The sequence below is a fragment of the Cinclus cinclus genome, chromosome 21 (assembly GCF_963662255.1).
Source record: "Cinclus cinclus chromosome 21, bCinCin1.1, whole genome shotgun sequence".
Classification (NCBI taxonomy): Eukaryota; Metazoa; Chordata; class Aves; order Passeriformes; family Cinclidae; genus Cinclus; species Cinclus cinclus.
The window spans coordinates 2427286-2570371 of record NC_085066.1 but is presented as its reverse complement, the minus strand read 5'-3'; the positions used below and the strand labels follow the sequence as shown (position 1 = coordinate 2570371).

Sequence of the window (143086 nt, the reverse complement as noted above, 5' to 3'; positions counted from 1 at the left end):
CCTGCTCTTCTATGGAAGAAATATAAGGCAAGTAGGGACATCTTTCACAGTTCTCTTCCTTTTCCACAAATGAAGCTTAACATAGCAAGAAATTAATCTTATTTGTTAAAATTATGTTGAGTTCTCAGTATGAAAGACCACTAAATCCTGCCTCAGCAGAAGGATCAGAGTGGGTTTGAGATTTTGGGCTGTTGCCCTGTGCCCAAGCAGGAGCACAGGGACTGTTGGGATCATGGATGCAAATACAAGGAAGAGCAAATCCCAGGGCACAGCACTTGAGCCTCCTGATTTTTCTTATGAGCTGCAGATTGCTCCATTTCCCCTATCACTTCAAAGAAAGTAAAGTACCAAAAATATGAAGAGCAAAAAACGGTGCATGAGCTCTTGGTACAAAGAGACTATTTAAACCCTGAAATACCCCATCCTGAAAAGAGTCCTTTTTCACTTGGAATAGTGCAAGTGAAAGCTGGATTTCTGAGAAGTATCACATCTGTAGGAAAGGAAAATTTGCATAGTGCTTGCTCCATCAGTCTGTACAGTATGTTATTTCTGGACTGCATATTCTGTGAGTAGACTCGGTATACAGAGACAGTTTATCTTTCCTTTTCTATGAAATCTATTAGCTGATCTTAAGGATTAAGTGGAAAGAAAAACGCACAGCAATTCCAAAATAAAAACCCACTTCTAAATCAACAGGTTAAAGGAAGCCAGAAAACCACCCTGAATGCCTAACAGTGCAAATCACCTGGAAGCCTTAAATAACAACTTTCCAATTAACCAGCAAAGAATGTTTCAAAAACATTTCAACTTGGAATAATGCAATATAAGTAGAACCACTTAAAAATAATTAAAGAAGAGCTGAGACATACAAATAGTGGAGGTTTCCAGCTGCCCCTCTCAGCTCAGAGGTAAAACAATTCAGTAGATCCTACAGAAATGCTGCAAAGATATCCAGAAAGACAAATATAATACAACCATGGTTGAGACCTCAACGTAGAGATGGACACCAGTGCAGACAAAGCATGTCAAAAACGGAGAGGTTCCTATTTACATTCAAAAAAAATTCAGAAGCTCTTAAATAGTTTTTCAGACTAAATACTGTGTGATGCATAATATGGAAATCCTGCATCCAGAGAAATGTATTTTAAGTGTGCTTAGCTGTTTGTTAAGAGAGAAGGAATCTGCAGAGACTCACAGGTGCCACTCGGGTTGCAGGAGTAGCATGAGCAAGCAAAGGAACAGCCAAGAGGAACAGGTTAAAAAAATCCCCATTCCTTAAAGCTTTAGGAGAAAGAAACCCAAAAAGTTCTATGCACAGCACAATGTTGCTCATTTTCCCATAATTTTTGGGGTTTGGTTTGATCTCTGATCACCACTTTTCATCTACCTGGAGCGTTCACGTCCCTTTTGTGTGTGAATCTTCTGGTGCTGAGCCACAGACTCCTCTTCTCTGGGATGTTCATGGAGACTCCTCTTACCAACTGCTCATCCCAATTAACTCCCTGCACTGTAACCTCCTGACCCAACAGGGCCAAAACTGACCAAAGGGTTCAAAAGTTATTTGGAAGGGGAGTGGGGGTGAGGGAGACGCACACAGAGAAGTTGCAGGAAGTTTCATTTTTCTCATGGAACCAAGGTAGAAATCAATTCTCTCCTTTTGTATAACTCCCTCCTAGGCAATCATGCCAAGTGGGAGGCAGCTGCTCTGCCTTGTCCCTGTACTCCCACACTGGGCCACCTGCAGTGCCAGGGATGGAAGAGGATCTGGATGATCAAGCACAAATGCACAGGGACAAGAATTTCACATTAAGACCCTGCTGACCTATTGACTTAAAATATATTCCAAAAAATGAAATCTAACAAATTCAATCTAGGTTATTGTTCTAAATAAGAATAATTAGGAAAGAACAGAAAGGAGGCTTCCTGCAGGCACATCAAATGGATTTGTAACATTACTAAAATTTTGTGGTTTAGTACAGTAATTATTGAAAAGGTGTTCAACCAGAGACGACCCAAAAACTCTACATGTGCAACACAGCAGAGCACACCACAGACAACAACAGACTAAGTTTGACTTTGGGCAACAGTTAGGTTTGACTGGGTTTTACTCTAAGCTCTGATTTTTTATTTTTATAGAAGTTCCTTTTTTGCTTTAATTTTTTTTCCTGTGATTATCAGTTGGAGGTATATAGAACTGATATTAATTTCCTGTAGATTTACTGAGGTCTCATAAATTTCTTCTGTAAGAGTTTGCTTTAGCATCTGCTGTTCTTACTTCCATCTGTTTGGATCTCTGTGGTTGTTTTAATCACCATCTTACTAGTTTGCTCCAAATTCACAGGACCTAGAGCCTTACACCTTAATATGATTTTTTTCTTAAAAAAAATATCAAAGCTTTAGAGAGAAGGAAAATATGGATGGCATCTGGAAACTGTTTTGTTTCTGTTTTAATTTCCACATATAATCAGGCTCATGTGTGGTTCTCATGGGTGAGGTGCAGTTTGCCCAAGCAAAGCCCTGGCAGGAATAATTAATTTTGCTGTTTCCAATCCCGCACACTTCTCCCATTCCCAAGTACTTGCTGATCAAACAGAATGCAAGAGACTGAAGGGTTCACAGCTACTTGGGATCCAGCCTGAAACCTGGAACAAGCCATTGTGCTCAGGTTAATGTGCTAAATATTCATTGCAAGAAAGCAGAACTGAGCAGGACAAGTAGGCTGCCTTCATTAAGGAATCTAAAACGTGTGGTTGTTTCTGATACCTTTTCTTAAAGAGATTCAAGAGTTACAAGGAAACATCATCTGTCCAGTGCAAATGTGGCTCTTATCGAAATAAAGTTTCAAATATTAACAGTTTAACTGAAGACAGAAAACTAAAACTTTTAATTAGTAGTTTGTTACAACTTCTTTTCTCCATAGGAAAAAAAAAAATCTGTCTCCTTAACAATTTTCCTAACATTTTCTGAAATAATCACTTTAATTGTAATTTTCCTTTAAGTTTCATCATAACTACAGGCTCACATCTATAGAATTTAGTAAGAATGAAATCAGCAGGGTTCCAAGGAAATGCTCTTGGGATCTTTAGGTGTTGCTGTTTCTCAAGAAATTAGAAGAATAAGAAATTCCATAGCAAACATTCAATTCAAAATGATAAATTGGAAAGCCTACCTTTTTATTACATCCAGTCAACACTAATTATTTCTTAAGTAGAATCTGAGTGGTACAAAGCAGCTTTTTTTTATCCTGCATTCGTTTTCCAAATTCAACTTGACTATTCCTTAATGAGATCACACTACAAAGAAGAAAATGTGAACCAAGCCATTGTGCAAGTTTGCTAATCCTGCATTTACTGCTTGCCCACAAAAAGGTTATGTTTTCATGTTCCTAAAGGAAAAACAGTTTAAATGAAAGAAATAGCTAAGGGAAGAATACAAGAATATTAGAAATCTGGAAAAATGAAGAATTCAGAAATGCTGAAATACCCTCTAGAAAGGTGTTACTGAGAGAGATTCAAAAAAAGGGGGGTATTTCTGGGGCTATTTTCTATAAAACAATAGTGAAATAAGGCTACAATACACATGTTGCACATCAGAGGGGTTGAAGGGTACTGGCAAATATTAGCCCAAGTTTTTAGAGGGGAAAAAGGTTATCATTGTTATTTTGACTAGGTAAAGCCCATCTTGTAATACAGGGGGTGTCTGCTGTTTAAATAGAGCACAAACATCATCTGGGGCAAAGGGGGGGCTCTGTGTGGTCACTGGCACAAGCAGAGAGAAGAGAGCACCAGATTGGTTTGGGCCAGTAAGGCCAAATATACATTCCAGATATGGCACAGGGGGGACACTGCAAATGTGTTTGTCTCTTTTCTTGGCACACTGATGGAAACAAAACCCATCTTAAAAGCTTTTTGAATTTCATGGTTCTGATGGTTACACACCAAAAGGCAACAACATCAGAATAAAAACAACAACCATAACCCAAGGTGATTTCCCATCCACTCTCGTGCCCCCAGTTCAGAGAGCAATAATATTTGTCATTTGAGATTATGGGCTTTGGAGAAATAGGGTTTGTTAACCCAAAGTGTTTCATTTGCTCAGTTTGTAAATCCCTTGTGCGTGGGGTAAAAACCAAACAACCCTACAAAACAGCTGTGTTTGCATTTAAACAAACATTAATTGATTGAAGTAATGAGTAACCTCAAAAAATAGTTTGGAAAGTTCACAGCATCCTTCAAATGTTTGTAGACTATTAGAAATTAACTAATTTAATTTTTTTTTGTACTCTTTTGCTACAACTCTATCTGGAAGCAAGAGGTGGGAGGCACACCACGCTTGTGTGTAATGGCTAAAAATAAAAGACATACAGGTTAAATACTCTGGAAGGTTTTCTTGATGATAAATCTACCTTCAGCCTCCAGTTTCCAGAGGACACAGTTACACTTCTGCTCTTTAAGAGAGGGAAAACACTGCAGCAGTAGCCTGGCAAGCGGCCCTGTGCTTGTGCTGTTACTCCACCTCCTGCAAATGCACTGACACATCCCTCAGGTGTGTGAGCAGATGTTGGCATTCACAGAATATTCTCTTTAGAGACAGCTGCTGAGTCCCAGCTGACAGCTTAGGGGAGCTCAGCAGGACTGCCTGGAGCCCCCAGAACTGCTGGGAAGGAAACACAGCAGCCATCTCTAGTGTAATACAGTCTCAGGACTGTCCTCAACCAGAGGAAATGAAAAGATGGAAAGGTAGAACACATTTTAGACATGTGTAGTACCTCTCTAAAGGAATTTGACATGTCGGTGGTATATTCCATAAAACGAGCCAGGAATTTCTTACTTAATTATCACTCTTGTGATGACAGATATCACTGCCTGGATAGATTTTTCTAACCACCTGTTCCATTAAACTCTTTCAATGGTGCATATTGTTGCCCTCTGAAAACAGTTTGGAGACCATATACCCCAAAGACTAAAGCTAAAATCATGATCCATAACCACTTACACTACTGAGAATGCTGACCTTGCACGGGACAATAATGTTGCTGTGGAGAGTCTACCGAAGCAGTTTAGTCTTTTCTAGCTTTTAATTTCACACACCTGGTTTTTAAATTCATATTTTGCCACGTGAAATGTTGTCCTTTAGCAAATGAAAGCTGAAAAACATGCCAAACTTTGCCTTAATTCTAAGAGCATATTCTCCAGATCAAAATCATATGATTTGAGGGTCATTTTTACTCCTTAACCATTACTCGTGGTCATTGAACCAGTCACAAGTCCCAGCAGCTCTCTGCTGCTCACAGTGCCTAAAGTGGTGAGAAGGCTGACACAGCACATGAGCTGTGGCTTGGATTGCTTACAAAAGGGGATCTTTCATGCTTAGCAATCCTCACTTGTGCAGGGAAAGGACAGTTTGACTAACCACAAAAAACAAAACAACTATTGAATAATGCTCAGTCTTCATTTTAGTGCTCCCCTGTCCCATTTTAACATGGATTTTTTTTTTTCCAGCTTTTCCATTAAGTTTTCTTACCTTATTTATTTAATTATTTTGCTAAAAAATGAATCACACAGTAGATAAAGTAAGGGATGGCTCTGTTATTTCAGTGGAATATATTCCCACAAAGGCCTCTGGAACCACAGAAAGAACCATAACAAGAAACATAGACAATCCGTAATTGTTTATATCCTATAAAGCACACCTTGTTCTGTGTGGCTTCATCCTGCAGAAGCCATCTATAAAAGCAACTTTTGTCCAGGATAAAATCTATTAAAAAAAAAAAAAAGGTAAAATAACTGAGCTAAAGCATGAAGTGGGCCTTTTACTGAGTATTTTTATCTTCAACTTATGATCTGTGGTAACTGTATGACGAAGGAAAAAAAATACTTTTTTATTTTAAAAATTTACCTGTACCAAGGATTTTATACCATGCTTGAATTCCAAAGAGGAAAGACATTCAGAGATTAACAACATATACATCTCTCAAACTGCACTTGGCGAAATTAAATTAATCACAGAAGTAGCTTTAGTGTGTCTGGGGCCATTACAAAACAGGAAAAGCATTTCCTTCCTCCAGCTCCCCAGAGCTGGCTTCCTTCATGGCACAACATGTATTTGATAGGGCTGGGCATGGAAGCAGCTCTCCTGCCCTCAGCAACACCACATAGCCATCCTGACCCAAAATCCATTGTCCACTGTGAAGGAGAAAATTTAAAAAAAATAAATAAATAAAATTTAAAAAAAATACAGAACATGCAAATTCACCCCATCTACCACTGAAGGAGATTAAGGGAATGCTGACTTCCATTAGGCTCTAGTTGCTAGAAACAATTTACATTTTCAAGTTTTTCTGTCCCTTACTACAGAAATTAGCCCTCAGAGCTGCTGAAGAGTGACACATGGGAGAACTGGACTGTACAATGGGGTTAATGGAATATATGTTATTCCCCTTGGATTTGACTCCAGCAAGTCTTTCAGTCTGAACAAACAAGTCAGTCTGAAGACAGGTAGAGATGTCTAAGGCAACTGAAGACATAAGAAAGCACACTGTTTGAACTGGACTCTTTAGAGACTCCACTTTTATTTCTCCTCCCTAAACACCTCTCTTGGCCTGGAAAGAAATTCATATTGCTAAAGAATCGAGAGTCTGTAAGCAGAAAAAGATAATATGGAAGTTTAAAGTAAAACTATAAAATAGAAATGTTAACAGCACTGAGTTACAAAGAGGAAGATGATAAAAAGAAATATTTATTTGTTGGTCCTGACTGGGATTTTACCTGAGATGGAGGCTTGGGGCTGAGGAGAGAGGATTCCCTATTCTGAGAGAAGCCTTTGCCCATCTCAGTCACACAAGCAGGAAGACACAATCATTTATCTGCAAGAGCTGACATCCATGATCTGGCTGTTAGTGGTGCAAGAGCAGCCTGGAAAGCAAAATAATTCTGCTGTCTCAGCCCCTGACCACGAGGAACTAGAGTATAAAAGAAAAACTTTTTGCCTTAGTTTTGTTCTTGGACATAATCAGGACCTAATCCCATTTAAAAGCCATCAAGTCTAAAGAGCTCTGTAAAATGAAAACCAACTGCACTCACTTCTTGTCCTAGGGAGGCACACAGCTTCTTGAAAGAACTACAGACACAAGGGCTCAAGAGGGTAGTTTAGTGTAAATTCAATACTGAAGTGAAGCTATTTTAACAGACAGTTCATACATGTTTTGCACTGAGCATGAATTTCAAAAGCAAAATGTTCACAACCAGCCTTCTGCAAATAATGTGCAGAAACAGCAATTTCAGAGGCAGGACTAAGAGTCCCACAGTACAGGAGGGCCACTGTCACCACAGTGACAAACTGGACACAGCCACACCAAGTGACCCCAGACAAGGCTTCGAGCTGTTCTACAATCCCATCAGCACAAATAAAATAATATTCCTTCTTTTCTTGTTTTAGTAGTTAGCACTGAACTATTCTTTTGAGGAAGAAGCAAGTTGTCTAACACGTGGATCAAAAAATTTGGGTTTTCTATGTTCAACAGTTGTCTCTGTTGATAAGAGTCTTACAGTAAAAGTATTGATTTTTTTTTTTTTAGTATGAGTAATCCCATTTCTGCTTTTAATAATTTTCCAAGTATTCTAGTTGTATCATAAGGGGGATGGCAAAAAACCTGTTCAGACAGCAGTTCAGTCCATTAAATAAAAGACAACAGGCCTATTTTTTTTCAAAACCCTGACCCACAGGAGCAACACAAGCAGCAAAGAGTCCTGAGAGGCAAAATTATAAAATATAGATCACCCAGACAATTCAAATGAAATACTTGGAGATACATCAGACCATAATCACACAGCAGTTGAGGTGTAAAGATGACTGCTTTCACAATTCTCTGCAAAAGAAGAAGGAATTGGCAATAATTCTTCTTCTGAAACAGCAAATCACATTTTCTTTCTGGCAAGCAGCTGAATTATTAAATGTTTGTAAAGGATGTCAAGATCTATCAATAGAAAGTGTACCAGGAGAGGAAAATACATCACCACCCATGTGTTACAGAGACCTCTCTCTGTTAACTTCAATCCTTTGAAATCCAGTCTGAATTAAGAGCTACATAAAACTTTGATGTAAAGCAAATAATTGTTCTGCTTAAAATACAAGCTAGTTTTGTGCTTTGAAGATGTGTGGCAGTAAAGAGAGGGAAGTCACAAATGATTTCCATGGGAAACATATGACTCCACTGCACTCCTATCATTGCTCAGACATCTACTCCTGGGTCTTCTGATTACACTGTGAAAGGATGTGAAGCCTCAGAAGTATTATTTCTTGTATATTTTTACATGTCATGAGCACAATGAACTTGCTTGCTCCCAGGGGCAAATTGCAGAGCATGCTAGAATCAGAAAGCACTAAAGTCAGGTTTTGATCTATTAAAATAGACTATTTATAGCAGAGGTTTCCTTTTTGAAGAAACTTCCCTTCTAAAATATCAATTTTTTTGCACTTGTAGAGTTTGATGGTACATATATGCTTAGATGAGGTTGAACCATTATGAATGGTACACATACTGTGGTTTAGGTACTAAAGTGCAAAAGTTGATCTGGCATAACCCGTTTTCCTTTGAACATGCAGGTTTTCACCAGAGAGAACCACCAAACTCCTCTGAGAAACCCACATTCCCCATTTGCAGAGGCACGAGTATTTTCAGGAGTTATAAAGAAAATTGCTGTAGTAAAACAAATTGAGTGAAAAATAACTTTTATTCACCAAGAAGCAGAGAAAATGCCCAACTTGCAGATAACAGGTAAGGAAATTCATTCTTAAAGCTCTGTTGGCAGGCAGAATAGGATTTTACATACCTCACTGGATTTGTCCTGTTCTAGTTCATTTTACACCACTCACTTCTCCAAACATGTTTGTAACTCTTCTTACTCAGAGCCTCTTGGCAATGCACAGCCATTCCACAGCTGCTGCCTGCTGTCCCTGCCTTTCTGGCAAGTGGCTGTAAAAATTGTAAAAATTCATGTAAAAATTGCTTCTGGCCCATAATACCATTCTGCAAAACCAATTTTTAATTAAAATTTCCTTTGAGACTCACTTATCCTTGAACCTGAAGTCACTTGAAACTAATATTAGGCATATATTTATGACTCATTAAATGCTAACCTTCCCTCTTAAGTCGGTCTGGTTTGGTTTTAATTTTTAAGCCTCTCTTAGGAAAAAAGTGACTTCTCTGAAAGAGTGCAAACAAGAGGCAGGGGTTCATTCTAGACCACATGCAAGGTGAAAGAGTGCATTAGCTCTTTTCAAGGGAAAAAATAGAGATCATGTGAGGAATGTGCTAACTTTCCATAGATAGCCAATGGACAGCAATTTAAGTTCCTAATTGCATTTCTGTTTTTCCAAGGAAAGGGGAAAGAGAAGGACTTCAAGGAAATGAAACTCACCAATTACATGTATCAGCATAATTACATTTCCAATATCTGTGCTGAAAAACACGAGTTTTTCTTTCTAAGGACAGAAAGAAGAGCAATGTTCTAACAAGTGACCTTGAGGTAAAGGGCACCACATGAATTTTCTGGTTCACGTAGAATTAATGTTTTGGAGTTGACAGATTCTCAGGTAAGCACTCCTGATGCTGCACAGACACTGGAGCAGGCTGTTCAGTGGCTAAGACATCCTTGCTAGTCACAGCCTTGGAAAAAGGTGAATCTGCTCTCCAGCACAACCTTCCTTATCAGGGGCTGCATGGAAGATAATTATTTCATTGCTGAGGTGAAGTTCATTGTGCAAATTAAGCACACTGCAGGTGGTGTTCTACATTGCTGACCTCATAACCACATTTTTTCAATGTGCAGAGAAATGTTTTACTACTTACCCTGGATCTCTCTTTAAGGAATAATTTCCAATTTTTTTGTCAGCAAATTAGTATTCAAAGCCTAACAAAATATAGTCAAGACTACTGATTTTCCTTGAAATTAGCTTAAATTTTCCAGTTATAGATACACTATGACAGGACTGTGGCCTAGGAACTGAGCCTGTGTCAGTCACACTGTGTTAGAGATGCAGTGTGCCAGGGAGGATGGAGGGGAATGTGGGCATGGTGTGGGCAGGAGCTCTGAGACATTTCTAAACAAGCCCCTTTAAAGTGCTACCACTTATGTGGAAGCTCAGGGAAGGGAAAAGCTCAAGCATGGATATCAAGCTAAAGATGTCCAGCAGGTCTGAATTTCAAAGTAACCTTTAAAGGTGGCTGACTCCCAGTTCATAGAGAGCCTTTGTATTCACTCTGTTCTAGGGCAGGGCAGCTGGAATTTCTACCTTGTCAATAGTTTTTAGATAGAAATTACCAGAATCCAACAATTTTCTGCTGGTTTTCTGCAAAGGGTGATGAACAACAATAATCTGGTCTCAAAACATGAGAGCTTCTTTTACAGCGTTGGTTATTGCAGAAAATTTTTCTCGTGTCCACTCCTACAGTTCAGCCAGTCAACAGGACCCAGACTGTTTGGAAAACTTAAGATTTTTCACTTGCAGTCTCTCAACTTAAACTGTGCAGTTTTCCTGGCTTTTGTTTAACTCAGGAAACAAAGCCAATAATGAGCACTGTTACAGGCAAAGGGAGAACTCATTATTTGAGTTAGAGTGCCACAAGCCTTAAATCATTCTAACCATTTTTTCTAACATTCCTTGTGTGTGAGGCCTAACTTACAAAAGAAACTTGAACTTGCAAAAAATTTTAAACTCCTAGCAAACAGATTATAACTATTTTACCTCAAAGCAACAAATTGCTTCCTACTCAAGGTGATTCATTATTGTGTTCTGCAAGATCAGCTTTTATGACTTGATAATCGGAATTCAGGTTTGTGATATTTAATGCAATTCAAAATATGTATTAGTAGTAATGTACCTGTCTGACAATAAAAAATATACATTTCCTGACCTTGCGAGAAGATCTTGTAGCCTGCAGTCAGAAAACTCGACTGTTACTCTGTGATCAGCTGTAATTGTCATTCTGCTAATACTTTACCAGTAAGACAAGCAAGGATTCTAGCTCCTCCTTATTCCTAGAGGTAATAGTCCATGTAGGGAGTCTGTATAAAGTGCTTGATGCAATAGTTTAAAATAAAAGTTTACTTGAAAAAATAAAGGTTTAGACCTAAATCAATAGACTTATGACATTTGTAGTGCTCAACCTTTAAGTTTATATCCTTCTCATTGTAATAATAAACATTTTCAGAATCCAAAAATGAAATCAAGTGTTAAAGGTAATATTTTTTACATCTTTGAAATGCTGGAAGATCCTGTACAGATTTTTTCCCCCATTTTCTCTAAATGCTGTTTGATGTGTTTACATCACATCCAAGTGAAGTGACCAAAGGGTGTTTGATTTTCCAGGCATCCACAATCTTGGCATGTGCAGTTTGAGAGTAACAGGATGTGTCACACAGAAGAATAAAGCTAAAGCAGGTAAAAGCAAGGCACATCTCCATCCAGAAGCACAGTGGGTGTTGGTAAAGGACTTTATAAAAGGAGATAAAAAGGCTGTCATCACCTAGGAATTTCATGAGCACCTTTGCTAAAAGAATCAGAAACAACTGCAAGATACTGTAAAATAATTACCTTTACCAGTGTTTCTGTCTAATAAAAGAACCTGATTGAAGTGTTTGAAGCTTCCAACCAAATTTCAATGTTTAAAGAATTTCTCAAGGAACAAACACAGCCATTTCAAGAGCACAGCTGTAGTTTTTTTCCCCCCATTAAAAAAAGATACAGGTACAATGTCAAATGTCTTCCATCAGCTTGTCAGAGCCTAAAGCAGGGAGATGTTCAGCACAGCTGTGGCAAGGCTCCAGCAGTGGTGGGAGGAAAGCTTTGTCCTGCCTGCCAAAAATGTCAGCGATGGAGAGCAGCGAGCTGAACTTTGCCTTACATAGTGGCTGACAAGGCCACTGAGGTCTGTACAGCTTTCATATTTTCATTTGGCTTTACTTGCTTACAGAACTGTTAACTCTGTGGGAATTCAGGGGAGAAAAAAAGCTCTCATTGTAAGTAATTAATTTGTACTGTGCTAAGCCTGCAGTCAGAGGTTAGCTTTCAGTCTGGTACCCAGCTACTACAGAATTCTTTAAACATTCCTTCTCAAAAGGACTTCCCACACACTGTACATATTACCTGATGGGGTGGATTTATTCATCTCTTAACCTAAAGAGCCCTGATTTGTCAGAAATACACAAGAGAAAACCCCACATGACATGTCCCACGTTTGTATTTTAGCACTGAAGTTTTTAATCTTGCTCATGAACAGCTGAGGGAACATGGGAGCCCCCAAACCTTCAACAGCCATTTTCTTGTTCCCTTTACCAAAGTCAACTTATATATTCTTGGAAGAGTTTTATTTTGTTTTATGTTAATTTCTTGGTTTGCTGCTATTCTGGTGCCTTGATGTGACATAACACTCATTCTTTCAATCATTTTCATAAATCTTTTACGCCTCTAAAACACAAATGAGTGGGCTGGGGCTATTTCAGTAATGAAGCTTTGGTGTGAATTTGGTTTAAATCACAGAACAGTTTGAAACAAAATACATAGATTTTCCTCTTCACTGTAGTAAAGAAAAACAAGTAAGTAAGTTGTTTGGGGTCTGACATTTCATAACATTTTAATGTTCTACTTTGCAGAGTTACTCTTCTTTAGAGATAACTTTGTATAAGTATTTTGTCTTGGAGGGTGTGTTCTTTTGTTAATAATTTTTTGTTGTTTTTGCCAAGAACATCCAAGTGCTTGAGGCTGAGTGAGACCCACGTGTTTGGAATGTTTTTCACCTACCCAAAAGTCTCTTTTCCCCCAGCTCAGTCACTGAATCAATACCTAGTTCCACTGAGTAATGGACACTTCACATTAGTTCTAGATCGTGGACTGAAGCTGCAAAGGTGTGTTTTGGTCTCTGACTCCCACATGAACAACAGGAATCACTCCCTCACTGACACTGTGCTGATTACTTTTTATTTTTTCAGTGAGCACTGCACTATCAGGTCAGATTCTTTCCGCCGCTCATTCCCAGCCCCTCCCTGCAAAGGAAATACCATTAAATTTTTTTCCAGAGGAACATGTTTGATTTCAGATACTGGAAGTTGCCCACACAGGCTCTTTATTTCCACTCCATGCAAGGAATGGGGTGAATACACCAAGTGGCATCAGATGTGCTTTACTCTATGTTCTGCCTGAAAAGTGTGAAGGAACCACAAAAGCTGAGTTAGGGAGCAGGCAGGCTACTGTAGCAAGACGGCCAAAGTGTTTTCCCACAGTACACCACCAAATCAGGATTCTTCCCAGGGAAAGTCCTTCACATGCTATGAGCCAGTTACCCATTGAGATGGGAGGACAGTGAGGAGAGGGGATCTGTGCAGAGTTCAGTGGGAATAAAGAAAGGGGATTTAAACTGCTAAAGTTACTATCATGTGAGTTTTGTTTCCTTTTTAATTCTAATCAGTACATTTATGGTAAAGGCAGCAAGAATTCTGCTTGCTGCTCATGAAGCTGCTGTTCTCCTAACACAGAGTGAACATGAGTGGTGCACCCCTGACTGCAGATTAAACAAGAGCTTCTCACACACACCCTGTATTTTAAGGTAGTTGAAGTCTACCTTTCTCATCGTACTTACGTTCCCACTTACACTGTCAGTTCAAATTTCCAGCCTTACAGCTGACCTCTGACCATTGTATCTTTTTCCTGACAATGCCAAATGAATAACTGCAAGCAGAACCCAATGCTAAAAATACATACAAGTTGGCATTAGTAGCCTTGAGAAGATTGCTAACCCTCCTACCTGCATGCAAAGTTAGTTTTACTAACTAATATGGTTATATTTCATGGATTTCAGCTATCATTAATTCAAATTAAGTGTCTCACAAGAATGACACCTTTAGTGATCACTGTATCCATTGACTGAGCTCTCTCACTAAATGTTTTCCCATACTAAACCCAGTGTTTTCCCACACTTACTAATGAGTAATGCATTAATGGAATTACTATACAATCACAGATAAAGGAAGAAAGGAAAACTATTACTAAGAAACATGTGATAACATGAATCTTAAAATACTCTTGAGATAGGCCTGAACTATTTGCTAGCTAAAAAACTGCTGAATCATGCCCTTAGACTCATACCAAAAATAGCATTGCATTTGGCAAAGCACATACAAGCTATTAATGTTCCCTGTTGTTCCAACATGCTGATTAGCTGCTAATCACAAAGGATGAAAAAGCATTTTCCAACCTTTTCTGTCTCCTTGAGTAAAAGAGAATAGCAAATGTTTTCTCCTACAGCAGCTCTCCCTTTCACAATGTCAGTTTTTAAGAGAAAGTTCCCAAAACCTTTTCAAAGCATTCAGTGAGCTCTCTGCTCTGTATTTAACACACCTCAGAAAAGGTGTGCCTGTTTACATACCTGGAAGTGATGGGTAGCAGATGTCACTCATCTTCCAGTTGTACTCCTCCCTGCTGAGTACTGATTTTCTCAGTACATGATCTGCAAGTTATTTCTTAGAATTAAGGGTAGCAAAGAACATTTCTTGGTCATTTAAAGACTGTATTAATGCAAGGAAAGTAGTTCTCTCTGAGGCCTAAGAAAAAAATCACTACTTAATGCCCTTAAAGAGGAGGGAAAGGTTTTAAAAAGTTGAAAAGCTCCAGCTGGAGTTAATTATGTTCTCTAAGAGGCTTTGTAATTACTGTGTTTCCTGGCCTTCAGCATGATGGAGGTGGAAGGACAGAGGAGAGCTGCCTTCTGAGTTTCTCTGTGTGCCTCATTACCTTCTCCCTTATTCCTTGTGGCCTGGTGACAGAGCCCTAGGCTGAAGTCCTGGGTTTATCAGCAGCAAGGGTGCCATGCAGGCTGCTGGGCTGAGCTTGGCCACATCTGTCTGAGGTGGCTGGACAGCCCTTCTTCCAGCAGCACGAGTGCCACCTGAGTGCCCCTGTGCCAGGGCCTCTTGCTTTTGGCCCCGTTGTACCACAGCTGCTGCCAGCCTCACCCTGGGAGTGGTTAAGGATAGGGATAGAGATAAGGAGAGGAATAAGTCAGGTGGAGCAGCCCCTCATCAGAAGTGCCAGGGGACAGGCAATGCAAAATCGTAGAGGGAAGGCTCAGAAGGGAAGTCATATTTTCTCTGCTCAATGTGGCAGTGTCACTTCCCACCTCTCTGCTGACTTGACCTCTCCACAGTGCCATCCACGCAGTATCTGACTATTTAACACATCTTGGTGTTTTTAAGAAAAACAAAAAGTGTATTACCCTTTAACCATCTGCTCCTTTACCCAAGAGTTAGGGTATCACATAAAGAAACATTCTCATACTGTTTTTAGTACGAGAGGGGCAAGAAAAGCATCTGTGGTGCCACAGCAACTTGAAGTTGCAGCTCTTGCATTTTATCTTAACTCACCTATCATGATGTAAACTTTCTTGCAAATAAAATCCATCTTTGAAAAGCAAAATAATCTCTAGGCCAGGAGTAGTGGGTGGCCCAGCTCCTCAGTCTCTGTGGAGGGCAGTTCACTCAGAAAGCAGAGGGTGGTGTTTCCAGAGTTTCCTTTACAGAACTGTAACCTGTGGGAGGCTGGGCACATGGGGTCTGTTGAAGAGACAGGCTGAGTTAATTTGCTGCTTTAGCAAAATTTTTTTTAGGAAAAGCTGCTGTATCCACATGGCATAGGGGGTTATAGGTACTTTGTGGCACATATTTCTGCAATACAGAAGGAACCCTCAACAGATGATAATCACAGCCAACTTTGTACTATGTATTTCTCACAAGTTTCATTTAGCACAGTTCTAATTAGGTAATTCCTCTTGGTCTCTGCTTGATAGGCTGCTCTTTTTAGGAGGATCTAGAGGCAATTTGCTGCAGGGCATCAAGTGATGCTGCAGAGTAAGGGACCACGGAAAGATGGGAATGTCCATGGAATAAATTGAAGGTCTGAAGTGATTTAAATTGCGAGAGGCAATCCCATGAAACCAGTAATCCTTATTCTGCAGCATGTCCTGTGTCACACACTTCTGCTGTGCTGCTGCACTTCCTTCTTCTTGTTATCATCCCAGTCTCCCATGCCTCTCTTTTTACCAGTCTTACTTTGCTTCTTTGTGAAATCCAATCAGACCTGTCTTGCTCACTTCAAATTAATTCTTGTACTTCAGTCTCCAGAACTGGCTTACTTTCCCCATCCTGTTGTTTTGTGATTGTAGCCAAACTGGCATAATTTACTTAGTATGATGCAATTTAAGAATCACTGAGTCATCCTCAAGCACATCTAATAATGCCTCCTATCACTTCCTCAGGATGGTCTTGAGAAACTGGTCTTTCCCTTTTTTATTAAGTCTCATTCGTAGATGTAAACAAAGTTTGATGAATAAAAATGCACTGCAGGAACTGATACAGTCAATACTACTGAAGTGAGATATTCCCCACTATTTTATCCCTTAAACTTTTACTCAGTAACAGTTTTCACAAGCAGCAATATATAATGACTAAGTTGTTTTTAATGTATCTAACAAGAAGCAGGAAAGCTAATATCCTCCTATTCCAAAGTATTAGCAAGGAGGATGAGAACTGTCATTTTTTGTTACTGATTTTAGCTCTTAATAAAGAGAATTAGAGGACCAAAATGGTGATAATCATTCTCTGAATATGTGTTTTTGTTAATTCAGTACAACATTCGCTCGTTGTCCTCTCCCAGTGTGAAGGTTCTTGGAATTTATAATAGTGTATGGAGATCTCCACAGAATTACCTCAAATAATGCTGAAGTACAATGCCAAGAAATGCTGCACACGTTTTGTGAACTACAGAAATAAAAGTTGCTGTTGCCTGGGCCCTCATGTTTGGTCACAAGGGTAGCCCATGAAAACCACTGAGAGCCCTGCTGGGTGCCCCCAGTTGGCTGCCCTCTTTATCCCTCTTTTCTGGTGTTAGTCAACGCATACAAAGTTATCTTCAGCAAATATGAGATGCACTGGAAATGTCTAGACTCAGAAATCAGCATCCATCCTGAACACAATTCCTTTGTGCCACTTGAGAGGATTTGCCAGAAAGTGCTGAGGTTGCTCACATGATTTTCTAGCACTTCTGTTTCCATGCTCTGATACTGATCTAACCTCTGTCCTCTGTGGCCAAGTGGGAAATGCCAACCTGACAGTGGAGGAAACATGAAAAATAAGTACAAAATCAACCTGAAGATATAGCTTTCTGCTGAATATCCAGCTATCAGCCTTGGTCTCTTCTGCTTGCCCTGCTCTATTTAGATGAAACAATGTTTAGATTTTATCACAGCTAAGCAGATAAAATGAAATTGTACATTCCTATATAGCCCCGAACTTGAAGTGATAACCTGTACTAAAAATCCAAGTAAATAAAGCAAGTTACCATTTTCTTACTGAAAATTTAGTCTCTGTTAGCAAAGCAGAACTGGACAAGAATTCATTATTTGTGGAGGGAGGACAGACCTAAACAATCACCTGAAAAAAAGGAAAATCTCTCTTCTTTTGTAATCAGGTTGCCTGTGGTGTGAAACCAAAGACTAGGCCTCCTCAGGTCTGATTCTGCTATTTACAAAGTCTCTTCCTCCCCGTGTCCACACAAACACAAAAAAAATAAAGAAAATACAGGAAACAACTGTGGGAGAACAGTTTCTTTTCCCGCTTTTGGCCTAATGACACAGATTCAGGGGAAGGAATTAAAGGTGATGAGATGCATTTTGTTCCTTTGTAGCTACTGAGAATTCTGCATGGATGCTGTTGTTATCTGCCAGCATCAGGCACTAATCAGAGCAAGAAAGAGAGGAAAACAAAAAAGCCAAAGCATGACTCTACTTCTTTGACAACCGAAAATCCCTGACAAGGCTATCCTCAGATAGCAAAGGCATTAAAAGTACAGTTAAAGCTCCTTGATGTGTGCAAGACTAAAATGGCTTTATAATAAGATATAAGAGAAACACTGTCTTAAAATGAAGTAAATAAAGGCTTCCCAACATATACAAAGTTTCTTGGTATTCCAGAGGGGGAAGAAACTTTTCAAAAGACATTCAGGAGACATTTTTGTACAAAACCCTGGAGAAGCATTTAGGGCTTTTTTTTTTACATTCCTTTGATGGGCATATACTACTAGTGCTATTTTGTGCATTTCTCTCCAAGAGCTGTTTGTATTCCAAGTGCCCCACTGTGTGCAGGGGTTGTAGGAGAGCCTCACACCATCCATTCAGTCCACAGATACCTGGAGATTATGCTACTGAAATCAGCAGGGGGGTTGTGTAAAGCAGCTGTGTCTGTGCTTAGACAGCCACTAAGGAAGCTCCACAGCCTGGATGGGCTGCTTGGTGTCTCTTTGGTCCCCAGCTATGTCACAATTTGCTCCCATCAGGCATGGCTAAACAATGCCAAGGTCAGTACAGGATGACAGAGAATAGTATATTGCAGTCAAGCAAATGAAGCCAAAACTGTCCCAAAGAATGGGTTCTTTATCTTGTTTAGTTATCTTTAGAAGATAAATGGACTGCAGCACACTTCATACTGTAAACAGTAACTTTGACTGGCCTTACTTCAGTAGCAGCTGAACAAATATTTTTTAACATGGACATCTCCTCCTCCCTCTTTCCCAGCTGGATAGACCTCATATTTGTATAACTCCCTGTCAGTTCTTACATGTGATGTGGTCAGCCAGTGGAAGGAAGCTCCCAGAAATCAAGGAATTTGCACATAGCATTTACTTTTCCAGCAGCCTGAGAACCAAAGGGCCCAGAAAATACACGGTCCCAATTCTCCAAGTTAAGAGCTGCAGCTCTTACCTAAATCAGCAGGGTATCAACAGCTAAAGGAGCTCAAAGGAAGAGGCTGGAGAGGAGATGCACTCAAAACGCAGGCAGGCTCTGCACAGAATTATGTGAGCATTCTGAAAAACAGTAAAGATCTGCTGTATTAGTGCTTGTGGTAATTGTGAAGATTTGGCAGTACCAAAAAGATACCATTAAATTCTTAAAAAAGCTGCCCAAACATTTTGCTAATCCTGCAGAACTACTTTCAATAGCAAATCCACAGATTGTTTATATATATACTGTTTATGAAGGCAAACAGTAAGACTAGTCCACTGCCACTGAACTAGAAGAACATTAAGAAGGAATACATTACGTGCAATTGCAGAAAACCAGAGCTGGAAAAATGGTACCAGCTCTTGAAGATTCAGGATTGGAAACTACAACTTGCACAGTTTCAAGTATACTGTAATCTGACTTGGCTAATGCTTGTCTTCTTGAGCAAGATTACTCATTATTTCCATCCTCTTTTACACAGGCAGGTATGGTTAGCACATCACCTCAGTCTCTGAATGTCCTGAATTTTTTCAGCCATTTCACAGAATTACAGAATGGGTAATGTTGGAAGGCACCCCTGGAAGTCATTTAGCCCAACCTCCCTGCTCCAGCTTCTCTCTGGCTATCACTGCAGTTCAAGACACATACAAAGGAAAAATTGGATGCAAGTCACCATTTTTCTCAGTTTCAAAGATAACAGCATTATGTATGAGTCATGCTGTAGATCCCATTTCCATTTCTTTTTTCACATTTATTATGTTTTCTCTGTTATGCTGTAACATCACAACTCCTCTCTACAACAGTGGATATGCATTCCCTACCTGGTATTTGAGGAGTCGGTTGTGCCTAAGTGTATGGCATGGCATTGAATTTAATCTTTTTTTTTTTTTTTTAACTACTTCATCAGTTTGTTACAGCGTGCTGTCAGCAATAGAAATATTGACATTTCAGACATTTTTACCCATTTTTTTCCAAGGACACAGAACTTACTCAATCACACTACTCCTTGCCACCTCCTTCACTTCCTGACAAACAGCTCTTGAACCACTTGGTTAATTCCATCTAAATATGACGAAATAGAAAGGTCTCCAAGTTTGACTCCAGCAGGTGGGCAGAGAAGGCTGAACTCTTTCAGCTGCCCAAGGTCTTTGGCAGGTGCTGTTTGTCCTGGCAGCTGGTTCCTCCGTCCCGGGGAGCGCGCGGGGTCCCCGCACACGCGGCACTCCCGAGAACCAGAGCCCGGGCCGGGCTTGGCTCTGCCCGTACCCGGGGAGGGACAGCACTGCGGCACCACCCTGCAGAAGAGCCGGGATTACACAAGCCAGGCCCAAGGGCTACAGCTACTGCAGCTGGTACAGGCCGAAGATACACAGAGACAAAGACGCTTGGCTGGTTGTGCTGCTCCAGGCAGAGCACACCTTCAGGCTCCCGTAGGGTGGCACTGGCACCAGGAGCTCCTGTCGTTTCGTCTCCCTCCTGACAGGAACAATGAGTTACCCTGAAAAAGTTGGGGTGTTTCCTGAGGCACTCTTTTAACACGTGTTGTGCTGTTGTGGGCGGGGGTTTTCGAGCTTAATGATTTATGCTGATGTATCTCCTGTACCTTCTCTTTCCCTCACCTGCCAAAGGAACGGACTCAGATTTTCTAAATGTAACTTCCCTTGCATTTTACAAAAGATTAAGAACCCTTAACTCTGCATGTGTGGGAACAGATTGCTCCATGCCCCTATACCAAGAGTAAAAAGCACAATTGCATGCTTCCCTTGTGACCACAAGGGAAATAAAGTTTAACTAGAAAGAAATATTGACCCACACAAGGACAAGCTAAAGTATTTGAAAAATAATTATTGAGCAGCATGCACTTTGTCCACACTACCTGCAAGCCTTTAAGCAAATCCCTTCTTCAGTTTTTTCTGGCCTTCAGAGGGGCAAAATAGTGCCTTTTTTAAAGCAGAAGTTAAATATATAGTCTTATTTCAAGAATGAAATACTTTTTATTACACCATGCAGTTAAAGCACCCACAAGCAGGAAAGACAAATGTGTAACTACAGAGGGCAAGACAAAAAAGGACTACTACTCTAACACTTACTACTAACTTCTCCAGTACTAAGTACTTGAGAAAGACATGAGTGCAGAGCATAGCACAGTATATTCCTGGAGAACCTGAGAGTAGGCCAGATAGAGGCAGATGGAAAGGCATTACCACCTCCAAAGTGCTAGATTCAGAAAAGCTACACCCATTAGATGCACTCTTCCCTAGCAGAAATACTCTTTACTCTGATTCCTAGGACATCTACCATGTACTTTACAGAACTGACTGTCATAGTCTAAGATTAATAGATACAATATTTCTGTGGAGAAGAATACAATGCAGAATATACAATATACCTTGCCCTCCACAGGCAAGGCTGATACCTCAACTACCTGGTGAGCCAGGAAGTGCAACAAGCAAACAGTGGTAGGTATCTCCAGCCATTTTACCTTTGGTTGCTGAGCAGTGAATTCCTCAGGGGCTTAAACTCAGAACTTTGTAAAATGTTTAAAACTGAGTAAAACAAATCCAGTGAAACCATCAAATAGTAAATTGTGAAGGGACTTCTTCAGTTTAAAGAATTAAAACTTGTTTAAATAACTTATAACTAATAACTTATTTATTAAATACACAGTACCATGCACAGATCTTTTTCTCTGTACTTTTATATTTACAGGGGTGGGTATGTGTACCTACATTTTCTAACACTTGTCTTAATTTGTAAATGGCAGTGAGGAAGGCAAACATTAGCAACTGGGGACAAACTATAGAGGTCTGTTTCTACAAAAATCTTAGTTCAAAGAGGAATTAGTTCAGAGAGCACCTAGTGAACCAGTGCAGCATCCTTCTAAAGATCAATCCTTTGTGCAGACATATCCTAAATACACAAAGCCAGAAGCAGTCATACATGAAACATTCTGGATTTAGTCTTGAAAAGTACGTGATTACTAAAACTTGACCACTCCTAGCCCTAGAGTTCTCACCTACAGGTTGCTGTTACAGAAGGCCATCATCTCAAATTCAGTATGGTAAAGAAACATGGCAAGGTAAAGTAACTTGCTTTCTGTTGCTCAGCAGGCCAAGACACAAAACTCTTCTATTGCCAATGCAAGGCCCAGGCTGAGGCTGTAAGACCACCTATTGTGTCTTAGCTTCCCACTGTGGTGGTAAATAAAGAGCAATTCCAAGAGTTACAAGGTCACTGAAAGATATTGACTACAATGGTCATTTGCTTCCTCCTCAATGTTGTTTGTTGGTGCTTCATGGCAGTTCCAACCCATGATATAAAAAAGCTTTCTGCACAGGATCCATGCTACGTGTAGCATACCCAGACATCCACAAACTGAAAAACACAGGGCAAATAAGTTTTTATGCAAATTTATTAATTAGCTTTAACAATAGTAATACATAAATCAATTCTATGTCCAGCATAAGGTTGTACAATAAAATATTCTGGTAAGATTGATTTCTAGTGCGTACATTTTAAAGGGCAGTTTTCATCCAATTTGGACATTTTTTAAAAAAATAAATAAATACAAGGCCAAAGATGCTTACTTAATAGAAGTCCAGCTAAGTAAGACTTCAGGCTCCACACTGCCTCAAAGCACTACTGAGTACAGGTGTCTGCACACATCTTGGAGTCACACACAAAGGGGCTGTGCTCAAGCAGCATACATTTTTGGACATACAATGCAGACCAATATACACAAGTTTTGCAATTTAAACCTCCCTATTCCTCTTCAGACTAGCATTCACTTCTCTATTTTAGGATTGTCTTGCCTTCCAGCTGTGATATGCACATATGAATCCTAAACACATCATGTTTACCAAATACAAAGCTCCAATCCTCCCCTAATAGTACTGCACTATCTAGTGGAACTATTTATGAAACAAACTGCTACTCAAACAAGACTAAACTGTACTTGGAGAAAGGGGAAAAAAAACCAAAAACCAAAAGCCTTTGGGAACAGGCAGGAACATGGCAAGCTCCCAGCTCTATTTGTCACGTTTTTGGAGCTCTCTAGACTTCAGAAATACATCCTCTCTGGGATGTCTGGTGCTTAGTGCTACAGCACTGAATTTTAGGCACCCTGGGTTCTGTGCACTGTAGACAGCACAAAATAAAAAAAAAAAAAAAAGCTGCATTTTCAGCTTTGTTTCCCTGATGGCCAGTGAGTCCAAGATATACAGTGGCATTAAGATGTTTTTCAAAGTGCAGTATAGAGGCATTCACTGACATTTGGACTACCTTTATTTATATTTAAAAATATTAAAATCTGGTCCCAATTTAAACTAGATACACATGAGAAAATATATTTGGCAAATCAGAGCCATTTCATTTACTAATGTGCTTATCATATACCACATAAGGCTATCCTTTGGACATATTTACAAATCTAGATAAGCTTGTTTTATTTGTCTTCTGACAAATTCTGCTGATGGCAAAATTCCCTTTTCCTTAAGTTACACTCAGGATTGAGTCACAAATTTTAAATCTACTCTAAATTATATAATTTTACTTTATTGTATCAAAACAAAACCCAAATTCTTGGTCAAAGTATAAACACTTATAAACCTAGTGAAAACATCCCTGAGAAGCTTTCAGCAACACAGAGTAATTATTAGGTTTGGTCCATCAGAGGAAAATCATTACATCCAGTTATTGAAAACTATGGGCTACAAGTCCATTGGTTGTTCATTGGATTCCCATTCATTCCATTTCACACCTCTTACAAAATATGGTATTTGAGACAAAAGCCACTAAAGGTTCTATACATTCTTTGACAGATAATGTAATTGTTATAAAATTTGTGATGACTGCCCAGATTCAGCCCTGGTGTAACGCCTTTAATTTCAATGGAGTTCACACATTTACATTCCAGGGCTGAGTCTGGTAACAAGTGACTGTGAAGGACAGTACCTAAAATGAAGAAAACCCTTAAAAGTTACAGATGATACTTTTCACAAGTTGCCCACATCATGCTTTCACATACTACTTATTTTGCAAACAAACACTTTACCAGTATTTAAATTTAGAAGTCAGACTGCCAAGCCATAAGAAAACTCAGAACACCACCAGGTTCAACTCTACTGAGAAAGCAAAGTGCATAGTTTCCACAGAAGTGCACAATAGGGTTAATGACTGTGGAAGTACTGTGTTAGTAAACATGCAGGGTAAAAACAACAAAACAAAAACAAGGCAAGAACTTACTGAACAGAGGGGACATATTTTCATTGCTCTGAAGCTGCTTTAGAGGGCCTCTCAGTCCATCATCTCATTGGTTTAGCAGTATTTTAGAACAAAGTCAAAATTCATACACACCAGATAAATGCAAGTAATCCACCTTTTGCATGAAATAACTACTTTCAAATGCAATTGTTTTCAGAAACCCTATTAAAGCCTGATATATTGGAACAGTAACTAAAGCTGCTTGTGTTCTTAGGCAAAAATTAAGTTAGCACTAGAATTTATCTTTCTCTACCAGCACTACTGACCTTAGCACTTTCTGCTACACCAAACCTGAGCAAACCTGCCATTTGCAATTTAAAAGCCATGCTTTGTAATATTACATCAATAGCTTCTGCTAAATGAGGCTGTTTTACTCTAAGAAGTGCAACAAAAGTGTAATACAATATCTTGTACCTAAGTTGTCTAATTTGTAAGGAAACATGCAAAAAACCTGCAAAGGTGTTCCCATAAAGTTAAACCAAAACATTAAATACTATAAAGGTTTTGGGAAAAATATTGAGTTTACTAGCTGTAGATCCACTCTAGCTCCAAGAAGGATCATAGAATATTCTGAGTTAGAAGGGTCTCACAAGGACCATTAAAGTCCAATGAGAGGATGTTTATAACAGTTTAGAAACAAAAGTGAGCAGAACTATTCATGGTAAATGAATACTGGAGAAAAAACTCCAAACAACCAAATACTGTGTAAAAAGTTATACTGAACTAACTAAAAAGGACAAGACCTCATTTTACTCAATGAACATAAGAATTAGTCAGAATTCATGGTAAATTGAGTATGTATAACAACCACTGCACTGTGGGGGTCCAGCAGTGGAACTTGAACAGTATTTTTGTGATCAAACACCAGACTTGAGACTTGTGGGGAACCTTTGATACTGCAGCTCTCCAGGTGCAACCACACTGTCCTCTGCCAAACATGACACATTTACAGGGTCACTGTAAAATGAATTCTCTCTTGGGACAGCTTCCCCAAACAGCTAAGTTATGCATTCAACTCTAGAGAAACACCTCAAGCAGGGTTATAAAAGGAAGTGTATGTGCTTAACCATGGTATTTGTGAAGCAAAGTTAGTAAGAGAAGTGGATCCTTTCAGACAGTAGATGTATTACCAGGTGGTGAACTGTCAGGGGCTGCTTTGGGATCAGGAGTGTGACAAACAAAAAGCTGTTTTCCCAAGCTTTTTTGGGCAAATCTGAAGTACATTATGTGGCCCATTGCAACAAACGACACAGAAATAAGCACCAATAAGCCAAAAGCTTCAGGGTTTGGGGCCAAGATGACCATGATGAAGTGCAGCAAGTCAAGAAGATAATTCATGGAGTTTTGGACACCATTTATGATGCCTCTTTCAGATTCTATGACGTTTTCTTGGAGTAACTGTGTGACAGTCAAATCAAAGGACCAAAGGCCTATGGAGAGAAAAAACAGTTATCCATATTGCTGGGCTTCTCATGGCAAACTCATTACTGGCACAATTCATCCTTCCAATCACTAACTTCTGCCAAAAATGCACAGGCTAAAACATCCCCTTGTTGACTGGAACTGATTTCACACTCTCAGTCAAGGGCAATTTACTTTCCTTTTACAAAAAGTTCCTGAAATAATACATCAACCTGACACCTTAAGTTGCCTGTCATAGCCTATTTCATCATGACTATCAAGCCAATGCTTTACTCACCCTTCCTTTGTTTAAATAGCTGGCTTACAGCTATTTACAGTGTATTCATGCTAAGTGCAATCACTAAGATTCTGCATTAAAAACCAAGCATATTTTAAACTATGCAGAATAAACAATTCCAAACTGTTGACATTAGCTTCCATACCAGTTTAGTCTGTTCAGGATTCAGTTTTAGAAGCTTATCTTGCAAACAAACTCAATACATGTGAATCAAGCACTTTATTCCTCTAGAATTCAGTGAAAACTACAGAAACTGAGAAGAATGATTCCACAGATGACCATTACTGTTCATTACATTTATAAATATGACTGCCTATCCTGTTGACACTACACTAACCAGCAATGCCTCAAAAAATTAAGCTGCCAACCAAATCAAAGCTTCCCTTCTAAACAACAAGACAATTTTAATAAGTGGATTAATTTAGCAAATGGTGAAATTTGAAGGTTTGCATAGCAGATGTGTTTAGTGTTGTTTCCGAGTAACAAGTGGTTTTGTTTGGCTGTGAACAAAAAATCATTTAGAGAGCAGCTTTCCAAAAAATATGCTACCATCATCTCCAAATGTGGTAACTTCTCCTGTTAGTGACATACAATATACATGGAATTAGTAGCGCAGTCTGTGCCCTAGTGATACTATTGCAGGATCATTTCATTTTTAAGTATAATCTGCAGGCCCTGGAAACAAGATGTAACACTAATTATTGCCTCTAATTCTAAAATCAAATGCATTTAGTTGACAGACACTCATTTTTAGAATTAAAAGCAGATAATAAACCAAATTGTAATAGAGATGTAATACTTACCAACTCTAGCAGCAATGACTCCTGCAAACAGGAGACTAACAGAGATTAAAGGCACGGGCTCAGGACTCATCTCTGGGTCACCGTTAGCAGGAGCAATAGACCCGTTTGACAAGATAGGCATTCCAGTTGCAAAAATCATTTCAGGTTCTGGAGATGCTATAGTAGGCAATGGCTCATTTTCAAACAGCCTGGCACTGATGTCAGCAAATGGGGAAACAGTCAGATCCATAGGACTTCCAGGCATAAATACAGAGACTGCACATAAGACCAGACAAGCCAACTGAGCAACTCCAGAAATAAGGCCCGTGCGAATGAGGCCACATTTGCGCCGAAGCCAAGTGAAAGCTACTGTTCCCATGATTCCAGTGACTGCTGAGGCACCCATGAGGAGGCTTAGCACAGAGCCACTCAGCCCCTGAGTGTATGCATAGCCTGTAGTGATACAATCGAACCCCAGAACAGTCATATAGAGAAATGCAAGGCCCATGCCTGCAAGGAACACCGGCTGGTTGTAGTACGCAACCCATCCGTCCCGGAATGTTATGAAAGGTTCGGCAATCCGGGCGGCGCAGCCGACTTCCTTCTCCTGCTGGGGCTCCAAGCCAGTGACATCTTTCTCAATAATTAACTGCACTCCTTCAGCAGGTTTCATGTCACTCTCTGTAAACAGAAATGGAGCTGTCAGAGACACTCCTGCCTGCAAAGTACACAGTGCAAAGCAACAGAAAACTTGCTGTAAGCTCACTACTGCAGAAGTGCATCAAGCGCCACTACCAAGCTCTTAATTACCTAAATTAAAATCAAAAGAGTTCTTAAATCCTGCCTGGAGAGTACAATCAGGTAGAGTTTATCCCTATCAATTTAATTCAACAGTGATAAGAGAAAGCACTGCCTGCTTCTAGACTTGTGACTGATGCTCAAGCTCACAGAGAAATTATTTGCCTAATGAATGCCAGTTGGCATTTTAACACAGCTCTGCATGCTTAAAAGCACTGGCTGAAAAAAAGAAGGGAGTACTTAAACATCTGTCAGTACCTCATGTTATGGCAGAAGAACCAAGGCTAAAATCTGTCCAGAGCCAAAAGCTTTCATTTAAAACAACCCCTAAACCTACACATTTCTACAATTCCATTCCCACTGTAATAAAGGAAAAGGCACTTCCACTGATCACAAACAAAAATCCAAACTCACAGCAGTATTTACACTAGTAAAGAGGACAGAAACTCTACAAATGTCTGGATGCCTAAGCAGTGTTTTCACACTATTAAGTTCAAAACTAACTCCACATACAAGTGAGACATGTGAAGCAGTTCAGCTAAAAAATGCAAGTCTTCTAATGAAATCAAAATACTGCAACAGCAAAGATTAAGAAGTGTTTCCTACATATTGACATTTGCTAAATGCTTCATTCTCCAGAAGTATTTAAGAGCCAGTTCCAAAGCTATGGAGCCTTCTACACTTTCTTGTTCTCTAATACCCAATTGCCATCAGCCTGGTCCAACAGCTTACTGGAGCAGCTATTACCACCATGGATCTGATGGCTGGGAATATCTTCAGTACTTTTAATAGCAGCTTTCTAATTCACAATATATTTTGACAAGACATACTAGTTAGCATTTAAACAAAACCCAGCAATTCTTTATATTAAAAAAAAACCTAAAAAACCCAACAACAAAACCCTAACAAAAACCCACCACCTAATGTAGCTAGGAGGCCATAACGTGAGTTTTCAGTAGCATATGTATACTAAAAATGGGGAAACACTTAAGTTTAGTATTTCAGCATCTGACATTTCTACTACTCCACAATAAAAGGTCTGCTTCTGAATTTAAATTTCTGATACTGAGTCTATCTAAAGTAATGCCAGGATCAATTTTAGTGTTACTTCTAGTAATAGCCAGAGTCATCTACTCCACAAATCCCACCTGTACTGCTTTGCCAAGGAAGCAGAGCTGAAGGCCGAAAGAGTTTATTTTTTTTTTCTCCACCATTTCCTGGAGCATGTAAAAAAATCATTCAATCATGCCAGAATAAAAATATGACCATCTATTCTACAACCTCCTGAAAGCCTGTTAGTACTAAGTGTAAGCTGAGATGAGTTAGCAAGGAATAGTCTTAGAGAGGCTGTAGATGCTACAGAGCCAAGGGCCTGGTCCAGCTTATCAGCTATAGTGTAGACTGACAGGAAGATTTCTTCTGATCAGCCTGAAGTTACAGGGCAGACTTACTCTAAGGGGTTAATGAAAAGGAGAGAATTCATTCTTTGGCTGCATTTTATGGAATTCCTCAAAAAAAGCTGCACAAAGTATTGTTGCTTAGATTTGAGTCTCTGGTATCTATACCCCAAACCTAAAATCTCCAAGCTAGGACTAGAAAGCTATTTAGCCTCAAGAGCACTCAAAGCAGTGCCTGTGGAAGACAAAAGACAACACTTGGCTTGACTGATACGAAGAATATACAGTGAATTTGAATAGTCACTTCTGTGGTTTCAGTACCTTTCTTTACATTCAGCTGTTTCAGTTCCGATGCTTCAACTTTTGCAGATTTGCGAGCCAGAGTAGGGGTTTTCTGATAAACCTTCCAGAGCAGCAGATATTCCACACACATCGACATCAGGTTCCAGCCAGAGATGAACCCACAGCCAATCATCGGGGATCCAAATGTCATTATCTGACCAACAGCCATTGGGGCCAAGATATTGGTCAGCTGATCGATTCTTCTTATTGTGGCATTCATATCTGTCAGAAGTTATTTGATGGTATGAAATAACTGGTGAACACTTACAGTGACACATTCACTAACAATTGTGAACTGCACATGTATAAAGGCAAAACTACGAGTCTTGCTCCAACTGGTACCAGCAGTAACCAGAGGCACCTTCAGACTTCAATGTTTAAGTTCACTGCAATCAACCAAGGTGTTTGTAAGCCAAATCCTTACTCCTGCCAGCTCTGCCTGCACGAGGTCTTCCAGGTTTTGCATGCTGGGTTTACTGCGGCAGCATAGTCCTGTTCATCATGAGATCAGGTAAAACTGCTCATCATGAGATCAGATCACTTCTACACAGCACTGATAGTGTGGACTCTGAGCTCTATCCCTGTAACACTTAAACATGCACAGCTCCAGCAATCTCATAAAGTGCAACTGTGTCTTGGGAAGATAGAATTTATCTCCCAGCACATATTTCTTAGTCTCCTCCATTTACTTCTAATAACTGGTGGCCACAGAACCACTGTGATAGCAGCAGAACTTTGAAATGGCTTTTACATTTCCTTTTCAAGTCACATTGGTTGATGGCAGCTGTAGGCATCCTTAGATCTTACTGAGCAAAGTTCTCACTCCTTTCTGGTCCTTTGATGTTTACAGTCAAAACATGCAACCCTTTCTCAGCACAAAAGCATCTTTCATTTGCTGCTAGGGAATGCCTCACCCTTCTCAATCTTATCTACTTTACTGTCATTAAACTGTCTGGGCTCCTGTAAGTTTCCAATTAGCAGTGTCATTCTTCCACTCCTAAAAGTTGCTAGACAGTGGTTTCACACATGAAGCCCCTTTTAGAGTCCTACTGTAAAATTCAAGCTCTCGAAGGGCAAGTGAAATTCTACATCAGTATGAAGCTGCTTTACTCAATTTGTAGATAACTACTCCTTGCTATTCAAAGAAACAGTCAGGTTACTCTATTTCAAGGTCAATTCAATGTTAACCCACTTAACCCTCAGTCAAATGGTTAGGTTAGATACTTGCATAATATTTGGCTTTAAAAATTCCAATAACCTTTGTTGTTTGAGTTATTTGAGGAAGGCTAATAATTCCACCCAAAAGGTACAAAGAATGAATAGGAAAACTGATCAAGGGCAACAAAAGAAAAGCCAAGGTAAGTTTTTATTTCCCTATTCCACTGACTTGCTTAACTAAGATTTCTCTTTGAGGAAAGGTAACAGTGCAGAGATGGACAACAGTATTTGCTGCAAAATCAGCATCAGCACTTTTTTTAAGTTAAGGAATTTCAACAGTCTCCAGGTTACATAATGGTTAAACAGCAAACAAGCCTCTTCAGCCTGGAAGGGATGTTTCAGATAAATCTGTTGAATTAAGGTGCTTAATCCAGTGGTTGTTTGCATTCTCAATCAAGTCATAAGAGAACTTACAGTCACCTCTTGCCTGATTTCTCAGTACAAAATATAAGTGGCCATACAATTGTGGCTGAGCTCATGAAGGTAAAGAGGCAGGACTGACTCCCAGGCAGCAGTTCTCTGCAGGTGTGGTCTGTACTTTACCTCATGTGTGCTATGTGGGCCAGGGATGTGGGAGATGATTTGCTGAGTAAGATCTGACACAAGAAAAAAGTTTTAAGAGTTCTCATTAACCTAAGACTTCTACAGATAGCTGCTATTTTTCTACCTGTGATTCACATGAGTGAATAAAGTTCACCTGTACTGCTGCTCTACAGAAGGCATGACCTAGAAAGGCACTGCAAGGTCAAAATAAAAGACATGGGAAGATAATTTGTAGACTGGGAAATGAGCCTTTCCTCAATGAAATGGGTAAATAATATTCCTTCACTGGAGATAAACATGAAGCAAAAATCTGGAATACAGGACTGAAATTTCCAAAAGGACTCTCAACTTTATGGGCAATTTAGCCAGCTTTATACAAAATTAGAGTCCAGAAGCTGAAATGCTGTCTAAGCCTGAAGGTATCCAAACTGTATCACACCTAATCTTGAGTTCCAGAGTTAGAAAGCCTGGGTAATGTTAAACAGTTCTGTCTGTGCCTTGTTTGCAGCTCAGTATCAGTTCCTCTGTCTGAGAGGGCTTAAGTCCCCTGATGGGGTTAATTCAGAGCCCATGCAGCCTGACCAAACTCATCACAAAAAATGCTGCTTTCCACACTGTTACAATCAGAGGAGCAGCACAGCCAAAGACTGTTGCACACCCTTTGGTGTAATTTGCCTTGTGCATCCTTGGTGAGAGCCCAAATCTCTCACATCCAAGAAGTGTCATGACTGCCAAGCTGCAATACAATATGAATGTGAATTAATTCTCTCTCCTAGTATTATCAATTTCACTGTGCAAGTGCAGGGCACAGGGGGAGAAGCAAATAAAAATATTTCCTAGGCAAAAGATTGTTTGTTCTGTAGTCTATGCTCAAAAGTACCAGATGTCAAAGGAAAGCAGAGCTTCCAGTTCCAAGTCAAGTGTTCACAGCTCTGAGTTAGACACTTCATGCTAGATAAATGAAGGTTTCAAGTGTGGCTGCATGCACAGTATTACCTACTGGCAATTTCCTAATATACCTACTTAACTGTTCTGGACTTCATGCTCATGCATCTTTCTTTGATCCCTATGAGAAGAGCCCAGTTACACAAGAGTTCTGCTTCATTCCAGGGACCTAAAAATAAAGTATTGCAACACTTGGCTTGTTCAGCAAGACTAGTTTTCCTAACAGAGCTGCAAAAGGACTAAGAGGAGGACAAAACAAATTCGTGGATGCCAAACTGAATTTTAAATACAACAGTAATTTGTGATCTCAGTAGCTGTAGTACAGAGCAAAGTAAAGGCTGCCCTTTTACTTGATGTTCTCTCATAATATCTGGAACCCAAAGATGCACTGATCTCTGTAAAACTCTAGTCTTAAAACAAAAATAAAATCAAGCTTGGAAAATAAGACATGCAAGGTATTATAAAGGCAATATATTTCACCTGCCAGTTTGCTTCTGTCTTCCCCTGCAACCACAACAATCCAGTCCCTCTGAATTGTGATCGCTGTGGCAGTGCTGGCCAAATTGGCAATATTTGCTATTGTGATAACCAGGATATAGCACAATGTCTAGAGAGATGAGGGGAAAGAGTTATAATGTGAGAAAACTGATGGAGATGTCGACTTTCTACACAAGCAGAAAAGACTTTTGTATTTGATTCCACACATTTTAGCATTATTCTTCACACAAAACAAGATCAAGTCTGCAATTCCTGGCAGAAAATCATCATCTCTGTTTACCTAGCAAGTGCAGTTTCATTTGCCAGTTCTGGCTCCCAGAAATGTCTATACAGATTAGAGAAGATAAAAAAAATCATCCATCTCCCATGCTTCCCAAAGTTTCTCCATAAATTAATCCCTTATTAATAAGAAGTTTAAGCACTCACAAGAAGCCATCCATGGTATAATGTCAAAAGCTGTGTCTTAAACAAGAAGATAATCATCAGGATAATACCACACAGGATGACAGATGAATTCTGCACAATCAAGGATGTCTGGGCCACTGTTTTAAAGCAAACAGAGAGCAACAGTTATGAACATACAAATGAGCTAATAACAGACTTAAGGTAGACATCATTAAGGAACACACACAGATTTATTAAATAACCCTAATTCCCTAGTCTCCCCCAAAATATAAGTGGCAAAAGCATACTTCAGAGTAGATTCTGAATCTTCCATTGTCTTAGAGAAACAAACTAATGTCTAATGCAACTTTGTACCTCTTAATTTACACTCAAAGTAGGTCTTCTGTCACTCTAAGTCCTTGTTTAAATGCTGATGGTATGTTTCAAGTAGTAAAAACACAGCTCAAGCCTCTAAAACTTATCTGCAACCTACCATGGAAGGCATACTATTTTGAAAATTCTTGTAAAGTAAAAAGCTCATTTGAAGATCTTGATCTCATTTTACTTATAAAACAGACTAGAGCATATATGCAATATGCATAATGCAAATGCAGTGTGTTTACACTTTAGTGAAAGATGTTTGTATCCAGACAAAAGACAACAAATAACATAAGTGTATTAATGTAGTGTATTAATGTTTCTTAATGTAAAGAGAGTTTGGTCTGTAGTCCTTAAAATTACATATTTTCTACTTTTTGTGTTTTCATACATCTCTACACATCACATGGGTTTAGCGTGAGTAATCATCATGACTTAAAACTGTTTTCCTCCTGTCATTGAGAGGAATACATATTTGTGTATAACCATCACCACTCTGCCTTTCTTAGAGATAAGCAAGCCCCGTTTCTCACATTTGACTTGTGAAGATGACAGACTTAATTCCTCCTTTTTAACATGAATTTGATCCATCCTTAAGTAAATAACCTGCTCTAGGCATCTAACCTTTGAGCCTGGAGTTCTTGTCCACCCAGTCTCCAATAAGAGCTCCCAGGAGAAGAACTGATCCTGCCACAACCAGGCCATAGACAGCAGTCAGGAGCAAGCTGTTTCCATAGAGTTCCACCAGGAATACAGACACAGCAAAATGCCACATACGATCTCCCTTTAAGAGAACATACACAACATTACTGCTTGATCTTCAGAGGTAATGCTCTGTCAAAAGTCTCTACTAAATTAGAGGTTTGTTACACATAACGAGGTGGTGAAAGGGTTTTTGTGGTTGTGGGTTTCTCAGGAGGTTTTTTGATTGCTACATCCTGTCACTATTGATTTTATCTTAGTATGTATCATTGAGGTCATCTGTCCTAACAGCTTGTAATGCCACAAATCCAAAAATCCCAGATATTTTCTATTAGTATATTACTGGACAAAGTCTGTCACCAGCCACATCCAACAAGCCTCAAAAAGCTTACACCAATTCTCCACCAGAGATCAAATATTAACAACAGATTTATTGATCACTATTTAAATAACTTTTCAAGGCAGCAGCTTGCTCTTAGATGATCAAAGCTTAAGTGCTGCTTTATAACACAAGAATGAGTCAAGCAGAAACAAGTCACCATACAACTCAGGATAGATATGGGAAAACGATAACTGAAGTTTCCGAAATCAATGGACTTCAGCTGGTTTTAGTTTCCAGCACTGGCAAATTACTCAGAGGAGGTAGAACAGCATAGCTCATTTAACCTGTTGCAAACTCACTGCTAGCTCAGCCTAGTAGCCTATTGCTAATTTAACCTAGTGCTCAGAACAAAACACACTCATGTTCTGATACCACTTGCTGTAGGTACAAAAAGGACACCCAAATTGTTAAACACATCCAAGCGAAGTAATTTTCATTCCATTCAAAACATTTTCAGGTTTGCTAATAAATACATGGAGGTTTTTGTTGTCACACCTCCCTTTAATTTTAAACATACTGCAGCAATACAGAAAAAGCCTTCTGTAATCAGTAACAAAGTAGATGAATAGCAATCATTCATACCATTCTAGGGCACACAGGTTGTTTAATTAGGGTCCCTAACATGAGTCTTTGACAAACCAAACACAGAACTGTTTTCTTCTGCTGCCTTATCTTAAATAAACAATTGCTATGTGATACAGCAAAGAGCACAAACTTCTAAGGACCTCAAATATTCAGAAGGACTGGGGGAGGTATAACATAAAAGTACTTTTAAAAATCAAAGCCAACCAAATCTAACTTGCCCTGTAACACAGCAATCAAGAGATACATAAAGTATATTATTTGGAGGGTCAAAGTAACTGCAACGTGTGTTTAGTCTTCAGTATGGTGCAGACACTAAAAGCACTTGCCTTTTAATGTTGAGGTCATTAAAGGAGATTTCTGTAAATACTGTAACATGTTAACTTTGGTACTTGTTGCATTGACTGAAAAAATTTATATTCCAATAATGGAAAGAAAAATTTCATCTGATCAAATAAAAACAGGGTACTCCATATGCTTTTTAAAACTAAATCCAATGATAAATGCTACTAATATGGATGATCATCTTCCACATCTCCTTGTATATATTATAAACCATTTTTCACTCAAGAGACACCTAAAGCCTTCTGCAAATATGTTTTATTTACATTCCATGGTTATTTAGTAGAAATATATAGAAAATATCCCAGCAATGAATCTACAGGAATATGATTTCCCAATTTCAGCTTTCCCTTAAACTTAGTATGACCTGATGTGGTATTTCATAGAATTTCACTTAAAATTCATGCAGGTGAATTTAACCCAGATAACTGTTTATTAAGCTAGAAAAATGAGCTAAAAAATAATTTCACATTAAGTTTGGGCTTTTTCTTTATGCACAGACGTTTCAGTTACTGGATTCTGACAAAATGAAAAAGGCATTAAAAAAAAAAAAAAAAAAAAAAAGACTAGGCATGTGTAAGACAGTGCCAGTAACCACTGTCAGAGTGAAAAACTGAATCTAAAGGTTCCTTTGATTCCAGAGACATCATGATTTTGCCGTGCACTTCACCTAAGAGCCTGTGAACACTATTCAACATTATCCAATGTATTTATCCAGAGTGTTTTGATCAGGTCAACTCACAGCAATAATATTTGGGGAAACCATAGCTGTTACAACCTGAAAGTGTGATTTTCTTTCAAGAATATAAAACCATCAAGAATAGGCAAAGATAAGAGAAAAAAAATATTAGTGAATTGCAGAACTTTGTAGCAGGGATGTAATTTCAAGCTAAGATCTACTGAAATTTGAACAGCAAATACTGTCTTCAGAAACAGACAGATCCTCAATTACATACACTTAGTCCCACCTTAAAATGTCTCAGAATGTAGCTATTTCAAAACTTCTAAACAGCTACAGCTGTTCAGCACCACTACCCTTTCAAAGCCAGCTCCTCCCCTTCTGTAATTATAATTACTCTTACAACCACCTTATATTGAATGCATACAATCCCGCATCAGCTCTGAAGCCAAGAAGTTGATGAATAGCCAGGCTACCACCCACTGACAGCCTCCTGATGCACACAGATAAGGCTGGGAAGTTGGAATCAGCTGATCTGGGAAACATTAGGCCTGACAGCAGCAAGGTGAACCCAGTTCTATGCTGTTGCTCCCCTGTTGCTGAGGGATAGACAGCAACAGCATAAGGTCTGAGACTCCAGTTCAGCATTGCTGTCCACCCTGTTGAGATCCTTGAGGCCAGGCACACACTCAAATACTTTACTGAGCAAGGGCCCAACAGAGTCTAGACTTAGTTCAAGTCTGAACACTTCTGGAGATGTGACATGTATAATCATTTACAGCTTCTCTTGGATTCTGGGAATGGCATAGTAACACAGAAACCTAATTAGCGCTCTCAATTACAGCAAAACCCCATTTCTCTCAGGTTTTGTGTTGTGGACAGAGCCACTCTAAGACAAAGATTATCTATTTCTTGGTGTTCTGAAGACTCAGGTATTTGTTTGCTGTTCCCGGTAGCAAAAACCTTCACACTACAGGAACACCAAAGCTTAGGCGATACAAAAGGTCAAGTCCTGTATCCCATTCTGTCAAAATAAACTGTTGCAGAATATACTCTGTTGTTTGAGCAGATTTGGCTGGGGTTTTTTGAATCAAGATTTTCAGCACAAAACCTAGCAGGACACAACCAGGAGTATGCCATTAATATTGCAAAACAGACATCTTGTAGTCTACCATTTGTTACTGTGTGCAAGATTGTTTTCTAACTCTGCTTTGTCACTGTTACTCAGGGACTCAGAGCAAGCCCACAGCAGAGCTGTGAAGCTCTGGTCAGAAAGGAGCAAGCAGGGCTGGCCAAACTGCCAGTCAGGCACTTTGTTGGCATGACTGACAAAAACTGGGCACGCAGGCAACAGCTCTGACCTCTGAAGGAGCCGTTCGGCTTGCTGCTTTTTAGTATTAACAACTGCCAAGATACTGCACTTGCTTAAACAAACAGTTGATACCACTCAAAGACTTATTTCACTAAGAGGAGCATCAGTACCACCTTTCAGGTTAGCAAAAGCAAGAAGTTCCAGAGTTAGGCATGCACTGTTGTAACTGAGATCAGACATTTGTTTACCACATACATCGGACCAGTCCAAACGCAGGACCAAAACACAAAGCAATGGAAATGGGGGGAAACTCGCCATTTATTTTTGAACCAAGACATTGTATGGAGACTTGTGATTGTGTTAAAATACACACACATTCCTAATTTTAGTCTGTGGAACAGAACCAGACTGTCTATTTTTAGTGCATATCTTAAGGTAGCTTTTTTTTTAAGTATTCTTCAAGTGATCAAAAGCTGGTACAGTAAGTTATATTAGCACAGAAGGAAAGCATTTCAGGAGGCAGACATTTTTACAGAGGACAACTGCTGATGCTTTCAACAAGTTAGCTAGTGAGTGGCAGTACTGAGTCCATTGTAAACACTGAGAGTTTCCCATTAGTAAGTATGTGAGTTCTTTACATATAATGCTGCAGTGGGCTGTCTCTCATTCTGCTCCTGTATAATGAGTCTCACTGATTCCAATTATTTAAAAACATTAAAAAGTACAGAACCAGTCCCTCCAAAAATTGAGTACTGCACTAAAATTAAACCTACTGCAACGTATCTCGTAAAGAATACGAAGACTTAACAGCAAGGTGTTGTAACAAGACCTCTGTGGCAGTGTGCTAATTTGCGAAGATTTTTAGAAAGCACCAATAAAGCTCAGGTAAATCATAGCCAGATTAGTAAAATCCTACTTCGACCAGGCCAGTATTTTACTTACCCAAGTGGACAGTGCATGTCCAAGATAAAGAAGAAACTTTGCAGACGTAAAATAGGCAATCACAGATCCTAAACGAGAGATAAGAAACAGATGCTAAAGCAGATGCGGACACATCCACCGCATTTCGGCACAGAGGGCACAGCTCGCGGCCGCCGCTCCGAGAGCAGAGGCGCCGCCGGGACACGGCGCGATTTGGAGCCCCCCACCCGCGGGCGGCCCCGCCCGGGACGCGCTCCGGACGCGGCCCGTCCGCACTGACCGCGCCGCCGGCCCTCGGGCCCCGCTGCCCGCGCCATGCCGGCCCGCTCCGCCGCTGCGCGCTGCCGAGAGAAGGGGGGGACGCGCGGCTTCGCTCCGTGTTGCCTTCCCCGACTTAGCTAGCACTGTAGCTGAAGTCGGAAAGCCTTGGCCTTATGCGCCGCGGACGGCGGGGACGCTCCGCCGCGGAGGGGCCGAGCGCCGCTCGACGCCCGGCTCGCTGCTCGGGGCTGCCGAAAGCGTCGGGCTGGGAGCAGGCGGCGCACCGGCCTTTGTACGCGGCGGCGGCACCGCCCCCGCCCGGCCCGCCCCGGGGGCGGCCCCGGCCCCGGCCCCGGCCCCGGCAGCTCCGGGGCCCGGAGGAGTAGCAGGGGCGGCTCCGGCCCCGCGGCTCCGGGCAGGCAGCGCCCGATGCCGCAGCATCGGCTCCCGGACACCGCGGGTGAGATCCCAGCAATCGTGAGCCCGGCTTTCCGTGCCGTGAGCCCCTTAGTCCTCTCGGCTCTCTGCTGTTGGCCTTTTTCTTTTCTAGCGTTTAAAAAAACGTGACGTCCTTGAAATATGCAGATTCAAGAGGCTGGGGTTGCAAGAGAAGCGCCAAGTACCGCCAGCCTGTGGTTAAAACACTGCCAAGGACGGTGCTCTCAATTCTGAGCTTCCAAGAAAAAGAAACAAACAAACAAACAAACAAACAAAGCCCTAAACAGGGTACCAAAATTTAAGCTATTTAATTGAAATAGCATTTCTATTCTAATGAGGATGGTGTAGAATTGACCCAGAATTGGCTCAGGCTCTCTGCTTCAGATGAAGCATCCCAGTTTCTACCATAAATACTGGTTCTGAACACTATGTGACCTACTTTTGGTATTGACCAACACAAAAATCTACATGTTTATAGAACTTTTAAAACGGTCGAAATATACAATAAGCTAGATCTTTTTTCAGGATACTATGAAAATATTTAAGAATTATCTGGCCTTGTGTGGTTGAAATCATAAATGATTGTTCTTGCGTGCCAGAGCTGAGATTATCTTTTCATTGTATAATAATGTGAAGTTTCCTCCTTTGTGTGTAAAATTGCTTTTTGTTTGGGTTGTGGGTTTGTTTGATTTTTTTTTAGTTGGTTGGTTTTTTTCCCCCCACGTATATAGGCCACTCCAGAAGCAAATGCCTGACATAACACATCAATAACCTGTCCTGGTGTTGCCCCTCCTGTGATGTTGTTCAAAGTATTCTTACATTAATTAGATGACTTTCTATGCATGAATCACGGATTATACTTCGCATAATGGGAACTATACCTTGGGAAAAAATAATTCAGAAATAAAATTTCATATAAACATAGGAAGCCTAAATTTGCGATTTTAATGGGATTGATTATCCTAGATGAGTTAAGTGTTTCTTCTTATGGTATATTCCTCAAAATTTTGCAGAAAATATTTTCTCAGGTGAACATCAAAAGCAGAGAAAATTTTCTGGATGGTTTTTCTTACAAAATCTTATTGCTTATACTGTACTCTTCTTTACTAACAGCTAAAAAGATAATTACTTTTCCTGAACCTTAACAAATTTAATTAATAATATTAACATTTATATAATATAAATTGATTTATATAAATTAATAATGTATGTTCAATAAAAACCCCACAGCATATCAAAACTGATATTTAGTGGTTTTTAAGTCTCTTAACTGGCAGTTGTTGCACTTGTGCTGCCAAGGGCAGTGTATTCCACAGGCAGCCAGAGAGATGAACTCGGGTCTAAGCCCTGGTTGTTATTTGTATCTCAGCAGGAAGGCAGCACAGCCTGGAGGAGCTCTGTGTCACAGATGCTTGCCCTGCTCCACTGCAGACCATCACCTTGGACTCACACCTTTTGCAGCCCTGTCCCTGGAGGCACTCGTGGCTGCTGTTATGGTTTTGTTACTGGATTGATGGGGTCTGATCTGGTCTGTGAGGCACATAATGCATACATCCATACATGAGATGCAGCAGCAGTTCATCCAGTAATACCAGGAACACTTACAAGCACAGTACTGCTGGTTAGACCTTTTGTTGTTACTAGAGAGCAAAGTGGATGAATTAGAGTTTAAATAATCATTTCTGATGAAGTGTTCACTGAACTTTATACAAGTACATTGCATTATAAGGTGAAATCATCATCTCTGCTGTTTTTTTGTACTGGTAGTGAATTGGGTTTTATTTAAGCTATGACAAGAGGCAAAGAAAACACGGAAAACCTCTTTTGAAATTTGAAAAGCAATGGTTGCTGTATCTCTCTGGGATTTCTTGCGTGGAGGAATGTGTGCTCTGTCCAGCACGACACAGAGTGAAGCTGGTGTGTGTCTGGAATGCTGCTGTGTGGGATGTCAGGGGAGGCTCTATCGTGTGCACAGTGAGGTCAGCCTGTCCTCAGTGCACAGTGTGGGACTGCACAGTGCAGATAAACCCTGCAGTTTGTCCACTGCAGGTCACACATGCCCCAGCCACACCAGAGTCACTGCACACAATGACACAGGGGACTTGCTGCCTGCAGGAACCAGCCACAATTTCTTACATCCACAGGCATATATGTTATATCCTTTTCTAACAATTTCCCTGCTGAATGTCCAGAAAGCATAGACGTACAGCTAAAAGGCCATGGCTGATTTGTGAGGCATTTCCAAAAGCAGGGGAGTTGTTTTAAATTGAAATAAATTAATATTTATTTCTCCTAAATTTGCCACCACTTTGCTGACGATCTTCCCAATATGCTTATTAAAGTAAGTCTGTGCTCAGGTTTCTTTCCTTTACAATACCGATGTCCAACATAATACAGTAGCTTGAGCACTTTGATTTTTATGTCTGAGATGCTGCTAAAAAAGCCTCCAATATTTTTATTAATACTCCACTAAATCCGAATTTTATTAGATTGCTTTGTGAAGCCCTTGTAAATATATATTTTAAGATGCAGGTATTTTTTCAGGTTGACTGGCTCACCAGAGTCTTTTCATCACATTTACAGATTTCTGATGCATTTAGGTGTTTAATATCTGGAATTTGTACGAGAGGAGTTACCAGTTTTGCTTGGTACACCCTCGACTCTGCAGTCTTGCAGCAACAATTTACATAATGGCACAGCACACCAGCTGTGGATTTGAGACCAGGCCTGACTAATGGTCACTGGCAGAATGTACATGGAGATAAAATGTGGAATTTGAATTAACAAGATATATATTTATGTTATAGTCTACCTAGCTAAAGTTTTTTTCAGTGGGTATATTCCATATGCTTTCTTAAAAATACATTACTAATATAATTTATCTAGTTATTATTAAAATGAGGAAATACAAATACTAAATTAGTTTTTTGGGTTTTTAAGTTTCTGATTAAAATATAAAAAATATTTCATTCAAAAGACATTCTTCAAAGTATTTCTAACAAGACAGCTGTCTAGAATGAAATAAACTTATATTTAATTTTTCTGGCAACAAGGGCAACAATTAAACTATAAGATGTAAACAACTGAAAATATTTTCATTATTGGTAAGTGCATAACTATGATGTCAGTAATAGTCAAAGATACACTTCCAGGAAAGACAAAGCTTAAAAAATAAGAGAGGATACATTTTGGCTTTTAAACAGCTGCCCACATCAGTGGCAGCTTCTTTAAGCACTGTGCTTGTAATAGAGCTGCTGAACCTAGAACAATAGCAATTTTACCAAGTAATACTCGCAGTTGTCATCCTGCTTTAACCAAAGAGGCGTGAATCATAGTGAGAGACCTCATGCACACTTGGATCTTTCACTCAGCTGAGAAGCTTCATGAAGTTTAATTATCAGGCTGTTGCCATCCTTCATTAAGACACACCTCTTGGTGTGCAAAGTGGTTTTTTATTCATTTAGCTCACACAAGGCCTAGCAAACCTGGAAAGAATATCTATAATCTGGGTCTTTTGAAGGGTGGCACTCAGAAGCCTTTAGTGCACTGCCCCCTGCTATGAGTTAGGCATGGGAAGCTGTGGCTCTGCTGCTCAGAACCCCACACATTCAGCTCCCAGAACTGCCAGCTCTGTACCAGCTGACCCTCCAAGCTTGCAATGCTCTTGCACAGGGAAACAGGCAGAGGTGGGGTAGAAAAGTATCCCAGGTTTTACTCCAGACCTGTTCATGTCACTTACATGTCAGCAGTTTGAACTAACTATATATATATATATATATATATATATATATATATATATATATGTATATATGTATACCTACTAATGGCCATTAACTAAACATCTACTCCCTCCCATTTTCTCTAAGATCCACAGTGAGATGCTCTTATGGCATTTGTTTCATTCAGACTTCAAAGTGACACCTCCTGTCTCTCAGGGCTAGGTGACAGATCAGTCATTTTAACCTGAAACAATCGTTATTTTCAGGACCAGAGCTAGGCTCCTGTGACAAACTCTTGTGAGAAAATCATCCAGAACCTCCAGCAAATTCAGAATTGAGAGGGTTTTTTTTAGAATTTAGAATTTTTTAGAATCTAGCTTATACACAACTCCAGATCCAGGAGCTGAACCAGCTCTGTGTTTACATAACTCAGCCATAAGAAAACACTGTACCCTAAACTCAAATAAAGAAAACATCTTGTGCCAAGTGAGGAGAAAAAAGTAATTAAAAGAAAGGAAGACACCACATCTGCTTAGGGACAAGTGGATGTTCTGCACCCAAATGTCAAGAGTAACATTTCTGCAAACTGCCTATACCATACTGCACATTCATTCTCAAGAGAGGGAATTATCCACTTGAACTGGAACACTGTGTTGAGGAAGAGACTGAAATGAGTCTGAAGGGTAAGATAACAACCTATCTGCAATTTAAGCTCATTTGGTTTGTTTTCTTTATTAGAACTTACTGCAGTTTGTCTCCTATTGGGTGTCATTGTTCTATTACTAAACAATGCAGAATGCTTCACAAACAGTATTTTGTTTCCTGTGTGTATTTAAGTATGCAGTATGAAAAAAACTGGGATTTGTTATTTTTCCCAAAGCCTTCTAATACCTATGAATTTTGCCTTTATTATTTAATTCATTGTTAAGGTATTTTGATACATACAATAAAATCAAATATGAAAGCAAGTCAGACAGTATTTGTATGCCTTAAAAAAAACCCAAACAAACAAAACTATTAAAAACAAAAGGTATCCTTCTCTTAAATAACTCCTGTTGGAAGTTATGGTTGACCTCTTTAAGACAGTCAGATTTTGATATCCCTGTTCACCTTCCTGCAATGTTTTATTCTGGTTCTATGCCAAGAAAATACTTTAAAACACATTTTAAACTTCAGGCACATGTTTAGTTCCCATTGACTTCAATGAAATAATTAGCAAATAAAGACATTTCTAGATTTAAGACAATGTTGAAAAACTTCTTGGAATAGAAGTGAATCAGGGAATACAAGTTTATTTTGACCTGCCACTAGCTTAAACTGAACAATCTGTAGTATCAGTGATCCCACAGCAGGAAAAGGGAAGAGCTTCAGTTGCACTATCAATTTCTGTTTCTGGGTGTCTCCAGAACAGTCTTTATAAAAACATGTTTGTCTTTGGAGACCAAGATACAGTTATGCTCAAACCAGCCACAACTTGAAAGCAGTTTTTTGGAAGGCAAAGCATAAAGGACAAAATGTACTTAGAATCACGTGATGAAGTGAGCATATGCCAGCAAATAACACCCTTGATTTGAACTGTTCTGCAGTTATACAATTAACATGCACCTCAACAGCTCTCAGTTGTGCAGCCATCCATCTTGCAGGTAGAGCCCTTCACCCATACACAGCACCCTGTGTGAACAGGGCTCTGCACACAGAGCCAAAGAGACCTTTAGCAAAACCTGCAGAGATGAGTTTGACACACAGAACTGAGTACAAGAAAAACCTCATGCTACCACCTGCCTGCATTTGATGTTGCACAGTGATTAACTAAGTTGCCATATCTTATTAAGAATAACAAGCCAGTGTTTTTCCATTTGCAATATCATTATCATAACCATTTGGTGTTAGTATTATATTGATTATTTACAATAATGACAACATAATAATCTAGTAATTAGTCATAATTGTACAATTACTTAGACTTCAATTCTCATAAATCCTAACCTTAGCTTTCAAAGAACACTTTACCCATCAGACTCAATCAGATACCTTCTTGTTACTGATGGTAGATGCCTTCACTAACACAGCAAATTTCAATTAACTGTTGGTTCAGCCAGGGAAAGCTGTTCCCATAGAAAGCTTTGTCCATCTTTAGGCTATTTTCTTTAAGGGTAGCAAGCATAATAACCAATTAAAAAATTTTAAAAAAAACAAACTTTAACTTTGTTCTGAAATTTCTTTTATAAGGGCTCTAATAAGAACATATTAATATTGTTTTGTTAATTTTCTAACTAATCTGAAGTGAAAGTTAAGATAATACCACGGAAAGCATTCTCTCTCTTTCATTAATGACACCCAGGGCCTGAATCATATTGCAGAGATACTACCAGAGAGACCCTGCAATGTCCAGAATGGAATTGTTGGCAGCAGTATATTTATGCAGTGTGCTCAGGGACAGGACACAAACTCCTCTCCTGTGGCCCCAGAAGTGCTCTTAGCCCTCAGTTTCAGCTCTATGCAAACATTGTTCTGTCAGAGCTGGAAACGTGGCTTACCTGTTTCTGCAGAGCTCTTATTTTTTAAAATATCTTAAGCACAAATCTACTCAGTACCTTTAATCAGCTAACAAGAAAACACAAATATGACTGATAGCTTGCTGTTATCTAATACTTCTCCACCCTATTATTATGGCTAGCACTCCCAAATGGATGAAATGATCATTAATAAATTAAGGGAACTGATATGGAAAGTTAGCAACATCATGGGGTTCTGGTCATATGAAACCTGGCACGTGAGTCTTGAGGTAACAAGACTCCTTTCCTGACATATCAATGTTAGGAAAAAGGGAAAATATTTTCAAACCACTTAAAACAACTATGAGAAGGAAAAAAATCTGAAGAAGTCTGTATGTTACTGGTACTGCAAAGAACAGATGTATAATAGTTAAATTCTTAAACTACACCACATGGGTTTGCACACAGAAATTGTAAAACAATGCCAAGATCAAAGGATTTAAAATTGTCTCAATACAGTACATTGATTTGTTTTTCTGACCTCAGCTGGGGCTGTGGGAGGACTCTTGCTTCACTGCAGAAGAGGTTGATTTAAGTTGCTTTTCAAGGGAAATTTCAAGTAGTCTTTTAAGTCTATGGGCTGCTCATTAATTATGCCTTCAGTCCTCTAAAACACATAACTGCCCATTAATGTATTCAGTAGAAATACTCAAACATTAATTATGCACGTGCTTCCAAGTGTTTTCAGGATGAGAATCCATGCCAAAGACAATTAAGTATAGGGCTCCAAAGTGGTTGGGAAATTATAAAGGATAAACAGGCAGAGGATGTTTCTTAAGTGAAGGTGCAATTCTGGATGTCAGACATGGTCAGAAGCATTGTTGTGATGTGTTTAACCTTGTGAACAAACATAAGGGTTGTTGTAACCTATAATTATGAGAGACAACGTTGTCACAATTAAACCTCTAACTAATGTCTATTTACACAATATTCACATCCATCCTGGGGAGCACAGGTTTTTCATTTGTGAATTCCTTTCTTCTGTAGTCTTTCTGTTTTGACCACATTCTTATTGCCAGCAATCGATTTCATACCTCCCCTTGCAAAACAAGTGTTTTGTTTATTCTTTGTCCATAACAAGTTTCAAGACAGCAATTAATTGAGATGAAAAACTTCATGGTGACTACATGTTATGTAGGGTCAAAATAAGTTGCCAAACATAGGCATGTAGCTCAAGAGACCCTGTGAAAGTAAAACACCCAAATGGCAACTACAGCACAGGTGCTGTAAGAGACCTGAGCTCTACAGGTCTATTAATTGAGTGGCAGACAGGATAACCTCTATCATCTCAGATGCTAATAGATGTCTAAATTTAGAAAAACAGATCAAATTCCTACTCTGTAATAACCTTACTGAGGCTATTGTTTCTTTAGGACAGCATGTGTTTTATTAGTATGGCAAATTTTTGTCTTTTCTCCGAGTACTTTATCAATCTTTCTACACTGACACTCAGCAGCACTTCTGCACTAGGTTTTACAGCAGCACGTGGGAAAAACTTAAGTTCAGGGAGATTGAGAGCCACCTTCAGTTTTCCCAAATCTACCTCAGTCTGTGTGTCCAGAATTTTCCACTGGAAAACCCTACACACAACCAATCAAAATGCTATTGCTTAGTTGCAATTTGTATGGTCTGAGTGTGGCCAGCTTTCTCCCTTGGAGCTAACAGAACCCTTGGATGGAGTCTTAGTGAGGAACCTGACCGATTTTTAGGAGGCAGTCTGAAAGGAGAAAATGAGGCCTCTACAATATATGAGCCTCTGCTCTTGTAATGAATTGCAGTTGTAACTGGATAAAGTACTGACTAGGAAGGTGAGAATCATCCCAAATTGTCCAAGGGAACATGCCTGTCTTCACAACCATTATTCCTTAGACAGTTAAACACTTGGATATAGGCTGTGGGAATCACTGTTTGGAATAAAATAGTTCAGATCCTTAGCATTTTGTACAGGAACCTAGACTTGGAGATTTATAGGAAACCATCAAAAGAATTATTTCATTAACTGATTCAAGATATGAGATCCATTCATGTGATTTGTTAGGTACAGCCATTTAATTAGAAAAAAAAACATAATTATGCTCTGTCAGATTAATGAATGTAAGATTCAGTCAGTTCAAGGTTTATTACTTTCTCTAAAATGCATAGTCCAAGAATAGGACATAAGGGGGAAAGAAGGCTGCACATTTACTGAAGTGGGAAGGATGAGGGAAGAAAGAAAAATGAAAACCATACCTGCCAGTTTGCACATGATCTGATCTCCAGTGAGGCCGGCAGGAAGTAGAAGGCAGATGGGAAGAAAGCAAGCAAAACCAAAGAAAGCAAATCTTTGGCACACAGGAGGACAAGACTGAGAGTGAGACTAGATCCAGCGACTGACCAAGAGAGCGGGTGCCAGGCCCTTCTGGATTTTGATCTTAGATTCCGTGCTGACTCACCATGTGCCCGCCAACCGATGGCTCCACCTTCATGTTTCAGTTTCTCATAAGCAGGCTGGGATTTATCTATTAGCCTTACGGACTGTTGTAAAGATAATTAATAAATGTTTGGAAAGTACTTTGAAGATGAAAGGCCAAATTCACAGTAGGAAGGCATTAAACTGATTTGTTCATTCCTTTGCGGCAAAAACTGTCTATGCTTAGAGAAAGCAAGAGATTGCCATTTGTTATTGCCATCTACTCCCTTCTCTACCTGCTTTCATCTGTTATTATACTCTGTGTTTTGCTAATGTTTGATTCAAGTAAATCATATGTGTACAACTATTTATCAGCTAATCATGTGCCCAACTGATTGTCAGATTAGATTCCAAGTGTAAATGGTACAGACAGGACTGTCGATTACCATATATATGACAAATATCTTTAGCATTGCTCCATCAGCTCTCTGAAGCTGGGACCATTTTTAAGGGTTTTTTACTAGTTTAGCATCAAAGTAAACTGTTGATGACAGGTGTTTGTTAAAATTTTGCATTATTAAATGCATTTATAAAAATCATCACAAAATGACTTTCCCTAACGATTCCTCTACTCAAGATTGAAGTCTTTCAGGAAGGCAAAACAGTCTTATCTGTTAGGCCATTAGTGTTTTATGAGTGCCATAAATCAACTGCAATTTCTATCCAACTTAATATGCCTGTCTTTTCTATGAGTCTACTTAAAGCTTTATGTGTCAGGTTTTATAGATTCAACTATCTATGAAATCACAACTTGACCTAATTTGGTAGTGTTGCGTAACAGAAGAAAGCTCACTTGAGAAAACTTACTAGCCATCCTGAAATACAGTTGTTTCTAAACTATTCAAACAAACAATTTCATAAATATTTTGAACTATATTTTTAGTTTGTTGACAATTAAGATTTGCTGTATTTGGTGAGGTACTACCACTGACTAAAGTATATTACGATGATCTAATATAGGAGTAGAAAAGTATTCAGATATTCAGTGTGAATTGGTACATGAAATACCAGATATACCACACTAATCAAGTGACTTCTGTTTCTACTCAACATAATCAGTGAATAAGCCATATTTTTAATTCTAAGGAGAACTTGAAAACCTGATGAAAGGCCAAAATATTATTAAGTTCTGAGACAAAATTTACTCATATAGCTTAATACACTTCTAGTTCAAGGCAACCCAGTGAAAAATAATTTGCCGTCTCTGCAAGATGTTCAGATGGGAACACAGCCAAACACACATACAGATTTTGTACAAAACACAGCAACTTGTAGTTATGTAACAAACAAAACAACAGGTAGTTTAAAAAATACAGGCTGCACCTCCAAACTACAGAAAACAATTACTACTTTTCAAGAACACCAATGACATGACTTGAAAAAAAAATGCAGAAAGTGACATTACATCTAAATCTTCACATGTGAATTATGAGAGAAAAATAAGAATATTTCTGTGGCTTAACTGGCTTAACTGAAAGTAGGATGGAAGCACTGATAATTCACTGCTTTCTCCCTGCTGATATATACTGAAATTATATAGCAGCATGCTAGCCAGTAACCCCAGTAATCTTGGCTTCCTCCTGGGGGAATCCAAGGCCTCGGGGGTCCTTCAGTGATGCAGGGGGCACCTGTAATGCAGTCTCTCCCTCCAATCCCATTTTCTGGCACCGTGGAGTTGAGCAAGAGCTCCAGGGCCTGGCTAGGGGAATAGGGTACATGCTCAGAAAGCTCACAGTAAGATTTATGCTGCCAAACCTGCTGGTACCAATGCTGAACTCATGCTGCACAAGCTACCAACTCCAGGAAAAGCATATCAATAGCTTGTCATATTTTCCTTTAAGCTTTATCATCAGCTCACTGTCTGCAAAGTTAGAATCCACTGGTCAGCCTTTTTGTTCTATCACAGGGGGTTTTTGTGTCTTTCCAAACAAGCGCATTTTTTGTCTTAATTTCCTATGCTATAAAAAGAGAGAGATTTTTCTAAAGTCTTCTAAAATTTGTGGATAAATGTCCTGCACAGTAAATTCAGAGCGCTGTCATATGCAGGCATGTCTAATTTTATGTCTTACAATTTTCTCACCTATAGAATGAGGATTATTCTATGTATCACTAAGAGGTTGAATTAATGAGTGTCTGTCAAGTATTCTAAAAAAATTTTAAATGGAGACAGTATTCAAGTAGTTTGCTAATTAGTTTCACCACATGCATACTTAGTGAAGTTTAACTCTGCAAAGAGGCCAGGGAGCAGAAGACAGGGAACAGCAATGTTATGGTGAGCAGGTTGATATTAAATTAATGACCATTATAAGCAGATGATACTTTATCAACTGACTAATGTTATTGGCTGTTTGTTGAGAATTAGTTTTATAGAAAATATGTAATTCAGTTTACTGATCTACTATACTAAAAACAAGATCCTATCCCAGTGGTACCAGTCAAGTTCCTTTGTGGCAGGATGCTGAGCCCTTCTTAAAATCCAAAGAAAAAAAAAAAGAAAAAAGTTTGCAGGCAGTTTGGGTAGTTTGCAGGATTGACATGTCATGATTTGTCACACTGTTAACACTGTGAACTCCTAAAACATATGTTTGCACACTGTCCACAGTACTGGGAGCTCCTCAGGACACAGACCACATGGACAAAGTACTGGGGGTACCACTGTATTTTTCCTGACCTACTTGGTTTCATAGTAAACAAAAAACTACTGACCACCTAATATGCAGTGTGTGTGACCTTACTGTAATTCCCCAGGGAACGAAGATCCCTGTGTAATGAGGAAAGAGATGCTAAGTTTAGTCACAATCACTTTCCCTGAAGGTTCTTTAGAGCCCTCTTCCCACTGCATGTCTTGCAGGTGTTTGCTGTGTGCTTTCTGATATGCAACACCTTTTAGGTGGGCAATCTGCACAGGAAATATGGGATGGAGTGCAGCTGCTGCAGCAGTGACTGTGCAGCCATACAGTAAAGTTCATAGCTGCAGGATCAGAGGGGACAACAAGGAATGTGGAGTGAATAACAGTAACATCTGAAATACAAGATGCAAGCCATTTATTTTAGGTATTAGAAAAAACATGCAAATGAAAAAATGGCTGGAGTAGAACCATGGAAGTGGCTTCACTGGCCAGGTCAAAGCAAACAGTGTGATAAAAGCATGAAAAGAAGAAAAACAGATTAATTGATCTGAGTAGTATTGTCAGCATGGAAGAAGAGAAGAAGAAAATAATTAAATTTCAGCAGTTAAGCATGCAGAAGAAATAAGACTTACTGCAAATAAAATTAATATGTCCTTGCATATGAACACTTGTTTTGTCTCTCTCCACTATAACTTCACAGAAGTTAAACAGAATTTTTGTTGCAGCTTTGGGACCAACTGATAAGTATAATCTTTGTACTGGAGTCTGTGGCAGATCACCAAATAAGGGAAGTGGGGTTTAAGTGGCATTCCACACAGGTCATCTCGCAGAAGCAAGAGATGTGAGCAGGCTCACTGGAAAGAAGGCTCATGGATTAAAGGAAGATCTTGCTGGTAAATGTTAGGCTACATTGTGGCAGGTTTTATGGACCTTGTGAGATGCTAGAAACTCCCAAGCTTTAATCAATTTCAAAAAATTTCAATACTAGGACAATTCATACTGGAAAAGAGCTCAGAAGGTCTCTTCCCTATTCTCCTGCTCCAAGCAAAGTCAGCTATGAGATAGGTTACTCAAAGCTTTATCCACTTCCAAGGCTGGAGACTGCAAAATCTCCCTGAACAACCTGTTCCACTGCTTCTCTGTCATCATCTGCATCTTCTTTTATCTCATCTGAGAAATTAATGCTTCCAATTGCCAAATATCACCTATATCTGTTCCTGGTTCATCCGATAGTGGCACCTTAGAATTTTTTATTCTGCTGAGGAGGCATAACTAGCTGAATTTTTTTTTTAGGCAGTTCACACAGTATGGCCTGTGCCATTGTGAGGAAATTAAGAGCCAAGGAAGATGATGCTGTGCTATAAACTTAACTCCCCACCTTTGTTCAGAAGATCATAAAGCATTAGAGGATGGCCAAGTTATGAACAGTCTCAGATATATTTAAGTTCTGTAGGCTAAAAGGCTCTAGTGGAGTGCCTTTAGAAGAACCACCTGAATTCTGTACAAGCTGAAAATATTCTCACTGTCATCAGAACAAAGATTTCAGTCCCCAGGGATGTTTTATGAAAGAAAAGAAGCAGCTGTACAACCATTCCTGCCAAAATAATCAACAAAACATAACTATCAGTAATTGAAGTACATGGCTGTATATTTTGCACCCTGAAAACTTCAGGGAGTCCAAATGAGAGCAACAGCTGTGGAAGAAGCAGTTAAATTATAAGGAAAATAGAAAAGGACAGCAAGATGCTCCATGATAAAGATTTTTATTATTTTTGAGGTATGTCTTTGTGCCCTCTGAGACAGAGATCAGGCTGCTCATCACATCAGCAAATTAAAAATCAGCAACGTCATTTGGGTACCAAACCAAACAATGATAAATGTTCTTCCCACACCTATGCACAGGGTGTGGCATTCTGATCTTTCATCAAATCTCTGTTTGCAGGAAAACAGCTTGCTAGATAAAGCTACTGCCTAGTAAGAGCCTTTCATAATGTCCACTCTAAACCTGGCCAGGTTACCCAGGAAATTTCCTCCAGTGAATAATCCTTCCTGTCTGAAGTTGGCATGTTTTGTATAATTCCATGGACCCTGCAGGGTGCTCAAGGACAGAATATTGGCCGGATGACACCACAGTCCCTCCTCAGACATAATGCAGAATTTTCAGTCAGGATGTTGCAGCTGCTCCACCACTGTGCATTGCAGTGTTATGTGACAATTAAGGCCAGGAAATGGAGATGACTTCATACCTAGTGCAGAGTGGGTGATGACTTTGAAATATCCTCAGAAGTAAAGTTTTATTTTAGAATTAAACAATAAGCAAATAAACACATTGAAGCAATGGCACTGAAGTCAAGCAGGAAGGCTGCTTAATGACTTTCAAATGTGAAGAACTGAAAGTACAGTCTAACCTCAAATCACAGTAACACATGGAACATGAATTAACCAGAGCTGAGTTTACCAGAAATATTTCACCTATTGGGTCATACAGAAGTTGCTCCACAGACAGTGAGAACTGCTTGATCCAAACACACAGTACACTGATGAGAAACAAGCCATAAAGAATTAAACAATAAAATGCTGCTAAATAATTTTGCTATGCATGAGCTCTGTTCTGAAAATCAGGAATTGACAGATATGTAATAAATAAACCCTTGCAAAAAGACCTGTTTACTAGCTGCGGATATATTGCAAAATCTTACTTTTAAAGATGAACTAGTTAGGAAAATCATGAAAAATTAATTGCGTTAATGTGTAAGCAGAATTCCCTGCAGTTGTATCTCAGTAAAAACCCTAGTAAATGCTTCAGTGGAAAAACAATGTTCTAATGCTAAAAAGCAAATGCAACAAACCTCAGAGAATCCAGTTATTTTTAATTAGTCATGCTAATTAGCACAGTGAAAGCCTCAAAAGTAAAGATGATAACCAAAGCTTAGCACTGCCAACTGCCTATCTTCTGACACAAGACAACTGAGACTACCCTGGCATTTGTGCAATTGCTTGAGCACTGAACACCAGCAGGAGTTAGTTTACATTTCACTTACCAACCACGGGCAATATAAATATATTAAAACCCCACCACTCAGGTTTTTTTTTCTGTTATAAAATTAAATTTAAAAGAGGCAACAATCTCTACTATTTAGATATCTCTTTCAACCATTTCTTCAGGTCTGACAGAGTTGTAAATAATTCTCTCACATGTCAAACACCCAGTATCAGTGAAGTGTCAGATCAGAAAGATAACTACTGTCAACACTGTTAGCAAACATCTTGCCAATCATCCAGCAAGTATTTCCTCATTTTTGTTCTGCACAGTGCTAGATATGTAGGCAGAATAGATGGTGCAACCTGTCATTAGAAGCTCTGCTGGGAAGAGCATAAATACTACAATCCTCTTCCTCCACTTCCCCAAACCTCTTCCCTATCTCCATGTTAGAGCACAAAACCTTTACCCTCAGTCTCCTCAGCTTTGTCCTTAGCATCAGAATATGAGACACACTCAAACTCTGCAATGATTAGAAACTGAATTGTTCAGTAATTAGAGTCAAATGTTCAGCTTTCTTCATCAGCTAGGTGCATGATGCAGCCTGGTCAAAGAAAAGTACCTTCTGTTTTGAAACTCTAAAAGCAGCTTGAACTATACTGTCAAGATAATATATTGAGGTATGCATTTAATACTCAATATGCTTGCCAAGATATATACTAAGATATCCTGCATGGTTTTGGAGTGGAGTAGTTCCTGAAAGAAAATAGCAAACTGCAGTGGTACCAGATGCATATGTAGGTCTGATTCATTACATGTGAAATTTCCCCTTTTGCTATTTTGTTTGTATGAATTTTAATTTTATCCAAATGTTAACTTACCTGAGTTTAGGTTTTAATGACTTCTGTAAACTTGTAAAAAACATTATTTGAGTTATCCTTGACTTAAAAATCCTTTTCAAAACAGCATCTGGCATCCTCAGAGTAGTATCAGCAGGCAAGACAGATGAGATGTGGACAAAGAACAGCATCTCTTAAGGTATAAAGCTATTTAAAATGCTTTCTGTTCTCCCTACGTGTTGTTGTTGTTGTTATTATTATTATTATTGTTTGCAGAGGGTTTTAAGTGCTTAGTATCATCTAACTTCTGTATTTGTTCTTATTTGATAACATAAATATATATGAAACATGGAATTCTACAATATAAAGAAATTCTATTAACAATAAATAGAATAGAATCTAGGATTATTATCTAATAGATAGGCTTATGTGCATAAATATAAACCTGTATTTCTGTATTCCAAAATTTCCATACAGTTAAATTTATACAGATGAGACCTGAAGTTTGATTAAAACTAATGAAAATCCTCCAGCAGCAAGATGTTTGACTGTGCTGCTTAAGTTCCCTGCAAGAAGAATGCAATAACCCAAATAGTTCTTGACCAGCTAAACCTTGCTCATCTTGCTTTGTAATCAAGTCATTTGATTCAAATTATCTACGAGAGGAAAGCAGCAGAATTTACCTTTGCAGAGTAGTATTCATTTAAACAAGCAAGATGCAGATCACATATCCAAGTTCTTCTGTAATAAGATAATGACTTTATTACAGTTTAAAATACTAAATACGAGAGCAAACAAAAATTAAATCCTTTTTTGCAGTTCTTACTCAGAACAAGAAATGCATTTCATTTCCAGTGTCATCTCTGAACAAAATTTTCCAATTTTTCAGTCATTCAAAGAACATATTTTATTCTCCAAGGTGCTAGCTGTTTTATTAAAACGATAAAGGCAGAACAATAATGGAGGAAGCATAGAGTCTGCTGGAGTCTAGTTAAGTGCATGATTGAAAATAAGCCTGGCAAAGTCTCCTGGCAACCCTTCATGGAAAACACAGTCAACAAATAAGTGTAAGTTACATGAACAGTAACTGAATGCTAGAGCCTTCATTTCTTAGCCAAAAATACTTCCAATGGCTCTACGTGCAGCTGAAGAGCTGTTGCATCCATTTCAGGATGTCAGGCTGTATCCAGTGCACTTACCTAACAGAGGATTAAAAGTCAATTAAATACTTCTGATAAAAAAATAAAATTTTTATAAAAGAGCAATTATTGTCTTCCTCCGATTTTACATAGATCGTGACCTCCCTCTAGTTAATACAACTTTTAATCAGATACTCAATGTCATCCCTGCAGTAGCTGAGTAAGTAATAGGGTAAATCTGATAGTTGCAAGGACTGTGAGACCTTTTCAGCAAGTGTTGGCCAAATCTGCTCTGCTTTCATTGTGCTGATTACTGTATAAATTCTGAACAGTTGTGACAGATTTATCACTTTAACTCTGCTTACCATTAAGCCCAGCACAGCTTGTGACACCACAGTTTAAGGCTCAGACCCTGAACAAACCAAAGTAGGGTTTTTCCTACTTGGACAGAGAACTCAGGAACCCCTGCAGTCAAATCATAACCCTACTCTGTGTCTAAGAGTTGCTTTACATTTTGAATTGTCTTTTAAGCTCTGAACACTGGCCATAAGAGAATTTTGACCAATTCAGTATCTCCTGGATAATTATTTTTCAAAATTTCACTGAAGGTGGAAACAGCAGAGAAGACTAAGAAGATACAAAGAAAGTAAAAAACAGTTGCTTGTTTTCTCTTCTTTAGTGAGAACTTTTATCCTTTAGAATGGGAATAATTCAAAAATGTATGTTCCTTCATAACAATTTATTGTCATGACTCTCTGTTCTGGTCTGAAGAGAAGCAAATATAGTCACATCTTGTCCATGTTGCTTGCAAGTTCACCATTTTGCTAATGGCCACTCTAAATTTTCCACCTTAATGCCATGTAAACTGATGCTGACAGGACTGTCACCTCAACCTATTAAGACCTATAAGCAACCTATAAACAAAATTTGGCAAAGCTTATTTATTCTAAATTCATTATTTTTATTTCTGACTTTTGCTAACCAAGGTCACTACTTCTCAGTAAGTCTGCCAAGTTACACTGATACAGTCATATTTATAACCTTGTATATAGGTTTTAAAAGTTTGCTTTAACAGTATTAACTGAGTTTACATTGTGTGAGATATTAATTTACAGGTATCTAGTGCTAATTTGGAGTTGTTTTGTTTTCCAGACAGTGAGTGTACTGATTTTGGAAGTGCTAAATAGCAGTACCTTTCTTTCAAGAAATGTCAGAATAAAAAGAATGTTACTCAAATGTTCAATGTTACAAAATTGTATGATTTATCTAGGCTGCCTCGCTCACATGTGATAATGTATGTCAATTGTAGAAAGACCTTAATTCTATTACCTAAATTAGTGTTAAATTCAGAGCAGTGGGCAGTTTTGCTAAATAATCAACAATTAAAATACATACCAGGAATTATACAATGATATCTCTTCCTCCCTTTTGGTTATTCTTGCTCCAAATGATGAATTCACAATTTAAAAATCAGCACTGAAAATACCAGGAATGCTGACAGCATTACAGCATTTTCAGTGACTGTATCAGATACAGACAAGGCAAACATTCAAAGCCTACCAACATTTTCATTGCTGGTTTCTCAGTTCTAGTGGTTCTGCCTTGAAAGAGAAAGAAATCTTTTGAGGGTTATTGCACTACCTAAAAATTTATATTCTTACACCTCACAGTAGTTACAGCCTGCCCTTCTGTTCTGCAATCTTCCTTAAGAGCAACAGCTGTAGTTACTCCAAAAACTGTGTTAAAGTGGGAAAGACTATGGGATCAGTGATGGTGTTTCACAGGAGAGTATTTGGGGAAAACAGTTAAATCTCAGTGATGCTTAGACTTTAAATAAGACGACAATCACAGTAAATAACCAATCTCCCATCTCCAAACCTGGAAAAACAATCTCTCTAGTGGTTCTATTTGCCCAGCAGCAGCAGCTAAGTCCAAATGTATGTGACAGTGAGAACAAAGGCACAAAAAGCACATGAGAGCAACACATTTAATAAAATAACCTAGGCAAGATCCTGATCCATCTGGGTATCTTAGTGCTAAGAGCCCTACCCTCACTCCTGCCTCAGAGAGCCTTGCAAAGGAATCGTGCACTTCCCCCTTTCTCCAGCCTGCTCAGACATGTTCTGTTCTGCCCAAGCTCTCACTTAGGTGTTGTGTGCCTAGGGAACATGCTTTATGGGGCTGTAACCTATCTCAGCCCAAACTACCAAGTCCCTGATTCCAGGAGACCCATATCATGGGAGCAAAAGCAGGCTGCCACTTCCATACCTTCAGCCCGTCCTGCTCAGGCCTGCCTACTCCTGCAAAAAAAAATAAAATCTAACCTCTGGGTCTTATCTTCCAGAAAATACCAGTTGTACATAGTATTAAACACAGTACTTACTGTCATGGAGGCACTCCCAACAGGAAAGAGAAGCAAGACCATAATTATCTCTCCAGTCTTCTTTACACTTCCTAATTCAGCTTCCAAAAAGCAGACTTACTGGGCAGGTTGACTCTTCACTCAGAGTGTTTTTGGTGCAGTTCTTTTTTCCTTTTCTCACTTAGCAGAAATATTAGCACTAATCTGATTTTATATCAAGATGCCCAATCCAAGATAATCCAAATGAGGCATCTGTCTATCCAGTGTTCCTGAGCAGTTCTAAGCCTCTCACATGCCTGCTCTTTGGTGGCACCAACAGAAGAGCTTCCAGCATCCAGGCACCAGGCTTCCATCTTCATACTGCAAACAAAATGTTTGTTTTGTAAGACAAAGCACTTGATTTTTTTTTTTTTAAGATCCCTGAACATTCACTGCCCAAAATGTGTATCTGGGACTCTGATGCCATATTCAAAGTAGTTACTGCAGTAAACCTGTGCACTGGGTATTCAGAGCATGTGAGGGACTGCCCTGCAACAGACAAACCCTAATCTTTTAGTTCTGGCATGTCCAAATGAAACTAGCACTAACATGAACTTAACTGTCTTTTAAAGTCTAAAACAACAAATTGTTCTGCACGAAGGAAGGAAAAATTATGAAAATTAAAGGTCAAGCTGTCTTCACAACTACAGCAACATAAAACCTGGAGACAGGCTCTTGGATTCATTAGAGTTACTTCAGTTTTACACTGAAGAACAGAGTGAACTTGGAAAAGTATATTTTTAATCCTCTCTTACTTAAATCATCAGAGGAAGGACTGCTGGGAGTATTTTACAAATAAGCAGTTTGGTTTAGCACTTTCAGAAGCTTTGAGGTATGCAATCAGATTGTAAAAATTAATGAGAGACTGATGATAATTCTCAGCTATTTTGACAACAGCCTTAAAATCCTCCATGTGAAAGTGATGAAATTCTGCTTTTAATTAGAAAATTAATAATTTTATGCTCATGAACTACACAGAATTTTTGTGCAAACAAGTTCTCAGATTGCTTTAACAGTGTGTCAGAAGTGTTAAAGAACTGACTGTACTTCAAGACCATAAAAACACTCAGACTTCCTGTTTTACTTACAGTGAAAGGACTTTTAAAGTAGAATGATTATAGGTTTTGCAAGGTTTCTTGTGTAATTGACAATCGAGGTACCTAACCTAAGGAAATAAACCACAACTTTGCCTAGATTCCTTTGTATATATCCAGATCCCTGGCAGTACAAGTTAACCTAACTCCCTTCAAATCCTGATGTCTCAGACAAATTAGCAGGATTACCATAAAGCAAACCCAACTAATTTCGACAATTTGAATTCTCTTAGATTGGTATAAATTAGCAAATTATTAAAATATAGGTTCAACTGTGACATTAACATAGAGATTGATGTTACATCTCAGAATCTACCTATGCAGATTATGATTACACATATGTGTATGTATGGCTATGTCTGAATACAAAATAACCCAGGATCAGAACCGAGGATGTTCCAAAACAGACAGAAACCTACATAAATACAATACCCTCTGACTGCTCTCCCCTTTTAGATAGCTCATCTGTCTTACATGGCTGGCCCCACTCTTTCCTTGACTGTCTCTGAGCAGCCAGCACAGTTTCGGCTTGCTCTCTTGTGGCCAACATTAGAGCTACAATTACCCTGGTGCTACTCCCCTGCAAGGACCTCTGTGACCGGTTCTTCCTAAAGCATGACAAGTTTCCTCAGATTACAGTCACTTACAGCTGAACCTCATAAACCACTCAGACTTCAACTCACAGCCGATTTATGGTGGCTTAGCATGTCAGCTGAGAGATCCAGAAGTGAGCACACGTGGATTTCCAGCCCGCAGCAAAGAGCTCGGAAACTTTGAGGCTCCTAAGCCTCCAAGGCACTGTCAGTCCTACCCTGTGACTCTCACAGCTGAAAAATCCTCCAACACAAATGTACTGCCAACACCATGACCAGAGGTCTTTGAGACTTGACAGTGCTGTCACAAGGATGGCCTCACCTCTTCAGCATGGTTTTAACAGAAGCCTTTTGGAGCTTGAGCTTGGTTATTTAAAGATTACTGTTTTGGCAGTGCATTTGCTAACAGGTGACAGCAACTTCAAAGACTTTCTGGCACCAGTAACTACTTCTAGCTTTTAGCTGTTTCCATGACTTGTTGGGTAACTTGTGTCATTTTTTTATATTTTTAAAGATGCCAGATACTGAAAAGGTGAGGGCTTTAAAAGACTGAAATATTCCTTGATACTTTATTGACATTATGTCAGGCATTATTAACCTCCAGAAATAATTTTATGCTAGTAAAAAGAAAAATATTATAGAGCAGCAGAGCTGGCACAAGTGTACAGACATAAGCAGAATGACCAGAGATATGTCACTGAATGACACTGCCCACTTAGGTGTCAGCCAGATGAGCTCTAAGTGCCCTCCCCAGCTCTCAGGAATAACAGTGCAGGCACATCACAACACCAGAACTGAAGCAGCCCTGAAATGAGCTTGAAGGGAGATGAGACCACTCTGCCCAGGGAGTGAAAAGGTGCCAACCTTTTCTTTTGCTGAGTTGCAAACACAGCTGCTCTTACTGTGGGTATGACTGCAATTTCAGGAGTGATCTTGTCACAGGAATTCCTTCATTTTTAAAAGGACCTATCAAAAGCCCGCTCCATATCAGCAAAATAATCATCAGTTTGTGGTAAGACCAGGAGTTAAAAACCATTCCACATTTGAAATTAGTCCTCAAAACCATTACCATCACTCTTCCAAAACAATCAATAACACTGAGTGATGGATTTTTGATTAATAAACATTAACTTCATTTATTACTGAACATAAAAAGGATAATCAGTACGGAAATTATACTTTGACTACTGGGTTACTTGATCATCAACCTTTGTAACATACGAACAACAAATAAAACACTTGGGCAGCAGAGGGTTGGGAGTCACTCAGATTAAACAAATTACTCAACAGAACAACAGTGACAAACTACAAAGCACACTGAGCAATAGCACCAAAACTGATCTATGTGACCTGGATCTGTGTATTTCTTCTCGAATTCAAAGGACAAGAACCCAGAACCACTCCAACCCCTGGACAACAGGTCCCCAGCACTTTCAGCTGCTCTGCTTTGGGACTGCCAGAATCACAGCAGCACTGTGCACTGCAGAGAAAAAGAGATCAGCTCCCTCACCTGTCCCACCACACACAGCCATGGTGAGGCAAGGCTGGAGGCACAAGCGTGTGCTTAAAGGTGGAGGGAAGAGCAAGACTGACCTTTTAGGAAAGTGTTAACTTCAACTTCTCTTCCTGTTAAAAGCAAATAAGCACAACTTTTGCAAGTTACTGGATTGCCAAATATTCTTATAGCCAAATTGTCTTTCTCCATCCTTCTACCAGGAGCCAAAATCCTTGTTCCTCCTATACTGTTGCCAAAAATTTTGATCAACATCACAGACATTCCAACCAAGCTCATGGATACAACTAAGGTGCAATCTTGCTCACAAACTCTAAGTAATATCAAAATATATAATATGTATGATCATGTGATATTAAAGCAAAACAAGTCAACACTCCTACCTCTCTTACTAAAGCTGCAAACACTTCAAATGCTTCATGAAAATTTGAACTATATTTGCATTGCAGTGAGTACCACAAGGACCACAAGTGGGATAGAAATCTCATAAAATCCTAAAACTGAGCAATCAGTAGCAACGTGTAAGTGTGGATTACTCTTGAATGTTTAGAATTATACAATGTTTAAAAAGAAGTAAAGGGATAAAAATGAGTTAATGATGTATTTATAAAGACAAGTAGACATATGCATCACTATGACATTATCTATAGTAGAATTAGGAAGAGACAGAGAAATGTTAAGATCATGCTAGGTGGGTGATCTTAAACATCTATCTTGTATAATAATAAAACCATAGAATCCTAGAGTGGTTTGGGTTGGAAGGGGCTTTAAAGATCATCGCGTTTCAAGCCCCCACCATGGGCAGGGACTAGACCAGGTGTCTCAGAGCCCTGTGGACCAGGCCTTGGGCAATTGCAAGGATGGAGCTGCCACAGTTTCTCTGGATAACCCGTGCGAGCATCTCACATCCTCCGTGTGAACTATTTCCATCAAGTATTTAATCTAAACCTGTCCTCTGTCGTTTGAGTCCATTCCCCCTGGTCCTGTCACATGTCCCTCTCTTTCTTGTAGAAACACGTCCTAACAATGTACGTAATGAAATGTACGATCCTGATATCTGTAAATAGTGTATGATTCGTATCTCTTCCGGGATACCTTTAAGCAAACAACTTGAAGGGCTTTGAGAGCCCGCTGCCCGACAGCAGCCCGTGGGTCACACTACACCAAGGCACTCCTTTTCCGGGCGTTCCGACACGCTGCACAAGGAGCACAGCTCGCAAGCCTCATTCCAAACACCGCCTCCACCTTGGGCCTGTCCCGCCGCTCTCCCGGACGCGGCTCCCCCGGCCGGGGGCTCCCTCACGACTCGCCCCGCCCCGCCCTGCCGGCCCCGCCCTGCCGGCCCCGCCCTGCCGGCCCCGCCCTGCCGGCCCCGCCCTGCCGGCCCCGCCCTGCCGGCCCCGCCCTGCCGGCCCCGCCCTGCCGGCCCCGCCCTGCCGGCCCCGCCCTGCCGGCCCCGCCCTGCCGGCCCCGCCCGGCCGGCCCCGCCCTGCCGGCCACGCCCCGCCCTGCCGGCCCCGCCCCGCCCTGCCGGCCCCGCCCCGCCCTGCCGGCCCCGCCCCGCCCTGCCGGCCCCGCCCCGCCCTGCCGGCCCCGCCCCGCCCTGCCGGCCCCGCCCGCTGATTGGCGGCGTTGTGCGCGGCCCCGGCCGCGCGCGTGCGCCGTGCTGAGGCCGGCTGTGCGTGCGAACGGGCGGGGCTGTCGCCGCCGTGGGGTGAGGGCACGGCCATGGCGGGCCGCCCGCCGCGGTACGAGGATGGGGAGAGCGCGGCGCTGCGCCAAAAGGAGGAGCTGAGCCGGCGGGTGAGCGGAGGCGGCCCCACGGGGCCCTGTGCCGGGGTCCGGGCCGAGGCGCGGGCGGCCTCCGGAGCCTGTCGCCTCGGGCGCGAGCAGCGTGAGGAAGAGGAGGGCGGGTGCTGTCTGAGACCGGGGTAGCGCCCTCCGGCCCCGAGAGCGTCCTGCGTTTAGCGAGCCCGTGTTGCCTCGCTAGCAGCTCGCTCGTCAGATTGGTATTTTGGGTCTTACTGCTTCCAGTTGGGTTTGAAATGTCAAGTGAGGCGCGGTGAGGTTTTTCCTCACATAATCACAGTGTTTTGAGTCTCAAGAGACCCTCCAACGATGGAGTCTAACTCCTGCGCTGCACTGGACACCCCAAGAATCCCCCCGTGTGCCAGAGCGTGTTATCCTAAAGCTCTTTGAGCTCTGTCAGGCTGGTGCTGTGAGCCGTTTCCCCGGGGAATTCAGTGCCCAACCACGCTGTGGGTGAAGAACCTATTCCTGATATCCAACCTAAACATCCCCCGACCCATCTGCAGGGTCAGGGTACTGGCACTGTGGTACTGGCACTGCTCACCAGGGAGAAGAGATCAGTGGCTGCCACACCACTTCCCCTCGTGAGGAACTTGTATACTGCTGTGAGGTCTCCCCTCGGTCTCCTCCAGGCTGGGCAAACCAAGAACCCTCACCTGCTTCTCGTATGGCCTTCTAGTACCTAGTTCAGCTTTATCTGCCCAAAATGTCCCAAGGGACTTCAGTCATAGAGGCTGGTGCTCCTCCTGTATTTGCTCCCTCTTCCCTGGTGCTGACAACTTTGTTCAGTATGCAGCCTGCCTGTAAGTAAGCCCTGTGGAACCTTGGCTCCAAAAATCCTCTTAGCAATCTTCCAGTACCCCTACAAGGAAGCCAGAGAAGGGGCTCTTCATCAGGAATGGCAGTGACAAGACAAGGAGTAATGTGTACAAATTGAAAGAGGGAAAACTGGGGTTAGATGCTAGGCAAAAATTCTTTGCTATGAGAATGGTGAGGCAGTTGCACATGTTGCCCTGAGAAGCTGTGGATGCCCCAGCCCTGGAAGTGTTGAAGGCCAGGTTGGATAAGGCCTGGAGCAACCAGGTCTAGTGGGATGTGTCTCTGCCCAGGGCAGGGGGCAGCTGGGGACTAGATGATCTTTCAGGTCCCTTCCAACCCCTTAACATTATGTGATTATATGAAAAAATTACTTCTGCATGGCCGTGTTTTATAGAGACAGTGATGTTTTTGATTGCCTGGAAGCTGCAAAGCTGGGACATCACAGTGTTACAGGTTGTCACTTCTGTTGTGTCTAAATGGCTGGTTTAGTCTGTAGTAGAGGATGGTTCTGCTGCTTTGCCTTGCTGGTGGTGTAGATAAAAGAGATTGATGTAACTGCTGGAAAAGTTGTCTTTTCAGTGTGCCACATTCAATTTGGCTGACCTCACTCTGTGGCAGCTTCCTACTGTTGTACCAGTTCCAGGAGACACAAAGGAAGAGCAGAGAAACCCATACTGTTTGCTTCTAAAAAAAAAAAAAAGCACTATGCCCTCTGAACAATTTTGTTCCAGTTTTTGGCTTTTGCAAAAGTCCTTCTGATTACTCTTTACAGCTGCCATTGTAAAAGAAAATATGAATATCTGCCACATCTATCAGAGTGGTAAATCCCACTAAGGAAGTTAATGTAAAAAAGCAGTTCTAGAGTATTTGGATTTTCATTCATTTCATTCTGAATCTGGATCTTACCTGTGGTTATAAAGTTATTCTCAATATTATGCTATTTTTTTTAAAGTTATTTGATGTTTTATTAGTTGTGTATATGTTCTCTTCTGGGAAAAATGTGCTTTCTGATTATAATATATATATGTAGTGTCATATTATATATATTATAATATAGTACTCTGGCTTCCCAGCAACTTTTGAGGGTAGGAGAATACCAATGCATGCAAAATAACCTGTTTCTAGAGAAATTTTATTAATTTAATTTTAAAGACTTACTTTGTCTTCAGTGATTCATTTGGAGAACAGCAGCTGTACATGCATGTTGCTGTCTTAAAATATCAGACATGCTTACCACTAGTATTCTAATATTATGTCTTGTTTTTTATCATTAAATTCAAATGCATCTTTTGCCTTTCAGATTAAAGAGCAGAAGGTTGTAGTCGATGAGCTTTCTAATTTGAAGAAGAACCGGGTAAGGTTTTACAAATTTGCTTTTAACTATTTCATTTTAGCAGAGAAATAAACATAAGAGACAAGAGGGGCAACAAAATCAGAGCATGCTGTCCTTAATTTGTTGTAGTATAGATTTTAATAAACGTGGTCTGCTGTGCTCAGAATAATTTGTCCTGCAAATGATTTGATTACGTATACTTGTGCAGTGTTGGGGTTTTTTTTTTCTTTTTTTTTTTATGTTTTATTTTAGTTATTTCATTAAGATGTTTGAGTTGATCATAAGGATTCATGAGGAGTTCTTACTTTTTCTGTGCATCTGTTTTAAATAGAATGTGATTCCTTGTGGATAAGGAAAAGAGAAATTCAGAATTGTCCTAGGTTGAGCATTAAATGCTTTTGATGATACAGCATTAGAAGCTGGTGTTTGTAGGGCAGAACTTACCCTTCACTTTTGTACCAGGAGTGTCTCTTTGGACCCACACCAGCTTCTGCTGCAGTGTGGTTCCAGAAGCTGCTGCTTTGATTTAATACAGTGTGGGTTTTGTTTTACAGAAAGTTTATAAGCAACAACCCAATAGCAACATATTCTTCCTTGCAGACCGGACAGAAATCCTGTCTCAGTGCAAAAGTAAGTTTGCAGTCTAAAAGTATCTCAAATAGTTAATGTATAAACGCTGTATTTGTAGCTGATTTCAAAGGTATATTAAGATGAGAAAATTGCCTTGTGTGTCAAATACAAAGTAATAGGAGAATGGATAATAGAAGATGGAACAAGCATTAGAAGTGCATAAATTCAGAAGTATTTGTTTAATTTTCTGGAGTGAACAATTGCTACTTCTCTTTGATTTGGGTTAATAGTGTTGCCATTTTAATTGTCAGTTCCCTGTTCTTACTACAAATATTAAGTCATACTGATTATATAGGCATATATAGTTGGCCATTCCCCTATTGCACTGTGGCTTTCTTTGGGAAAAAAAAATTAACATCTTTGTATAATTAAAGAGGAATATGCTACAGCAAGCTTATATAGCTTGTGTTAGTAATGATGGAACACAAACATAGCACTTTGCTTAATTAGTGTTTTATGTTTATCATTTTAATTGAAGAAGTGGCTGGAATTACTAATTTTGTAGATATACTTTTAAACTTACCCGTAAACTTTCCTGTTTGTGAAACTGATTGTGTCATTTTCTCTTACACAGATACATTAGATGAATTAAAGAAGGCACATCAAGAGCTGGAGAATTCAGAAAAGGCTAAAATCAAGAAGTAACTCCTGTGAATTCCTGTTACAATGTGTGGTATTTGCTGTGTTGTTACCTTGTGCAGCCAGCCTGCGATTCACGATTTCCTCAGTGAAGACACCCTCTGCCAACTGAGAAGAAGAGGACCAGACAGTAGCCATGAGCTGATAAAAACTGTGTCTGATCTCTCTTATGAATGTCTCTTTTCAGGCCATGTACTTCACATGAGGGGACTGGTGACTCCTCAGCCTCTGGAAGATGCCAATAACAATATTTTTCTTTGGAATGGAGAAATTTTCAGTGGAGTGCACGTAGGAAATCTCGAGAATGATACTGAAGTAATGTTTCGTCATCTGGCTTTATGCAGCAGTGAAATGGACATTTTGTCACTCTTCTCATCACTTCAGGGTCCCTGGTCTTTTATTTATTATGAAGCAGCCAGGCACAGTTTATGGTTTGGCAGAGATTACTTTGGTCGTCGTAGTTTGCTTTGGCAGTTCAGTAACGAGGCTGACAGCGCTTTCTGTCTCACATCTGTAAGTGGTTGCTCTGAATCAGGCAACCAATGGCAAGAAGTCCCAGCATCTGGAATTTTCAAAATTGATCTCAAAGCTTGTGCAACAACTAAGTCTTTGTCTTTGACATTGTTTCCATGGAAGTACAGCTGCGGAGAGAAAGCAGAAGAAACATGCATTAATATTCTTGACCAAGTGTCAAAAGACTTACCAAACCACATACATCTCATGTTGAATGAATCAAAGCTGTGTCTTAGAGCACCAGTTATCCCCTTAAATAAAACAGTTTCTAAAACTTCAGGTACATGCCCAGGCTCTGATTTTAGCAACATTAACTGTGTGGTGTCTGTAGAAACCCTTCAAGAATTTCTTGCAGAGGAACACAAGAAAAAATTAGCCTGTCAATTTATTGATGTTTTAAATGAAGCAGTCAAGAGACGAGTCCTGTGTCTCTGTAGAGATCCAGATCAGAAAACGAGAGAAGTTCCAAGCATGTCTGATAAGAAAGCACGTGTTGCAGTGCTCTTTTCTGGTGGCATTGATTCTATGGTTATTGCAGCCCTGGCTGATAAACATGTGCCTTTGGAGGAGCCAATTGATCTTCTCAATGTAGCTTTCATGATGAAAGAGCAAGCTAAGCACAGGGCCACCACTAAAAGCCATACCAGGCATGAAGTACAGCTTGATTTGCTTTGTCCTCAAGAAGGCTGTCAAGATCTTGATGCTGACACTGGTGCTCATTTATCTTGCTTTGATGTTCCTGACAGAACCACTGGTAGGGCAGGAGTGAAGGAATTAGAAGCCATTAACCCTTCAAGAACCTGGAACTTTGTGGAAATTAATGTTACACTAGAGGAATTGAAAAAAATGAGAAAAAAGCATATTAATTACTTAATCTATCCACTTGACACAGTCTTGGATGACAGTATTGGCTGTGCAATTTGGTTTGCTTCCAGAGGAGAGGGTTTCATTAGTAATCAAGGAGAAATGAAACCATATAAAAGTCATGCAAAGGTACTGTTTGTTTTGTTTTCTGCCTTAGGTTTGACTTTGGAATGTAAAAACAGTTTTGTTGATTCAGAAATCAGCTGGGATCTTTTCCATTCATAAGGGTTCTGAAATTCACTGTCAGAATCTGGGATATTCAATAATTATAATACACGTGCAATCCTAGAGTTAAAAATCATATTCAGTTCTTTTGTCATGTAATGTGCATGGCTTTTCAGTGAACTTGGATATGCAATAATATGTGCAGAAAAAAAACAACCACCATCTATCATTCTGATTTCTCACTTCCCTGTTCTTGATGGTTTGTGTAGGGCAGAAGAAACTGTTTCATTTCAGGTGTTGAAGGCAGCTGTGTAATGTAGCTGTTACTAACCCAGTAGCTGGTAAATGAATAATACTCTGGGTGTACATTCAGGTAACTACAACACATGACATAAACCTTTGGCAATAATATTTAAAGGCTGGTGTTTAACAAATACTGTTTATTATCATAGAAACTAACAAGGACATTCTTCAAAAATATTGGTGTATTTGTGACACATATGGCATTATTTTGTTGTTTTATTTTCCTTGCTCCACTAGCAATGTTTGTTTGTACTTTAAGGTCTGATCATGACCATAATTCAAGTTATCAGTGACTTTACTGGGAATTGTTTCAGGCTTTGTAAATGTGTAAGGCAAAGCCTATCCTGACAGGTAATATCTCAAGAAGATGTCTGTTGAAATTTTTCACCTTTAGTTAAACATTTAAGGTCTGATACATACTAACTTGCACAGATACTAAGACTTCCTATATTCTGTTTCCTCAGGTTGTGCTTATGGGAATTGGAGCAGATGAGCAGCTTGCTGGGTATTCTCGACACCGTGTTTGCTTCAGAAAAGATGGCTTAGAGGGTCTTAATAAAGAACTTGAAATGGAGCTAGGTCGCATTTCTTCTCGAAATCTTGGTAGAGATGACAGGATCATCAGTGATCATGGAAAAGAAGCCAGGTATTACTGTTTTAGCATGGAGCAAAACTGGTTTTGCTGGTTAGATGCAGTTTTTAACACCCCTAACAAAATCTTAATTGAAACTTCTGTGTGTTTTATTGTCTCTTGTTCCGCTGCAGTTTTGTTAATGTGTACTGTGTTGTGCAGTTTTGGGTTTTGTTTTTTTAAAAAAGTGGACTGTAGTATATTGTGGAAGAGTTTACTTAAGGAAATTTAGCACCTTGATCTCCATCTAGAGGTTTTAAGAAGCAGCAGCAGATGTTGAAATAGGCAAATTCAAGCTGGTTTTATAATTTTAAGCTAAACAGTCTTCTGTGCAACTTTGAAGTGTTCTGGTGTGGACTTTTGTGGAGTGTCTCTGGAGAATGACAGTGTAACAGAAGCTGTGTATTCCTATCCATAAAGCAAAGGTATAGTAAATATCCACCTTTCCTGGCTGTTAAGTCTGAAGAGTTGGAGAATAATTTTATTTGTGTCTACTTCCTCCATGCTACCATCAAGTTGAAAAAATTCCTTAGGTGGTATGCAGGAGCAAAGGCCACTCAGGTGTATGAAAGGTTGTTTCATGTGATTTCTGTGCCAGTGCTTTTCCAAATCTTAGTTGCACATTTTCAGTTCAGTACAAGAACAGTTGCAGTGGTGGATGTGGTGCTCTTAACCATGCACATGATTAGGTATGAATGCCTGAAATTCAGAATGATACCAGCATTTGTTGTGTAAATCTTCTGGTTTCAAAGTTACAATGTAGTTTCACGGCATCTTTGCATGTGGTACAGGAGAAAACCAAGACTAGTCCTGTGGAATTTTTAAAGGGTCTTTCCCCACGTAAATCTCTCTTTCAGATTTCCTTTCCTTGATGAAGATGTTGTTTCATTCCTCAATTCTCTTCCCGTCTCAGAAAAAGCTGATTTGACTTTACCTCGAGGAATTGGTGAGAAACTGATTCTACGCCTTGCAGCCAAGGAGCTGGGCCTGACTGCCTCGACTGTTTTGCCAAAAAGGGCAGTACAGTTTGGATCTCGGATTGCAAAACTAGAGAGCAGCAGTGAAAAAGCATCTGATACTTGCAGCAGACTGAAGTTACTTTCAGTAGATTAATTGTAGAGGTGTGTCTTCAGATGTTGCACTTACTCTGTATGCAAAGTCACTAAATCTTTTGAATTTTCTTAGAATGTTTGGGTCCTTTTTACACACTTGGACATAGTTATTAACAAGTGATGTGTACGAGGAACTCACTATGAATCCATCCTGTGCTTTTAATTTTTTTAATAATGAGAATGCTTTGTTTGGAATAGTAACTGGAATCACTTTGGTGATAGCAACACAGCATTTGTTTCTCTGACAGGTGATTTTCAACATTTGTAATCCCAAGTATTGCCATTAAACATGACACCATTGAAACAGTTTTCATTGAACAATTCATAGTTGCATTTATTTTATTAAGTTTCTTTTTAAGATGCAAACCTTCTTATCTTTTTTAATTCTGGCACCTTGATGGACTCTTCTTGCACTCTTTTTGAAATATCAATTCCCAGGGGAGCTCTAGAAAACAAAATTACATATTTGTTAAAAATTAACATCATCAATGCCATATCACACAGATGTACAGGTGTACCTTTTTGACAATTAGTGTGAGAGTCAAACTACTTTGGTACATTCCCTGCACTTCTAAGACTGTGATCATTAAAACAGCCTATTTGAAGCTGTACCTGGAGACATCTTTACAGTGGGGAAATATTTGCATTTGTAGCCATTCCAAACTCAGAAACACACTGGGGATTTCAAAGCCATCTTCTGGGGCTGTTGTTTTATTTAGATTCTGATTTTAGTTGATAATTCATTTCATGTCTTGCTGATGAATGGAAAACACACTAGAGATTCACAGGTATCTCCTACAATAATCTTAAACAATGTATTGTAAGTATTAAAACGTAGTTTTAAAACAGCAAGTAAAACTTAGTTTTTTATTCACTGAAATGTATACAGCAAATTATTTTTGAAGTAGAGTATTTAAAATTTTTTCAAGTGAAAACTGTAATACAATTTTTTTTTGTATTGAGACCATCCAAGTCTGTTTTTCTGAAAAGGGAAAGGGCAAAAAAACTGAAAAAAATCCTAAATTTAAGATCAGCTGTTACTTTTGAAATAGCTACGCTCTTTTTTTGGCATAAAGCCTAACATCTACAAAATTAAAGTAGGAAAACACTGTTTCAGAACTGTTATGATGTATGGTAAATTACGTTTCTGAGCCAAAATGAACATAAATGCCCGCTAGGATCATTTGTATTTAAAACTGCCATGGAAAAAAAAATAACTTTTTAAATTTATATGTGCTGCAGAGAGACTCCTCAGCAGCTTGTGCCTCCTTTTCCATGTGACCTCTCCCCATTCAGTGCCCCCAGTGAGCAGTGAGGAAGGAGACTGGGAATGAGCAGTCACTTACCTTGGCTCATAGCGGATGCCAGCAGTACTGTGTAGCACCCCCAGTCCTGCCCGTAACCTTTCAATGCCATTCCTGAGCAACAAATTACATCATTTGTTTCATTTTTATGTAATGTTCTATGTAAGTTTTATGTTATTACATAATTACATAAAAATGTACGTCACAGCTCTGCATAGGAGGGAGCGTGTAGTTCAGGCAGCACAAAAAGAGGTTCTTGAGTCTTGTGTCAACTCTGCATGTGCTCCTGTAATGTTGTTTAAAGAGAAACAATTCTTACCATGCAATCATAACACCATTATCGGTGCAGAGTCTTGGAGGAGGACACAGTAAAGCAAAATCATTTGCATCTGCCAGATTCTGTAGACCTTTTCGGATATACTGATTACTTGCAACTCCTCCTGATACAACCTGACAGCATTTCAAAAGCAAAAAAAGGCATTGACTCAAAAGTACTGATGGGTCACACACAACTAGCATCATGTTTAAAAAAGGGTTATCAGTTGAAGTTCTAAAGACAGCAATAAATATTGCATTTGAAGATTAAAACACACCAGAAAAGAGTCTGCTAAGTGAGCTTATTATGCAAAAAGACATTCCTGAAGTACATCAGGCTAATGGAAGGTGTCCCTGCCCCTGGCAGGAGTGTTAGACTGGATGATCTTTCAAGTCCTTCCCAAGCTAAACCAGTCTATGGTTCTACTGTAACTACAACAGCTATCAAGTATTGGGGAGCACTCAAGTTGTTATGGGAGATTAGATTAGATGGTAAGAAAATCTCTCTAGCTTAAAACCCAGCTAAATATATGACTGTTACTTCAGTATTATTGGTATTTTAACAATATAATACATACTGAGATCTTCCTCACATGTCAAGGTAGAAAGTAAAGCAAGGCATCTTCATCTTCAAATGATATTATAGAGTTATATATAAAAAGGAAAAACGAAGTATACCCACCAAAGTGGCATTTTTTGTTGGTAATATGCTGGTTTTGATGCAGAAGAGCATGGCTCGGTACGTCCTCTGGATAATATGAACAGTCACTGCGTGCTGTACGGCAGCAGCAACATCCTTAACACAGGCCAGGATCTCCCCTTCCTGAATACCTACAAAGTATATCATCAATGGGGGTTCCTGAGTGTAGGCCATCAAAAGCTCAGTTTGTATCTGACTGCCTAAAAATACCTTCTTCTTTTTCCTTCTGTACAATGGCATTATTGACGAGGTTTTGAAGTCCAGAGAAGGAGAAGTCGCAGTTGCGATACTGCTGCATGGGCAGTCGGAGGGGGAGCAGTTCCTGGTTCCCAGTCTGAGCCAGGTGCTCTATGGCCTTCCCCCCAGCCATGCTGTGACACTCTGGGTGCTTTCTTAGAGACAGTCTTCGTGCCACCTAAGGAGATGACAAACAACAGACTTGGAATCAGTTCCTCCTGGAATGGCAACGTACTGTAGTCCATGGAGTAAAACGTGACACCAAAAAGTCCAATCCAATGTGAAATTACAAACGGGGCATGGTAAGGGTAAGACGTAACAGCAGCCCAGCAGGATTCTTTTTTTTCTTGGAGTATTTAGAAATGCAATTCTAGAACCATCTGGGCAAACATAAGGATCAACAAACTTTGCAGAAATATTACTCCATTTTTAAGCTATAGGAAACACACATGGACTGCTATACCATATTGCCAGATACACAGGAACAGAGTTGGTTTCAGCTTTTGAAAATCCCCTTTCTGACTCCTTGCACTACCCCAATTTTTTAACTAATATGCACAAATAATTTTTAAAAACGGTGTCTGAGAACAAAACCATAGGTGGCCAATTTTACAGACTCTACTCAGGGACCCAGAAAACTTAAGATTCTGAAGGCCAAACCATGCTTTTTGGTCTCTAAAAACTAAAATTAGTAAGAAATGTTTTAATATGCCTTGTTTTAAACCCGACAGCATAATAATACCTCTATAGATCTCTGATTAATACAACTTCTTTGTGAAATCAGTGTCAATGAAACATCCAACACCAGTTTTGGTTATGTTGCCTGTTTTGCTAAAATACAATTAATGTACATACGTTGCAACTGATGTTTTGTGTACACGTCTAACAGTCTTTCTTATCTTAAATCTGTGGCATTTCGAAACAGAAAAAAAAAGTTACATCAAACTTGTATTGCACTAAATTGCTGTCCTCAGGCTGATGATAATACTACCATTATGTAGTATAAATGCAACAAAAAGAACAGCTAAGGAAAGGTAAGGAAGGGAAATAGGACCTTGTCCAGCATGTCACCCGGTGCGATGTCCACGGACTGTCCAAGCAGGAGGAAATCTGAAACCCCCTGTGCTACTGCCAAGAGACAGTGGCCTCCAGAGATGAGGAGAACCAAGAAGGGAAATGGCAGGGGATGTGTGAGCCTGACGGTCAGTGCGTGAGCCTCCATGTGATGGATGGGGATGAAGGGCTTCTGGTGCCTGCTGACCAGGCTCAGGCTGTACTGCAGCCCCACGCCCAGGCTCAGAGCGAGCCCGGGTTTCACCGTGGTGGCCACAGCCCCAAGCTCAGGCACAGAAACGCCGCTGGCACGAAGGGCCTCTTGAACCACTTGCTCGATGTTTTCTCGGTGAAGCTGCTGCGCCACCACGGGAATTATTCCGCCTGTTCTAGTAAAACCAAGGCAGTACAATGAGTTGGTAGTTCATAGCAGATACAATGCCATAAAAATAGTTTTCAGGCACTTCTTAATCTTGTTGCATCCTGCCTGTTTCCTTAGTGCATTCTCTAATGCCTTGTTTAGCGTCAAGGGCACTAGAGAGAGCATGATTATCAGTGGAAGGCCAGAAAAGGATGTAACTTCCTTTTTTTGGTACAGATGCTTTTTAAATGTATCTCAACACTGTTCCAAAGCAATGTAACAATATTCACAACCCCTTACTTGTCAGCTCATATTCTTAACCACTGCTTATATGCTTATAAGCAATGCTTATATTTGATTAATTTTCCCTTTAAGGAGTCAAGACATTTGGTGATTTTAACAGCAGCAATGACTTCATCTTTTATTCAAGCTAGAGAAGTAATCTAAAGAAAACACTGGAGGGAACTTGTTAAATGCATGGCATTTCTTTCCTCCCCCTTAGTACTATCTCAGGCAGTATGTACTGTAGCCCCAGCGATGCATCTTCACACCTACCACCACTTCCTGAGTTTTATGGGGCAGGGAAGACTTTTACACGGGTGATATTATAAGTAACAATAACAATAAAATTAAGACAGAAGCCCTGACAAAAGTTTGTTCTTACTGTAAATGAACTTCCTTCTGACAGTGAAGTGCTTCTCCCAGAACACAGCCAGCTTCATCCACCACAGCAGCGCCCGTGTCGTCACAGCTCGTCTCTATTCCCAAAACCAGCCTGCGAAAACGCTGCTTTCCCGGGAGAGCAGAGCTGCTGCTCAGCCACGCAGCTCGGCCCCGCTTCACTGACTGCAAAACGCTTCTGGCAGCGCCGTTCATTGTAATCTAGCCGGTGGTTATGTCCAGGAGAGAGCTGTACATTTCGGTATCACTGGAGGGTTTTCAGCCACGTGATTTTCTGAAGAGCTTTTCAAGTCATGAACGGCCACGCACGACATTTCAGACCCTAAAGCTGGGAGATAACATCTTGTTTTACCTGAATTACGTGTGAAGAGAGTTCCTCACCAGCCTTGCAGCCCCTCCGGGAGGTCACAGCCCGCCTGTGGCCCGCAGGTGAGCGCTGCTGGGCGGGCAGGGCAAGCCCGGCCGCTCACGGGCTCGGCCCCATCTCCGCGGATCCTCGGGGAGCCGGAACCCCCCCGGCTCCGCGCCGCGCGAGTGGCGCTGTCCCGGTGTGTCCCGGTATCGCGATGTGTCCCGGTATCGCGATGTGTCCCGGTGTGTCCCGGTGTGTCCCGGTATCGCGATGTGTCCCGGTGTGTCCCGGTATCGCGATGTGTCCCGGTGTGTCCCGGTGTCCCCGCCCGCCGGCACACGGGGCGGAGCCGCGGCCGGCGCAGCCGCCATGCGGGACAGGGGGGACTCCCCTCCCCTCCCCTCCCCTCCCCTCCCTTCCCCTCCCCTCCCCTCCCCTCCCTTCCCCTCCCCTCCCCTCCCCTCCCCTCCCCTCCCCTCCCCTCCCCTCCCCTCCCCTCCCCTCCCCTCCCCTCCCCTCCCCTCCCCTCCCCTCCCCTCCCCTCCCCTCCCCTCCCCTCCTCTCCTCTCCTCTCCTCTCCTCTCCTCTCCTCTCCTCTCCTCTCCTCTCCTCTCCTCTCCTCTCCTCTCCTCTCCTCTCCTCTCCTCTCCTCTCCTCTCCTCTCCTCTCCTCTCCTCTCCTCTCCTCTCCTCTCCTCTCCATTGTGATGGCCATACAGAATTACTTTCAATTGCTAAAGAAAATTAGTAACTCATTGCCCCCTTCTTTTTTTTAAGGGCGCCTTTATTGATAAAGTTAATAGCCAGAAAATTACTGCAGAAAAAAAGTATACCACTGTAGGCTTGTCTTTTTTATATTTTTATTTTTTTTTTCCAGCTCACTGGCTGTCACTGCAACCAAAATGTAAATCAAGTCTTAAATGGAGTCTTCTGTTAAATCTGAGGTGGTTTTGGCTTGCAAACACACAGCAGACTTCAGAATTCATCCTTTTTCCGCGACAGAGAAATAAGTGCTCAGAGCAGTAGATGTACCTCCTTCACTCTAATTCCAGAGCTGATAATATACAAGATTACCCAGTATTACACAGTACCCCTAAAATACAGCATTCCTCCACATTTCCAAGACATGCAAGTTATCTATACTTTTTCCTGCAAAAGCATAGTTAGTCCATGTGATTTGCCTACTCACCTACTTCTAGTTCAGTTTCTACTCGAGCTTGCAACCTACACAGCTTCCCTTACGTGTTCTGACACTTGCTCTGTAACAGAGCAGCTTCTCCTATGACAGCAGCAACCCTTTCCCCACCACCTCACAGGCCTCTCAGCTACTGAAAAATAACCAGTCAGTGAGTATCAGAGAAAACAGCCAAAAATCCACACCTAAAAAAGAAATTCCAATTTTTCAGGATGTCCCATTTACACATAGAAAAGTCAGTATCCTGGTAAGCAAAATGAAATAAACACAACAGTGGCAATTTTTAAAAGTGTACATAAACTGAGCTATAGAGTTGATGTGGAAATCCCCTGAGCTGGCAGTTAGGGACCTTGTTCAGTCATTGTGACAAAAAAATAAATTTTTTTTAAAAAAATCACAAGAACAGAGAAGGCAGGAATTACACCATCAATTTATGCTCGCTGTCACAGTATTTACTGTGGGACAAACTTTTACAATGCAAAAACAAGCACAACCACTTACAATCCATTACAGCAGAAACTACCTAATTTCTCACAATCCAAGGATGTAGCCTCACCAGTCCTTGGCATTCTGGATTCATATGTAAAGTTACCACCTGCATTATGGATGATGGGTGTTTGTGAAACACTGCTCTCCATGTCAGCTGTTAACTTGCACCTTTCCTTACAAGCCACTTGCATCAGCCACACATACAGTCTTAGTGGGGATTAGGCTTTAGAGCTGGGCCTGCCCAGCTCTTCATGGAAATCTTTCTTCTACACATTTCCAATCCACATTGAAGTATCTGATGGCATCTTCTTATAAAGTTGATTTTCATCCCAGACAATGCTGCAGGAAGCAGGAATTGTATCTCAGATGTAAAAGCATCTCTCCTTGACTACAATGAGATACTCAGCACAGCAGACTACTCGTTTCCTTCACCCAGGGAGCAGCAGTAGCCATGTCTTGGGCAGCCAGTGCTGAACCTTCTGCTTAATATTTATTGATGCCAAAGATTCTAACCCCATGCAACTGTGGCAGCTTGGGGATAAGCACGGTCAGGAGAGAGGCCGTGTTGAGGATAAAGTGTGTTGGATCATACTTTGTATAGAAACTCGTCAGGAAATACCTGCAGGAGAAAAGGCAGCAAGCTTAGCTGATGGCAGCCTTGTCTAAAACACTTACAAAGCATAGTTGAAATAAGTGCTTTAGTGATTAGTAAGGTTTTACTGGTTAACATCTGTATTAAATATCTCACCTGAGGTTCTAGAGTATTTACAGCAAAATTATGGTCTCTTTTTCCCATACCTCTCAAGGTGCTAAAATGTAACTCTTAGTTTACTGTTTTCTACTGTTTTCTTCCAGCACCTCTCCCCACCTTGAGTTATATATATATTTTTTTTTTCCCTCAGGTTTTGTCCTTTATGAGCCAACTTTCTAAACATCATGCAGGATCCTCCCTCCTCTCTCACTCTGCCACGTAAGTGGACATGTAAATTTTCTTCAGGGTCAAACAGAAAGGCTTTTAGAGTCGGATGTTAAATATGTACCTAATTTTTCTTAGTTACAAAACCACACTTTTGTCAACAGAGACAGGTGTATAGAATTCCTAAGCTATTTGCATAGTGTAAATAAAAGACAGCATGTACAAAGCAGAACTGACACCAGAGGACTGACACACTTCCAGCTCACAAGTTGCAAAATGATTAATAAATGCTGTCACAATAGCAATTAGTTCAGATTTTCAATATCTATGACTTCACAATCCCTTAAAGAATTAACAGTAAGTTTTCCTTACAACATTTCTAGTCTTTAAAACCTGCCCCATTAATAACTGTTTACAAACTTTGATTTCAGTATGTGGAGTGTCAAAAGCAGAAGAAAGATTGTTGATTATGTAGCCTGTAAATAAATAATCCCTACAGCTGTGATGTAGAAATAAACAAACAAGAAAAAAAAGACAGAAAATGCTTTTAGACTGTAAATTGCATCCCATTACGTTGCAGCTTTTCAAATCGTGGCTTTATGTGTCAATTGATCTGTAACACATTTTTGAACTCACAGAATTATAGGAGAGATTGTGAAGAACTTCCTTGAAGATGTGAACTGTACTCCATAATCCAGTTGTTCCCAGTGTGTTAGTAGCCTAGCTTTGCCCTGATCAGGTGTTTCAAAAGGAGTTCCCTTTACTGCATGCAAAAACACATACATTCCCTGGGGAAAATAAAAAGTGAATACAGGAGTGCTTTTAGTAATATTTTTAAATAATTATGTTGTTCAATGCATTATAAAATTAAAAAAAAAGTGAATTCTCACCCAGAAGAGCTGCTAGCCTGTAATGACAAACTATTGAAGAGGAAGGAAGAGACAAGAAGTGATTTGCCTGAGACTGTGCAGAGTCAGAATTAAAGCTCAAGTCTGTGTGACATCCAATCCACTCCCTTGCCTTCTACACTAGTAGGCAAAAGTTCCAGGAATTCAACAGAATTTTAACAAGCACTGTAACAAGTGTGGGGCTGCTGATTCCTATCACCACTTTCCAAGCACAATGTTAACAGAGTGATGACTAGAGTGTCCATAAAAAATCTACCTACCAACACTGGCAATATCACATGAACTCCTGAAAGCTTTCTCAGACCTTTACCAGCTTCAAATGCTCAGAAACCCACTAAGAATTCTGCTGAATAACATCTGCCCACCTCTCTGCTGCTTGTCCTTAAGCATGTGGGCTTCCCTTGTGACTGTTCCTGTTTGATGGGAACATGCCATGTCTGGTTTGTTCTAAAAGACCAGTTTGGGCCTCTTGGTTTCAAACAGGGAAGTACACCCTCTTTCAGTTTCAAAAAACACTTGTTTTCTATCAAAGAAAGCACAATTCCAAGGAAGAGTCTCTATGAGACAGTATCAAAGATTTCCTACTCTTTCTTATGCACATAAAAAAATTTTAACAGAAAGTTTTATATAGAAAAAAAAAAATCACATTTCTTCCAAATTCTTACAACAGAGGTGAAATCTCAGCAAATCACTTCATGTGTCCTTCCACCTTGTTTTGGAACAGACTCCAGACCAGAGCCCTGTGAACTTAGGACAATTGATTTGTTTAATTAATTTTTTGATTCATGACGTTTGCAGTGCCTCAGTTTTAATAACCATAAAGACACTTTTAGAACATATCCAAATGCCTACTCCACATTTTATTTCCCAGTGGAACTTGCAGAAAGAACCACCAAAAATGCTTTGAAGGTAAGCTAAGAGTTTTCCATTAGTGGAAATCCAAGATTTTTCTTTTGTCACACCATTTCAGGATTTATTTCCAAAAGAACTGCCATTTAAATTCTGAAATATCCAACAGTGCAATTTATAGTCATCTTCTAGTGTTTCACTACAGAACTACTTGCCAGTGCATGCTCTCATCCCTGTTGTCATTACAGCTACTTGCAATGAGTTCAGTAAGGCATGTGGGAAATATTTAGTAATACTTGTCTCTGCCAACATCTTCTGAAGTCAGACATGTCTGATGCTGTCAAAGATAACACACAAAACGCTCTCATGACAGTTACAATTCCACCAGTAGCTTTAAACCTATCTACAAAACCAAAAAGCTCAAATAAAAATTAAAACTTTACATTTAAGAGGATTTTACCCATCCTCAGCGCACTATCATTTTCCTAAATAATGAAGGAGCTGTCTTATTGTCAAGTCTTCTTTGCAGGTAATGTTAGAAAACTGAGCTGGCAAACCTCAGGTATGATGTAAATTGCTGGGTTATGACCCTCTTTCCTCTAAGCATGGCAGGACCAATATTGATAGCTGCACTACTTTAATTGATTACAAGAAAATGATAGCGTCCTGGGGAGAGGAGTAGAAAGCAGCTCACAACATCTTTTGCATACTAAAGTCATAATGCAAATCATAACCCTCTGAATAACAAATGGTTTCAGGGCTGGGGTCAAAATAGTTCAGTTTTTCCCACTGCTTTCAAGCAAGATTCCTCTAATGTCATGTCTGGTGACAACAATGTATGCTGCAGTCATTCTGAGTTATGTAGCTTGGCCAGTAATCAAAACTAGACAAAACAGAATACAAACATTTATCTTAAAGAAAATAGGTAAGGGGCTAAAATTAAACATTTTGGGATACTAAGAAATTTATGTGGAAAAATTAGTAGATGGTGTCCAAGAATTAAAAATGTGATAGTTTATGGATTCAGCACAGCTCCCTAACAATATACAGAACATTGTGAAAGTTGGTTGGTGTGATGATTTTATGTCTGCAACCTTCCAGCCTAATTAAACGCCATTTAAAGAACACATAACTACATAATGAATATTTCATGTCTTTCATGTTTGAACTGAAAGTGGTCACGTATCACTCCTCCTCCCCAAAACAGCCAGTCACTTGTGGATAGGCCAAGGAGAGGTGGTGTTTTGGATAGCAGGATTTCACTGTCCATACAGACTGGCTACTTTCCCCTCCCCTTGCTACTAAAAAAAAAATATATATGAACAACAACTATTCCAATTCTGTTCCAAGAGAGGGTACTCACCAGGTTGTGAATGACATTTGTTAAAGTCCAGGCGACAGGGACACTGAAGAAGGGAATGCTGAGCAGGACAATGTGCAGCATGCCGACTCCGAGCGCGTACGTCAGCCACATTCCACGGCTGTTCATCACTCGAGTGTTTGGATTTACCTCGCTGTGGGCAACTCCTACGTTCATTTTTACCCTACAAAACAGATCTGTTTGAAGACTGAGATTACTGTTACAGAGGAGTACTTAACATATGCGATTTTCAAATGTGGGAAAAAGCTGCTTTAAAGAAACGGGTCTGGAAAGAACACAGGGCATGAACAGGGATGTACCTCAAGATCTTCAAACTGTGGTTCACAGAGAAATCAGTACAAAGGGACAGTTGGGAGCCGTTTGTTTAAAACAAGTCCAAACAAATCAAACTCACAAGCCTGCTACAGAAGGGACATTTTAAAAAGAATAGTAAGCTGTGATGTCAGAAGCTAAAGTTGCAAAGCTGTAAGAAACCAAGCTAATAACTTTTATCCTCTGAATTAAGTTTCTCCATCCATGAGAAAATCCAGAGCTCTTTTCCACTTCCCACATTAGACAGTCTTCCTCCTCTTTCTCGGTCATGTAATGATTAGTGAAGAATTCTGCGTATACCAACTGCCCAGCCACCTACTTCTAGAAAGAACAATGAAGGAGTAATTTACACCTTTTTCTTGAAGCAAAGTGCAAATTTCCTCCTCTCCCCATCTATGAGTTTCCAGACAGACATTTCCATCTTTTAAATCTGACTGATATTAGAGAATAGGTTCAAAAGTTTTCTAAGCAACAGACGCATGCAGAGATACACAGGATAATTTAAGATGCTGATATATCCAGAAAAGTGAAAGAACTTACCTATAGTGCCGTTCTTGTCGTATTGCAGTAAAATTTGTAATGATAATTAAAACTAACTCTGAACTACTGCTTACTTCAAACTCACATGATCTCTGGGACTATGGATATTCATTTATGGGAGCGGGATGAAGGCTTTTTTAGCAATCATCTGAATCAGAATACAAAAGCACTGTTTAACCAGCAAAAGCAAGCTTGCTTTTGGCAGGAAGTTTGCTTCTGATATTTACTTAGTGAAGTATAGAGTATGAAATAAATACAAAATACCCGAGCATTCTGCAATATGAACAGACTAAAAAGAGACACGCTGAACCCGAAGGGGGGCACTGCCGGCCTTCACCAGTACCTGTCGCAAAGCATTCCAAGCCACGCACTTGCAGGGGACACATTACCTGGGATGGGCGACGCGAGGCTGATCCTCTCCCCTGGGATGCAGCACCCGCCGAGCCAGCACCTAGACAGACACCACGAGTGACCCACCGCCCCTCCCCATGCCCGTTCCACCCCACGGCTCCAGCCCGATCCGAGGGCCAGCTCGCTGCACCGCCGCGTCTCCTCGGCCATCCCCGCCGCCCCGGCCCCGCCGTGCCCGTGGCCTTCTCTCCAGCCCCGGCGCGCAGGCGGCTCCGCACGCCCGTCCCTCCGCCCCCCGCCGCGGCCCCACCTTTCCTCAGCACCGCGGCCGCCGAGGAGCCGGAGTGGAGCGTCCGGCGCCGGCCGCAGGTAGAGCCCGCGGTGCCCGTGGGCAGGGCCGGCCGGTCGGGAGGGGAGCGGAGCAGAGCGGAGCGGAGCGGAGCGGAGGGGCCGGGCCGGGCCGGGCCGCCCGTACCGCCCACAGGCGCGGGGCGGGAGCGCAGGTAGCGCAGCCGCGGGGCGGGAGCGGGAGCAGGAGCAGGAGCGGGGGAAGCGGCGCCGGTTCGCTGAGGCCGGGGCTGGGCCCGGGGCCGGGGCGCCGCTTCCCGCAGGCGGCGGGGCCGGGGCTGAGGCGCCGGGGCTGAGGCGGGCAGGCCCCGGGCCCTGGGGCCGAGGCTGAGGCGGGCAGGCCCCGGGCCCTGGGGCCGAGGCTGAGGCGGGCAGGCCCCGGGCCCTGGGGACGAGGCTGAGGCGGGCAGGTCCCGGGGCCGGGGCCGAGGCGGGCAGGCCCTGGGGAGCAGCGAGCGCCTCGCAGAGCGGGAGCGGTGCCCCGCCTCTCGCAGCGAGAACCGGGAACTGCGGACGGCTCCTGTGGTTTGGGGTAAACTCGAGGGCCCGCAGGGATTGTCTCTATCTTTCCGCCCGTTGTTTTCGTCTAATAAACCGAAGAATTGCTTCAGTGCGTGCTGGGGAGGGCGCCTGAGAAAGGCGGTGCTCGGAGGGGGGGGGGGGGGGAATTCTTGATTCGTGGCTCCAGACGTCTGTGGGGCCGGAACCGTGAAATTTAAGGAGATTTTACTTCTGGTTTAGGTGAGGATGTGTAGAACCGCAGTTCTACACATATCGGATTTTCTGTAGAAGGGTACGAGGGTTAGATCAGTAATGGTGCTCCCATGCAGAAAACACTGTGCTTTCCCACAGAGCGCAGTTGTAGCACATCTGATCCCTGAACAGTCACAGTAGTAAGGTGGCTTGAGCTGAAATACATGTCTTTAAGCTAGAAGGCATCATAGCTTGGATGCCTTTCCATGCCTAGGACATCCCAGAGGTCCCTCTCTGTCTCCCAAAAAGTGTTCCTGACATGTGGCCAGCATTGCATCCCTCACTTTGGGTCCAGGGCAGGGGAGGCCACACCGGGAGCTGATTCCCGAACTTCCAGTATCAGTCACACCTCATAGAAAATTTGTCTTTGAAGCATGCAGTGTTTCTGCTTTAAGACTCTCCCGTATCTTAGTCAGTGTCTTTTGATGGAGAGATCCCATCTGATTTACTCCCATGAGTAAATCATGAAGCACTTGACACAGGAGTTCTGTACAGTGTGTGAATGCCTCAAAAGCTGCTGCTCTGCACACGTGTACAGGATACTAATATCAGTTTGTCTTTTGCAATGCACCTTTTCTCCTACTCCTCTTGTTTTCCAGTTGGTGGAAAAACAATTTGTCAGATACTTTTACCACATCTGAAAGGCAAATTCCCTTTGCAATGTAAATATCAGTAATAAAGAGAGAACGCCTTTGTAGCTGTTCCTAGAAAAATATCAGTGCTTGTACTTCATAACACTATACTTCCCCCACCACCCAAGTAACCACATTTTTACTTTGTCTTTAATGTTTAAAGAGCAGCTGTCTAGAAGGATGTTGAGGCAGAGAGATGTCCTGTAATTGTTATATCAGCTGCATATACCCTACAGGGCAGTGATACTTCGGGGTGTTGGCTGGAATCCCTCACCAGGTCCTGGCTGCCTCAGGACGAAATCTGGGTTTGTTCCATTCCTCCACGTGTGCTCATGTCCTTGGGACAGGTGCTGAGTGTGCAGTCCATGTTCTGCAGCAGATACCTTGGACTGAATCAGTGGAGAAGCCAGGACTGTCAGGATTGTTCTGCCTTTCAGTGTAAATGGTATTATATAACATAACCCAGAGAAGAGAAGAAACCTGTTAGAACCATTCTTGAGGTGGCAGATGCTAGCTAGCACTGCTTTTCCCCTGCCTCTCTCATGTACATATAAAACTGTAGTTGAATTCTTCTGTGACGGGCTACAAGGATCAGCAAGATAGTTTTCCTGGGGCTTGGCTGTTTGTATCAATGTGGGTACTTAAACAGGAATGCATGCTGAAATTCACAGATGTGTGTACAGTCTCTTCATGGGAGAGTGTCCCTATAATGTAGCAAGAATTTTATAACCCTTTGTATTTCCAATAATTAAAGAAAGAAATCTCCCCTGGTTTATAAGGCATCTTCATTTTTAAGTGAGGGATAGAATGACACGGAAATAAAACTACCTGTGTGAGGGCACACAGTACATCAGATAATCAGGACAAGACTGTATTGGAGAACTGTTTTAGGTTTGGTTTTCATTTTTGCTGGTAGATCCCATTGCCATTGAATATGGCCTTTCCTCAACACCACTGTGTAGCCTCTCCATTTCTCTCCCAGCACCTACTGACTGCAGAGGAAGCTGGGTCCTACTGTAACTTGAAAATTTCACTTTCCAGCCGTAGAGTTGTGTTTTTCTACAGTTCAAAGTTCCTGTGAAACAGCTTCTTAGAAATGTATAATTGCAGTGTTCCTTTTACATTATATTTCTGTTAATTTTCCTGTGCAGCTTCCCTGAATATTTCCACCATGAAACAGCTGCCTGAACAGACAATTCGGCTCCTTTCAAGTTCTCAGGTGATTACTTCAGTTGTCAGTGTGGTGAAGGAGCTGATAGAAAATTCCTTGGATGCCAGTGCTACAAGCATTGATATTAAACTGGTAAGTCTCTCAGAAAGAATTGGATATTAAGATGCCAGGCAAATTGCTCCACTACAAATGTGTTTTTTTGGGCTATTGTGGTTTGGGGAATGGTGATGATTATTATGTATTTATATGTATATATTTTTACCTCAAGTAAAAATGGTACAAAATTAGTTTCCATTTGTGTTTTTGAGGCCCTGCTCTGAAACAGTAAGGCATATTTGTGTTTCTGAGTGTATCATGGGGAAAAAACTGTCAGCTTTCTTAATCCTTCTTTTTCTACTTAAAATTTACGTTTTCTGACTAATAGCCTGTTTTAAAAAATGTAGGACTTAGGTTTGCTGTTAGGCTGACATATTTAATGCTCATTAAAAAGTATTGTAAGAGAGGTGAAAGTGGAGACAGTGGAAAAGTTTGATGACCATTCAAAACAAAAGATGGTTTTGGAATACAAATTGCCACCCTGTCACTAATTATCATAGTGTACTCTGGCTACTTCTAACTCTTTTTTTTTTTTTTTTTTATAAGCTGTTCAAAAAAGTTGGCATGTCACTCAAGGATGGTTTCTGACAGTAGAAAATACTACTTCTAATAAAGAATTTGAGCTCTTTCCCCCAGCAAATTGGGTAAAATGGGTAACTGGTCAGCTTGTCCTGCTCTCCTATTTCTTCTGCAGTGTTTTGTCAGCAGCTGTATAGTAGCAGTATCTCCTGCTTAGAAAGAAAGAAGTGTTATATCCTGTATAAATGTGTGTATTCAGAATTGTATTCTAGACTGTAATACTGTAAAATAATGGATTTTTTCTGTTATTTTTTAATGGGAACTGAAAATAACTCTGACTATGTAATAGAGGTCAATGACCACATTAATTCTGGATTAGTTCAAAAACATAACAGAGAAGAAATTCCATTTTACAGCTTGATGGATTTTGCCTGAAACTGCAGCATTTTCATTGTTTTAATCTTTTTCATATGGAATGTGAGGGCATAGTTTATCCAGTTTGCCTGAACAGAGATAACAATTCCTTTTTAGCAGACAGACAGGAATTAACCTGAAGATGGAATGGGTCTCAGATAAGAGTCATGGCAGTGGTGAGCTGTAGTGGGAAGCTTTGGCTGGTGTTAGTCTTGATTGACCAAACACCCACAGGTGATGTTATTTGGCATCTTTGCACTGTGTATCAAAGCTGAATCATACTGATTGGCATCAGTGACCTGGCAGAGCAACTTAAAACATTTCATGGGTTCATAACCGTGGTAAGATTCAGCTCATGGAGGAAGCTGTTACAAAATACAAAGTTTAAGCACTGTAATACTTAACATAAAACCCACACAAATGAATAAGAAAAAAAAGAAATAATGAAATGAAATATGAATATGAGATATTTTCATATAGATATGAACAATGAATAAGATTAGAAGAGAAATAGAGAATCATTTATGTAACATTTTGATTCAAGATAAATCTCACTGTTCTTAAGCAGCTAACTGGTCTGAAAGTAAAAATTAGAATGGAAAATAGGGCTCATTGCAAAATTCTCAAACCTTTCATTAGCACACAGAGCAGCAGGGTAGAGGGTTTCCTGCCTCTGTTTCCTTATGTGTTTCTGTGCTCAGTTGAGGTGCAGTTGCTTAGTTCTGGTTTGCTGCCCAGTGGGAGGTTGACTCAAAGGTGAGCAAAAGCATTGTTTTTTCACCTGAAGACTCTAAAGCAAATGATGTGTGAATGCAGATGCATTTTCTTACTTCAAGAAATAACCTTGTGAGTACATTATGTTTTTTCATAACTCTTTTCAGGCTAGGCCCAGATAGGACAGCAAAGTTTGTTGTGTTTAATCAACAGACTTTCAGTGATCAACCATCACATGTTCTGTCCATCATCAGTGGTGGCAGCCACTGTTTTAAGATATTCTTTCTAAACACAACTAGTTTTAAGGTCACCAAATGTATTGCACACTACAGCACATTTTTTGTGTGTTGGTCATAATCTTTTCAAAGAGCCAGTCTTGCTTCTGTGAAGCAAGCTCAGTTAGTGATCCTGCAGCTCTGATTACTTCTTCCTCTTGACTTGTGGTTCTTCCAAGTGCTGCTTACTTGTGCTGACTGTAATGGAGAGGGAAAGAATTTGCTGCACTTGTTTGAGATGCTACAGAACCTAAATTTTATCTTTTATTTAGCTCTTGTAAATACCTGGGTTTCAGAGTTTTACCCTGTTTATGCTGGTGCTTACTAGAATGACATATTTGAACTGGAATTCAGTAAAATATGCATTTCCTTTATGTAAAGGTACATCACAAGGATTGAACTTTGCTTCCTTGAAGGCTGTTTTAAAAGAGCCTCCAGGATCCTTTGCTTCTTTTTTGTAAAGTACTGTATATCTTTACAAGCTTTTTTATTACCCTCACCGTTCATGCCTTGCCCCCCCATGAGAATTTCAGCTTCTGTCTATTGAACTTGGAAAACAGAACTTGGAAAATGTGGTGGAATCACATCAGTTAGAACTGAAACTGAAAATGGTATGAAGTAAGGGTCTACTGAATTTAATACACAGAGCTGCATTCAAGTGATTTCAAGAAAACTGATATCAAGTAGGTAAGAGAGATGAAAAGAGGTGAAAAATCTTCAGCTTTCCATCTCTTGGTCTCGTTTTGAGCTTAGATTTTGATATTTCCAAATCACAGGATATGAATTCTGTTATTTAATTGGAGAAACCATCACTGTTATCCTAACATGGTGTATTTTTCCTTTACTTTTTTCTCCCCTTAAACAGAGACATTTAATAGTTGCTCAGTTCCTCCAAACAAGCAAAACTTCCACTTCTGTATGGGTAGTTAGAAGCTGTAACCTTAGCTGCTTCAAACTTACATCTTAATTAATTTGGTTGTTCTACTGCTCCTTTGTGTTTTGTTCTTTTTTTAGGAGAATTACGGGTTTAGCAAAATTGAAGTAAGAGACAATGGCAGTGGAATCAAGGTTGATGATGTTCCAGTTATGGCAATTAAACACTACACCTCAAAAATCAGCTCTTCTGAGGACCTTGAAAGGCTAACAACATATGGTTTCCGTGGGGAGGCTTTGGGATCAATTTGCAGTGTATCACAGGTGAGCACTAGCTATAAATATGTGGCCTTTGTGTTGCAGTTTTTGTTGTCTATATGTGTTCATGAAAGTTTCATTCTGTGCAAAGAGATAAAATGTTCCAGCATCTTGCCAGGGATATGCCTGTGTATGCTGCCTTTCTCCCCAGCCCCAGAAGCCATGTCATATGGATTTCTTGTTTGTGTCAGTCCTGCCTTTCTGTCACACAGGTCACAGCAGTGCTCTGTTTATTTTGCTGAATAAGAGCAGTTAACAGATTGTGTTGTATTCTCTTTTCTTTTATGTCAGGGAGAATCATGTCAAAGATTATGTCTGGCTTTGCTATTTGAATTAGGGTAAATCAAGAGAGGAGCAGGAGGTGATGGCCAGAAGTAATTTCAGGGAAGGGACAGCCCACACAGCCACCATTTCAGTAACAATTTCTGCCTTGTTATCTAGGTGATCAGCAGTCATGGGATCTTGCTGGGCTCCTTATTGCTCTTTGACATGTATGTGACTGCAATTGCACAAACTTTGTCCCTGTGAGTAAACAGGAACCTGCTGCCTGACCTATCTGAGTCTGAGCCATATGTTTGTGTTAGGAGGATTGGCAGTGTACTGACATTTGCAACTTAACTTGCTGGCTAAAAGTAAATACGTTTGTTCAAAACCATCTGAAAAGTGTTCAGGCTGCTAAAGGCACAGCATCTGCCAAATCTCTTGTGCTCTCCCCTTCTGAATTCATGCTGCACCAAGGTCAAGTTTTGTGTTCAAGGCTGCCAAGGATTAGATCGTGCAGGAAGATACCACTCCTGTGTCTGATTGGAACCATCAGCTGTTGAGGTCAGGAGAGATAATGTTACAGCCTCACTCCTTGGTACCTTGAGCTATATTCACATTGCACTAAGCAGGAGTGGGTTGTGTATTTGGATGGAGATTTCCAAAGATGCTTTCAAAAGTGTTGGTGTTTTGATAGATGATGACAGACTTCAATCATGGGTTCCCTTTAATGAGCTCTCAGACCAGAGTGCCATCTGTTCAGAGCTTCTAATCAGCTCTGTGGTACCTTTCATAAGAGATGGGAGGTGGCCTGAGTCTATGAAGTGCTTTAATAGGTATTACTCCTTGTGTCAGTAATTATGTTAATTGACTCTCCTGGCATTAATTGTGTTCTGCCTACCCAAACTGCCCCCTGAAATTTCAGTTTGAAGGTACTTTGCTATTTGCCCTTAAGTAGGTCTGCAATAGTGTAATTTCCAGTTAATCACTTACTGTTTTTCTCTCCAGGGGCATGAGTGAATGCTGAATGATTCATGGGAGACACTAAAATAAACCAAAATATCCTGAAACTCTATGTGTGTTAAACTTTGTCTTCCAGATGGTTAAAGGGCAGTGGTTCTGTGCCACTGTGTTGGCACCTGAACTCTGATTTATGACTGCTCTTGCTAAAGCAATCTGTGTATTACCTTAGTAGCTTACAAAACTTGCTGTGACTGATTGCCAGATATGTTTAGGTGTGGAAAGATAATATATTGTTTGTTTGAGAGTAGTCTTTAAGTTTGTGGAATCTCACATGAGTTTAAGTTGTTTTAGTGTACTTGTCACACAGAGGGTAAAAATGCAGAGCTGTCAATTGATAAAGTTACATTTAATCTGTCCTAGAATAGAAAATAAAACAATGTGTGTTTTAGATAGTAGAAATTGCTGTGCTTTGTGAATTAACTGTGATATAAATGCTTTTAGCTAAATGGCAGGAAACATGCAGAGAAATGCAGAATGTTTCTGTGCTTGTAAGAAATACTTGTTGAAGAAAAATTTCATAAACTAATTAAATGTAATTATGGTGACTGAAGTAACAGAGTGATGAGTGTGGTAGCAAAGCTTATCTAAGCTCATTCTGAACTTTGTCTATCCCTGATTAATGTAAGTTTTTTTTTAAATCACTCTTCAGGTTTTGGTCACAACAAAGACAGCTGATGATGATTTCAGCATTCAGTATGCTTTGGATAACAACGGGCATGTAACCTCTAAAAAGCCTTCCCATCTTGGGCAAGGTAGGCTATCACTGTTCTGGTGCTGCAAGGTGACAGATGGATTTTGTGTTTCTCTGAGGCTCTATCTGATGTTGAAATACCTGTTGAGTACTTAAAGGCTGAGTGTGAAATCTTTGCAGCTGTAAACGTTTCTTGCCTTGTGTCTGTCAGCTGAGAATGTGTTGTCATAGCATAAGAAGTGATATGTCTTGAAAGTTGTTCTAGATAGTAATTATAAACTAGTTTCTCCTTCTCTGACTCACTTTTTCAAGCTGACAGTGGAAGTAAAGCCTGTAAAAATTAAATGCTCCAAGTCTGTAAATGAAAGACTTCTTCAGGACCAAAGTAATGTTTCTCTGTGTAGCAAAATCCTTGCTTAAAGGAGGAAGAGTTGCCCTGCTGCCATAAAGAGGAATTGCTGGAAGCAGCATGGCTGTAGGACCAGGCAAAGTCACAGTTCTTTCTAACCTGCAGGAAGGGTGTGTTCCTAATTTTTATTAAGGATTATTTAAAAGATTTAGCCTGTATAGTGTTTTCCACAGCCAGAAAGCCTGCATGTTGCAATGCCTTGGCTTTTGTTGAAATTGTTGAATTCTCTGATGTATTTAATGCTTTGCAATATCCTTATGGGCTAGGAATTTATGTGGCTGTGTTGGTAGATGAATATTCCTATATTCCTCCTCCTACTGTGTACTGTACCTTGAGCAGAGGTATTTGGTGCTTCAGGTACTACCCTAAAGCAAATACTTGTGAAGGCTCTTAATGAAGCACAGTGTTTCTTTGCCTCCAGATATGTGTGATTAGATTCTAGTCTGTCAATTAATCATTTTGCTAATGAGGGCTAACTTATGCATTGAGAGAATTTTCAGCTTTATTTAGTGCTGATCCTTGCTATTGTTAGTGTGCATGAAAGAAAGCTTAATGCTGCAGTCATAACTCTAAATAAAGGAGAATAGTCAAAATTCCTGAGATACCTGCTAATTTGGTATATTTCTTCTCATGCTAGTAACCTGATTTAGCACAGCAGCATACAAACGTGTCTGTTTAAGTAAAAATAGTTTCCTCAATATCCAGGCAGTGATTTGCTTTCAGTGTCATTTCTACTTTATTTTTTATCACCTGCATGCAGGTACTACAGTAACAGTCCTCAATTTGTTTAAGAATCTTCCTGTAAGAAAGCAGTTTTACTCAACAAATAGAAAATGTAAGGAAGAACTGAAAAAAGCCCAAGATCTACTAACAGCATATGGTATCATAAAACCAGACCTGAGGATAACATTAACACATAATAAGGTAATAATGAGTTTTTTCCTGTCAGCTATCTGAGGGATCAGTTTCTGATGAATCCATGCAGTTCATGTAGTACTTATATAAAATCTTTCATTCCTAAAACTTTTCTTTCATCGTAGCTTTGTTTTGGACTTCCACGTACTTTTTCCTTTCATAAGTGTGTATTTATAATGGCTACAGATTTTGATGTTAGACTCAAAACCGTGGCTCAAGTATTTTTAGTCTCTTGCAACAGATGCCTGGTTAGATATATGAAGTATAAAAATTATTTTACGTGCTAGTGGTTAGTAAAGATGGTGGTGATGTTTTGCAAACAAAGAAGTGAGACCGTACTAGATCAAAGGACCTGTTAAAGTGTTAACCAAAGCCACCTGAAAAAACTTGCAAAGCTTGCTATTTTAGGCTGTCTACCTGGATAGAAGATATAGTTCATATAGGCAGCTTGCTGTATTCGGAGTCATAAGAGCTCAATACATAACAATGATTTTGTGTAAAAAGGCTGGAAAGTTCAAAACCATTTGTGTCAGTGGTGTAAGAACAGTAATGTATGTTGTAACAAGCTTTAGTTGAGCTAGTTGCTCTTGGTTTGGACCTGGGAGGAAGAATGCAGTGGTTCACTGCATGCTGAGTGGTAATTGTACATCACAGCTACAGAAATGACACGCTGAGCAGTTTGCCTTAACCTGACCCAAATTCAACATAACAAATTTCATTGGCTTTTTATACCTCCGAGGGGGAAGCTGCTCTGAGGAACTTCCAAAGTTGCCACAAAGCAGAGAGTGACATCTTGTGGCAGATCCCTCAGCAATTCTGTTTCTGTACTAAAATAGTGCTGTTTGTTGATACTTGTCCTGCTCATGGAGACTTGATCAGTTACCCTATCAATCAGACATTCACACTTCAGTGTCTTTCCAGTGGGAGTAGGAAAAGGCATTGTGTGCTTTTCTGAAATGACAAGAGATTTCCCTTCCCTTTCTAAGTTCATTTAACATACTCTGATTGTATTTATGTATGTATTTTTGAATATCACTGTGTAGATACTGTGAAAAACTAGAGCTGGCTACAGAATTAGTATTTCAGGGCTGAGTAGCTACTTGCAGTCTTATTTCATTGAGATCACTGAGAATTTGAAACCAGACATCTCAGGGGCTCTCTGCTTCCAGGGTTATGTTGAGCTCCTCAATGCATCTACCAGTGGTTCACAATACTGGTTTTAAATGTTGGTTAATAAAACTAGTTTTGTATTCTTGGTGGTTTGTTTTTGCCCTCTCCAACAACTTGTAAATGCTATTTTCTTTATGGTATTTTGATTTCATCCCTTTGATCAGATTATTGAGTATCTTGGGGTGGTTTTTTCTTTGCTTACTTTAATACAGTGGCAGTAAGGTACAAGAAGGTGATTACATGTATTTTTCCCAATACTTCATGCAAAAATGGTGTGAAGAGTGCCATGATAGTTGCCATTGCACACTGGGGGTTTTTTTGCACCTCTCTTATTAGCTTCGGAGGTACATTCCTCAATACCCAATTCGAGGGGATTATATGAATGGGTAAAAAAGTTTCATTCATTGTAATGACAGAGATGGTGCTACTTTTTTGTACTCTTCATTTTGCACTGCCAGCCTTTTGTTAATTTAATTTATTTTTTAATAAAAAAGGAAAAGAGGTGAGAAAGTGCTCAAACATTTCATCACAAGAGGTCGCTCAGTAGCTATTGCTGAGACAAGAAAATTAAAGGCTTAGGTAGACAGAAAGTAGCCTGTGCATGTGGAGATGCTTTAAAATAGTCTGAAAGTTAAAAACTGAACTGAACTTTAAAAATTTTCAATTCAAATTTCTGTCTTTCTACTGCCATTGGCATTCTGTGCAAAAACAAAAAAAAAGTCACCTGTTGTATCACAACTTTAAAAAAACTTGAAATTCTGAATTTCCAGTGTGTAGCAACTTGCAGTACTTAAATGGTGCATTTATTTTACCTTATCACAGAACATGAATATTCTTTATTTCTTCTGCCTTTATATGTTAAACATTGTTGTCATTACAATTACTAATTCAAATCAGGAATGTGTTTTTTTCTGTGCAGACACTACAGCATACCTGTGCTATAGTAATACTCTGCTGAATAGTGTTCTTGGTGATTTATTTTGGTGTGTCTGTTAAACTTTTATTAGAAATGTGTTAGGAGAAAGAATCAACTTCTTAGACTAGCTTTATTTTTCATGTAGCTCATAGATTATGTGTTCATTTAAAAAACAAATTGTATATGAAATTATTCAGAGGACTTCTTAGAACCCCAAATTCTTGAGGCTGAGCCAGTACTTTCTGTTGCAATGGAAGAAGGAAGATACATGTTGGGAGTACGATCAGGTTCCGGGGCTTAAAGGAGCAAGAAGATAGCAGAGATGAGCTATTGCAGAATGAGACAAGGGAAGATGGTTTGAAAGACTAGAAAAGATAGTAAGTGAAAAAAGTATAAATGAAAATGTATTTCAAGGAAGTTTTCTAAATAGATTACAAACCCAGTACCTTTTAGAAAAAAAGCCACACCAGAAAACAAGATCAAAAACAACCCTCCCCCAGAAAAACCAAATCCCCCCCAGTTTTTGGAGTCCTGTATTTTATATGAGGTTGAAGGAGAATGCTGGGTTGGATAGGGTTTGAGCAGCTGGTCTTGAGAAGGACTGGAGAGTTGGAAGCAGATGTTCTGCAAGGTCCCTTTCAACCCAAACCATTCTGTGATTCTGTAAAAGCATAGCCCTGGCATACTGGGGAAGAACCTAGTAAGCCTGAAGCTGTCACAAAGTACCTGAGGTTAGGCATCTGAAAATGGTTGCCTGATGGATTCCAGCAGAAACTTATTTTGGCAATTCAGCCTCTTACTGAGCTGTTGAAGTGTAGATGGTTTTAAGATGCATGCTGCATTGCATGTTGAATATGTACCACGTTTCATTGTTTTTTCTTCAAAATGTGTGTGTCTTATGCTTTTGAATGAAATTTCCAGAAATTTTTTTCTTCTTCCTACATTTCATGTCTGTGTTAGTTTGGAAAATAATTGATTGCCATTTAGGATGGCTCTTCACAGAAAAGAAATCAGACAAGCCTCTTCCAGCCCTTGGTTGATTTTTAGTGGGTAAGAAGATAGATATTCTCTATTCCTCCTTAGATGTATTTATTGTGGACTCTCCCATCAGTGGCTTTCCAAGATAGGAAACATTCAATTGCTTTTTCTGCTCAGAATGTTTTGTTTGCATTAGCAATAAATAATGAATCACTTTGCAGATCAACCCTTGAGGTACTATTGCTATTTTGACAACTTGGATTAGCTAGTGCTCCTTCTTTTTATGAAGGTTTATCCTGCCAAGACATTCTTTGAATACTGATAATGTTGATCCTCTTGCCAGTATGGTTATGTTAGAAAGAGGTATTTTTCTTCTTTCATCACCATGTTCCTTGAAAGCATATTGAATAATGAGACAGCCAAATGGAAATAATTTGCATGAGTATTCAGCAAGTTTATTTAAAGTTAATGTTATCTGAAGGCGTGTTAAGAACATTTCAAAGTCAGCTACTGTTAAACTGCCTCAAACCCTTCAGGCCCAAATGCTGTGTTCTAGCAACCTGTGAGCTCTGGCTGTGCTTACCACCTTGGGTAAAACACAGCTTTTAGTAGTTCCAGCTCTTCTCTGGAGCTGCAGTTTACACATTCTTCTCTGTTTAATACCAGTAGCCCTTGGCTTGGTCTCTACAAACCACTGATGTTGAAGAAATACCCTTCTGTTCTGTAAGACTGATGATATGGAATGCTTCAATTCTGTTTCAGTTGCCTTTATTCCACAAATGCCAAAATGGGCAAGGACACCCAGTAATTATACCTATTCTAACAATATCAGATATAGTGAAGCCCAGAAAATGTCAGCAACAGATGGTTTAGATGGTGTCTATCAGCAGGTCACACTGTGCACAACTGGTCCCATGTCTTGTGCAAAGTACAGATGGGCCACAAGTAGGCTCAGTAAATTTTCCAGTTCCTGTTGAGGAAATCTTGGCATAAGTGAATATTTTTTTCCAGTGTTTTGTCACACATAACATTTTGAAGCTTGGTCACACACAGTTCCACCTAGAACTGTTTCTTAAGAGAGGCACAAGTCAGAACTTTTGGATGCAAAGTTCATTTAAAAAGTCTTGTAATAACTGGGGGTAGTATTCTTCCCCAAAACCCCTTACACTGGTGGTGTTGACTTAAAGGATGCTACCTTGATGTTTTCTTTACACTAAGTCTCCTCTGTTTTCCAAAGTTGCATAGTTTTAACTAACAGTTTGTATGAAATAATCAAAATCCAAGCTTTTTCTGTGTCCCTGTCCTCTGTAGTAAGTGTAGATTTTTTGAGATTGAGTGTTAGGGTAAGTTTACCATTTTTAATAATGTCAGTATACTTTGCATTCATTTTGCTTCCAAACTCTGCTGTAGCTGCATGTTCAAAAGAAATCTGAATTGAGTAGAAATAGCAGCATATAAACTCTATCTTGAGTTGGAAAGGCTACTCTGTTTAATGTAATGATGATGAATGAAATCCTTCCTTAATCTGTGTGCCTTAAAATATAAAGAGGAGTTATGATTAAGAATCTGCAGTGCTTTGCAGCCAGCATGCTTCCATGCTAACCTGGAATACAGCTCAGTCTTTGCTTCTGTTCGTTGTTCAGTGGCTTTGCTGAGAAAGCCAAACAGAGAGTTAATTATGGTGGTTTTTTGTGCTGAGGACACCTGTCCAGTAGGAAATGCGCTGAGACCCTCAACTCAATTTACATCAGCCAGAGAACAGCTGCCAGATGGTAACTACTTTTGGTCACTACCAACCTGGTTGAATTTGAACTGGTGACCCAGAGGTGAAATGCTTTATATCCTATTACTAATTCCTTGAGGTTTCCAGTTTCTCATCCATCACTTTTTTCAAATGACAGCACAGTATATGTCAAAAATCTCAAAACAATTACTGTTTCACATAGGCAGTTTGTGTTGCCGAATCTGAGATGTGCCTTTGCAAGGCTTTTGCACTCACAGTGTCAGCTTAGAAAGGTTAGTGGAAAAAAGGATGTTTCCAAAGCCACATGGGAATTTCCCCTCTTCTTTAGCAATGTGCTTTGTCACTGTTTTATATGTTACTTTTGTTAACTGCCATTTTACAAAAGGCTTTTAAGCCTCCCTTTATTTAAATAGAATTCACTGTGATGTTGTACATTTTCTGAATCACAGTTTTGGGTTGGAAAGTGGGTTTTGACAGTAGTTTGATTGTTTAGGAGGATTTATTTATTTATTTATTTATTTATTCCTCCTGCTAGGGAAGTGGAATTTAATGGAATCTTAGAATATCTTGAGTTGGAAGGGACCCACAGGGATCAGTGAGTCCAACTGCTGGCTCTGCACAGGATGCCCCAGGAATCCCACCATGTGCCTGAATGCTCCAGAAGAACTCTTGTCATGCTTGGTGCTGTGACCACTGGCCTGGGGAAGTCTGTTTCAGTGCCCAACCACCCTGTGGGGGAAAGGACCTTTTCACAGAATGAGAGAATCATTAAGGTTGGAAAAGACCTCCAAGAGCATCATCTGACCAAATACCACCATGCCACTAAACCACACTGAGGAGTGCCACATCTGTTCAGTGTTTGAACACTTCCAGGGAAAGAGACTCCAGCACTTCCCAGGGGAGTCTGTTGCAATATTTAACCGGTCTTTCAGTGAATAAATTTTTCCTAACACTTAACCTGGACATCCCTGGTGTACCTTGAGGCCATCTCCCCTTGTCCTTTTGCTGGTTGCCTAGGAGAAGAGCCTGACCCCTACCTGGCTATGACCTCCTGTGAGGTAGTGAGCAATAAGATTGTCTCTGAGCCACCTTTTCTCCAGGCCAAACGCCCCCAGCTCCCTCAGGCTCTCCTCATCACACTTGTGCCCTTCTCTGGACACATTCCAGCATCTCCGTGTCTTTTTTTCTTGAGGGGCCCAAGACTGCACGCAGGACTTGGGATGGGGCCTCCCCAGTGCTGAGTACAGAAAGACAGTCACTGCCCTGGTCCTGCTGTTTACACTATTCCTGAGAGAGGGCAGGATGCCATTGGTCTTCTTGGCCACCTGGGCACACACTGGCTCATGTTCAGCTGCAGTCAACCAGCCCTCCCAAGTCCTTTTCCAGTGGGCACCTTAATAACCACTCTTCCCCCAGCCCATAGTGCTGCAGGGGGTTGTTGTGATCCTAGTTCAGGATCCGGCACTTCATCTTGTTGAACTTCACACCACTGGCCTTGGCCCATCAATTCAGCCTGTTCAGATCCCTCTCCAGAGCCTTCCTGCCATCGAGCAGATGAGCACTCCCACCCAACTTGATGTTGCCTGCAAACTGACTGAAGCTGCACTTGGTCCCCTTCTCCAGATCATTGGAAAGGATGTTAAACAGGCCTGGCCCTGATACTGAGCCCTGGAGAACACCAGCAGTGACTGATTGCCAACTGCATTTCACTCCATTCACCACCTCTCTCTGGGCTTGGCCATCCAGAGTGCATCCAAAAAGAGTGCACCTGTCCAAGTCATGGGCTTTCAGTTTCTCCAGGAGAATGCTGTGGGAGACAGTGTCCAGGACTTTACTGAAGTTTAGGTTACATCCACAGCCTTCCCCTCATCCACTCTGAGTCACCTGGTCGTAAGAGGAGATCGAGTTCTCTGAAAACCCGTGGCTTAATGTGTGATTAAAGTAATGAAAAAGCATATGACTGTCTGTAGTCTTTGGAATTCTTGAAAGGCTTTAAAGACAGGTGTTACCAGATGAACATCCTTGGCTCCTTGTAATATCTGTTAGCTCTTCTCCTAATGTACCTCCTAAATCCCAAATCCAAGCATTTCTCCACTGTGTCATGCTCAAGGAAGTCTTTTAATTGAGAGGGTGCTCTCATATCATGAAAAGGAAATCTCAGTAAGGAATACTGAGAATTTGTTGAATGAGCAGTGCTGTACAACATGATTGTCTTTCAACAAATTCCCTTGATAGCTCTTAATATCTGATACCCATGGGACAGACAGGTATGTAGCTGTATCTGATGAGGGGAAGAATGGTCCCTTGAGTTTCTCTACTATATATTTCCAGTGGTAGTTGTCCCATGTACAAAATGGAGGGGGCAACTGAATCTTTAGGGGCGAGTATGAAATATAGAGGAAAAAAATTGATTAGTTACTTAATTTTTTAATAAGCTAAATTGAAAAATGTCTGTGATTTCTGTTTTCAAGGACAGTTTATGTAAGGGTAACTTTTAGTTACCTTTTAGTAAGGTGATTTAAGATTGGTTTTAAAACAGGACATCAGTTAAGGCATGGAGCTGAAAAACAGCAGTGCTTTTCAAGGCTGGCATTCTAAAGAATGTGGTGAAGACTTCATACTGATCAGTTTTGATCTTAGCAGATAGGTTTTCTTCCACTGCAGAGAACGTGCCAGCCCTTGGAGCCAGGTGTCTGTGCATCATTAAGGTGAAAAGGTTATAGATATTGTACTGGGTGATGTGGTTTTGTTTCCCTTGGGCTCAGTTCAGACTTGGGATATTGCTGCCTAATTTTATTTGTGTACTCTCTTAACAGGTAGGCAGCAATGCTAATAAGCTCTTAGGTTTTAAGTCAATAAGCTAAGGAATATACTGGCCCAAAGGGTTATGTGCAGTTAGATCTCAGATGCCAGGGTGGCAGGATTTTTGAAGCATGTAGCACAAAACTAGAGAGACTGTGAAATGTAGTTCTCTTTTAAAGAGCTAACTCAAGTTATATTACCAGCCTACAGCTCATGTACAACTGCTTGCTCAACTAGACTTTACACCCTCAGACTTTATTACAGGGTGAATAATAGTGATTGTCATGAAATGAATAAAGCAAATAGGTGGGGTTTGGGTATGAAAAGTCTGCTTTAAGTGCACTGCCATTATGTAGTAATAAGGTAAATGGAATGAGTGGATTTAATTCATAGCATCATAATTGTGCTGAAGTAGCCACAGTCGGAAACAGCATCTGGTCCCAGCTCTAATTAAGATTTTCCTTTTATTTGGGATTGCAAATCACTGTAGCTGCTGGTAGAAATTCTAAAATATGAAGGATAGTTAGGGATACAAAGCAACTGCTTTTTTTTCCTCTCTGTTCTTCCTAGGGATCTTTGAAGAAACAAATACTGAGCAACTCTTAATTCTCTCTAGTGCTATATAGCAGGGACCCAAGTGTGGAGAGGTTGCACACTCTTCCTCCACACTTCACACATTTTTCAAGGAATCCTTCTGCACTATGTGTGTTCATCCTGAAATACAGATGCCTAGTCTGTGTGTGCATGGAGTCATACAATGATTTAGGTTGGAATGTACATTGTCATCCCCACAAGAGCATGCTAGTGTCCTAGGGCTGCGTGGGGTGGAGAAACAGGTACACACAGACACACACATCATTGTCTTCTGCATGTGTGCAACAGATTTTATATGTGTTATGACATTTTGTTAGATCTGGATCGTGCAATCCCCTTCAATGAAACAGAGAGGTGGAATATATTTGGCTAGCTCTTGCAGAACCTAAGATGGGCCATATGTAATAATATATCTTTGAGTGGGCTGTTTCTGCAGCGTCATCATACTGACTAGAGTCAGATTCTTCCTTGGCTCATCCTAGACACCCGCTTTATATGACCTAGAAAAAAAACATGGGGGGTGTGTGAGGGGTGTATTTTTAGCTAAACTAAAGGGTATAAGCAAGGTTAAAAAAAATAGGGTATTGCAGGAACACTCATGGCAACACTTTCCAAAATAAATGAAATGGAAGAGGCATTTTTTCTGACTTTTTTTAATGCCTGTTGATACATCTGGGGAATCTAGAAAAACAGTTTTCTATTTCTAATTTTTCCTATGTTGTTGCTTCATAATGTGCAGTCAGGGCCAAAAATGAATACGCACTCTATTGTGTCTTCATATAGTATAGAAATTTAAGAGTTGCATGGTCTCTTTAGTTTGTGGCTTTAATTTAATCTACAATGGTAACTATTTCCTCTAATTTTGTCTGTAGTATTGAGTATAAGTATCTGGTGGGTATATGACTATTTAAAAAAATTAATCTGAACCTATTGCAGTATCTATTTTTAGCAAGTTTGCATTTAATAAGTTCTCATTTTCTACAGCTTTCTTAAAACTACCTTACTCAAGTGATCTTTTCACAGTTCTGAGTATCAGCCATTCTAGCAGGTCAAGCTGTGTAATAACCTTGCATTAACCAGCAGCTAAGATTTATATCTGTACCTGCAGCATCACACTAGGATACCCTAAAATAAACAGCATAATGTTTATATTAGTCATGTAACAAGTGTCTTTCTCAGTTTGGTCACATGCATTTAATTTAAAATACATCCAGTAAAGAAAAAAATCACTTGGCACTTTCTGTTTCCATTTTAAGTAATCAATTTTAAAATAGAAGCAGTACAGGATATGTTTTATAAGAGGAGCTATAACGAAGAGGACAGATTCTTTCATCACTCCAGAATGTCTTTGAGGAGGCTTAGAGCAGGTGTAGAGGAGAGAGGCTGAGAGGCAGCCCCGGGGTGTCCTTCACCTCTGCCTGCTCTGGAGCACAGGGGGGACTCCTTGCCAGAGCTGTGGACACTCAGCCCGTGGCTCTGCTTGCTCGTTTCTCCTTCTTCCCCTTTTCTGTTCCCTGTCCCCCTGATGTAAATTGTGTTTGATGTTTGAGTTTCACCTCACTGTGGAATAACTGAGCTGTGATCCAGCTGTGCGCAAAGGGCTGTCTGGCTGCTCAGTAGGAGATTAATTGCATTCAGGCAGGACTAAAAAGCCCCCACTTCACAAATGCTGCAGAATGTACATGGAACTGGAAAATTAAAGATTTGGGAAATAGTTTTGAGGTCAACAGTCTCAAAGCTTTACAATTCCACCTGTCCTGTAGAAGGGGAATATCACGTTCCAGGGGAGCCGTGTTCTTCTGTGGAATTCACCCCTGAAGGCCAGCAAATATTCCACTGGACAGGTGGAATTTTAAAGCTATGTATAGCATTTCTTGAGATGGGTGTATGTGTACTTTTTTGCTCTCTCACCATCCTTTCCCTTAACAGCCTGTGCTTGAATACTGTGAGCTCATTGTGAATTTATTGGACACCTAGTACCTACTGAAAGTATAAATTTTAACAGCACTGTGACATCCATTTTAAGGTGCAGCATGCTGCATTATTTTTCCTTTTGTGTTTAAAGGTTGCACATTGAATGCACTCAGGCAGCTAACAGTGGCAAAAATGAGGTGGACCTGAGTGCAGCAGTCTCAGATGCCTAGAAGCAGAAAACCAACCAAGGATAACATTTTTATCAACACTGTTGATACACAGCAATGAAAGTCAGCAGATTCAGAATTAAATTTGTGACTATTTGGCATAGGATTTCTCATTAGTAATAGAAAAAATTTCACCTGCCAAAGTAGCTAATATCTTCTGTATGCAGCAGTGGACTTGACAAGTAACTTCTGTTGCAAATTGCAGTTCATATTGCCTTACTATATTTATTAAGTCTTTGTAATAATATTTCAAAACGTGTAGCTGATACAGCAGGTGGTCCTTCATCCTTCTAAGTTGTACAAAGTTTTCATTAGACAAATTACTGCTTTGCTGATATTATCGTTCCTCAGAAACTGCTTTTCTTTCTAAATGGCAGGCTTGTCATAGGCCTACAGAATCCAAGTGAGAGCTATGGATGGACAGCTAATAGCCTGGTCTTCACCAAAACAACCTTTTTGGTATAAGTAAATTAAGCATTGCAGTGCCCACCTTCAAATATTGACTCTTTAACTGCTCAGGAAAAGCACAAAGCCCTCTGCTGTGTATCTAAGAGGAGAAGAATATTTTTATTGATTCAGTTTTAATAGTTGCCCTCAGGCACAGAAGTCCACAATAGCCACAAAACATGCCTAGATACAAGCTTTGCTTAGTTTTCCAATTGCTGTGTGTCTAAATAAGTAACACAATATGAGAAAACGTGTCAGAAGGCATCATATTGAGTCTGTTAACACTGAAAGTTGTGATTTTCAGAGGGTCAAGGTACAGAATGTTACATATACAGTGTGTCTGCAGTTGCATATGCGTGTTCGTAGACATGACATGAGTTCAACAAATATAATGTCAAAAATTTGACTCTGTGCCATTTGTTTCAGGCAGTTATTTGGCAGAAGACCAAGGTATCAGATCACAAAATGGCCTGTATGTCAGTTCTGGGAACAGCCGTTATGAGCAGTATGGTACCTTTTCAACACGGCTGCGAATATCCTGAGGTGAGTTTAAACTTCCTTCTCCCAAATTCACTTCAGGTCTGTCAATGAAAGAGAGCTAAAGAAATACCCAAGTAGAAGGAGGTTGGAAAAAGAAGATGCGTCTCCAGATTGACATCTGATTAATGCATTTGATTCTGTTGCTGTCCTCTCCATAAAATTAATTGGTTTGGTGATTGAAAATCCACTCCAAGAATCACCTCGTCAGGACTCATGTGGCACTGATCAAATGGCAGTAAAAACAGTTGTGATGACAAATGCAGAATTGCTGATTGCTCAGAGCTGTCTCAGTTGGGATTCCTGGCCCACAGGCAGGTTGTGCTCTGATTAATACCTAAGCATTTAGATAGTTCTCATCTTCGTGGCCTCTTAGCCTTGTACCCTAAAGAGTATCCCCTCAATTTCAGTGGGGGCACCTGAGCAGTGAAAGAAGCACATACTTAGAAGGGCAAGTTATGCAAAATTTCTACCAAACATGTATTTCAATGAAATACTTCCTGGTTTTCAAAAGATTCTGTGTTCTTGGCTTCTTTTGCCCCTTCTGAAAATGAGAGAACTCCCCATTATACCTTCCTTTGTCTAATGTTTTCAAAAATGTTTTAATCTGCTTCCATTTTTGTTGGAGATATTTATATTAAAGGGGAATCCTGCTACCTTGGGACCTTCTAAGTTGTATTTTTCTGTATCATGTAGTAATAAACCTTAACAGGATGAGATGAATCACTGTAAAGTCACAATGACTCTTGGACACAACTTACCCGTGCTGCAGTCAGCATGGTGCTTAATAATATTATTCAGACTTCAAAGTCTCACTGTTTATATGTACTGCTTAATAGCATTATTCAGACTTAAATCTTGAGTTTGCCAGAATGCATGAAATAAAATGAGGTGAACCAAAGCAAAGTCACTTCTTATACTTTGAAAAGTTTTATATGTTTATGTCTGAACAAAGTCACTTCTTATACTTTGAAAAGTTTTATTTGTTTATGTCTGAACAGAACATCCAGAGCTATTCTTACCTGAATGTAGCTTGGATGTGCCCAGGATAAGTGCAGGGGGCTCCAAAGGGAAGATAAGGGGGTATTTAGAAGGGACTAGCTTGGAGGAGGCACTTAGGTTCTCACATTACCTCTCTGCTATATCGTGAGGCATCCATATTCCTTGAATAGAAGTTGGGGAACATTCCATCTCTCTCTCTGTCTCTAAATAGTGTGTAAAATACCATGTGCATCATTTAGAGGTGTATAAGTGATCCATGCATAATGTCGACGTTCAGAAACTGTGGCCATTTCTAAACTAGGCAGCCAAACACTATGAAGTGGCAGAGTTAAGTTGCCTGTGTAGCCATTTTTTTGTAACCATTTTTTCCTCCCTTGTGTGCAGGTATTGGAACAGGTATTTAAGGGCAAGGCGTACACTGCTTTTTTTTCCTTCCCACTCAGTCTGTGTCTCACACCAGAGGGCAGCTCTTTAATTCTTTTAACTCCTCTTTGTTCATTGTGTAGCTTCATGCCCCTTTGCTGCAAAATCTAATCTGAAGACAAAACTAATCTTGCTGTTCCTTACTGCAGAGTTAAAACTTCTTCAACAGGTGATCCAGGGATTTGAAAGACTGGCCTTCTTGGAAGCATCTCCATTATGAGCACTGAATGAAACAGGAACATTTCAAATTAGCTTTGAAGCATGCAAACTCAGGAGCTATTTGTAAAATAAAAAGAAAACTGAGAAAATAAGGAGCTGTCACGACTTTTTACAAGTACAAGACAGTAATTGCACTTTTCAGATCCCCAGTCTTGTAAATGGATAGATTTATTTGGGCTGAAAACTTTCACACAGGAAATTTCCCTAGTGTCTTCTTTTCCTGTGAAGGTTAAGTTTAGCAGCTACATGTGCCACTGGGAGAAAGATAAGTATAAAAGAAAGGCATTCTGCTGTCTACCCATAACAGATACATTTTAATACGTATGTAAATTGTGTTTTTTATTAAAGTATTAATTTTGAAAATGGTTGATTTAGTATGAATTCAAAGTTCCATTAGTACTTTCCAAGTCTCTGTAATTTTGTCCTCATACTTCATACACTTTCATATATGAAAATTCTACTAAGGCTAGCATTATAAATTGTAGATAACTTTTAATGAGCATACTGATATTCTTCATGGCTGTAAATAGTAACAGCAGTCAGCCATTTCTAAATCTGGCAGCTTGTTAAATTAGTTATTTAGAGACTTTCAGTTTTGCATTAATATTTTCTGTATATAAAAATATTGTTTGAGGTGAAAGACTTGTACAAATATTTGTGAATTAGAAAAAGAGCTTAAAGCTTAGAGGAGCATTGAGGGAGGATGTGCTAAAGCTGCAGAATAAAATCTAGAAGTGCTGCATGTTGTTTTCTGATAATCATCCAACAGATACTTGACACCTCTTTAATTTGGCCAGTGGTGTTTGGTTCTGTGCGACGTTGCTGACCAGAACACGCCAGCTTTAGCACAGAATGCTTGGTACAAGGTCAAGAGGGAATAAGGGAGCACATGAGCAGATAGCTGGGTGACGTAGATGAATGGGAAGGATAGGCCAAATCCCATGGATCTAAATTCCATTTCAAATGCATGATAATTTGGATTTTAGTAAATACAAGGGGTTCTGCCAAAAGCAGAGCTTATGAGGACTCATTTCTGTGCTCAGTGATCCGCCCTGCTACCAGAACATTCTCCAGACTTTCTCATATTTCCAAAATCTCCATCCTCATGCTGCCCCAGTGTTCTTTCACCTGTTAGTCTGGGCAGGTGGAGGAGGGCAATGTGTGAGGCAGGATGTGGGTTGCCCAGGATGTCAGTTCTTGGATGCTGCTGGTTCTTGGCTTTTGAAAAGTTACAATTGCTTTTTCTTCAGTAAGGTCATTATCTTGAGGCTGTTCTCTCCAAACAGCTGTCAGTTATCACAGGAATTGTGGAAATACACCTTTGGGATTTCTACTTCTTTATCAGTTTGATTTGAAATCCATCCAACAGTTTCATAGTTGCTTAGTGGGGGAGAGGGGGAAGAGATGGGACAAGCAGCACAGGTCATCAGCCTTATTTTGACCTGAAGAACCTGCTGAAGAATCTCAACAGAAAAATCTTAAAACTTGGAGTTCATGTTAGGTACACAAATCATGTGCTGTTTCCAAGGCTCCCTGGCAGTGCTGTGCTCACAGGTTCTGCTGCAGCCTGTGAATCGTGGGTGCTCAGCACTTGAGAGTCAGATGATTTGGATACAGGTGGCGTAGGTAAATTTAGGTGCCCTGAATAAATGCCCTGTGACAGGCTATTTAAGGTGCTCTGTATGTAGAAAGGGAGGGATTGTGTGTTTTGGGCTTTCCCTGTAGGGGTGGTTCACTGCTGCCGTGGCCAGGTTGGGCAGTACTCTGTGCCTTTGGCTTGGACAGGGCTTAACATTGGCAACCCCACAGTCAGCAAGCCAAGAGCTGCTGGCCTGGCTCTCCACAGCCTCGGCTCCAGGCAGCATCCTGCTGCAACTGGCAGTCCAAATGGGAAATAGATACAAACTCATCTTTCTCTGCCTCTTTTTTTTTTTTTTTTTTTCTCTCTAACTGCCTTTATAAAAGCAGAGCATGCATTTGAATGACTGAGTCTCCTGTACAGTTTTGTTTTACTATCTCACCTCTATAAAAAAACATTCTGGGTTCTTTAAAAGACTTTTACACTGTATTTATTTTATCATTGCAGATAAATCTTTCTGGATTTCTCCCAAAAGCTGAGTCAGACAGTTCTTTGACAAGCCTTTCAAGTTCAGAAAGGAGTTACATTTTTATAAATAATCGTCCAGTTCTTCAGAAGGAAATACTGAAGGTAACATCCTCTAGCTTTTAATTCAAGGAATTGTAATGTGATTTCTTCAAGGATAGCCATCTACAACTTTTTTTCCCCCCCATGAAACAATTAAGAGTATTACAGGTAAAGATATTAGCATTTACAGCAGAAAGCCTTTCCACAAGTCTGACACTGCTGGTGCCTCAGGTCTGTTCTATTTGGTGCACTCAGACCACAGAGCTGGAGGTTGTGACTTCACTTTGGCTGTCAAACAAAATTAATTTCAAATGCTTTATGCAAGACACCAGAATTGTTGATTCTTTGTATTAGCCTGCAGAAATCACCTGTGCAATTTCCCATAAGGGAACTTTATGTAGTTTCTCGTAAGAGAATTCTGTAAAATAAGTTTGATTTTGTCCACTTCCTGCTGTGGGCTTATCAAGAAAACACCCATGCTTTCCCTTTAAATTTGTGTATGCATTGGGTAGAAATGAAAGTGATAGTGCAGCAGCATTGGCTACAGCTAAGCATTGTGTAGGCAGAATTTGATACTCTTGGGTTTCTCTCACTACTGAGCCTTGCAGCACTTCACTTGGAGCAGCCTTGCTGTCTGTCCTAATCCTTGTCATCACCAGGGAAGAAAGTCATGCTCATGCCAAAGTGTTCCTGCAGGTTTTAAAGTGGGCACAACGGTAGTTTTCAATTGGCAGGCAAAGCTTTGTAGATGAAAACCCTGAACTTATGTTGGTGTGTTAAGTGCTGAATAAGGGTAATCCATCTCCATGCATTATTTGATGTGCCTGGCTCTTCTGGGAGTTCAAAGCTTAGCTTGAATCCCATGACAGAGATGGTTCCTTAGCAAGAGCCGGGAAGCCTGGATTCAAGGTGGGATTTAGCATACAAAGCATAAATACAGTACCTGCATGGAAAATAAGCTATATATCACTTTTACCTCCATGCTGTGAAGGCATGGAAACCACCAGGAACTGCCCCTTTAGTGATTATTCTGGCATACATGTATATGAGGACCTTTTAAGCATTTCTTTAACTTGAAAAATTGTCAAAACCAGCAAACCACATATGCTTTTATAACGTCAGATTTTGTTTCTGTGCATTTTGTCTGTTTTATTGCCTTTACTGACATCTCTTAATTCAATCAATCTCTAGTTAATTCGCCAGTACTACAGTCAGGTGACACAAAAGGACTGTACTCGTTTATATCCTGTTTTCTTTTTGAATATTACTGTACCTGCCTCTGCTGTGGATGTGAATGTAACACCTGATAAAACACAAGTTTTGCTGCATTATAAGGTAATTATGGTTTTACTCTTATTTTTTTTCAGCTGCCAGTCTTTATATAAGCATAACAGGGGCCTTGGGACTACCAGAATGTTCAAACATAAACACTGTCACTGAGTTTTCAGTGTTTTTTTAGTTACATGACAGCTTGCCTTTGTCAGAACACTGTTTTGATCAAACAATACTGAACAAGCTAACTGGGAGATTCTTCAAAATTAGTTTCCCAGTTAATTTAAAAGATTTTGATGCTGTCAGGTATATAGATGTACCACTTTGGTTTCAAATGGCTTTACAGTGAGAGAAGCTAAGTGAAATTATGATACGTGGCTTTGTGTAAATCTCGTGCTTAACTTCATATTTAAACTGAGTAATCACTATTTAAACACCACCATTAAGGTGAGGGTGGGCAGGAGGGGAATTGATTTCTCATCAAAGCACTGTTTTGTCATTATGTGTATAGATTATTGATGACATCAGTTAAGTGGCACAGAAGTTAGGAAGGTTGCACTGGTGATTATTAATGTGCTTATTCAAAGTGAATATAGGTAATCACACTAGTATGCTAGTCCTCTTCATAAAAACCTTTTGTATTTGTCTGTGTTACTTGTAAATGTAATCACTTGTAAAATGTAGTGCCTGTTAAGGGCCACTTGTATGAAAATTAATACAGCATTTCTATATTTGATCTAGTTTTCCTTGGAATTAGAAAAAGGGATGGAGTTTCTTTTCCCCTTTTTTTTCTTTGTTTAATTTACTTCTATTTTTTAGGGGTTTGGGTTTTTTATCTTGCTCATTTCCATCACTTGGTGCAAAGTTGATTTGGAAACATGCACCGTAAAAACACCTACACAAACACATTCACATGAAATTGGATGTTGCTGGTGCACCTGTTTTGGCTGTAAACTTCTGACTCCATAGTAGGTAGGAATAACGTGAACTGATGCTGTTTTAAGAAGTCAAAACCCTGTTATAAAGAAAGCATTTAATTTGTTTTGTGATACCCGTACTAGTAAACTAGTGGAGCAGAATACATGCCACAAAATATTTGAGGCTGAAAGTGTCCAGTTCAGAGTCTTTTGCAATGTGTGAACAAATGCAATAATCTGCCCAGAGTTGTCTAAAATTATTCTCAATAAGAGCACTTTGCATATTGTTCCATGTTCTTGTTATCTGGCAGTTACATTTTCAGGTGCACTTGTGTGTGTGTATTTTCTTTTTTTTTTTCCAGGAATCTGTCTTACTTGCAGTTGAAAATGTGTTGAAATCACTGTATGGGCCACTACCTGCTGCAGTCCCTGGTGAAAGTAATAAAACAGATGTTACCTCAGAAGACATGTTTGTTCATAGAACAGACCAAACAGATGTGGCTGTTAATGAAATGGGACCATCTGGAAATGATGAGCTACACACTCATACTTCATTCCTTTCACTCAGCAGTGATGTGCAAAACTGTCAAGCAGGAAAAAACGCAGAGATCTGCTTAAATCATCAGACATTTAGTGGTGATAATGTACACAGTCTCCTGGACAAAAGAGAAGTCTCTAAGAGTGATGCCTTTCCAGACAGTTCCTTAAATTTATTGCGTGAGGAGGAACAGAATGGACAGAATATGGCTGGTATTCAAAGTAATAGTGCTCCTCTGGACCCTGAGTCTAATAAAGCCAATGAGCATCTTTTGAGTTCTGATAATATTGACAGAATAGATAACAATGAGGAATCCTTAGTCCCTAAGGACTTACCTGAAATCTCTGCTGATAGTTGGAGTATGGGAACTGCATTTAAAGACAGTCTGGGAGACAAACTGGCACCAGTTGAGATCTTGATTCCTGAAGTTGAAAGGACAGCTAATAAGCAAAGTGAATACACTGGTGAAAAAAGCAGTGATCCAGAAATCTCAAATCAAAGCATAAAGAAAAAAAATGTGATAAGTGAAAAATTTGGACATGTGACAGCTTATGACTTAATTAATAGCAGAATAATAAAGAAACCAAAGTCTGCATTTGAATTTTTCACACATGAATGTCGTCCAAAATTGATGAACGATAATCCAAAGAGCAGCATGAATGACATCCTGCTGACAATTGAAGAGCAGTGGAAGAATTTGAATGAAGAGGAAAAACGAAAGTAAGTTCAGGCCATGTCTTGCTTCTGAATCTTGGAATAGCTTGGAAGCTACCAAAGAGTCACTTGTAATGGATTTTAAAAATTGCAGTGTTCCAGTTATTTATGAAAAAATAGATGCTGGGTTTTGACTTCTCAAGATCAGAATCAGTATTGTGAGTAGTCGTGTTTTGCTGTGTGCAGTTGTGCACTGCAGGTTGGAATTACTCATTCTTCCACTGTGCTGTGCAGTAGTTAGATAGGGACAGCAGTAGTTAGGGTCAGTTCTGCTGAATATTTATTTAAGATAACAATAAAAATATTTAAGAAAGTGACTTTTTGAATCCTACAAACTTCTAAGGGCAGCCTTTACAATATGACTCCCAGTGTGCTGTCCTTGAACACCAGCATGGTGATGGATGAGGCACTGTAAGAGTGCTTCAGGGGTTTTTTAACTTTTATTACTATAAAGTGAGAATTCTTTTTTGAGAACTTTGTTATTCAAACACTGGCAAATTCCATTCCTCTAAATTTCATTTGTATCCCAACCTCAGAATTGTATATAAAACCCAATCTAATGACACAAGGAATTACTTTTCCCCCTTTTTCCCCTACCCCTTTTTCAAGTACTGCTTCAGAGACTATATCACAGTCTAAATTTTAATCTGTTTCAGACAAGACCTGGTGTCTTCCTAGGCTGCAATTTGAATAGCTAAATTTCATATTTTTCTAAAATTAATTGTCACTGAGTTTTTGAAATCTATCTGTGAGAAGAAATATTTTAGTAAGACATCTGCATTGTTCTGAATGTCAGCTATATCAGAGTTCAGTGAAACCTTTTCACCTAGCTTCTGGTTTACCTAGTTTAAAGTTTACTGTGCAAGCAACATGCCATGGTCACAAACCCATACATGTGAGAAAGTGCTTTGTCCATCTCTACATAAGCAGAAATATTAATGTAATAGTAGAAATCTACTCCAATTATATTCATGCTTTTAATGAAATGAAACAAAAGGTTCTGCCAGCTGTTTCAGAAAATTTTAATTTGCTCTGCTTTAGCTTTTGAGATTTCATGGTTGCTTTCCTGGTACAACTGTTATGTTAAAGAGTGTGCCTACAGATTAACTTTGCATTAGGTCAGGAAGGAGACCTCTCTGGTAATCGAGTTTTCCTTATATGTAGGATTGAATGCAACATATTATACAAAGTGTATATATATATATATATTTTCCTTATATGTAGGATTGAATCCCATGGCTGTTGAAGGAAATGAAGAATTCAGCACTAGTTGTATCTACAGATACCAGCTTTGGTTTACCTTGCCACATTTATGATCTTAAGATTGCCTCAGAGAATAGCAAATAGGAAGAGATTCACAGACAACTTTTCCTGCAGAGCAGCAATCCATAAGAACTTGTGGCAGAGAACATGAGTCTTGCCTCCAGGTACTCTGGATAAATTGGGCCACCTAGAGGTAACAACAAATGTAAATACATCAGGGCAGCCAAGTGCCACAGCTCTGCTTCATGCATCCTTGCTGGCACAGCCCCACTTTTCCTGGGCTCCAGTCCTTCATCCTTACATGATAAAGTCCTGCCTTGTGCAATGGGTGTGCATGGTTTCAGCATCTCTGTTTCTCTCTGTGGCCCCTCCATCGGGTCTAAATTCATTTAAATCCCTTTTGGGAGTAGCACAAGCACCAGATGTCTCGTAGTGACACAGGATGGCCTTTTCAAAACAAGCCAGCATTTATTACACAACCGGAATGTCAAATGTTATGGTCTTTAGGTTATAATAGAGGAGGAAAGCTCCGTGCATGTCCATGCTGGCAGCATTGCATATTCCCCTGCTTTGCAAAGGATTTCATTCCTTGCAGTCACTCAGCTCTTACTTAATACAGCCTGCATGTGTTTCTGGCCTTAACGTTTCCTGCATATCAGGCTCAGGTAGGAGTGGGAGAAATCCCTCCAAGTGCCATAACAGTGGCAGGAGTAGTTACCCTGAAGGTGTAGGAAAGGTTCAGAGCTGCACACGTTGTCATGGGACTAACAAATCACCTTGTCAGCACTCTGCAGTAATTCTTCATGAGTAGATTTGTACCTTGGGAGAAACATTTTTTCAGGTAGCATGGTCTTTGCTGTCAGAGTTTGCAACAAATACTCAAATTCAGATTATTTGTCTTACAAGGGCTGAGAGACATACATTAAAAGAGTTTTTTTAGTATGCTGATTATTGTGCTCAGGTTTACATTGCAAGGGGAAAGAATATATCATGGGTCCATTTTTCTAATTATACCAAAGCTGCCTTTGAAACTAGACTTCATTCTAGTCTTCCATTTTTTGCTTACATCCAGTTTTGCAAATTTTCTTGGCTTTAGGTTTTGTAGCATCAGAAAAAGATCCTGAATTTGCAGTCTCGATTCACAAAGCAAAGAAATGCTGTTCTTGTATCACTTGTTGATTTTATGTTCCTCTGTGGAAGGATTTTCAGAAGGGCAAAGGTGTTCCCTCATAGTCTGTAATTCTGCAGTTTTTCTTTGGTTGTGGGCAAATCACTGATACTGATGTGTCTGAATTTGGAAGATGCTCACAGTCAAAGTTTTTAAGACTAGAATTTTTCTGTTGGTAGCCTAAACTGAAAGTCAAATTGGACTTTGTTTGGAAGTGCGTTCATTTTGGATTATCAGTGATCACTGAAGGCTCAGTTCTCTTACACTTAAATATTTTTCTGCATTACAGTTAGGACTGTTCAAAACAAAATATTTATTGATCTGGTCAAAGCTGTAAATGAATTTGGGATTAAAAAAATTCTGTTCAAGTGATTTCATCCATTCATTTTAAAAGGAGCAGATGTTTTTTATCTTAATGTTTGCTCCATATTTTCTAGGACGTGATTTATTGCAAGAAACTATTTAAGCTGACTTTTTTAGTTAACTAAATATTGGTACCATATGTGAATGCTAGCACATCATAATTAATTGCAAATGGTGACCCCTTTGTTGACCTTAATTTTCCAGCGTGCATACACATAATTGAATCAAACTGTTCCAGCAAGTAGCAATAAATAAATATGACCAGCTAAAATACTTATTTCCAATACTAACATATGATAGTACTACTTTTTGTTTTGTTTTGTTTTAATTGAAGATTAGACTGGTTTGAATTACCTTCTAGAATTCAGAATATCAAGTAAGGACAAAAAGAGGGAGTTCAGCAAATCACAACCTTTGCTTTCAAAAAAGTAAAATTCATATGCAGTAGACAAGCGTAAACCTGGGACCTATAAAAGTTTAGTTATCTCCCTGACATTTATAAACTCATTAAGAATCCATTCATGTTGTAGAGGTTTAGTATGTAGTAATGTTTTAACCATTTGGACAACATTTAGGAGTAGTTTTTTATTGACTGTTTTTGAAAAATCTGTAAGATTGATTATTACTTACAGAATTCTGTGATAATCATACATATTCTGTATTCTGTCTCTTTATATGCCTAATTTAAGGCCATTTGAAATCAAATACACTTTTAGTAAGTAGGACCTGGGGTTTGAGAAATTATTCAAGCTCCAAAGTCCTGCCAGCCCCATGGCCTCCCCTGGAAGGCTGTAGAGTTCTAGAAGCTTAAATTACTTTGTGAATTGATCTGGATGGGCCTGTGATGAAAAACTCCTTCCAAAACTCTGGTTTTGATTGCAAATTAAACAAGGGACTCAGGTGAAAAGAGCTTTGCTGTAGATCTTTATATGACGCACTCTATTCCTTACAGTAATAGTTTCTCCCCCTTACAGTAATTGAGGTTTTGCTGGCTGTCTTGATGAAGGAAAATTTCCAGCTTTTGTTCAAGGTGTGATGTAATAGAGGCACAGTCACCATCTCCATCACAGTGGGCAGCATATTGGTGTAGGTACTTGAATGGTCCATGGATGTGGTTCTTGGCTGTAAATGGTTACCTTTCCTCCTGCTTCAGTGTGTTAGAGGTTGGGGTCTGGAGCTTTTTATCTGCTGATGCTACTGGTTTGTTTTCTCCTTTAAGTTATGAAATAAAAGCCACTAAGGACCAGGAACGGTACAGCAGAGAGGTCAAGAAAGCCAATGCACAGCCAATGCACCGACCAGCCAAGGAGGCAGGAAAACACAAACCCAGGCTAAAGAGTTCTGCATCTGACCAGCAGAAGCTTGACAAGATATTTCATGGCCAGATTGAAAAGAAGGGGAAACTGGAACAGCCTGTGAAAATTGTGACAGTGCCTTTTTCTCTGAGTTCCTGTAGACGTCACCTTCAGAGACAGGAGAGAAATGTTTCAGATGAACACGAACTTTTCCTGATCCGTCGTCAGAGTTTTCCTGATGTCTGGATACTTGCTACTGAAAAAAATGTAAAGGTGCTGAATCCATATAGATTGGAAGAGGCCCTGCTATGTAAGAGATTACTGGTGAACCATAACCTTCCAGTAGAGAAACTGGACAATCCAATTGTGTTAACAGACAGGTATAGTGTTATTGAGCAGAAATGTGTGTGTCACTTGAAACATCATTTGATATTTATTTACAGTAAACTCTGGCAAGACCCTCTTTGCTAATGCTGTGCTTATCTGTGCACTCACTTATCTATTAAAACAGATTTTTGGTTTTTATACTTTGATCTTGAAGTAATGAGCGCACTTGGTCTTATTCTAGTTGAAATAAGTATGATTTTTGACCAGTTTCATTGGTAGGGCAGCAGATTCCCTCCCCCAGAAGAAAATTAAATGGTCCATGTTTTCACAACTTCCTGTAGCTTAATTTCCCCCCAAGAATTAGGAATTGGCTGATAGAATCATTACTACTGTATGTCTAAACTCAATCCCTCCCTAAGATAAGTGAATAGTTCTCATTTTGTTTCTTTAAACAAATTGCTTTTCAGAAATACTTTTAAAAGTCTTGAGCACTCCTTATCACTTGTTACCTATTTCTGTGGTTTTTGCACACTTGTGATTTTCATATAAGGGATGTTGGTTTTTAATACTTTGGGGATTTTTTTTCCAGTCTTATTGGTGGATCTCAGTATATGGCTGCTCTTCATAAAATGCAGAAGAATTACCAGAGTTCCCACGGATCAGGTTATTTGTCAGATCCAAGGCTTGTAGCAAATGGATTCCAGATAAAAGTGATAGAAGGTATGATGATTTTAAAATCTATTAGTTGCATTGGGGCTCATTTCCTATGATTTAATGATTTAAATTATTGTTAATGTGGATCATGTTATTCTGCCTTACCTTGTCTTTTAAAGCACTAGCATTCTGCTTCCCATAACATTGAGATTTTATTTTTTGGCAAAGAATGTAATCTTCCACGCAGAGCATTGAAACTGATGATTGAACAGAAGTCTTCAATAGTATTTCAGGGAATGCTCTGAAATCCATATTTTCCTCACTTCTTTCTTCTTTTGTCAAAATGCTCAATGCCCATATCCTTAATTGCCATTCTGACATAATTTACATTAAACTGATGAGAATTCCTTAGCCCAGGCACCATCTGCAAGTATGTGCTTTAGCTGACTACTCCTGTAATGCTGAGCAGTTGAGGAGGTCCAGCAAGGAGCTGGATCCTGTTTAATGTTGTACTTTTCTGGTAAAATTGTAACCCAGTGCCCAAAGGGGCCAGCAGAGAGATGGTCAAAGGATCACCACACCTTTTCTCAGATCTGAACGTATTTTAAAGGAGTTTCGTTTTCTCTGTTGAGAATAAATGCATTTTCTGCAAAATTCTTTTGCTTTATCAAGAGAGCTCAAATGTATTTACATCTTTCTGAAGAACGATTTCTAGGGATGCATTAGAAACACAGGGGTGACCCAGTGTTGGTTCTGCAGATCACGAATTCTATAGCAGAATTCCAAGAAAAGCAATCATCTTTGGGGGTAGCACCTAGCTGACAGCTCAGGGAAAAGATTGGCCATAAGAGCTGTTAGAAATGCTATAGCTTCATGTGTTACAGATCCCCACATATGTACAGTGATGACAGATGTACTGTAACATATGGGATCTTTTAAGGGTAGGTACAAAAAAGGGATGTAGACCAATTCCTTCACTCAGAGGCTGGCTCTTGAGAAGAACAGAGCCAAAGCTGTTTTCCTTACTGGAATCGTGCACAGCAAAAACAAGGAAACTTCTTTCTGAAGTTTCTCTACATAAATACCAACATCTTACTAGAAGAGGTGTTGGTATTAATCACCATAATAATAATGTAGTGAATGGTTAGGGAAATAAAGCATGTACCCTAAGAGACAGCTCTTACGTGGTTTATTCAGACAAGCAAATCAAAAGCTGAGGAGCTCTATCATATGTCCCTAGGCAAATATGGGATTGTGGCTTAGCAGTTTTGCTCACCAACTTTCTTTTCTTTTTAACCTCCTAATATTCTAAATTTGCTCAAAATCTAGTTAATGTAAACTAGATGTGAATAAATTGAATGTAAAAATTTGAAGACAATTAATTTTTCATCCTGGGTGAAGAGTTGAATTTCTAGTTTATTTCTAGGCAACAACAGAGAGTTGTTGACCAATCTCATAGTACTGCAGATGTGTCATGGTTTAACCCCAGCCAGCAGCTCAGCCCCACACAGCCACTCATTCACTCCCCCTTCAGTGGGGTGGGGAAAGGACTTGGAAGTGTAAAAGTGAGAAGACTTGTGGGTTGAGATGTAAAGACAGTTTAACAGGTAAAGCAAAAGTTGTGTACAGAAGTGAAACAAAAAAAAGGGATTAATTCGCTGCTTCCTATGGGCAGGCAGCTGTTCTGAAAAAGAGGCATTCTGATGTTTTTGAGCTGAAATTTCCTTCAGAAAAGTTTTGTTTCTTCAGGATATATTGTTAATTTTTTTGGGCCAGAGGTTCCTACTTTGCCTGTTGGATGATAAAGTCACAGCTTGCTGTGGAGAGGTGCTAGAATGGAAATGTGCCATTGACCCATGGTAACTGGAGAGTTTCTCCTTTGCAGCATCCATAGGAGCACACCAGATCCCCTTTCTCTGTGCACACACCCTTTGTGACTAATACTTGCCTAACTTTTTGGATTAATTGGATCAGTACTAGTATTTGCTGTTTCTCAACTCTCCCTCTCTTTCAGGATCCACTGCAGCATATTCAGAAGCCTGTGTTTTCCTCTGGGACTTCAGCCCTGACATAGTCATAATAGATATTTCTTTCTGATTGCTGATTGATTTCTCATTAATTGACTTACTAGCACTTGTTAATGTGCGTGACTTCCTTTTTCATCCTGAGTGAAGAGTTTTATTTCTGTAGCGTAAAGTTTACTTTTTCTGACAGAGAGATCCTCTTATGTCACAAGCAAATTTTGTTGATTGACTGATTGATTGATCAGTTTCTTGAGATTTGAATTTCAATGTGCTAGTGGTATTTCTGGTAATTTCTTCTTGCAAAATAACAAGCCTTTCTGTTCCATGCAAATAAGTCTGTGATGCCATCACTGGCTCTCTAAGATACCTCCCAAAACAAGAGCAAAGGAAATTCAGCTGCTCCAGTTTGATATTAAGCAGTTTTAGTCATGGAAGAGGCTTTCCTTGACCCATGGTGGTCTCTGAAGAGGATTTTCAGTCCAGTAGGTTGCACTGATTATTTCTTTAAATCTCTACAGATACTCTTCTAGCAAAGAAGAAGAGAAGGACCCAGAGTGTTGCTGCTCATTACCATATATAAAGTCTGCTCAGAATACCCAGATACTAATTTGGAACACTTGCCTTTGTTATTTTGCGCCCCACCAGGACAGTTTCCTAGATGACTATAACAATTTAAATATAGGACCATAGACTTATTCCTTATTTCCTTGTGGTGTTGGGGTGTTGCACAGAACTGGCTGCTTATTTATTGAAAAAAAAACCCTGAGCAGCTGCCTTAATTTGGAAGGTTACTGGTAATTCCTGTGTTGCATTAGGCTTGCATCTCAACTGATCTTTTTTTAAAAAAATGCTTCTTTGCAGTTCAGTATCTTAGCTTCTGGCAATTTGTGGCACAGAGGGGATTTTTATGATGATTTTCATTCATAAGGTTTCTTTCTTGAAAAACAATCCACCCATGAAGTATTAATTTTTCCTTATTTGGATGACATGTTAGGGGCAGTGTCATTCATAGGATAAAAAATGAGTCATTCATCAGTCTTGTAATCATCTCAGGATTAATACTCAAAAATTGAATCTTATTCCCTTGCAGTGCTTGGAGTTCATAGCAATACAACTCTGTTCCTTAATGGTCAGTATGTTTTAGCTAGTGGGGTGGTTCTGAGCTTTATTTACTCTCTTCATTTAGCAGGAGTCTTTCTCCCAGGCCTTGCTCTGAGCCCCAGGGCACCATGTGGCATTAGATACTCTACTCCTAGTAGGTTTCTGAAAGGTGTAATCAGCTGTTTTCTTCCTGACAAGAACTCAGTTCTACATGGAGTTTTATTCTTGTTCTGCCATTTTGGTGGGAAAACTGCTTAAATGTCTGTATTTTCACAAATGTACCTTTGGATGTTAATTTTTGCAAGTGTGGGAGTTGGAGGCCTTACTTGTCTATTGTTTCATTTGATAAGTCTGCCTTTTGAATGTGTTCTTTCTAGAAGACAGAAGGGTAATCTTACCTTTACACTCTTCAGAAACCCTGTATGACTGGAGCCAGAGTTGTTCCAGGTATCCTAGATTTTGGAAGTACCCCATCTGCTTCATGTTTTTTGGTAGTCTAAGATCTTTGTATTGTCTCCCTGTTCCTCTCAGTATTAACTGCTCATCAGTCTAAGGAGTTTTCAAGTAGATTTTTCTCTGGATAGCTCACAGTGAAAAACATGTTGTGAAATAGCCAAGAAAACACTTCTTGCTGTCAGTGTGTCAGTTAGGCAAAATCAATGGTTTCTTTGTGGAATGTGCCAGTTGTTGTAATTTGCAAAGCTGTGACTCCAGTCTGTCTTCCATTGCCCTCCCACCCCCTCATGTTCTGGCCTTACTGAGGCTTCAAGTGATGCTACCTTTGGGAGAGCAGTCTGTTTGCTTTTACTTAATAAAGCAAATTACTTAATACTCAGTGTTCTGGGACCTGCCAGGCATTTGTTTGCTCACAGTGACCCCTACGTGCAGGGAACATTTCAAGAAGTAAGATGGATTACTTTCTGTCCAGTTCTTCTTAAGATGTGTTTATTATATGTGCCTTCACTGCACATCTGTCTGTTTGCCTTTGGGAAAGGCCTAGAGAGAGATGGGAATTCTTGGCTGGAGAGGAGCTGAGACCAAGGAACACACCTTAGCTGGTATTGTATCTGTGCTGGGTCTTGGGCCGTGCTCCAGGGCAGGCTTTTAGGGTAGAATTGTCTGCCTCACGTAGTCAACATGAGTATGTACAAAGAACGTGCTTATAAGGCCCCAAAGAGCAGTAATAGGTAAATAACCCATTGTTCTTGGTGATATAAGATGCCTCAGCTCTTGTATCCCACCAGTGGAAAACCATGCTGCGATTCCATTTCAGTTTGGTTTTGACCATAGACTGGGAGATAGATAGTGTTAGAGTGTCACCTAATCCAGGTGGCAGCTGGAAGGGAACACTTTATCCTGGCCATCGAGAAGGAATTATCCAAAGGTGACTGTAAATGCTTTGTTTGGAAGGAGAAAGGGGAAATTTATAACAATGAGAAATCCACATTTTTACTCATTTGAAAGCTAGTTTATTTGTTCATGGAAATGCTTTCCTTGGAAGTTGCAAAGTATTTCAGAGAAACTACCATGGCAACTGTTTGAGGACTGCTGTTTGAATACTCAAAAATCTTAATATATATTTTGTCAAAAATTTACTACACTGAGGCTTGGACATCTGCTTATATCATCAAGTGTTGCCAATATCAGAGTCCCTGCACAGACTTGCAGATAAATACTTGTTAATCAGCATGAAACTGGGCTACTTTGCAGTCTAAAGAACGTTAGCAGGAAAGGAGAATGGCACACAAACAGAATTACCAAAGAAATAAACTCCCTTAGCCAGGATTTGTATTGTTTGTTCTTATGTTAAACTCTTTCAAGCCCACTTTGACTTTCAGATGAAAGAGGAAAATGGTGAAGTCAAATCTGGCTGTCAAAATTTGCAGATGGAACAATGGCTGTTGGTGAAACTGAAGAGTAGCTGATGAAATGTTTTGCAAATCCAGAACCTCACTGTCATAAAATTTTAAAAGGAAGCACAGGAAATACAAGTTGTTAAACTGAATGTTTAAATACTTGAAACTTTAAAAAAAAATTGTGTCCTGTTTTTGGTAGCAAATAGAGGGGTAATTATTGAAAGGTTTTCAAACAGAGTAAGTTCTCATTTTAGAGAGAAAGCAGCATAATCAAATGGTCTGGAATAGTTCCTCAAATGTAATCTGTAATTAAATCAAAAATAGGACAAAAATTAAGAGAAAAGAACTGAAGGATATTTTAAAAAGGAACTTTATCTTTTCCTCCTGTCCCTTACTGACAGGCTTGCCCATGGGGAAATATTACACAGTACATCATCTTTTCTCAGACTTTCATATAATTTAACATTTTGCTTTGAGCTGAATCTGAACACGGTTTCCAGTATTATATAAAAATATGTCACTGCTTGCTGGTTGCAATTTGGGAAAGGCAGCTTGAAAAAGAGAAGGAAGACAAGGCAGGGTGAAAAAATGAAATAAAAGTTTCAGATATAAGGCAGTGTTTAATACAAAGCTGGAAGAGGTTATGTGAATTTTGGAGGGAGGGGGGATGAGGGGCTGTTCCCTATATCAAATTCCCACTGGTCAAAGTATCTCATGCCATGAAGCTTAAAAAGGCCCAAGAGCATTATTTACCCAGTGACACACCCATATTTAGGAAAAGTTTCAATCTGCACAGTTATCCTGTTCATCTGTGCTCTTATTTAATGACTGTCCAACAAAAAGTGCCTGGACATGGATAACTCAGCTTCATTCTACCAGCTAATGAAAGTACATTTTGCTGTCTTATGTTGCTTATATATTTTCTCTCACTTCTGAAATATTTCTTGATGTTGTTTGGATTAGGAGCAGGAATTATCCCTTGTGATAGTTTGTTAGTTTAATCCACTTTGGAGCAATCTATTTGTCTCCAGGTCTTTTGACTTTACAAAAAGCATTTGCGACTTGAGCTGTAGGTAATTTATCCTACCTGGAGCCATTACACAAGAGTGGATTTATTTTCATTAGTAATTCAATTTTTCTATGCTGTCTATGTCAGAGTTTGTACTTGTTAGACTTGTAGTGGAGGAAAAGGGAAGGTAACTGTGCAGGTTAGGCTGAGGTTTCTGTGCACCCAAAATGAATGAGAGGGTAGACTGAAAGACTGAATGAGAATATGTGAGCCTGAACACCAGAGAACTTGCTTCTAACTGGGAATGGAAAAAAATGTTGCTGTACAGGAATAAATTCAGTACTTTTTTTTCTATATTTTTTTCTCCTGTAATGTGAATAAGAAGGGAAATCATGTAGACCCCAATGCTTTAATAGATACTCTGTTAAAAAGGCTGTTTAATTTTTTATTCATCATTCCTACTCACAGTGTTCCCTGCTCCAGTAATGGTACATATGAATGATAATATTAAGTGAGTCACAGAGCCTCTAGTTTTTTGGGTTTGAGTTTTTCCTCAGATGTGGTAGGAGAAAAAACTGCCTTTTATTTTAGTAGAATCCGAATTTGTTACGATAACATTTGAACTCTACAGATGTTTAAACCAGTTACATAGGAAATAGTGCCAACACTGTTTCAATTTTTTTCAAACTAAATTGTGTTTTACTGCTAGCTTCAACTCTAATTGTATATATGTTTAATTAAAGTCACAGAAGCTTTAATTAAAGCTGTGCTCAAGACTGGGAATGCTGCAAATGTTTTAAGCATTAAACAGTGCCAGCTAGGATTTGGATTAATGTAAGCTGAGACATTTGTGATGTGAATAAACACACATCATCATAATGAAACATTGTGCAAATAAATGCTTTTCATTCCAAGGAAGGAACAAAAAGGTTGCCTAATTGTATTGGACTAAAGTACTGAATGACTTTGCATCAGTTTAATTTTCTGTGAATTGCTATAGAATAGAAATTAAAGCAGTGCATGAATTACTGTTTTGTTTTTGTATTTTCAGGTGTTTCAGCTACAGAAAGTCATCTGGAAATAGAAGGGATGGCAAATTGTCTGCCATATTATGGAATTTCTGATTTGAAAGAAATTCTGAATGCAGTAGTTGACAGAGATGCAAAGGAAGTATATGAATGTAGGCCTCTCAAAGTGATAAATTACTTGGAGGTGAGACAGAAGCTTTCTTTTAGTATTAGCCAGCTAAACTTGTAATAATTCCTGAAACAGCTTGAAAATCTTTCTTGAACTGTGTTTTAATTAATTTCATTGTGTTCTAAACAGAACTTACTCTTGAAAAAGAGAGTATCATATCCTCTCTGAGTTGTGTATTCTTTACCAAAATGCTTCCACCAGATATACCCAAAAGCAGTCACCCAGTGTGATACAACACATGCCAAAAGCTGATGTTCACAAAGTGTTTCCTCTGTAAGGCACTTTTCAGGCTGGAGAGGCATTTCTCCATGTTAGGATACAAAACTGCCACAGAATGGCAGTGACTTATGTTACTGTTTCCTGTGCAAATAAATAAATTGTCCATCCAGAGACAAAAATGGCATGAAGTTTCAGAGACAACTAATAGATGTGGCACTTGTTAAAACTGGAGTCATCAACAGTAGTAGTAATGGCTTCTTGTCTAGCTGTTTCACTAATGTTCTTTAATACTAATTCTCTTCAAAAAAGTTACTAAAATATAGGTAAAGTCTCTTATTTAAGCATTTATTACATGCCCTCCTGAATCAGGTTACTTCAAACTGGGACCTAGGCACATACTTACACAGGGTATGTGTTTTATCTTTTAAGCAGTGTTACACAAATCTTTCCCTGTCTTTTGGGGGTTGTAAGCTGCCTTTGCAGCAAGTGATTCTGTTATGCACTACTGAACCACTCTCATGCACTCAGGAAAGAAGCTTAAAGAAGGGATAAGTTCATTACTGAGACAGGAATGGTTTGTAAAAAAGCCCAGACTGCTATAAAAGCTGTTATTCAGAAATAAGCACTGAATTTTTTGACCATTCTGGGAGGTAAACACTGGAAGAGCATTCACTGTCATGTTCAGAATCACAGCTTTAGTCATTCATTTTGTGTTTGAGCAGGCAGCATGTGTGCAGCTTTTGTTGTCAGTGGGTTGATGCAGAAGAAAGAATAGAGTAATGGTTGAAGCAGAGGCCTTACAGGGTATAAAACAGTCCAGAGTGATCTTTTTCCCACTTGGAGGAGTGGGAGAAGATCTCAGACAAAGCAAATGAGATGATTTTGATTAAATCATTATGAATGGTGCTCAGGTTTGTACAGTATGAAGGGAGGTTGTGTGCCACATACATTTCTGTGTAGGCATCATGACTTAAGTACAGAAGAGAAGGCAGTGGCAGGAAGGCCCATCTTGGAGGAGGAAAGAACTTCTTTTTGGAGTTCCTTAGTTCTTTGAGGGTGGGTGCTTTAGCAGTCACTTCTGCTTTCTAGTGTTAAGTGGATGCAGAAGGCCATAGTAAATACAAATTAATCTATATAGTTTTGCTGTAGTATCTTTCAGATTTTACAGACTGACCAATTGGATTAATTTAGGATACTTATAAAGTTTGTGGTGTGAAATGTGTCTTGTGAACTGGTAAACCTGTGCAGCTGATGCTGGTGACAACAAGAAATAAACACAAAGCATCTTGCAGAAGTAGGCTAAAAGAATGCAAACATAACCAAGGGGCTGACTGTGCATGCCTCCATTGTAGAAATGTCATGAACTGACCAATAAGATATGTTTAAAGTTATATTTATATTTCTGAGATTTGGAATATTTAGCAGCAGAAAAGGATGACCTTTAAACAGTGAGTGCTTAATTCTTGCTTTCTGGTAGCCCCAGGCTAATGTGCTAAAATAGTGGTCCTTTAAAACTATTGGGGTTTTGGTTTTGTTTTTCCTTTCCACAGGGAGAAGCAGTACGTTTAGCTCGGCAGCTGCCCTTACATTTGTCAAAAGAAGATGTGCAAAACACAATTTACAGGATGAAGCAACAGCTTGGAAAGGAAAATAAAGGCTGTGTTCATGGTCGTCCTTTTTTTCATCACTTAACAGATATTCCAGAAGTTGACAAGCACAACTCCATGGAAATTACTCAGTAAATGGAACATTTTGTTTGGGGTTCATACTTCTCTTGCTTAATTTTGATCACTACTGTGTAATTACAGTATGTTTTGTGCAAAGTTTTTGTATAATGACTTTTCATTGTTACATGTTCACCTCCTAAAGACTTTATTAAAATAAAAAATGCTACTTGAAAACTGGTAATAAATACTGTGTAGAAACAACTCACCATTATTTTTAAAAAAATAATGATTAAAGAAATGTTCTCATCTGGTTCCCTCCTTGTCTTATTGCTGCAGGTTTAAGAAATACCAGTATGTCCGAATTTTTTAGCTGTGAAGTGGTTAGAAGTTGCTTTCAACAGAGCATGGCAAAGTTTATTATACTAAGGACATCAGCTGTTAATTTTCAGAGGAATGCCAGATAGCTGTAAGTATTTAAATATGGCATTGCCATATGCAGTTATTATAGTTAGACTTCTATGGTGTTGTATTTCTGTTTGGAAATTCTTAGCTCATGTAAATGAGTATTGACAGGCCTAGTGTCCAATCTCCAAAAATTCTACACTTAGAGAAGTCTGGTTCTTTAAAGTACAGTACAAAAGTTTAAAAACTTCAGATCAACGAAAACTGGCCAGTTACTTGAAAGCAGAGTTGATGTGAGTCACAGGAGCACAGGTTAGCACAGAAATCAGGTGCCCATGGATGTTTACTGGTACAGTGCTGTACACAAACTGTTTGGGGGTGGGAAACATAAACTGTCCTCCCTCAGGGAGAATGTGGCATAACTAGGGCATAGTGTGCTATATAGAGAGCTACTGATTTTGGTTCATTCTCTTTCTACCAGAACACAGTGTTTACTCCTCTATTTCAAGTAGTGGCCTACTTCTGTAAACCTACCCCCTAGTCCTTCTGTGCACAGCAGATGTCTTGTCTCTGGAAGAGTATTGTTTTAGAAGTTTCAAGCTCACCTGAAAATTCCTGTCCATCCCCAGCTGTTGTTTGCAAACCTTGGCATTATGAAAGTGTGATGATAGGACCTAGCTTTGTAGTGTTTCTGTGTCTGCTGGGTAAATGGTTGAAGGTTGCTGAAAGGCCCGAGTGCAAGCTAGTTTGTGGACAGGAGTGCTGGAGCAGACAAGCAAATGTAGTGTTTGAATATGTAAAATCACTGGTGCTGAACTGGTGAACTAATTGAGGAAATCACATCAGAGCCATCCATCACAACATGTAAATTGTAACCTGAAAGTCAATGATCATCTTTTTCACAGAGCCTGCTGAAACAGAAGAAGAGGTAATTGTTCTAAACCAAAGGAGGATCAATCTAGATTAGGTATAAGAAAGAAGTTTTTTACAATGAGGGTGGTAAAACACTACAACCAGACGTGCAGTAGATGCCCCAAATGTGGAAATAATCAAGGTCAGGTTGGATGGGGGCTCTAGGCAATTTGATCTAGTGAAGATGTCCCTGCTCACTGCAGGGGACTTGCACTAGGTGACCTTTAAAAAGTCCAACTCAATCTATTCTGCAATTCTATGATTATTTCTTTACGCCATCAAAGTAAGTTTGTCCTTTTCATAAAGAGCAAGGATGATCAGAGGGCACAAGCTGGGTATCTTTCCAAGCTTAATGGTAGCAAGGCACAAAATGAGAATGTCACTTGCAAACACACTTGGCTCTAAATGTCACTCAGTGCAGAAGATGTGAATTTTTAGAATCGAAGTGAGAAGGTGGATGGAGATAGAGGAAGGAGACGTGACCCTTGGCTCTGATGGGGAAACAGGATCCCAGCCTTGCATGGGATACAGAAGGTTATAGTTTGTTTATTTTTATTCCTGTTGGAATACAAATTCTGAGAGTTTAGGGAGGTGCCATTACAGTGAGAAAAGCCAGAAGCAAGCTGCAGAATGGAAGTTTATCTCCTGACTAAGGTTGTTGGAAATTAAATTAATATGTGCACCACTGTTAGTCACTTTGGAATATAATGTACAGTATTTAATGAGGTTAATAATTGCTGGTTCTTTTCCAAAAGGTGAGATTGCTGTATGCTGATTATACTGTAGCCAGTGGTAGTATCATTGGCAACACTTGTGTCTACATCAAGAGGACAAGTTTTAGTAGGTATTGAGGCCCTAGACTGAGGCCAAAACATGATTGGCAAATGGTATTCACAGGTGCCAGGGTGGGTTTAGTTGCTATGGAAGCAAATTAGCATTGGGATTTTCGGTGGGTACAGGTGCACCAGGTGGGGCAAATGAAAGCTGGCTCTTCCCTCCTTTCCTGGCTGTGTTTGCTGGACTTACACTTCAGAGAGCTGCTCTGGATTTCTTCCTTAGGTATGTGTACGTACAGTTTGGTTTCTGTCTCTGGGGGATGTGTGGCTGGGTGCCAGCAGTGAGTGCTGGAACACAGCTTTGGAGCTCTAAGTCTGGGTGCTCATGGTACTCACCACAGTAGTCATGATTAGGACTGCAAGCAGAAATTGGGAGTAAAATGATGTTCTGCTAATGGGAGATGGCTTTAGATAGAACAGCGTGGAGGTCTCTCCTTGCTTTATCTGGTGTGAACCAAAAGAAATGTTACTTTCTCTTTCCAGAGGTGTTCTCCCTGATGCCTCTGGTGGTGCGTCCATTTCACATTTGTTTAAACAGCAGAAGTACCCCAGTTGTAGGTTTAGGAGTTTGAAGAAGTTAACGGTGTGCCTGAGGCAGCGGTTCTGGAGAAGGCAGGCAGGCACATCACCTTCTGCCATTGCACCCGCTCGGGGTGAGCCCCACGAGGCTCTCGGGGAGCACACAAAGGCTGCCTTGGCCTGCGGGCAGCCTGTCCCCCGCAGTGGGCATTGGGTTGTTTAAAAGGAAGAAGAAAACCTGCGATGTGCAGCGTTGGGTGGAGTCGCGCATTGCTGTGCTTGAGCTGTTCCCAGCGAGGAAGGGCTGCGGAGCGCTGGCTGGTGGCCCAGGGACCAGCGAGTGGCCGCCACCTCCTTGTCCCCCACGGGTGGCCGGGCTGGGGCATCCCAGGGACTTCTCGTATTTGCGCTGCCCTCTGCTGGCATTTCGGTTTTGTACAATTTGGACTTAAATTTGAGGTCTGGGGCTGACCGTGGATGAGCATCGTTCCTCCTTTGCACTGCGTGCCCAGCAGGTGAAAGCGTTATTGCTTCCCTTGCTCCTCGGGCGGTGCGTGTTTGCTTTCCTGAAATGCGCTCAGTGCAGGTAGCAGCGTTCCCTGGGGGAGACTCGCGAGCTTTCCAGACTAAAACATGCTCTCGAGGTAAAACTTCCCAAGCCTTTTGCTCGTATGTCGCTTTCCATTTCTCGGAGGATCCTTTGTGTATTGGTTGGGGCAGGTTTGGTTCTGGTAGTGTTTTTGCAGCTCAGGTGTACCCCTCACCCAAATTCTGAGAAATTGCACATTCCTTCAGTGGGAAACCGCTGAATATCAATTTATCTTTATAAATAAAGGAAAATCTCATTGAAAAAAATTTCCTTGTGTATAAATATGGGTATAAACATGAAATGGAGGTAGTACCTTTTGTATGTGTCTTCTCTGAATGTAGTAGGAATCTTATTAATGAAGTTTCTGTTTCGGTTAACCACTGTGAGTGAAGGAGTTGGGACTATTTCTTGTTTGGTTTATTCCCTTTATCATGAATAGTATAGTTCAGAGAACTATAGGAAAAGCAGAGGAACATTGAAGTTATTCCAGGAGCACCTAGCAGTCATTGGCAACAGTAAAATTTAGATGATAGAATTTGGGATTTGTTGGAACGGATTCTTCTCTATTTCCATATTCTGATATGGAATATTTAAAATATGTCAATAGAATCAATATTCCCAAGCACTTTATGTACTTATACAAGCAAACATTCCCTAATCTCAAGGATTTCATTCCTTTTTTCTCTCCTGTAAACTTTCTGGAATTATGTTAATGAAAGCTAATTTAAACAACTTTTTAGGTTTTTGAAAGGGTTGTAATATTTGGTCTCCAGAGTTGGTTTTATCTTCTGTAAAGCGTGTCTGGTTTTGTATTAGGGCTTGGTTTCTTTGGTTAAATAAACTTAAAATTCTGAATTTATTTTTTGGCTGTAGTAGAATGTTGAAGGATTCTTGAGAATTTTGTTTGATTTGTACCCAGCGTTTAACAGGATGGGTTAGCAATTACAAGAAACTTCAGGTATATCTATTTAATTTTGGAAATGGAAGGCTACCAGAACTTGCTTTTTTTTTTTTTTCCCCCCTCTCTGTCTAAGTATGGAGTATCATATCTGAAATTATGGAGAGTATAAATGTGGAAATGTTAAATCTTTTGTTAATGGCTTCGAATTAAGCACACATTGTTGCAGATGATTTGGAGGACTTATTTAAAGTAAATATACAATTTCAAGCTCAATTATCATTCATAGTTTAACCGAACATAGCGAGATATTCAGTCTGTGAATTTGATACAGTGTTACTTCATAATTACAATGCTTTTTTACAGTAAATTTGATATAGAACAGTTGCTAAAGGAAAGCTGCTGAATAGTGTGACCAACCATTTTATGGGACACATCTGGTGCATTAGTTCAGGATGTGCAGTGCAGGAGAACAGAGCCTTTTGCCCAAAAGGAGAAGGAAGCTAACTCCACATGTATATGTTTTGGGGACATGCAGAGAGGTTAAACAATTACGAGTTAATTGTGTAAGCTAATAGGAGGGGTGTTTGTAATGTCATTTCAGAATAGCTAAGGAGGAAACAGAGGAGAATTATTGTTTTAAAATCTCAAATGAATGGTTTACACCTGTTAATGTTACATTTAGAACAGCTGTTTCTTTTATTATCAGTAAACAGATGCAGAAAGTAATGGAATGTTTTAAAGCAATATGTTAATCCTGTCTTCCACTACTGAGTATTCTCACAATGTCATGATTAAATATTAACTGTAATGCTGCTGTCATCTGCAGTTAAATAATATTTACTTATTATTTTAATCAGTTTTTTCCTGAAGTTGTAAATGTTTATCCAAAGTTATTGTAGTCTTTCATAAGTGCAAACTGTTTTTTCACATCAGTAATTTTATTGATGATTTCATTGGACTGAACTACTCAGTCAAAATAACCCTGATTTTGGTTTCACTCAAAGGTTGTTTCTGTATTTGAAACTGCACCTGAAATGGAACAAAGTGTATTTATAAGGGGAGAGGGAGAAATAGCTCTTATGGACCCAGGCTAGAACACATTTTATGAGAATTGCATGGGAAGTTGGTCATAGGTGAAGCTTTCCCAGAGAACACTCAGGTTAAGCACTGCAGTTGGAACAGTACCAGTCAGGTGGTACAGGAGAGGGTCTTTTTTTGTTTGTTTGGGTGAAAAAGTTTTAGTTCCATCTATTTTCAAATGGGTTGTGCTGCCTCAGTTTTAAAAGAAAGAGAAGCTATGATTCTGACAATCTCAAAACTGCAGACACAATATTGCGTACTTAGAAAACAAAACCGAAACAAATACTTCAAAATATTTACAAATTAGAGCCTAAACTGTCCTGAAGTTTCCTGGAAACCTGCAACGACCACTCAGATGCTCAGGGGTGACAGTAAGAGTTTTTCAGCTGGAAAATGCACGTGTTGATGTTAGAATTGCAGGGTGTGTAAATGTCCTGGAGCATGTGGCATGTCAGTGACCTAGCGTGCGGCGGTGGAGCATTACTAACTCACCCTCGAAGAACGGAAGCGCAGAACATTCATGCTGTATAACTTGGTTGGCAGATTAGTTTTCAGGAAATGCAGAGACCAACGAATATGGCAGCTGCATTATTAAAAAACCCAGTATTCAAGCCCAGGTCAAATTGTTCATTCATGCATGGAGTAACTCAGCATTAATTGAATCATTGCATTTTTTACGTGTTTTAAATCTCCGATATTTTTTGCTTCAGCACTTGAAATGCCTGATAAATTACTATATTCACAAGGGGCAAGCATTTTGACAGAGGAATGCTTTACAAAGCACTCATGTGTGAGTGTTTGCTCATCAGGTCATTACAGTAATAAAATTGCATTGGTAGAACTAAGATTCTGTCTTAATTCTAACGTCAGACAGTCTATTTTTGGATGATTTCAAGATGCTTAGATAAAACTATCTAAAAATTATACAAAATAATTAAAATGTTCCTACTAGCATGATACTGCTTGTATTGGATAAATTAGAGATGTTCCTGATGAAAGGTAAGAGATCTTTTTCTCAAAAAAAAAAAAAAAAAAAAAAGCGGGTGGAAGGATAGGGAGAAAACCTCTCATGTCCATTAAGTAGATTTAATACTCCTGTCATCTCACTTCAGTAGAATGCAAAGGAAAATTCTTATTGACATAATTTGAGTTTTTCATATAAAATAGTTTTTGAAAGGCAAATAATTCCAGCTTGTGAGGAGCAAATCTCTAGGTATGATTCTTGTCAGACTTTGCCAAAATGGAATAGTAGTAAATAGATTATTTCAAAGGAATATCTTGTTGGAGGTCTACTCTTCCCTTAAGCAGGCAGAGTAGAAATATTTAGTCAGTTAGCATTTGTCATGCTCCCTGACGCCTTAGTTGTGCATAATTTAGAACAGGAACCACTTAGTAGTTACAAAGACAAGTGGAACTGCAGAAAACTATTGCCTCATCAGAGGAATTCACTCAGTTGCTTCTCCCACAAGACAGTTACAGAACCTTTCCCTAAAGCTTCACATTGAGCTTCAAAACGCCCTTTTCCAAAAGTGGTTGTCCCAGATCCCATTGCCATTTAGGAGAGCCATATCTTCTATGCTTTATTTACAATGACCTTTGAGCAACTGAAAATGCTGCCAGCTCCTTTGGAAAGTGTGAAATTTCAATTTTGATCTATGTTTGCAAATGAGCAAGTGTGATTATGCATCAACTATAACAGCAGTAAAATGGATACTGACCTTTTACAATAATAGTGTTTTATACTCTTGGTGAGCTTCACTGTAGAATCTGAAAATGCTTAATAGTTCACCAGCCATTTGTAGGTTATAGAAACTGAAGAAACAGCTCAGTCAGCCATGAGAGGGATGCAGAGTTTACAGGGGTGAAAACTCCAAATTCAGATTTACACTATGATGTTTAATGGGTGTGTGCAGTTCATTCTTGCCCAATTGCAAACTTCTTGTGAAGTCCTCTGTATAATTTCTTACTGTCTAGCAATCCAAGTCATCAGAAATTATGCATCTTTTCATTATTATTGTTTCCTCCTTCTTCTGAGTTTATTTAGGTGCTCTGTTGCAACAAAGTGTTGTGTTAAATTCCTTAATCATATGAAGTAACGAAGGTCTCAAGCACCATGAGATATATTTTTATTTTATTTTTTTAAGCCTGTGTGGATGCAGAATTAATTAAAATTAAGTTCACCTAAAGAAAGGTTTAAATGACAAAATATAGTGAAATAACTCTCTTCCCAGCTTTCTTCTAGTTACCAGTCTGTCTTTTAACTGTAGCTCAAAAATCTGGAGCAAGTATTTTGGCATAGCAGTTTGTTGTAAGGAAGATTTAATAGCTTGTTATGTCCTATTTCTATAAACAGAAGTCATTTAGAGTTCAGCAGATATATTTAGAATCAGCATTTGTGCTGGTAGTTACAAGCTGAATAAAATAATCTTTGAAAAGCTCAATATGCAGTAGGGAATATTGAAGTTCAAATTTACCACACAACTAATTCTCTTTTAGGAGACTTAGGGATTTTCACAAATAGGAACCTACAAAATTGAGTATCACACTTATTACTTTATTTTAAATCTTCTTAATAATGAGGTTTTGTTGTGTGAAAATGTTAATAGTTTTAAGAGAACTGTGGCTACTGCTGTTCAAGAGGTCAGGTCCTGTATTCTTTTACTCTGGCAAAATTCCCTAACCTTCAGAGAGGGAGATACTGTCTCAGGGAGTACAGAGTATGGCCCAATAAAATGGACAGCCAGAAGCTTTGGAGAGGTCTTCTTTACTCTCAGCTGGTTTGGGACAGAGTATTAATACAAGTTTACGCTGAGTGATTTGTAATCTAACCTCTGATTTGTTGACTTCAAGGTATGCGTGATAACTGAGAAACATATGCAAAGTCCATTTAAGATAGGAGTTTTATAGCAAATAGTAAATTAAAACCATAGTGACCTTTTAGTCTTGCTGGTCATGTGCAGAAGGATGTTCATGTGGTGCCCTGTACTAATCACAGCAACAGGGCTCTTGCTCGGGGAACAGCAGGCACAAGCAGTACTCTTGTGTATTTGTTCTTCTACTGCATTCTTTATTGAAAATATTTTGCAATTAAAATGGTATAATCATACCTTGAGGCAATTTTTTTCATATTCTGTTCTGGAAAAGATAGCAGTTCTTTTCTTATGAAAAAGGCTTTTACTTAGTGGTGCAAATAGTCATCAATACCCTAGTTAGAATTTCAGTTGTTATTGCTGTCCTGATTGCTGGCTCTGGCCACGTTTGATGCAAAATCTAATAATTTTTATTGTATCAATTCTTCTACAGATTTTGCCAAACACTCCAGAAGCTCAAAAATTACTAATTAAAAGCATAATACATATTTAACTTAAATATGTTTTTCCTCCTGTATTTTAACACAGTAATAACTGCTGTAATTTGTTTTATATTGAGTGTTGCTTATATTGTTTATATTGGGTATTGCACCCAGTCATATGATCACCCCATCCTTAAAAAAGTGTCTTGTAAGGATGGTTTTGCAAACAACAAAAACCTTAATTTTCTGTTCTCATATCTAAGCAGGTCATTTTTCAGTTTTTATCATGTTCGAATTCTGATTGTTCCAGTAAGCCTCGAAGAAGCCTTTGTGTAGGTATATGTTTTTTAAGTATCAATGCTGAAGAGACAGAAAAACATTAGTACTTTTTTTTGTTTTCCAAGTTTTCATTCTTTACAATGTTGGTAGCTGTTCATCCCAGTGTAAGAAGCATGAAGTTGTGTGCACAAATATCCTTATGCTGGTGCCCCTTTGTCCTCTCATCAAACAGGAATATCGGGAAGAGAACTGATGGTGTGGCTGGCCCTTGGCAAACCTGGGAACTGAACACATTGATAGTTTCTCCATTTTAACTACACGGGGGCTCTACTTGAGGGGAAAATTATGTGCTGGTACCAAATGATCTATATGATGTGCAACACAATGTTTTCCTGTTTTGAGAGGTTTCTGTGACGTGACCTGTGGGCTAACTGAAGCAAACATCACTGAGAAAGTGCTACATATACAGATACAAGTGCTCCTATTGATACGTTATTTTTCTAAGATTTTGCTGAGTAAAGCTCTTTCCATACATAAGCATTTTGGCCATCTGCAACTGCTTGTCAGTGAGGCTGGTTTGAGAACACTAGCTGTAATTGTAACCTCAGGAATGTGTGACCAGCTCGCGGCCAGCTGTGCATGCCCTGACTTTTCCCAGGTGTTAAGATACATGGCCACTTTTGTTCTCCTTAACCAATGGGGCAAAATACAGTCCTTGTTTTTCTGCACCTTGTATTAAGCCTAAAAACTGCTGGGTTTTGTTATTGTTTCAATAGGTCACAGCAAACAACTACATGGAGTTGTCCATGTTATTTAATTATTGAGCATCTGTGACACAGTGTGCTGCATCTGTAGGATAGCATGTATTTTGAGAAATACAAAAAGGGTACTCAGTTCACCATGGTCTTGCTATAAATTAGCAGTGCTGACCCTGCAAATCACATAAGTGCTCCTTTTTTATTGTTGTTGCTTGGAAAAGATTTTACTTATGTTTCGATGGCATAGCTGTTTCTTCAGTTTAAGCCTCTTGAGCCAGAGTGAGTTTTGATGCATTTTTCAATTGGTCTTATTTTAATGATCCATTTAATGTTCAGAAAAACACTTATTAGCTGTTTTCTGCACAGGAGCCTAATTTGGACTCCTCCTAAATTTAACCTGGAGTTGTTTGCATACAGTGTTCTGCATTTTGTCATTACCTGTGTAGCACTTTCTTTGCTTGTGTAGCATTTACTACATTCAAGGTGAGGCACGAATACCTTGAAGGTAATGTGTATGCTCACAGGTTTCCTCCTTAGAGGTGCTGGGAGGAACAGGGTTTCCAGTAATCATGAGGACAAAAATTGCTCCATGGCCTGTGACACTTTAATCAAGTAAAAAGTGAAAACATTAAATTAATTTATGTAAGTGATAAATTTGCACGGTGTGAGCGTCATAAAGGGATAAATCCATGTCTCAAGTCACTGCTTTTTGCTCTTATTTGCCATCAAGCTGACATGATCTACACATTGTAGATATGGAAAAGGAATTAGTTTTTAACTTAGACCAATTCTTTATATGGTCAAAGTTACACATATCATCCATAAAAGTAACTTACCCATTTGTATCAGTTTCTATGTCCATAGAATGAGCTCAGACCTCAGAGCAGATCTGTATTCTGTAACACGTTCTGAGGTCTTGAATTACAAATGTATGCCTTTTATGGACTTTCAAAGTTTGTACTTTTGGGTTTGGTCATCTTTGAACATAGGAAGGACACCCAGATTCTAAACCAGTTACTGGGGTTTTCCTAAATGCTCGGAAGTCAGGGATGAGCACATGTGAAAAGTTTCACGTGCCTAAATGCTTTTCAAAATCTAATTCTTAGGGACTCAAAAAAGATGTGAGATCTTGAGACTCAGCGAAAAATATTACACCAGAGCAGTTTGGGGAGAAGAGGAGCACACCAATCCAGTGCTGAGACCTGTTTGAACGCAAACACCTGTAGCAAGACAAGTCCTCCCTTATAGCTGCAGGGATAGGGAACAGTCTTGCATAATGGGCTTAAATAATAAAACATTGAAGGGTGTGCTTTTTCAAAGGTTTTTCTGTCGTTAGAAGTCCTGGTCTGTGAATCCTCTTAAAAGAGCAGGGGCTGTCCACTCTTCCCCAGAGCTGATGAGTCCTGGGATTAGACTGCAGGATACAAATCACTCATGATTTGTGCCTCTGACTGACGTTCCTCCAGCGAGGACTCCCAGATATGTACAAGCATTGTGAGATGCCTGTAACCACTGGTCTTCGGTATTTCCTGTGAAACTTAAACCTAATGTTGGAAATCTGCATCAGCACTGAACTGTTCTGCCCTTTGTTTTCTGTTCGTCAAGGTGGCTTTTCTAATTAGCATAAATCACAAAGCTCCTGCAGCAGTAGGGTTGTCCATGTGATATACAGCATCTCTGCTGTGCCCAAGGAATATTTACAAGCCAAAGGGCTCTGCTTTGCTTGATTTGGAGAAGCCTCTTGTTTCTTCTTTCAGTTTTTCATTATAAGATAAAACAAATTCGGGGCTTTAAGAGAAAATAATGATACTTTTATTATTCTGCATGTCTGAAGTGAACAAAATGAATCAGTGAAAGGCAAAGGAAATACAACCCTGTGGACATTCAGAAGTTTAAAAACAATGAAGTAACACTATCTGAACTACATTACATTAGACTACAATAAAAAAAGTTAAATTACTCTTGAGTTGTGTGTAACCTAGTTGAAGAAATAAGATACTTCTGTGGGGTATAGATACTCTTTGAAAACAGTTTGCATTATGTATTTGGCAGTCTCCTGGAATTTGCTCCAAATGCTTTTGGTTCAATGAGAGTGAAAAGCCATGCTCCATTATAGCCTCACTTGATATTTTATTTTAGAGGAAAGAAGCTTGGAACCAAATCTACTTTGTTGGGTTTTTTAAATTGTTTTAAGGTGACGGTGGCAAAAAAGTAAGATGTATTGCATTCTTACATTTCTTTTACCTGCTCATCTTTCTTATTTTCATTGTTGCCTTTAATTTTATTTCACTTAAAAATGAAAATGTGCATGTATCAGATAGAATTATTTAGAATAGTTTGTGACTACTGCTCCCTTAATTTAAGAAACTAACTGATCTGTACACATGCTTTAGTTTCATGCTCTTTCTCAGAGGTTGATGTTGGAGAGGGAATAGGTGTTTCTGATGTCGTATTCCTAACCTGTATATCTTTATAATGCTTATTGATTGTTATTCCAGCTGAGGTGATCTCAAGAGCTTTGTGTATGAGGAGTTAGGACTTTTTGGGGTAGGAAACATTTTTTCCCTCTATGGCTTTTGAAAGATCAATTAAGAACAGCTCTGATTCTGTGCAGTTTCATTCCTGCTGCATTTTCATGAGAAGCTGCAGCCTAAGTAGTATTAATCTGCTTAGTAGTTGGGTGGAAGCAGGGAACAGCTAGAAGTTGATTTCCCCCGTTTCCTGCAGCGCACAAACCCAGTTGAGCAAAGCAGTTAGCCTTGCTCCTGAGGGCTAATATAAATTAAAGGTCCTGAGCACTAGGGGTTGTTAAAATTCTCAGAGGGCTCTTTATAAGATGTTAACCCCCGTGGTCTGGCCAGGCTCCAAACGGGGTAATTACATTCTTCCTACCTAAATTCCCCCTGCAATTGCAATTCGATGTGCTGGTATTCCTCACTTCCTCTCCTCTGCCGTGCCCCGTGGAACAGTTGTTGCATTTCATCCCAGAGGTACTTGCTTTCAGTGACTGATGGAGTGATCTGTGTGTAGAGTCTATAAAGCATTTTAAGAGCCTTTTCGATGAAATGTAATTTATGATGCTTAATTTTTTTTTTTCCCCACTATCTCCTGTTTAAAATGAACTAGGTTAATCTGAGCCTTGAATGAGTGTGAACTGTGTGTAACAGACCTGGAATGAGAAAGCATCAACAACTGTTCTCATTCCTTGTTGAACTTCTTCCCAGAGTTTTTAGATAAAAAAGTAAAAGATCACAAAGTATAGGAAGCTTTTCTAAAGGGTTTGTTCATTACAAAATAGGAAGAATGTGAACTATTTATAAAAAGGCTAGTGTGGCTTTTTTGCTTTAATCAAAGTAAAAATTGAAGTCTATGTATAAATATATATATGTAGAGATAACATTCCTCCTGCTTAGGGATTCTGTTGTAACCTTAAAAGCAGCAACTTAAAACTCATGTTCTGAAAGTTACTCTTTTTCTGTCTCTTTTTATGCAAGAAAAGCTTTTTATTATAAACACACTATAATTTTCATTAAGGTATTACATCCTAATTGTAAGTAGACTTGTGTAAATACAAGTGTTGCTCGTAAGCAGAAAAACAGGTAGTTAGCACTCAGTGAACAAGATAGTGGGAAATATCTATATATGCCAAATGTACAGAGGCTTCAAATGCAGTCTTCTCTGAATATGGCATTTGCATGTCAGATATGTGCAGTGCAAATATGGTAAAGTGTGGCTGGGGGGCATCTTTCTGCTGAATTTAACACTGGTTTCCACTCCTGGAGTCTCTCATACTGTACTACATATTAGTTAATACTTAATTGTACTACATATGGAACCTTTGTACTGGTGCTAAACTCTTCTTTCATGAAGTCACTTAGTCTGGTCTAACAGCCTGAAAGGTTGTTTATATCAGGTGTTTCTGTCCCAGAACATCAGCATAGACAGAAACAAAAGAGCAGTGTTTATCTGTGCCATAATGTCCAATTATAGGACATGCCTGAAGGTGAGCTCCTCACCATGCTGCAGGGCAAGTTCAAGGTTTTGCAGGTGACTTTTCTGGTAGCACAAGAAATGTATGTCCAGTCCCAGATGGGAAAAATCAATGTATGAGCCCACACAAGTAAATGTGATGCACTACCTGAGCTCCTGAGGGGATTCTTTGTGTTGCCTTCTGAGTGGGGATGCTTGGAGATCTGCACTGACCCTGCATCAGCCATTTTCTGATGCTGCTGAGGAAGGTTAAAAAAGTAAAAGCAGCCAATAAAGGAACTGAAGAAACTCCTCTTTACATCAAAAAAATTAAAATACATGTCTAATACAGTAACATAGTTTGGGAACCTGAAGCATAACATGTCCTTGCAAGGTCTTCCCATTGTGTTTTAGTGAAAAACTACACTATGACAAACATATCCTTCTCTCTGATCTGTGAAAAAAGCTGAAAAAAAATTTAAATATTTGATACTAAATTTAGGTCAATGTGCCCTGCTGCTTGTTGCTTAGAAAGGATCCTGCACTAACTACATAACCAGATGTTCTTATGAGTTATACCTATGTAATCCCACTCAGTGTGGCTTTAATGGATTTTAATTTAGAATAAATTTAGTTCTCTTGCCTGTACTCTATTTAGACATATTCTTATTTAAAAACAGATTTCCATTTAGAATGCAAATAAGCTATTTGTTTAGTTTTATTACTGTGACCAATGTGCTTTTGTAATTGCAGTGTGTGATAGCAAATATTTGCATAAAATACAGCTGTGCTCTGGAACATTTCTCTTATGATACTTTCTAGTTGCTATTGCCAACACACTTTAAAAATACATTTCATTTGTAAATATATTACAGAAGCACTTGAAATTCAGCTTTATAGCACTCAGTAGAAACTTTCATATTTAAGGTTAAAAGAAAAAGAGCTTTTCCTATTTCATCCAGGCTCCTACCTATTTCTTCTCTCTTTTTTGGGTTGGTTTGTGGGGTTTTTTAATATTTTTTTTTATTGTTTTGTGGTTTGTTTTGTTGTTGTTTTGTTTTTTGTTGGTGCTGTTGTTTTAGTTTTTTTGTTTTAGTTTTTTTTTTCTTTCTTTCTCAACCTGTATCTTTAGTACTCCAAACTCTAATTTCTTCCTGCGGTTTTATTTAATTAAAGAAACAGTCTGATAGTTAAATATTCTAAAATATGTCAATGTGCATTAAGGGGTTTGTGGTTGTTGTTTTTGGGTTTTTTTTAATAGTTTTCAGTACTAGTGTCATAGTCATTGCAGGAAACATACTTGAGAAATGTCAAAAAAAGCATTAAAGTGAATTTTCTCAGAGCCTCAGCCTCCTCATATTTAGGAGATTTTGTAGTCTACCCAGAATAATAGATTATTATTGCAATTCATTAGAGTGAAACTGTAGAAGTATCTATAGCTTCTCCAAAAATTCGTCCTCATTATGGGATGTTGTCTTTAATGACTGCTCCAAATTCCATGTCTTTACTAAGTATTTTGTTAACTTGGTTGTGGAGACAGGTGGATTTTTACACAAAAATTTTGTTGTGCTCTTGGGGAAACCAGCCACGCCAGCAATACTCACTTTAACTGAAATTGAGATAAATAATCTGAGGGTGACTTACTTAAGGTTTGAAACAGTTAACACTCTCTTAGGAGGAGATGAGGAGTAGATAAATGGTGAACAACTGGGGAGCTGGCTCTGAAGGACATGCTCATGAATTTGGACACCGACTAATCTGCTTTGGCTGTTGCTGGCATGGCAAATAACATCATAATGCAAAACCTTCCTGTTTCTTCCCACTCCGGCGTTTTAACTTTCCACTGAGGGCAAGCAGCGGCCACGGGCCAAAGCCTTCACTGGCAGAGTGGGAGCAGCAGCCTCCCTGTGGCTCTTCTGGCTCTTGTGCTGCCCAGTGCACAGCAGAGCAGGACTGGGGAGGTTTCCCCCCTCTTGGCCAGCCCGGAGTCAGGCTGGGACCCCAGCTGAAGCACGTGGCCTGGGAAGGGCTGTAAGCTACGGCCACGTGGCTCGTGCGCGGCCAGGAGCAAAACCAGACACCTGTAACTCTATTGGTAACTGTTCCATCTTCCCTGTTTGCCTTGGCAGAGCTGCTGGGCTCCCAAAATCACCTAAAGGGAATTGCTGATGTGGAGATGTTACCATTCGGGATTATCTCCTCTGTGTTCCTGTTAACTTTTCCCACTGTTGCGTGCTGTTGGTTTTAGGGGTTGGGTGAGTGTTTTTCCTTTTGATTGTCTATGAAGATGATAAGTTGGCTAAGTGACTTGTTCAAAAAGCTCCTTCACTGGAAAGAATATTATGGGCTACCTTGCCCTCCGGTCTGATCATCTCCTTAATGGTCCTGTTCTTGCCTTACTAGCACCAAATCCCTTTTTAGCACTGCAAACTCTTTTGGCTCTATCCCATAGAGCATCTAAAGGAAATGTTCACTGAACACCTTGCCATCTTCCATGCAGCCTGCTTTGGTGGTTTTCTCACCCTCTGCTCATGCAGTTATAGGACAGAGTCCTGCTGTCCATGTCCCTCCAGATGCTCCTGATGGCAGCTCTGTGGAAAGGCACAGCTCCATTAGAGTCTGGCACCTCTGAGGACTCTCACGTGTCTGTTGTGTCACTGGGCTGAGAAACACCAACCCGCTGCTGGGAATTTTAGATCAGTAGAGTCTTCTGTATTGCTATTGCTTCAAATGGAAGAGATGTTAAGGAAAGGATCCTGTGGAAAACATCTCATATCCTATGTTGAGATAAGATTTAGGTTTGTTCTCAAGTTTCTGTAAAAGATAGTTTTAGGCTTTCAATGTAAACAAATTATTTATCTCACCCCTCCACAAGCCCCTGTTTTATTCTGAACCATGCTAAGTTTTGTGTTTGCTGTGTGAAAAGATTTTTGTGTTTCAATGTAGAGGAAAATGAATTTTCTTCTTTTCCTAGAGCTTTTTCATAGCCTCCATGTCTTTGGCCTACTCCTTAAAAGTAGCAAGTTTTACCAATCCTGTCTTGATAAAGTCAGCCTTCATCTGTTTCAGACTCTTCTAACTATATTAAGACTAGCTATCAAATAACAAGGAACGTGTTAAAGTCCTGTTCCTCTGAGGCTCAGACAGTCCATGCTGCTTCCCTTCAGCAGTTCCTTGGAGTTTTTTGACTGTTACTGTTTAGAATCATATTTATGCATAAAATCTTTACCTGTTGATGCAGAGCTGTAGAAAGGATTTTTAGTCTGCTCTCTTCAGTCTTCAAATTGCACTGATTTTTCTGAAGCTCAGTATAGAATGCCTTTGAATCCCATAGACTCTGTGGGGAATAAATTTCATTTATGCTGAAACATGTGTATACCTTCAAAGTAAAATTTATGTATATTTGCAGTGATCCTTGCTGTCACCCACCCTGCCCCATCATCCCAATTACCTGAAGAAAAATTAAAAACTCTGAATTCTTAAAAAAAAAAAAAAAAAAAAAAATCTGTCTTGTTTAAAACAAAACAACAAATCAGCCAACCCTCCTGAAGTCCAGTTAAACCTCTGCTACTCTTCTAAACCAATAGGGAGGGCAAACAAATTACAGTCATACCCAAAGGAATATTCATGCCAAGACAATCTAATTGCAGGCCTTTTGTAAATGTGCATTTTATACAGGTCAGTGTAGGTAAAACATTTTCAAGACTATTTTTCTGTAAATTATTTAGGCTTTTTTCTTAGCACTTCCCTTAAGAACAGGAGCTTTTCTGACAAACTAGGGGAAAACAGATCGATCATAGTTGGTAAATGCTGATTGGAATTGATCAGAATCTTAGGGTGGTGAAATTTCTACATTTTCCTTATGGTCCAATTTGCTCCTCAAATAACCTCCCATATTTATTTTTTTGTTTCAGCAATGATAGCAATATTGTGGACAAAGTTTAGCAAAGGAACTATATCGGTTTTAAATTTTCCTAGAAGTTCCTTACCTCATATAATTGCTCTAAAATAACTAAATTTGTCACCATGTTTGGTTTGTATTTTTGATTTCAATTCCCAAGTTTTATAACTCTGTCAAAACAGCTCAAGCCTGATTCAAACTTCTAGAGCAATTGTGATACTAAAAATGAGAAGAGGGATTGGTCAGTTTTGGCAGAAGTAAAACCATCCTTTGCCTTCATGCCTGTACTTGGGATGATGCTTGTGTTAGTTACTGACAATGAGGAGTAAAATCAGGAGCAGAAGACAATCTTCAGGGATGAGGTTTCTGTTGGAAAGGGACTGCTAAGGGAAGTTTGCTTGTGGATGTTTGGGGTATGTCAGCAGACAGGAGGCTCTGAAGATCTTCAAGGAAATGCTAACTGAATGCATATTAGGGGTTCTTTAAAGCACTTTAGGTCTTTAAGGATTGGGTTTGTATGGCAAGGTCTTGGCAGTGGGGGTACTGCAGAGTGCTCCTCTGATTTGATTGGTAATAAATTCAACTCATTTCCTCAAGTCCTGTCTGTTTTGCCTGCGATGGCAATGGGTGAGTGATCTCTTCCAGCCTTTCAGACCATGAACTTTTAATTCTATTTGGCATTACATTTTCTCTCTTGCCCAGATGAGGAGGGGAGTGATAGAGCAGATTTGGTGGGCACCTGGCATCCAGCCAGGGTCAACCCACCACACTGATGCAGGAAAGCAAAATGGCAAGGGGCTTTGGGGGTTCCCTGTCTTTACAAAGTGAAGACCTAGGACTGTAAGAGGGCATTGAAGCAGGCATAAAGGAAAGTGAGTCTTGCATGAGTGTATTTAATCAGATGTAGAGTCAAGGTATTTATCAGTAATGCCTAAATACATTTGTAAACAGTTGCAAAACACTTTTTTTTCCCCTGCCTGGAGAGCTGCCACTGTTATGTGATAGCTTAATATTTCAGCTGCAGCTACAGCTAGCTGAAAGGCAATGATATTGAGTGATTTTCATTATCCATTCAGTGTGGTTGAAATGAGCATAGCCACGTAAAATAATACTAAAATAAACTCGTTAAACAGACTTTGCAAACAGCTTTGCAAAACTGGAATTTTTAATTTTTTTTTTAATTTGCAAATAATGTATACTTGTGGAAACCCCTCTAAAGAGCTCTGGGCTGCTGACTAAGTTTTCAGGTAAATTTTTTAAACCTGTTTAAAACTCTGAGCTACAGATGTAAAGGGCCTGACCCCTGAAATTGTAGCTGCTGCTGCTCTCCCATGTGCCAGGTGGAGTTTGGGAGTGGATCACTCACAGGGACAGTGTGATAGCAGCTCGTGATTGTATTCTGGTATTGCTCTTGCAGCACTGGCACTCTGGTGAAGATGCTGCATAAACTTGCAACAGAGATGCTCCTCCTAATATAGGACAGATAGGGACAGTTGCTAGACTAAAGCTAAATATAAAATTAGCAATAATTTGTTTTCAAACTCCATTTCTTGGCTTTGCTAGGTTCATGCTAAAGGTGTTCAGTTTTGATGAGATCATCACATTGACTTGGGTTTTCAGGTTTTTTGTACTTCCTTATATTCAGAGCATCTTTTTTATGATTGATCATGTATAAGCCTTATATGAACTTGCACAGCAGAGATTATAATATTCCTGAGGCTAGAAGAAATGCAAGAAAATCACTGGCTAACTGAGGATTGCAATTTTAAGTTCACTATAACTTACACAAGCAAACTTGAACAGAACCACTTGGTTTAAACATCTGAGAGGTTCTTAATAATAAATATTTCTTCTAGCCTTGGACTTTTGGACCTGGGAAACAGATGACTGTCCATGTGCTAAATACATATTGTAGTTCAGTGTTCCACCTATGTTTTTAGTGTCTTAGCTGTTTCTAAATGTTTGCTTCAACATGTAACAATGTGAACAAATGGAAGATAAACATCATCTTTGGAGTGCAGGATGTTATCTTGCCTTGTCTGAGTTGTGTTTCTGCTTGAATAGTAGAATATCAGTCTGAGAAAGCAGGTATCAAAATACAACTGACCAATTATACATAGAAACAAACTTGTCAAAAATCTTATGTTAATAACATGTAATTTATTACCT

General features: G+C 39.7%; 6 protein-coding genes across 9 annotated transcripts; 3 read left to right on the top strand and 3 right to left on the bottom strand.

Moving 5' to 3' along the window:
* Positions 1 to 22278: 22278 nt before the first annotated feature.
* Positions 22279 to 38324, bottom strand: SLC40A1 (solute carrier family 40 member 1). Its single transcript, XM_062506724.1, has 8 exons — positions 38273 to 38324; positions 38014 to 38081; positions 33697 to 33856; positions 32737 to 32852; positions 32293 to 32419; positions 29086 to 29328; positions 26591 to 27250; positions 22279 to 25518 (listed from the first exon to the last, which is right to left on the bottom strand). Exons 1-8 carry the CDS (start codon positions 38307 to 38309, stop codon positions 25199 to 25201), a joined length of 1731 nt encoding a protein of 576 aa, XP_062362708.1. The 5' UTR covers positions 38310 to 38324; the 3' UTR covers positions 22279 to 25198.
* Positions 38325 to 62331: 24007 nt separating this feature from the next.
* Positions 62332 to 65897, top strand: ASDURF (ASNSD1 upstream open reading frame). The gene is made up of 4 exons (XM_062506623.1): positions 62332 to 62406; positions 64532 to 64585; positions 65119 to 65194; positions 65769 to 65897. Exons 1-4 carry the CDS (start codon positions 62332 to 62334, stop codon positions 65837 to 65839), a joined length of 276 nt encoding a protein of 91 aa, XP_062362607.1. The 3' UTR covers positions 65840 to 65897.
* Positions 65861 to 69732, top strand: ASNSD1 (asparagine synthetase domain containing 1). Of its 2 annotated transcripts, none has more exons than XM_062506617.1 (3): positions 65861 to 67339; positions 68143 to 68324; positions 69167 to 69732. In XM_062506617.1, exons 1-3 carry the CDS (start codon positions 65861 to 65863, stop codon positions 69420 to 69422), a joined length of 1917 nt encoding a protein of 638 aa, XP_062362601.1. In that variant the 3' UTR covers positions 69423 to 69732. The 2 variants fall into 2 exon arrangements, with proteins under 2 accessions (XP_062362601.1, XP_062362602.1); XM_062506618.1 differs by having other exon boundaries at positions 69223 to 69284.
* Position 69733: 1 nt separating this feature from the next.
* OSGEPL1 (O-sialoglycoprotein endopeptidase like 1) lies at positions 69734 to 74652 on the bottom strand. 2 transcript variants are annotated; one of them, XM_062506619.1, is made up of 7 exons: positions 74056 to 74652; positions 73032 to 73419; positions 71951 to 72155; positions 71723 to 71871; positions 71045 to 71175; positions 70768 to 70839; positions 69734 to 69866 (listed from the first exon to the last, which is right to left on the bottom strand). In XM_062506619.1, the coding sequence occupies exons 1-7, from the start codon at positions 74265 to 74267 to the stop codon at positions 69776 to 69778; spliced, it is 1248 nt and encodes a 415-aa protein (XP_062362603.1). In that variant the 5' UTR covers positions 74268 to 74652; the 3' UTR covers positions 69734 to 69775. The 2 variants fall into 2 exon arrangements, with proteins under 2 accessions (XP_062362603.1, XP_062362604.1); XM_062506620.1 differs by having other exon boundaries at positions 69825 to 70124.
* A 1857-nt stretch (positions 74653 to 76509) lies between these two features.
* ORMDL1 (ORMDL sphingolipid biosynthesis regulator 1) lies at positions 76510 to 80317 on the bottom strand. Its single transcript, XM_062506622.1, has 3 exons — positions 80144 to 80317; positions 77660 to 77811; positions 76510 to 76726 (listed from the first exon to the last, which is right to left on the bottom strand). The coding sequence occupies exons 1-3, from the start codon at positions 80315 to 80317 to the stop codon at positions 76591 to 76593; spliced, it is 462 nt and encodes a 153-aa protein (XP_062362606.1). The 3' UTR covers positions 76510 to 76590.
* Positions 80318 to 84259: 3942 nt separating this feature from the next.
* Positions 84260 to 123554, top strand: PMS1 (PMS1 homolog 1, mismatch repair system component). Of its 2 annotated transcripts, none has more exons than XM_062506679.1 (12): positions 84260 to 84400; positions 87301 to 87483; positions 89411 to 89513; positions 90622 to 90785; positions 101995 to 102111; positions 105836 to 105958; positions 107087 to 107230; positions 108447 to 109342; positions 113350 to 113805; positions 114342 to 114472; positions 121448 to 121608; positions 123363 to 123554. In XM_062506679.1, exons 1-12 carry the CDS (start codon positions 84269 to 84271, stop codon positions 123552 to 123554), a joined length of 2802 nt encoding a protein of 933 aa, XP_062362663.1. In that variant the 5' UTR covers positions 84260 to 84268. The 2 variants fall into 2 exon arrangements, with proteins under 2 accessions (XP_062362663.1, XP_062362664.1); XM_062506680.1 differs by having other exon boundaries at positions 84269 to 84400; positions 121457 to 121608.
* Positions 123555 to 143086: the final 19532 nt, after the last annotated feature.

What these genes read in the sequence shown, in the direction of transcription:
- SLC40A1 (XM_062506724.1), bottom strand. Translation starts at nt 38,309, where the DNA reads ATGGCGCGGGCAGCGGGGCCCGAGGGCCGGCGGCGCG. An exon ending in GCCCGAGGGCCGGCGGCGCG is followed by an intron (nt 38,082 to 38,272) that starts GTCAGTGCGGAC and finishes TCTCTCGTTTAG; the next exon opens with GATCTGTGATTGCCTATTTT. An exon ending in AGTCATTGCTGCTAGAGTTG is followed by an intron (nt 25,519 to 26,590) that starts GTAAGTATTACA and finishes TTCTCTCCATAG; the next exon opens with GCCTTTGGTCCTTTGATTTG.
- ASDURF (XM_062506623.1), top strand. Translation starts at nt 62,332, where the DNA reads ATGGCGGGCCGCCCGCCGCGGTACGAGGATGGGGAGAGCGCGGCGCTG. An exon ending in AGGAGGAGCTGAGCCGGCGG is followed by an intron (nt 62,407 to 64,531) that starts GTGAGCGGAGGC and finishes TTTGCCTTTCAG; the next exon opens with ATTAAAGAGCAGAAGGTTGT. An exon ending in AATCCTGTCTCAGTGCAAAA is followed by an intron (nt 65,195 to 65,768) that starts GTAAGTTTGCAG and finishes TCTCTTACACAG; the next exon opens with ATACATTAGATGAATTAAAG.
- ASNSD1 (XM_062506617.1), top strand. Translation starts at nt 65,861, where the DNA reads ATGTGTGGTATTTGCTGTGTTGTTACCTTGTGCAGCCAGCCTGCGATT. An exon ending in CATATAAAAGTCATGCAAAG is followed by an intron (nt 67,340 to 68,142) that starts GTACTGTTTGTT and finishes CTGTTTCCTCAG; the next exon opens with GTTGTGCTTATGGGAATTGG. An exon ending in GATCATGGAAAAGAAGCCAG is followed by an intron (nt 68,325 to 69,166) that starts GTATTACTGTTT and finishes TCTCTCTTTCAG; the next exon opens with ATTTCCTTTCCTTGATGAAG.
- OSGEPL1 (XM_062506619.1), bottom strand. Translation starts at nt 74,267, where the DNA reads ATGAACGGCGCTGCCAGAAGCGTTTTGCAGTCAGTGAAGCGGGGCCGA. An exon ending in AATGGTGTTATGATTGCATG is followed by an intron (nt 70,840 to 71,044) that starts GTAAGAATTGTT and finishes TTTGTTGCTCAG; the next exon opens with GAATGGCATTGAAAGGTTAC. An exon ending in GGCATCCGCTATGAGCCAAG is followed by an intron (nt 69,867 to 70,767) that starts GTAAGTGACTGC and finishes TTTGTTTTCTAG; the next exon opens with AGCTCCCCTGGGAATTGATA.
- ORMDL1 (XM_062506622.1), bottom strand. Translation starts at nt 80,317, where the DNA reads ATGAACGTAGGAGTTGCCCACAGCGAGGTAAATCCAAACACTCGAGTG. An exon ending in CAAATGTCATTCACAACCTG is followed by an intron (nt 77,812 to 80,143) that starts GTGAGTACCCTC and finishes TATTTTCCCCAG; the next exon opens with GGAATGTATGTGTTTTTGCA. An exon ending in ACAATCTCTCCTATAATTCT is followed by an intron (nt 76,727 to 77,659) that starts GTGAGTTCAAAA and finishes TTTCTCCTGCAG; the next exon opens with GTATTTCCTGACGAGTTTCT.
- PMS1 (XM_062506679.1), top strand. Translation starts at nt 84,269, where the DNA reads ATGAAACAGCTGCCTGAACAGACAATTCGGCTCCTTTCAAGTTCTCAG. An exon ending in TAACATTAACACATAATAAG is followed by an intron (nt 90,786 to 101,994) that starts GTAATAATGAGT and finishes CATTTGTTTCAG; the next exon opens with GCAGTTATTTGGCAGAAGAC. An exon ending in AAGTTTTGCTGCATTATAAG is followed by an intron (nt 107,231 to 108,446) that starts GTAATTATGGTT and finishes TTTTTTTTCCAG; the next exon opens with GAATCTGTCTTACTTGCAGT.